Source organism: Sciurus vulgaris (assembly GCF_902686455.1).
Source record: "Sciurus vulgaris genome assembly, chromosome: 2".
NCBI lineage: Eukaryota > Metazoa > Chordata > Mammalia > Rodentia > Sciuridae > Sciurus > Sciurus vulgaris.
The window spans coordinates 203,627,150-203,728,201 of NC_136462.1; the positions used below are offsets into that span (position 1 = coordinate 203,627,150).

The 101,052-nt window shown below is 60.9% G+C and overlaps 4 protein-coding genes across 17 annotated transcripts; 1 reads left to right on the forward strand and 3 right to left on the reverse strand.

Moving 5' to 3' along the window:
- Window positions 1-2,826: 2,826 nt before the first annotated feature.
- On the reverse strand, window positions 2,827-53,539 carry KCNQ2 (potassium voltage-gated channel subfamily Q member 2). Of its 14 annotated transcripts, none has more exons than XM_079127993.1 (18): window positions 52,992-53,508; window positions 38,267-38,357; window positions 37,763-37,889; window positions 37,242-37,417; window positions 36,164-36,289; window positions 32,031-32,141; window positions 31,304-31,399; window positions 28,339-28,433; window positions 27,299-27,328; window positions 24,574-24,642; window positions 19,897-19,926; window positions 15,424-15,477; window positions 11,552-11,775; window positions 10,989-11,094; window positions 10,537-10,668; window positions 8,745-8,852; window positions 5,612-5,735; window positions 2,827-5,043 (listed from the first exon to the last, which is right to left on the reverse strand). In XM_079127993.1, the coding sequence occupies exons 1-18, from the start codon at window positions 53,285-53,287 to the stop codon at window positions 4,330-4,332; spliced, it is 2,709 nt and encodes a 902-aa protein (XP_078984119.1). In that variant the 5' UTR covers window positions 53,288-53,508; the 3' UTR covers window positions 2,827-4,329. The 14 variants fall into 14 exon arrangements, 12 of the variants coding, with proteins under 12 accessions (XP_078984119.1, XP_078984115.1, XP_078984120.1 ...); XM_079127989.1 differs by having other exon boundaries at window positions 10,989-11,097; window positions 52,992-53,506; XM_079127994.1 differs by lacking the exon at window positions 27,299-27,328 and having other exon boundaries at window positions 10,989-11,097; window positions 52,992-53,507.
- A 9,953-nt stretch (window positions 53,540-63,492) lies between these two features.
- Window positions 63,493-72,279, reverse strand: EEF1A2 (eukaryotic translation elongation factor 1 alpha 2). Its single transcript, XM_079128015.1, has 8 exons — window positions 72,124-72,279; window positions 70,764-70,979; window positions 68,808-68,987; window positions 68,013-68,309; window positions 66,453-66,603; window positions 64,955-65,211; window positions 64,108-64,342; window positions 63,493-63,717 (listed from the first exon to the last, which is right to left on the reverse strand). Exons 2-8 carry the CDS (start codon window positions 70,905-70,907, stop codon window positions 63,590-63,592), a joined length of 1,392 nt encoding a protein of 463 aa, XP_078984141.1. The 5' UTR covers window positions 70,908-70,979; window positions 72,124-72,279; the 3' UTR covers window positions 63,493-63,589.
- Window positions 72,280-86,211: 13,932 nt separating this feature from the next.
- Window positions 86,212-87,420, forward strand: PPDPF (pancreatic progenitor cell differentiation and proliferation factor). The gene is made up of 5 exons (XM_079128035.1): window positions 86,212-86,336; window positions 86,562-86,640; window positions 86,736-86,813; window positions 86,902-86,998; window positions 87,078-87,420. Exons 2-5 carry the CDS (start codon window positions 86,586-86,588, stop codon window positions 87,190-87,192), a joined length of 345 nt encoding a protein of 114 aa, XP_078984161.1. The 5' UTR covers window positions 86,212-86,336; window positions 86,562-86,585; the 3' UTR covers window positions 87,193-87,420.
- Window positions 87,421-89,922: 2,502 nt separating this feature from the next.
- PTK6 (protein tyrosine kinase 6) lies at window positions 89,923-98,426 on the reverse strand. Its single transcript, XM_079128016.1, has 8 exons — window positions 98,121-98,426; window positions 96,444-96,565; window positions 95,769-95,929; window positions 95,249-95,402; window positions 94,617-94,778; window positions 93,407-93,588; window positions 92,917-93,070; window positions 89,923-92,583 (listed from the first exon to the last, which is right to left on the reverse strand). The coding sequence occupies exons 1-8, from the start codon at window positions 98,348-98,350 to the stop codon at window positions 92,396-92,398; spliced, it is 1,353 nt and encodes a 450-aa protein (XP_078984142.1). The 5' UTR covers window positions 98,351-98,426; the 3' UTR covers window positions 89,923-92,395.
- Window positions 98,427-101,052: the final 2,626 nt, after the last annotated feature.

Here is a 101,052-nt window from a genome sequence, read left to right on the forward strand (position 1 = left end):
TCTCAGGGCAGGGCCACTGAAGTGTCAGTACGAGGCGAGCATCAAGTGCCCCCTCGACCCCACCTCGGGCCACCGAGGCTGCAGAGCTGTGTGACCTCGCCTCCCAAGGAGCACCTTCCCCGCGCTGCCCTCCCCCGAGGCCCCTCAGCCTCCTCTTCCTGAGCTGGCTCTCAGTCCACCTCACCAGACAGCAAACCACGGCCCCCTCCGTTCTACTCAGGGCACATGGAATGAGCCCGCAGATAGTCAGAGGGGCTCAAGCCTGGGAGAGGGGAGAGGCAGCGGGGTCTCACCCTCGAGTCAGCCCTCCCCTCCACTCCCCTCCTCAGCGCTCAGCCGGGGCCCGGGCAGAACCAGGGCAGCTGGCCCGGGACAGCTGCACAGGGTCCCTGGGCAGCAGTCTGGCCCATGACCCTGAGGCCCTGCCCAGCCCTCTGCACCCCACAGCTCATGTCCGTACATCAGCAGGTGGTACAGGCAGTCTGCACCATGGCCAGGTTTGGCCCTGGCCATGGCACTGAGGCGCACAGGGACCATGGGCAGAGCCTCTCACTTGGACCCAACCTCTGAGTCTACTGAGGGGCTGCGCCACCCAACCGCCCCCATGCTCTACTGAGCTGTGACCTAAGAGGGCGGCTGAAGCCTCATGGCAGTTGGCCACACAGACCAGGGTCCAGCACAAGAGCCCGCGGCCTCCACTCTGTACATTATTTATAGCCAGGGTGGTCCAAATACACCCTGGTGTTTCCAAAAGGCTTCCCAGCCCTGGGCCCCTTTTGCCTTCAGAAAGCATCTGGAAAGATCTCAGATGACGTCTCTTCATGAAGAATAGGGCCCTTGAATCTGGTCAAACCCAGGAGGCAGCAGTGGACCTGGTGCCTCCCCACTTCCCTCCACCAATGTCCTGAATCCACTGACCCTGGGGCCTCCAGCACCACAGGCAGCTGGGAGACCTAAATAGACTGGTGCATAAGAAGATGCAGCAGCCCTGGCCAGTGACTCTAGGGTCGGAGCCGGCTTGGGAGGTGCCCTGCAGAGGCTCTTGCAGACCCAGTGGCTCTCCACCCCCAGGTGGGGGCTGAGGAAAGCCTGTCACCAAGGGCGCCAGGGACTCCCATAGGGAGCAGTCAGGACCAGGACAAGGCCCTGTCGCCTTCCTTGCCCAGACTAGGAGTGAGGGAGAAGGTGGGCCCACCCTCCAGGTGTCCCGCCACCACAGATGGGCTGGACTCTGGAGGCTGTGACCAAGGAGACAGAAATGTCATGGTGGACGAGCAATACTGTTTGAGAAAGGGCCTGCGGTAATGAGGCCAGGCTACTGTGTCTAAGAATGGCACGGGCGGCCAGCATAGCTAATGCTAGAACATGTCTGGACACCAAGGGCGCTGGGACCTCCTGATCCCGGCCCGGCCTCTCTAGGCATTCGGCAGGCCGCAAGCCTGGACAGCTGCCCAGCCAGCCATAGAAGGCAGCATGGGACCTTTAATGGGCTCAAGGTGGCCCCTCTGCCACTGTTGTCCAGGAACCTTGGACAGCAGGAACCCCCACCCAGTGCTCAGCATTCTAGAACCATCTGTGTAAAGTCGTTAATTCCTGTGGCTCCCTCCCTGGGCAGCTTGAATCAGGAAAAGTCAAAGAGAAAAAGGCCAGAGACAAAGGGCAGCCCCAGTCAGAAACTTGGTGGGCGTATGTTTGTTTGCACATGTATGTGCCACGTGGGCTGTGCACGAGTGCATGAGTGTGTACTGGCCGCATGTGGCTGTGGATGTACGTGTGCTGTGTGAACTGCACGCCTGTGTGTGTGCCTCTGTGTGTGCACCTGCTGGGAGCTTGCACTTGTGCACATGAGTCTGTGTACATGTGAGTGCACATCTGCTATGTGTGCATGTGCAAGTGTGCATCTGCATGCGTGGTCCGTGAGCGTGCAGGGAAGTCTCAGGCAGACCTGGACGTGTCAGTGGGCACGTGGACATGCATGCTCAACAAATATCTTGTTTCAGGGAACCCGTGCCACAGGGTGGCCTCTGCCCCAAGAAAGTGCACACACTTGTCGCACAAACATCTCACCTGCTCTGAGGGTAGGGATCCCAGGGGCAGTGGACAGTTGTGCTGCTCAGCCCTGGGTCTGCAGGCCCAACAGGGAGCATCTACCCTTCATTGCCCAGAATGGGCCCCCCAACCATCCCATCAAGTCCCACACCTTCCCTTCCCCAGGGGCCAGAATGCATGGCCAGGACACCAACCCTCCTTCCTGATGCAGAGTAGCCCACAGACTAGCCTTTGCACCTCCTCCTGCAACCTAGGAACGCCCTCCTGCTGTCCTGGGGGGTGGTCAGGGCTACTGGAGAGGCCACCGTCCACCATGCTCACCCTGTGGAACCCCAGTGCCCCAGGAGCCTGCTGTGTCTGAGGCGCACAGCAGGGTGCCAGCGTGACAAAGAAGCAAATCCCCCTCAGGGGCAGAGACCCTCCTCCAGGACTGCATGGGCTGAGAGCAGCCTGGGACCTTGGGCCCTAGTGGTGAGTGGGCTAGGCTGGCGGTGTGTTGGAGCTGGCCACCCTTGTCCTGTTGTGGGTCCAGTTGGAACCTCCCTACCTGACACCAAGAAGGACTCAGATCCTAGGCCTGACCTGGTCCAGAGGGGCCATGGGGGTGGCCACTCACACTGGAAGGGACATTTCTCACCACTGAAGGGCTCTCTGCCACATGATACTGTCCTTGAAAAGCAGAGTGCCAAGTAGATGTGTCAGGAGAATGTGGACAGTGGCTCCTGACCGGCGGCCTAGCAGAGTGTCCCCGGTGGAAGCTGGGTGCCCTGGCACTCGCCCACTCCTGATGACAGACAGCTTCCCCAGGTCCCCAAGTGCCCAGGACCCCCAGTGGCCAGGGGCATGTGATCCCCCTAACCCTGTTCAAAGTTCTTCCAGTAGGCAAGAGTTCTCCTCCTGGTCCAGAGTCGGGGGGCTGAGCTGGCACAAACTGGGGGGCTGCTGCTTCAGAGCACGCAGGTCCTGTGATGCCATCACCAGAATGCCTGAGGCTCCTGGGCCAGATGCCACAGGGCCAGAAGGTCCCCTCTGCCTCCTGGTGGCTGGGCTCAGGCCCCTAAAGCTGGATACCCAGTGGGCCAAGGCACCTAGACAGGAGGAAGAAAGGTCCCTACTCACAAGGTCAGGGAAGGAGTGTCTCAACTCCCAAAACATGGGAGACCACAGCCCAGGGGCCCCCAGTAGAGAGTGTGGCTGGGGGTGTCCAGCTCTGGTGGGAAGAACACATGGCAGCCATCTGCAGTGGGTGAGCTGGCTGACCAAGGGCTTTCCTGACCAGCGATGGCATGATCTAGCCCTGTCTTGGTCTGCTGGGGCATAAGTGGTGGACTAGCAGGGCGAACCCTGGCTAAGGACTGTGCGGGCCACTCAAAGGGCTAGCCACAGCCTGGTGACCAGCACCCAGCCAGGCCAATCAGGAAAAAGGACAGGTCATCGGAGCTCACCCAGAACTCCTGTGCTGGGGAGCTGCTGGCTCCTGTGTGCCCTGGGAGAGCCCAGGGTCAGGGCAACTGGAGCCTCCAGGGCCCCTATCAGAGGAGGCTGCAGGCTGTGCCCCCAGGAGAAGTCAAAGTCAGCAGGCTCCAAGGTGACTGGGCCCCACTTTTGTTCCCAAGGCCTCACTCCTTCCTCAGCTCCAGGCAAAGGCTCCTGAACTTGGGGCAGCTCCCATGGCAAGACCCACAGAGCTGGAAGGAGGAGGGGGAGACGCTGGCCAGCAGCTCTCTAGCCAGGCACCCAGGGATCGAGGCATTGCCCAACTGTTCACAGACAGATGGCAGGCCAGGAGATGGTTCGCTGGGGACAGGCAGGAACCCAGGGACAAATGGTCAGGTGCCAGAACAGGCCACACCCAGTGAGCCGTCACACCCTCCTAAATCTGCAGGTCCATGCTGGGCACCCACTGGACCTCAAGGCCACCATTGTCAGGGGGCAAATCTGCCCTAGCCACACCCTCCCTGGGTCCTGCTCCCAGCCCACACCCCACAGCCATGCCCCTTTGGTCACTCGGCCCCTTCTCACTAGCCAGGCAAGGTCTGTCCCTGCCCACAGACCTGGCGGAGACCGCTTATTGCTGCAGGGCGCTCCTTCAGCCCCTGGTTGGAAAAGAACTTTTGCAAAATGTCACTGCACCAGTCAAGGAGCCCTGCCTGCCGCACCCGCATTGGCCTGACAGCCCCAAGGAGCCCCCAGCCCACTCACTCTGGAACAGACCCCGCAGAGCTCAGCCCCAAGACAAGACAGGCAGAGCGGAGCGGGGCGGGGCGGGGCCCTGCGACCTCACTTCCTGGGCCCCGCCCAGCCCACCTCGCCAAAGGGGCCCTCCCCGGTGGCAGAGCGCGGCGGGGGGCCGCAGGGCGTGCAGAGGTCCGAGTCCGTGTCAGACTCGCCCTCCGCGATGTAGGGCCGGACCTTGGCGCAGGGCGCCGCAGCCGCGTAGCCGCTACTGAGAGCGTCCAGGTTCTCCTTGGACTGGGAGATGCTGAAGCCACTGAAAGAACGTTCCAGCTCCTCGTGGTCCACGGATGGGATGGAGATGGACGTGTCGCTGTCCCGCAGGGCAGCCTCGTGGGGCCTGCAGGCCGCAGCGTCCTCCAGCCTCAGGAACTCGGTGCTGGCCCGGTTGCCCCCGCTGTAGGCGGATAGCGACCGCTCGTGGGCGGGTGGCGGTGGGATGCGCACCAATGAGCTGTGGTCTCCCACGGGGGAGGTGCCGTGGCGCTGGTGGCTCTGTTGCTGCCATGAGGTGGACGGTGGGCACGGGGCAGGGGGCGCGCAGAAGTTCCTCTGGCCGGTGGAGCTGCTGGAGCGGATGACCTTGACGATGCAGCCCTGTTTCTCCACGTGCTCCCGGCTGTCCTCGGGGCTATGGTATGGCGGCGCTGGCTCAGGCTCTTTGGCCCCGAAATAGGCCTCGGTCTCTGTGGGTGGGATGCCCATGCGCTGCGTGTAGATGCTCACCAGGAAGTCCAGCTTCTTCTCCATGGACAGGACCTGCAAGAGGGTGCTACTGCTGGCCAGGGCTTCCAAGGGACCAGGCCTGTCCTGCGCATGGAGGGAGAGCCAGGGTACACCCAGAAGTGGAGGTGGGGGGGGGCGGGGAGGGGGCAGGAGCTGCCCCTCCTTCAATCCGGATCCAGCAGCTCGCCCTCGGATCCCACCAGCCAGTATGTGGCCCAAGCTGAGGCCCACCTCCCAGCAGACCCAAAGGTCTCACGTGATGGTTTCTGAGGACCCACTCCCAGGAGAGACACATGGGGGTGGGGTTGCAAGGCCAGAGGCAAGGAAAGCCAGAGAGGTGTGACTTCTGCACAGCAGATCTACCTCCCCCCCAACAGGACCCTCAAATGCAAGTCCTGCCTCCCAGCTACCCCCACCCAGGATAGGGAGGGAAGAGCACAAACGGCGCTTCTGACTTCAGTGCTGGCACCAGAGGTGCAATACATGCTGGATTCCAAGGCATCAGGCAGAGGCGCCTGAGGCTGGGCCTTCCCACAGCATGCACCCCAGCCCACCCTGCCCCTGCCAACACAGTTCCAGACGGCCACGCAGTCCTTCCCACCTGCTTCTCCACCTTGCCTAGGCGTCCCATCATGCTGGGGTCCTCCGGCAGTTCTGCCTCCGCAGGGCCCTTGGTGCGGTCCTTGTCCGTTATCGCCGGGCCACGCCCCACGATCTGGTCCACTCTACCGGGAACAGAGACCCGGCCCCCAAGCATGAGTTCAGAAGGATGTGGCTTGGCCCCTGCCCCTTCCACCCGGGCCAGCCCACAGCCCCCAGATCTGGGCTCCAGGCCCAGCCCAGAGCCGACCAGGGGGCGGCAGGTGCCAGGACAGACGGGCACTGTGCCTCGCGTTCGCGCCCTGCTTTCCGACACGCTCAGGGTCCTGCTCCTACCCGTTCCGTTCCAGTGGGGTCTGGCACATTAAGAGGAGTAAAGTAAAGGCTCTTCCACTGGGGCCAGTCCACCCCAGCTCCTCTGCAGCAAGGGTCCCCTGTCCTCCCCTGGGCCCCATCCCAGCCTCCCACCCAGCTCCCTCTCCTCCCTGGCCTGTGGCTTGTTGGCCTCACAATAAACTGAGGCCCAGAGGTCAGTGAGGCTGGTGGGCACCCAGCCCAGGCTTGGGAGCAGGGGTGCTGTGCCCCTGCTCCAGCGGCCACAGCCACCCCCCGAGCTTTACTCCGACGTAATGTGCCACTGAGGCCCTTGACCCCAACAGGGTCTGACAGGGACAGTTGAATGTCTGCAGCAGGGACAACAGAAGCGGAGGCGGTGAGGGCTGCAGCTCCATGCACCAGGACGAGGATGAAGGGAAGAGAGCCGCCCAGGTCCCGCCAATGCACCAGAGGAGGGCTGGGACGAGCCGCCGCCAACCAGAGATGTGTGCACACGAGTGCATGGGTGTGTGCACATGCGTGTGAGTGCACTCTACATGAGTACACACTCATGGGTGTGCGTGGGTGTCAGAGTACATTGTACAAGTCCACACTTGTGTGTGCATGGTGTGAGTGCACTGTGCATCTGTGTGCTCATGACTGCATACCTGGGCATGTGTTCACAAGCATGTGTATACAGGCTATGCATCTGGGTGTGTATGCATATGAGTGTATCACATGTGTCCATTGTGTGTGCGTGGGTATACACATGGGCATGTATGAAGTGAGAGTGAGTTGCATGTGTGTTCATACACCAGTGTGTATGTGCATATTCAGGATATGGAATTCAGCTGATGTGGTCTTGAATGAGGCCCTAGCTCACTGATGCCATAAGGGAAGGAGGCTCCTTCACCCTGGGGACCAGCTCCTGTTGAACAGATCCACAGCAGGTCCTGTGAACAGGGAGGGCTTCTGCAGGGCTGGCAGGGGCTGGGGAGTGGGTGTGGGCCAAGAACTGCAGCTGTGGGGACACCCCCTCAGAAATGAAGATGCTGTGCTGGCTGCGTCTGCAAACCCCACTGGGCTAATGGCAGCTTGAGACAGGGTGTGACTGAGCAGGACCAACCCTGGCCAAGGCCACCAGCCCATCTGGTTCTCAGGACTGCAGCCTGTGCACAAAGCACACCCAGCTGCTTTCTGCAGGCAGGAATGCCCTGCCTGCCTTTGTGGGGCGGGGTATCTTCCTTCTTCACATAAAACAGAACAGGGCCAGGCTTGCGGCAGCCAGGTGCAGCCTCCTCATGCTCCAGGGGCTTCATGCTAGACTCATGCACGAGGGGAGGGGGCCTCTGGCTCCAAGCAGACGCCATGGCAATGGAGAGGGGCAGGCCCTGGTGTTCCAGTGTCCACATAGTCCAGGCACAGATGCGCAGCACCTTCACCCCGGCCACATGACGGGCTGCCTGCCTGGTAGGTCTCAACGGGAGCCTCAGCCCAGGGCTCAGCCTAGAACCACTGTGGCAGCATCTGGGAGAGGGTCTTCTGTGTCACCTTGCCACCTTCTCCTCTTGGGCTCAGCTGAGGAGTTGGATTCAGTCCCCACACACTCAATACTCCTGGGGTGAACCTGCAGGTCCCTGGCTGCAGCAGTCTGAGAGGTCTGAGGTGGGTGCCAATGGCCAGCAGGGCCTTCCTGGCTCACTGCTTGGACTCCCAGCCACCATCTCCTGCAGCAATGCCCAGAGGATGGGGCTTCAGTCTTACAGCACAGCCAAGCAGTGGACTTGGCAGACACCGTTGGGGGACACCCTGGGTCAGGAAGCCACAGGCACAACCTTGCCTGCTTCCCGGGACCCTCTCTCCTGGGCAGAGCTGCTGGGTTGAGAAGATGCCCAGCACACTGAACCTCAGCCTCCTGGGCAACAACTTTGTCCCAAGGGGTGGGCAGACACTACACCTCTCAGTTCTGCCCAGATGGCCTGTTTGTTTGTCCCCTGTGCCTGCCCCAGGGCTTCACCATTGCTGGCCTATCTGATGTGCTGGAGGAGAGACATCTGAATGGTCCCAGAGAGCCGGAGGCTGTGAAGGTCTCACTGAACCACTGAAGAACCTGCTTTTGCCACCGGATTGTTCCCTGACCCCCGTTCTGCCCATCCAATGGGGAGTCCTGCCATCTCCTTTATCACGATTAACTACGATGACCACAACTCGAAATAGCCCCAGAGGTCAATTGGAGCCACCTTGGTGCTGGGTGCCCGGCAGACCTCTCCTTCGTTAGTCCCAACTGTGAGGAGGCAGGCAGCAGGGGCTGGTGCTGTGGACACCTTGTGTCTGAGGAAAGAACCAGCTGCTCAGAGCACACAGCACAAGGTTGGGCCAGGAGTGTAAGGGGATGACCCAGTCACAGGCAGGTATGGGGGGTGCTTGACTCGGTCAGTGCCCAGGGAGACCACAGAGGGCCTCAGCCTACAGGGTACATCTGCAGCTAGGCAAGGAAACACCTGTGTGGCCACTGATGTTCTCTGCTTCTGCCCAGGAGTCCCCCAGCCCCAGGTGGACATCATAAGGACACCCACAGAAATGAGCTCCTGCTGCCCCAGGAGGACTGAAGGGCAGTGGGCAGTCCTGACTCCCTTCACTGCCCCCTGGGGCCCTGGTGAGGGGCAGTCTTGCCCTGTGCAGGGCATTTTCAGGAACAGAAAGCCTGGATGTGCCCTCTGTCCTGTGGGAAGGACAATATGAGGTGCTGCCGTCATGTGGCCTGGAGCGAAGGCACTGGCCATTCACAAGACAGGTTGGGAAGAGACGCGGGTCCTGACCTAGGTGAGTACTGGGGTGACTCTCTCGGAGGGGCCGTGGGTCCTTTGGTAGGGTACTTCTTGTGCCGGGGAGTTGAAGGGGGTGGGGGGCCCACAATCATATCTATCCTGGCAGCGTAAACAAGAAAAGAGACACCAGCAAAACGCATCGTCAAGCAGCTCATCAGGGGTCGCTGGAAACTCTAGGCGACAGGACAACCCAGCTCAGACAACAGCGGTTCTTCTGAGGAGCCCGTGTGCTCCCCCAGAAAGCAGCTGGTCGCCCCTGTGGCCCTCGGGAGTGCTGTGTCTGCCCGCGTCCCAAGCACAGGGCTGGCTCCAGGAGCTCGCCCTGAGGGCAGGTGGGCATGGTCGCAGGAGCATGCTCGCGGAGCCAAGTCCCAGAGAAGGTGCTGGCTGCACAGCGTGAATGGGACATCACAGACGAGGGAGGTCCAGGCTCCCCAGGCCAACTGGTCTGTTTCCAGACAGACAGGGAAGGAGTGGAGAAAGGTGGATGGAAGGACCTGCTAAGCAGGCAGCTGACCAGTATGGAGGATGAGGCACAGGATCCTGCCTGGTAGTCAGTCTCTGCTCTCTGCTCTGGGGAGGCCTGTAGAGGTCCACCCTGAGCCCAGGCAGTGGAGAAGACACCTCCCTGACCCCCATCCTGGGAGCAGTCTAAGGCCTGAGAGGCCCCTGACACCTGAGGCAGGAGAGGGCGAGCTTCCCCATCTGGCTGGCCATGACCTCCAGGCTGCCCATCTCTGTCCAGAACCTCTCCATATGAGCAGGACCCAGCTGCAGCCACAGCCTTTGTTGGGAGCCCTGGTTGGAGAGGGCCCACCAGCAGAGCCAGGACCTCTGTCAGGAGAACCCCTGCAGCACGTGGCTCCCTACAGGTGCCGCTACACGTGTGGCCACACGTGTGCACGTGCCGGCTGTGTGTGGCTATGAGCACACTGGGGGGTGCAGGCTACAGCACAGCAAGAATGTGGGTCTGTGCACACATACACACACCTGTGCATGTGGGTGCATGTGCATGCTCAGGCCCCAACTTATGCTGTGATGTGTATACACGGAACTCCAAGAATGAGCTAGCCTGTTCCACACATGGACACCAGTGGGTGCCCAGTGACCACCAGCCTAAGAGCACCCAGGAAGTGGGATTCCTCCTTCATAGGGGGTGGATGACCACATTTTAAAGAAGAGGGACGGGTGGGATGTGCTGCCTGGTATGTCACGGAAGCCCTGTGGCTTCATCTCTCACTAGGGATACTCCATTCCCAACACACATGCACACACACGTGCACATGTGTACACACACGTGTATGCATCGACTCATCTGTGTGCATACACGGCACAGCACACAGGTGCACATGCACACACCCACACATCAGACACACATGCATGGGCACACACATGCACACACATGCACCTACACATACGCATGTGCACCCTCATCCAGAGATCCTCACGCGTGCACATTCACACACACATGCATGTGCACACATATATGCGTGTGAGCGTGCATGTGCACGCACGCACACACACACACACACACACACACACACAACTTGCCCATCACAGTGCAAGGAGGTAGGGGAGAGAGGGGAGACGAAAGAAATATTAGAGACAGACTGTGAGAAGACACAGCAGAAAACTGCAGAAGCTGGCTGGTGGGAAGCCCACCTGAGCACTGTTCCCACCTGCACCCCTGGGCCAGCCCCCAGCCACCCTCGAGCCAGCCCTGGACTTTGACCCAGAAGGCCCACCAGGGCCCTGAACTGGGAGGTAGGTGAGGGGCTCTTGCCTGGACTGCAGGCTCTTGATGCGGGACAGCATATCCAGGTGTCCAGCTGAGTACTGCTCAATGACATCCATCACGTCGTATGGCCGCAGACTCTCCTTGAACTTCCGCTTGGACACCAGGAACCGCATGACACTGAAGTGGTCAGGCAGAGCCATGAGGTCTGAGGCAGAGAACACTCTGGCCATGCCTCAGCCAGGCTGGCCCCAGTGTCCACCAGCCTGTCACTCTCCAGCACCTCTACAACTGTGGGTGCCAGGGGCCACCCACCGGCCACTTTAGTGCCTGGCATCACAGACCACCTTCATCCACCTGGACCTGCCAGGGCCAGGCAGCCCCCACTGCATCGAGGTTGTGTCTGTCCCACCCGCTTGGTGAACTCAGTGGCACCAAAGGGGAGGGCCCGGCAGAGGGGCCTTGCAGCCAGCACCATGAGGGGCCATGCAGTCCCTCACCACACAGCTCTGATGCTGACTTTGAGGCCAGGAGTCAGGTCCTCAGTCACGAACTCGCAGGTGCAGCTCTTGTTGTCCTCCACTGCGTCCTCCCCAGGGAGACTTGCTTCTGGGTGGAAGGTCGTGCAGACGTGAGTGGACGCAGGCAGCTGGGCCCCTCCAGCTGCAGACCCACCCACCCTGCCTTTCTCCTGCAGGTGTGAGGGCTTCAAAGGGCCTCCCCAGTACAGATGGCAGCTGCCCACAAGGGCCATTCACATGCAGCACGCTGCGTAGCCACAAGAGGAATGAATGGCTCTGACATGAGACAACATGGCTGAACCTGAGGACCTCAGCTCAGCGGGGCAGCCGGGCACATGCATCAGGAGCTGCCCAGTTCCACTTGCATGAAACACAAAACAGAAACCAGAGGTGTGGTGGCCAGGGCTGGTGGGCGTGGGGCTTCCCTGCAAAGGTGATGGCGAAGGTGAACGTGTGAGGTGCCACTGCGCAGTGCAGACTCCCCACTGCCCATGTGCCTGCAGTGCACTCAGCCTGCAGGAGGGCAACCCTGCCAGACCCACCTTCTGAGTTCTGCCGGGACGCAGCGCCCCTGATGCGGAAGGCCTGGCGTGCCCTGCTGCGGTCTCCGAAGCTCCAGCTCTTGGGCACCTTGCTTGGGCTGTCCTCAAGGCTCTGGTCAGCACTGGGTGACCGCCGGACCGTCTGGGCCTGGGGAGACCCTTTCCCCTTGGCAGCCACGCCTCGAGGGCTGGAGAAGACACGGTCTTTCAAACTGACCTTCTGGCTGCTCCCATGAGAACCGACAGAGAGACAGACAGACACAGAAAAACAGCAAGAGAAGTCACTCCGGAAAGAATGCGGGCCAGGTCTGCTCGCGACCAGTGCTGTCCCACAAGACTGGACTGGGACTCAGGTCCAAAGACAACCGACCAGCAAGTGGTGAAGCCCCGGCGCAAAGGGAGGGGCGCACAGGCACAGCCAGAGCTCCGTGCCGGGGCGCGGGAGGAGCGCCCCCAACTTAGATCACTCAGCGGCCACTGCAGTGTGCCAGAGCCCTCTGCACACTGTCCTGCCAGCCCCTCAAGGTGACACTGAGATTTGCAGGTGCCCCAGGGAGGGGGCTCTTCCCTGGGGACTTTGATCTGCACCAGACCTGCCAGTAGCTTTCCCACAGGCCCAGGAGCAGCCATCCCTCTCTCCACAGCCTGCCAGGGGTCGGGGGGTCAGGGGGCCAGGGCTCCTGCTGATGCTTGTCCAGCCACTGGCCTTTCTGATGGACCCTGGGGACCCTGGCCTCCACTGTGGGGGCTGCATAGTGCCTGCCCTGCCTTCACCAGCTCTCATCTGGACAGCTACACATAGGCTCTGGGAAGATGGCTAGGACCAGGTGCCCCAAGCTGGCCCTGACATTCCCAGGCCTGCTCCCCAAAGCCCTAGCCCCAGGGCAGGAAGAGGCAGCCACAGGGGTGGGAGGACAGAGGCTGCCCCCAGAAAGTCCTCCCTGTCAGGCTGCTGTTTCCAGTCTCGAAGGTCCTTGGGCCCCCCTACACCTGTGTTTCTCGGTAACCACGGAGACAGGCAGGCCCCAGTGTTCACAGGCTCCCACATCCCCAGGCAGGCAGCAGGTGAGATGGACGTCCATGGTGGAGCTGCTCCAGGCAGACATGGTCTCCACCTTCATTCTGGGAAGCATCGGGTCCCGGGTCCAGAACGGGTAGTCGCTCCTACTGGGACTCCACATGGCCCCACAGGAGAGCAGGTCCTTGTGAACAGGACCCGCTCACGCCAGCCACGGGAGCCCCAGGTTCACCAGGACCCTTGTCGAGCACAGCAGACAGGGAGGCCTCCAAGAGGACGCCCAGTACCCAGGACTTGCTGGTGTCTCTGACTCCACCCCCACTGCTAAGCATGGCCAGGGAGACACAAGAAGCAGGCAGCAGAGGTGACCACCCTGGAGAAAAGACAGCCCTAATGCCCAGTCCACCTAGCCTGGACACTGCAGGTAGAGACCATGTGCCCTCCCCAACCCAGTCCTGGACAGCAGACACCTTCAGAGAACTCCTGTGCCTGCTCAGGGGTCTCTAAGTAAGAGGAAGAGAGAAAGAAAGAAGCCCCTGGACCCATGGCCTGGACAGGGAGCCCACTCAGGGCAGAGGGTCATCTCTGTCCTGTATCAGTAACCACTGGCATCGGTGTGCTTGGAACACTGGCCCTGCATCTGTACCTCTGTGCCTGAGGTCAACACAGAAGGGTGAGGCCCAGGATCCAGATGACCTTCAGGTCTTTAGCCCAAAAGAGACCATGGAGAACTGGACACTGGAGCCACTTTCAAATGGCCATCCCAGGCTGAGGGACCACAGGAGCACTGAGGCCCACTGGGCACCCAGACTTGTCCTCAGGGGGATTCTTGCTTCTGGAATGTTCTTCTCTCCTCCTATGGACTCATCCTCCATCATACAGCAGGCCACTTAGGTGCTGGAAAACGGGCCTCCAGGTCCCCATGGGGCAGGCACCAGGATGCCAAGGAAGCCACTCAAGGTCTCCCTTCTTCTCCTCCCTCTCCAGTCTAAGCAATGACGGGAGGGGAGGGAACTGGCACTTCCTCTTCAGTAAGCACTAATGAAGCTCGGTGGCCCACATCCAACCGCAGGGCAGCTTCCTCCAGGGCTCCCGGGCTGTCTGGGTGCTGGCAGTGTGCAGTGGGGAATGTGTGTGTCAAGAGTCCAGATCAGATTCCTGCTTCCCCAGCGTCGCACAGACAAGCCAGATCCCTCTGCCACCCAGACCATGCCCTGCCCAGAGAGGGGCTGCAGGGAGCTGCGGGAAGAGGGGTTGGGGGTGACTGCTGCAGGCCTCTCTAGGCAAGATTCCCACATGACCTCCAGGCTACAGTCTTTCCTCCCCATCAAGTCAGCCAGAGGCCCTCTGGGAACCCCAACCCCACACACGGCTGCCTGGGGCTAGGCAAAGGCAGGCTCCCGGCCTCAGCGTGGCTCTGCCTCCCCAGCTCTCAGACTTGGCTCCCACCTGAGACCAGGGGTGAGGCCCTGCTGAAGGAAGGGACAGTGAGTTTGACACTTGGGGGACACTTGGTCCCCCCCCAGCTTCCCTCAACTTGAGCCAGGAGGGTATCCAAGAGTCTTGGAGACTCTGCCTCCCCTCCCAGGCCAGGACAAAGCAAGAGCTCCCTCCACCTGCCCTGCAAGACTGCCTGTGGTCAGGGATCCCTCTTGTGCCAAGGCACAGTGCTTTGTCACTCACAGGACAGGAGCAAACACAGGAAGAACCTGGGAGAAAGAGCTGGGCTAGCCTCTCCCCTGCCTGTCACCCGCTCCTCGGGGAGAGAGTCAAGTGGGAATCAGGGCAAGATGGCCCTTGTCTGGTCAGCACGCAGGGGTCCAGCTCAGCAATGCAGTTAGCGGGTATCCACAGAGAAATACCCAGCCCATATCTGGACAGACGATACCCAGGGAGGGCAGGGGGCATTCTGTGAGAACACACACAGCAGGGCAGAGCTTGGTGGGTCTCCTGCTGTCCACACTTTGAAACCCGCCTGGTTCCCAAGCAGCCTGACCTCAGCCCCTGCTCCAAGGATCCAGCCTGTGATCAGAAGCACCCTGGACACAGACACTCTGGGCAAGCAGGAGAGCTTCAGCCAGGGTGGGAGCAGACTGCCTCCCTCAGCAGCCCTTTCTGGGGCTGCAGCGGCCTCCCCCACAAGCGCCCACCTCCAGAACACAGGCAGCAGAGGGCCCTGTGGGGCAGCCCTGCAGCCGTCCCCCAGTGGAGACGGATCCGGAGCATGCACGGATGCAGATGCACAAGCATGCTGCCCCGCACCGACCGGCCTCATGCACAGGACAAGGTGCACTTCCACTTCCAAGGTGGGCACCTCACAGCTGCCTGCTGGTAGCTGGGCCTCACCAGCCAGGAAGGGAACGCATAGGAGAGGAAGCCCAGGAGGCAAGGGGCCCCCAGAGCAAGCAGGACAGATGCCTTCACACACCCAACAGCAGACAGGGACAGGAAAGGTGTGGTGAAGGTGCAGGGAGGGGCTTTTCCACCGTCCTGTTTCCAGTCTGCCCTAAACCAGACCTGTAAGTCAGAAAGGGGAGCCGGGCCTCCGCCTCTGGGGGATCACACAGCAGTTGCCTCCGCCAGTGGGGCGCTAAGGATGGGCCTCAGTGCCTAATAGAGGTGCTAGACTGACCAGCCAGAGCAAACTCGCCCAGGGCAATAACTGTTTCCATGGCAACAACCCTCGGGCAGGGCGGGGTCAGTGAGGCGGAAGGGGGCGCCTGCGCCCGCTCAGGGTCGGTGGCCCCAGGAAGCGAGCAGAATTGGGCGGGCGCTGTCCGCACGTCCGAACCTCTAATAAGCAGGGAGGGCAGGAGCGTGCAGCGGGGCCAGTCCGTGCAGCATCGCGTGGTACCTAGAGTGTCCGGGGCAGCATCCACACAGGCACCCTCTGCACGGTCTGCCTTTACTGGAAATGAGGAGAGCAGAGTTAGTCCTGGGGGCGGCAACAGGACCCGGCGAGCAGGGCACTGCGGCAGCCTGAGCACCCTGGACGGTTCTGGGCTCACAGACCGCCAGCTGCGGAAGGAGTGTGCGCCTGAGCAAGGATAGCGAGAAGGGATTTGCTTGCGAAAGTCTCCCGCAGCCTGGAAAAGAAAATAGTCCCCTATTTTTGGAGAAAAAAAAAATCCTTGTTGTTTTTTTTCTCCAAAAATACCTTTTCCTTCCAAAGCCAGAGTTTGGGCTCATGTCTTAAGAGATGTATTATTTTTTGCTATATTCATGCCAATAAAAAATAATACATGTGCTAAAGACTTTGCAAAGAGCTCATCCAGATGGACATGATCCAGGAAGTGACCCCAGTGAAACATGCAGTCTCTGGAGGAAAAATGTGAGGTTCCCACAGGCCAGCCTGTCGCCCAGTTGAAAGTGGCCTCAGTGTACCCAGGAGGCAGTGGCTGCCCCTAATGGGAGGGAGGCCAAGGAGAAGGGGCTTGGGGACACCTGAATTTAAAAGGACTTTCTTGCCAAGTCAGTTCACCTGGGGCCTCAGGAGTCATCTCTGTGCTGAGGCCCTTTGCAAGCAGAGCCCCTCCAGCCCATGGAGAGTCCTCAGAAAAGTCTCAGAAAATGTTCAGCTTTCCCAAGAATCTCCCCCATGCCCTTGAGATTTATTTCTGCCACCAAACTTGCAAATGTTTAAATAAAAATGAACACTACAGACTACCAATGATCACAGAAATCCTCCCCTTTCTTCCAGGCTGTTGCTTCTCCTTCACCTCCAGGTCCCTCTGAGACCCGGGAACCCAGTGTGTACGGCGGTCTCAAATCAGAAGCACACAAGTCCCAGGAGCGCCGAAGCTTGTCCCCTTCACACATCCATTCAAGTAGCGATGGTGGCATTCTGTGTTGCTACACACAGTTCTGTCTACTTAGGCACGAAGGATGCACTTCACCAACTCTAGCAGGTTAGTGGCTGGGAGCTTGCTCAAAGGCCCTGCTGCCCAGGAGGGCCAGGAGCCCTGGACTGTCTCCCAACAAGACCCTGAGCAGGAGGGGGCCTCTGTGCAAGCCCTCATGCAGGTTGCAAGCCCTCAGAAATGGCTTACGCTCCCCAGTCACTCTGGGGATGGCGGACCCCATTGGCTGGACTCCATGTGCTGACTGCTGGCCATCTGATACAAGATGGTTGTCAGCAGAAAGCCCAGTGATCGGACCCAGGTGGCACCTGCAATGGCCCACAGCTCCCAGAAGCCCTGCCACCCCTCAGCCTCAGTTGTACCCAACCAAATCCGCCAGGCAAGCAAAGCCCTGACCTCCTCCACCCTCTGTGGTTTTCAGGCCAGAAAAACGGGCTGCGGCCCAGGATCTTCAGGAGGGGAAGGACGGCGAAGGAGGCCCCTAGTCCCCAGCACCTTGGAATGTCCCCAGTTTTGAGCACTTGGGCACTGCACCCACAATGCCCCTCCCAGGCCCCAAGGTCCGGTTCTGCGGAGTGGAGTATGTCCAGCAGCTGCACTGTCTGAATCGTGGCCCTGGGCCCAGGAGTGGGACTCTGGTTGTGTCCAGTGTCTTACACTCGAGTCCTCCACAGACAGTGTGATCTGAGAGCCTGACAAGAGCTGGCAGGGTCCCCTGGCCTTGGCCTCCCTGAATGACCCCCCTGCTCGGTGGGGTGCTGAGGATCCCTGACTCAGGCCAGAAGGACGCTGTCTACCTCCTCTGGGCTTGAGGATGGCACTGGGCTTCTTCCTGCCCCCGTCAGCCAAGAGCAGCTTTGCTTCATCCGAGAACTGCCCAACAGACCTCCAGCCCCCAGGCAGGAGGAGCAAGCAAGCCCATGGGGGTCCTGGGTTCCCCTAGGGACAAAGATGCCCACAGACACTGACCAAGACCAGACAGGACAGACGTGCACCGCACACACAGATGCCTCCACCTGGGACACTGGGGAGGCCCATATGGCAAGGGGCAATGCTGGGGGCATGGGGCTCCACAGGCATGGGGGTGGGAGGCGGTGAGGAAGGGGACAGGGCCACAGAGAATGGGGCAGAGCAGCACAGGACAGAGCCCCCGCCTGCCCTGGCTCCCGACCCCCACCCCCAGTGACTCCAGCACAGTCACGCGGGTCTCCTCAGGAGCCGAGGACCCCAGACAACCTGGGGCTTAACCCAGGACCAGAGAGTGTGACTTGGCCCAGACTGGCTGATGCTGGCCCAGGTCCTGCCAGGCAGGGAGCAGGGCATTGCCTTTGAAGGGCAGGCGCAGGCGCAGCCACTGGCTCCCACTGCACAGCTGAGCCTGGGCAGAGATGCTGGGAGCAGCTTGTGGAACAGGCACCCCTGCTTGTTACCCAGGTAACAGGTTTCCTGCACACCTACTGTGTGCTGGATGCTGGAGGAGACTGTGGCTGCCCCAGGCAGGGGGACAGACACCACCCTCCATTACCTGTCCAGCAGGAGGGTGTCCCAGGGAAAAGGTGCATAGTCTTCACTGACACACTGTCCCTCGTGCCCACAGCGCCCAGGCACCTTCCTGGCGCCTCAACCCACAGGGAGCCAGGAGTAGCTGCTGAGACCCTGGGAGCCCTTCCCAACACACAGGCCCCAAATCAGCTGCCCCAGCTGAGCACTTACCACGGGGCGTCCCAGGAGGGCCATTCTGCAGGCGCTGCCCTCAGGGGAGGGCGTGGGGAGGCACAGGCAGGCAGGGACCACCAACAGGCGGGGAGACAGAGGAGTGGTGGGGCAGGGAGCAGGGAGCCACGGAACATACCAGAGAGCCAGGGGCTCCGTGGGTCCTCACCTGGAGTCCTGCTTTCAGGGCCAGCACCTCATCCCAAAAGACAGAGCAGACGAGAAAGGGGCCCAGAAGGGCAGGGACAGTGATTAAGAGCGATTGGGGACAGCGAGCGTTCCTGAGGGTGGGAGAGGGAGAGGGGCCGAGCCGGGAGCCCAAGCCGCACGGCAAGCGGGACGCGGGGTGCCCAGGGGCCCGGGCCAGGCACTCCCACGAGGGTCAGCCTCCGCCTCCATGGCCACGCAGGGCTCCCCCTCCAGCAATGCCCAGCCCCAGGCCAGGGGAGGACAGGGTGGGAGAGGCCCCGCCACAGCCGCAGTGAGAACAGTGCTCTCCGGGTGCAGCCCCTCCGAGGGGGCGCCCTTCCTTTCTCACCCCCCTCGTCCCCGTCCTGTTGGCAACAGCGCCAGCCACACGCCAGCCAGCACCGCCCTGGGCCGACCCTCCCCTCTGGCTCCAAGGGCAGCTTTCTCGACCTCTTTGAAGGTTGCTATGGGTTGTTTTTAGCTTATTTTGGGCAAAAGTGTTGCCAGTCTTTTCAATTCAGGGCACCAGCGATTACTGCCCTTTGACGGGGTTTAGAAGGTGAAGGATCACACCCTTCTCCAGTGGACAGAGAGGAGGGGTTTGGCCCAGTTCTGCCTTCCCCCCACCAGAGCAGATCCTGAACGTCCAGCCAGCTGGGTCACCCTGTGGTCCAGGAGGGCATGAGGGGGGCAGGCAGGCATCCATCTTGGACCCAAGGGCTTGGGGTCGGATTGACTCTGCAACGTGTGGATGGGACACTGGGTGGGGACACATCCCAGCTCAAAGGAGCTCAGGACTCCGGAGGGGTGGCTCCCGTGGCATTCTGTGGAGTACTCGGAAACAGCAGCCAGTTCTGGCCCTTCTCTACCACGGCAGCACTGGCCCCTATCTGCCTGGCCAAACATCCCCTCAGTGGCCAGCAGGAGTCCAGAGGGAGGGAGCCAGGCTAAGCACTTGGACAGCCCCTTGGCTACCTTGACCTCAGCAAAGAGGACCCAGTGAGGTCAGGGTCTCCATTGACGGGGTGTGAGATGGGGAGAGAGCAGCCCAGCCCTCCGCAGGAGGACAGGAGCACCTGACTTCCACTTGCACCAGACTGTCCTCCACAAGGCTGGGCTTGAAGGCCCTCCACCAGCTTCTGGCCTGGGTCCTCCTCCCTGCCTGGCCCAGGGTGGCAGGAGGGGGCCATCACTCAGACTTTTCACCTGGGGCCTTAGCTCAGACCAGCTGCAAATCTGGGCCACATGCTTAGAGGGAATAATGTAATAGAAACCCCTGCCTCAGGGTCCCCAGGGGGACTGGTCACACGGTGGGCAGAGGCCCACAGAGAAGCCCTCCAGGCCCACAGTGCTGCAGAGTGAGTCCGAAACACTGGGAAGGGACTGTGAACGAGAGGTGACTTGGGGCAGGCCAGGACACGCGATCACACAGTCGCACACAAAAGCACACACAGGTCTGCACAGCAGCCCTTGCCCCAGGACACTCGGTGCACACAGAGAGGGAGCAAGGCCAGACGGTGCACGCAGCAGACACGCCAGGCAGCTGGAGGCAGGAAGGCACTGACCTTGGCGAGGGCTCTGGCTGGGGCTCCTTCCTTCAAACAGAGAACAAAAGAGTTAGCAGCTGCCCACTCCCACTGGCCCCCACAGAGCACCCGTGGCCCAGGGCAGGGGCTGCACCCACCCAGGGGCTTCCTCCGGGCCCCAGACCCCACGCTCCCACTGGATACAGAGATGCTGCCCACCCGAGAGCAGCTGCCCTGAGAGCGGTGCCCTGGACCGGGGAAGGTCAGAGGGAGCAGGGACCCCAAAGGGCCCAGCCACCTTCCCGCCCAGAGCACACTCCCACTCGGCATTTACAGATCTTCGTTTTAACAGTCACAACACTTCATACGGTTGCAGAAAGAAAATATTTGCTGAAGGAAGCTCTTAATGGCATTTTCCTTTCCAAGTCATTTTCCAGGGGCAGGCTGACCCGGACAGCAAGTGGCCAGTGTTCACCTCGGGTCTCGCTCACAAGGCCCTCTTGCATGTGGGTTGTTTAATTTGGGGTGGATGTTTCTGCTGGTAATGTTTGGTATAAACAGAATGGAAGACCAGCGGCTTGGGTCCCCTGCAGCTGAGCTCAAGGATCAGAGGTGACCCCTCGGAGCACTCTAGCCAGTATCCTGTGGTCCTGTGTGCACTTCCAAGCACCCCGCACAGCTGGTACTGATGCCACACCTGGGCCCAGCAAGCGGTGTGGAGGAGAGGGTGTGGCCAGGCTCCTGCCTGGCCTGGGTCCTCCCAGAGCATCTTGATGGACCTTCGTACCCCAGGAACAACACACCTCACAGGGGGCCCAGTCCTGAGGCACAGACCCCACATGCCAGCCTGCTCCCACTAGAGCTCAGGGGTCCAGAGGCAGGCCCCAGTCCCGCCTCCAACCAGGGGCTCAGTTCACCCCTGCACGGGCTTCCTGAGGCTACTGCAGCAAATTTACTCTCTTGGTCCTGCAGGCCACAGACTCAAAGCCACAGTGCCAGGGGCAGAACACATTCCATGTGTGTTTGAGAAACCTTGCTGCCTCTTCCAGCAACAGAGGTCCCTACACCCAGGTGGGGCTCCTGGCTCATCTCTTAGTCCCTGCCTCTGGCTTCCCCAGAGCTCCCTTCTGTGTCCTGTGTCTCCTGTCTTTCTGAAGGAAGCTGTGCTGGAGCTGAGCTCACTGGACAGCCTTGCCTGAAGACCCTTAATCGATGACCTCCACAAAGGCCCTCTCCCAAGAGGAGTCACATTCACAGACTGTGGGCCAGGATCTACTGGGGGTAGACACTGAGTCCACCCCATGCTCCCAGAATTCCCCATCCACCATGTTCTGCGTTCTTTTGCCCCGCCCCGACCCTGAAGGCTCTGCCCGGTACAGTGCCAACTCCCTGTCCAGGTGTCATCTAAATGCCTCCAGTGCGGGAAGTACCAAGTCTCAACTAAAACCACTTGAGCTAGGTAGGCAGGGCTCCTGTGAGCCATCTGATGGTCAAACAAGGTTCCTGCTTAAAAGTTACAGTGGAGAGAGCATGAGCAGACGTCTCCATTCCAGAAGGAAGACACAACAGAGGTCCCTACACCCAGGTGGAAGTGCAACTGGTAGATCCACGGCTTCTCGCTCCGAACAGGCAGTGGCTTTTGCCTCGGGGGGCTCCTCCAGCTCCGGGGTGCTCCCTGCTCTGAAGGGCAGCTCAGGTCTGCAGCTGGGCAGCTGCAGCAGCCTCCCTCCTGCCTGAGGAATCCAGCAGCGCCCCAGTCTCCCTTCCTTTGTGCATGCTGGCAGGGCTCCACCACTCAAACCCGTGGCTCATCTCAGGGCCCCACGTCAGACAGGGATCCTTCCTGGCTTATGCTGAGCAGGATCCACGAGTCACACGCCTGCTCTCTTTTCAGGTTGTCCAGCCTTGCCTGCGGGCTTTGCTGTGGGCAAGCTTGCCCAGCAGCGCCTCCTGATTTATAAGGCTTGCCTCCTGGATAGGTTGGGAACTCCCAAATCTTCCAGTTCCAGCTTCATTGAGTAGCACAGAGAAGCCAGGCTGCACAGTCCACAACTGGCTAGGAACCCTGCTTGGCCAAGTCCCCAAGTTCATTGCTTATGAGTTCTGCTTCCACCAGAGAGAAGACCTAGTGCTTCTGCCACCCTGCAGTGGGGACCAGCTTTCCTGGTTTGCAGGCACTTGTCCTTTGCTTGCTTCGCTGAGCCGTGCCAGAGGTGCGGCAGGCATTCACGGTTCTGCAACATCCTTTAGTAACAATCTAACGTGACCCTCAATGTCAGGAGCTTTCTCTGCAGCATTCCCCACCAGCACTGCTTCCACCAACCACCTTGAGGGAGCATGGGCCCGCTCTGCTGCCCCTCGGGCTCCCTGCCCCTCACCTGCCCGCTCTGCTGCCCCTCGGGCTCCCTGCCCCTCACCTGCCCTCTCTGCTGCCCCTCAGACCTCCTGCCCCTCACCTGCCCCTCAGACCCCCTGCCCCTCACCTGCCCCTCAGGCCTCCTGCCCCTCACCTGCCCTCTCTGCTGCCCCTCAGACCTCCTGCCCCTCACCTGCCCTCTCTGCTGCCCCTCCGACCCCCTTGCCCCTCACCTGCCCCTCGGGCCCCCTGCCCCTCACCTGCCCTCTCTGCTGCCCCTCAGACCTCCTGCCCCTCACCTGCCCTCTCTGCTGCCCCTCAGACCCCCTGCCCCTCACCTGCCCCTCAGGCCTCCTGCCCCTCACCTGCCCTCTCTGCTGCCCCTCAGACCTCCTGCCCCTCACCTGCCCTCTCTGCTGCCCCTCAGACCCCCTGCCCCTCACCTGCCCCTCAGGCCTCCTGCCCCTCACCTGCCCTCTCTGCTGCCCCTCCGACCCCCTTGCCCCTCACCTGCCCCTCGGGCCCCCTGCCCCTCACCTGCCCGCTCTGCTGCCCCTCAGACCTCCTGCCCCTCACCTGCCCTCTCTGCTGCCCCTCGGGCCCCCTGCCCCTCACCTGCCCCTCAGACCCCCTGCCCCTCACCTGCCCCTCGGGCCCCCTGCCCCTCACCTGCCCGCTCTGCTGCCCCTCAGACCTCCTGCCCCTCACCTGCCCTCTCTGCTGCCCCTCAGACCCCCTGCCCCTCACCTGCCGCTCTGCTGCCCCTCCGACCCCCTTGCCCCTCACCTGCCCCTCGGGCCCCCTGCCCCTCACCTGCCCGCTCTGCTGCCCCTCAGACCTCCTGCCCCTCACCTGCCCTCTCTGCTGCCCCTCGGGCCCCCTGCCCCTCACCTGCCCCTCAGACCCCCTGCCCCTCACCTGCCCCTCGGACCCCCTGCCCCTCACCTGCCGCTCTGCTGCCCCTCAGACCTCCTGCCCCTCACCTGCCCCTCAGACCCCCTGCCCCTCACCTGCCCCTCGGGCCCCCTGCCCCTCACCTGCCCGCTCTGCTGCCCCTCAGACCTCCTGCCCCTCACCTGCCCTCTCTGCTGCCCCTCGGGCCCCCTGCCCCTCACCTGCCCCTCGGGCCCCCTGCCCCTCACCTGCCCGCTCTGCTGCCCCTCGGGCCCCCTGCCCCTCACCTGCCCCTCAGACCCCCTGCCCCTCACCTGCCCCTCGGGCCCCCTGCCCCTCACCTGCCCGCTCTGCTGCCCCTCAGACCCCCTGCCCCTCACCTGCCCCTCGGGCCCCCTGCCCCTCACCTGCCCGCTCTGCTGCCCCTCAGACCTCCTGCCCCTCACCTGCCCTCTCTGCTGCCCCTCGGGCCCCCTGCCCCTCACCTGCCCCTCAGACCCCCTGCCCCTCACCTGCCCCTCGGGCCCCCTGCTCCTCACCTGCCCTCTCTGCTGCCCCTCGGGCCCCCTGCCCCTCACCTGCCCTCTCTGCTGCCCCTCAGGCCCCCTGCCCCTCACCTGCCCTCTCTGCTGCCCCTCGGGCCCCCTGCCCCTCACCTGCCCTCTCTGCTGCCCCTCGGGCCCCCTGCCCCTCACCTGCCCCTCAGGTGCACAGCAGAGCCCCCGGGTTTGCTGGAACTGCCTTAACGAAACACACAAAGGTGACCGAACACTGGAACCACCCTCTCGTTTCTGGGAGGTCAGAGCCTGAAAGGGAGGTTGGCGGCCAGGCTGCTCCAAGGCCCTGCGGGGTCCCTGATGCTCCTCCAGCCCCACTGGCTCCTGGGGTTCTCATCTCCTGGCAGCGTCACCCCAGGTCTGCCTGCGTCTGCCCCTCCATGTGTCACCAGACTTCCCGTCATGAGCAGGACACTGCCATGGAGTCTGGGCCCCTTGGCCAACCCAGGGGTGACGTGGATGCTGAGGATCAGATTCACAGACCCAAAGCATGGACCCTCCTCTGCAGCGTAGGGGCTGCCACATGACAGGCCACCACCCAGCTGCCCTGTGGGGACAGACGGCACCTGCCTGCACACAGGCCTCAACACACTGGCGCTGTGCAAGAATTGAGCCATGGGAGTTGTGATCAAAGGTGCCACCACCTGGGTCCCCAGCACAGGCATGAACAGGGCCAGCTGGCCCCACACACGCTCCACACTTCACCCCCACATCCCTCCCATTGTGCCCACCCATCCTCCTCAGGACAGGAGTCAAGCAGGTCAGCAGAAGCAGAAAGCACCAGCCTCACAAGACCTATGGCCAACACATCCCTGGAGGCTTCCTGCCAGACAGCTGCGGCCCTCAGGAGGGGAAGATGCCCATCCTGCCCCTCAGCTCCAGCCCCTGCTTGGGACACCTGCAGCTCACCTGAAGGTGAGTCCCGATTTGCTTTTGAGGTTCCTCAGCAGCTCCAGCTGGTTGAGAGGTGGGATGAGTCTGAGCGGGAGAGGAGAGGGGAGTGAGTTTCCAGTCCACACAGGCCTCCAGCAAGGCCAGCCCTGCACCTGGAGCAGATGCAGATGCCAAAGGCGTGGGGTGTAGCCAGACCTCCAAGGGCCCAGTGTCCCCACCGCTCCAGAGCCCAGGGCCACCTTCAATCTCTGGGCTGCCCCTGGGGCCTTGGGACCTGGAGGTGGGCAGCGACCAACATGGACAGCAGAGGGGACAGTGCCAGGCTGCCTGTGAGAGTCCAGCCCTGCAGCATGGAGGGATCGGAGGTCAGGCCCTGGTGGGGCTCCTCCTCCTCTCCTTCCCCTATGGGCAGCAGACTGCACGCTCTGCACCCAGCACATTCTACGTGCCCTGTAGAAGCTGGGGCCGGACAGGGCCAAGGCCACTGCAGGGCCTTGCTGAGCAGAGAAGCTCATTTCCGGGTCTGTGGATAAGTGGCCTGACATCCTGATGAGGCCTGGGGCCTTTTCCAAGTGACTCGGTTCTGCTCTGCTCTCCCCAGGTCTGGCCACACACCCCCCAACAGCCTCATGCCCAGCCCTACCTGCCTGCACCGATGTTTAGCCACTGCTCAGCCACAGCACAACCAGGGACAGGTCCAGTGGACTCACCCGAGAAGATGTGCTCAGGCTTGGGAGGCGAGCCCCTCCCCATATCTGGGTGAACTTCCTCTGCACCCCACCCCACCTTACAGCCTTGCTCTCAGCCTTAGACCCCTCCCTCATTACTGTACCCCCACCTATCTTGTCGAATATGTCCTCTAAGGACAGTGACCCTCAGCGGCCATGATGCGAGACCCTGGTCACTCCTGTCCTGACCCAGCCCCACCCTCACTCTGCAGGGTCTGCCCTTCCCCCCCAACTCCTGGAGTCTCGACCAAGCTCTGGGACCCCAGGCCCCGAACCCTTACCCCTTCTCACCTCTCCTTTGACCCCAGGGGCAGAGCAGGGCTCCCAACCCCCCGCCCAGCCCTCACAGAGCCTGACCCCCAAGTGGCTGCGGGGCCTCTGCTGGGAAGCCCCTTCCAGCACCTCCTGGCTCCTCTGCCCAGCCCCAGCCAAGTGCATCCTCCAGATGTGCCTGCTTCTCTTGCTCAGTGACTCCCCTGCCCCAAAGCCAAAGGACGACTGGCCCCGCTGGCCTGACCAGTCGCCCGACTTCTTTCACATGCCCCGCTCCTCCACCCAGAGACCCTCCCCACACCTAGGCTTCCATAGCCACTGCCATCCCCACCAGCCCTTCTGCTCCAGGCCTGGCCCTCCCTGGCAGGTGTAGCTGCCCAGCCAGCCTCATGGCCACTGCATCCCCAGCAGAGCCAGGCTCTGGAGGGGTGGTCCTGGGAGCGCTCCCCTTGCCTGCCCCCTCTCCCAGGCTATCACTGTCCAGTGGCCCAGCCCGAAGCAGAGCCAGCAGTCAGGTGAGGCAGCAGGGAGCAGAGTCTGTCGACAGGGACACAGCTGGCCCCCACTCCTCCGTGGCCACCCCACCCTGGTGCCTAGAGCGGGGACCCTGGGGACAGCTCTCCCCTTGGCCCCACGCTCGCAGGCCCGGATAAGAGAGGTGATACCACCCTGGAGCCAGACGAGATGCCACACCCGGGACAGGAGGACAGTGCCCCAGGGCTGGCTGGCAGGGCTGGGCACACAGGAACAGTGGCAGAGGACCAGGGCACTGTATGTGGGGGCACCTGGAGAGCATGTGGTCTGGTCAGGGCTCCACCAGCCTCAGGGGCGCCCAGCCACCCAGGTCAGGGGTCCTGCAGACCCTGGTGCTTCTTACTTCTGAGAGCAGTGCTGGGTAGACAAGGGCAGAGGGGACACCCGGCCTGGGGACCTGACAGGCCTGCCGCAGGCCCCACCCGCAGGGAGCAAGGAGCCGGGTCCAGGAGGAGGACGCGGGGAGAGATGCCCATGGCCTGACCCACCCTCTGGGCTCCACCTCCTCACCAACCCCACAGCTGGGCAGGTCCCTCTCCCAGAAGGGATCTGGGCCCACTGACTAGGCCCCTGCTGGCCTCTGGGGAGGAACTGGACAGGATGTGGCTCCATCCAGCCCAGGCCCACACGCTGCTCAGGGGAAGGAGGAGGGATGTCCTGTGGCCACCCTGTAGGCCCTGCCCACCACAGTGGCCAAGGCTCACCAAGGAGCCTTCAGGTTGGACACAGACCCAGTTGGGAGGCTCCCAGGTCTTGGATGCCAACCTACAGCTGAGGGGCTCCGGGAGGGAGACTCTGGAGGCAGGCGCCGGGGCAGGTGCCCCGCTGTGCACAGCCTCCCCTGCCTGGGTTCTGGCTGGGATGCCGCTGTGGCCCCAACAGTCCCTGAGCCACACGGCGGCCCCACATCCACAACTCTGTTCACAAGCAGGGCCATGGGGTGCAGGTGGGGGCGGGATGGGGAACCACAGCTGTGAAACAAGGCACGAAGCAGGAGGACGAAGACGGCCCGGGCACACAGGGGCAGCAACGGGAAGCAGCGCCAAGGGGGCAGGCCGGGGCGAGGAGGTGGACTGGGCTCCAGGCAGGGGGGCCACAGGGAGTGAGGCCCGGGGGTGCCAGCGGGAGGCCGTGGCCTGGCCCGAGACGGGTCCCTGCAGACAAGGACGCACACCACACACACAGCTCCGCCATGCAGTTCCTACCTGGAGGCCCCGTAGGTTTGAGTTTGTGAGCTTTCAAGTGTCCACACACACACACAAAGGGGAAGAACCGAAACGTAGAAAAGAACGGGATAAGAAAAAGGAAACGAAAAAAATAGTCAGGGAAGAGGGGGAACAACAGAACAGAGAGAATTAGCACAGGGCTCAGCCGGCCGGCCCGGCCAGGGCACCGTGCGCGGCGCTGCATGCGGGCGTTCCAGGGCGCGGTCCAGGGCTGCTCCAGAGGCACCAGCAGGGTGGATGTGAGGACAGGACGCTCAGATGAGCCCTGGCCACAGAGTGCCCACCGGGCTTTGCACCCACCCAGGGCGGGCTGGGATCCGGAAACACCCGGAGCAGGAGAGGAAGCTGGAAGGACCCTGTCCCACTGAACCCAGCTGAGCAGAGGGACTCAGCAGCAGCACCCAGCTGCACAGACGCTCTGTGCTCTCAGAACCTCTCACCCCAGGCCTTAGTCTAAGCAAGAGCCTGGCACAGACAGATCCTACCCCACAGCTGACCAGCAGGTCCGGGGCCCAACTGGCCAGTACCACCTCCCCGCTTCCTTCCCAGGCCTGGCTTTCCTGTGCTCTGTTCTTTTGGGGGCACCTGGGACCCCCAAATAGTGTGGTCTCCTAGCCCAAGTGCCCTCCTGGGGTCTGGGGTCACTCTCCCTCCCACACAGAGCTCCTGTCCTTGCTGGGGGCCAGGGTCACCATCGCCCTCCTGGGTTTGGAGCTGGGGCCTACCAGCCATGGCAGACTGTGCACCCAGCACTACAGCCAACACTCAGCTCAGGGTACTGGGGACACACAGCAAAGGACAGAAAGCAAAGGGGTGGGAGGGGTGGGAAACAAAAGCTGTGACAGGGGAACAAGGAACCAAATCAATGGTCGAAATAAACCACACACGATTTTTTTTGAAAATGCATACATTTTAAAGAAAAAGAAACAAAAATCGGCCTAAACAATTAACAACAGAAAATGGGGCTGAAGAGCACACGGAACTGAGCCTCGCCGGCTCGCGGGCGGGGCGGGCGGTACCTGTACACGGGCACGGTGACGGTGCGCTCGTAGTAGTGCCAGGTGGAGTGCAGGTCTGTGCGGGACAGGTTGGTGGCGTAGAACCTCCAGGCGGACTGCAGGAGAGCGGGGGCTCAGCAGAGGGCGGCCCCGTGCCCCGGCCGCCCTCTGCCCACCCAGCCTGCGTTCACCCCTGGAGAGCCAGGGCAGGGGCCGGCGCTGAGGAGGACAGGCCTTCCTGAGCCTGGCGGCCCTTGCTGCCCACCCTGGCCCTCTGGGGCTCACCTGGGGCCCTGTGGCCTGGGGGCACAACAGGGGCCCGTCAAGGGGGACTGAGAAGCTGGGCCATCCTCCAGGTGGACCCCTGCCTGGGGTGTGGCCCCTGCACTTCCTCCTGTGGTGGAACCCAAACATGATCTGCTGCCCCCACAGCTGCTTCACCCCCGCGGGGTCCATCGTGTGCCCACTCCCGTTGCCTCCCCAGGTCCCACAGCCACCGATCGCATTCCAGGACAGGACACTAGTTCCTAGTGAGGAACACACTCTGCCTTCTCCATGTGGCTTTGGTCACTGGGCATGACGTCCTCAGGCGGTCCCTGTCATGGCCTATGCTCTGTTCCTTTTGATGGCTGAATAGTATTCCACTGCGTGGAAGCACCACATCCTGACCACCCACTCCTCCACTAATGGACCTAGGTTCGTCTGTCCCAGGGCTACTGTAACTGCTGCTGTGCACTCACTTTGGGCACATCACCTGCTCACTCAGCTCTCCTGGTCAGTCACTCGAGGTGGGCTTGCAGGGCAACTGAGAGCTTCCTGCCAAGCTTCCAGGCAACCACCGAGTGGCTCTGTACAACCCACCAGCAGAGGGCAAAGGCCACTTCCACCCACACAGCGTCCCCAGTGGGCACGAAGTAACTTCACGTGGGCACGGCCTGCACCTCCCAGTGGCCACCAGTGACCCAGCTTGCTGGCTGTCTGCTCGTCCTCTGTGAAAGTCTCTGCCTGTGACCCTTTGGGCTGCATTCCTGCTCTGTCTGAGAATCTATCACGTACTGTGGACGCTGGGCCCCCACATCTGTGCAACACCTCTGTGCCGCGTGTCTGGCCCTCCCAGGCACAGCCCACAGCTTCCATGATGCCACCTTCTCCTTCCCTGCTTTGCCGCTGGTGCGGGAAATGCCGGCCAGGGAGCTTGATTCTTCTGAGGCCTCCTCGTGGCCTTAGCTCATACATTCAGGTTTCTGGTGATCCATTTAGTTAATTTTTGCACATGATATGAGGTAAGTGACAGTTTTCATTCTTCTAAAATGCATTTTTAAGACAGTAAACGGGGGACACAGCTGGGTAGAGCAGAGCTTGTCCCGCAGGCACGAGGCCCTGGCTCAAGTCCCAGCACCGCAAAAGCAAGGCCTGCACCAGGACCCCGGCCGTCCTAGCAGCGTGTGCTGGGGATGCTTCCTGCCCCAGATGGGCGTGGGGCTCCTGCTGGAGATCAGTCCCCAGGGACAGTGGGCCGGCTGGTGGACTCCACTCCACTGACCTGTGGCCCCCACCACAGCAGAGCTGGCTGCTTCCATCAGGGCGGCTCCAGCACCTCTGGAAGTGGACACCTTGACTGTCCTGCTTCAAGCCTGATGGGGCCCTCCAGTCCACGGCAATCCCACTGAACCTCGTGACCAGCTTCTCCAGCTCCACAGAACAGGGCCGTGGGCTCGTGGCAGGGATGCCACCCACTCTGCTCTGCGATCAAGTTCAGCTAAGACCACGTCCACAGGACTGTCTTCCAGCCCACGGACATGGGATGGCCGTCCACTTAGGACTTCACCGACTTCTTCCATAGAGGTTCACAATTTCCAACGTACAAGAGGCAGTGAGGGCCACAGCCCAGGCACGCTGGCTTCCAGAAGGACGCAAGGGTCCCCAGATGCCTTTGGGCACGAAGCTCCTGGTCTCCTCCGGAGCTTCCCCGGGGTCTTTTCCTCCCTGGGAGCTGGGGTGGCACCAGGTCACACACCTACTGACAGCCGTGATCCTGTCCCCACGGTGGGTCAGTGTCCCTCAGAGGAAGGACCCCCTGACCGGCCACTCTGCTGCAGCTTCCACCCTGTGCCCCTCGTCAGACCCTGGGAACAGCCCGGCGTCGGGGAGCCTGGCAGCTGAGCCGAGGAGCTGGTGACCTATGCAGGGACTCAGTGCTGCCCCCTCGGCTCCCACGGGCCCCTCTGGCTGCCAAGAGGGAGGGAGCCGAAAGAGGAGCAGCAGGTGGGGTGCGGCTGCGCCCTCTGCCCTGAGAGGCCTGCGCCGCGTCACGGCCCCTGCTGTAAATGTCAAGGGCAGCCAGACTCTGGGGGGTGTCTGCTCCTCTCTGTGCTCTTTTGCAATTACAGACAAAGTAGCCGCCTGGAGTTTTTGAGGTAAAAGATGAACACGTACCCACATAGAAGCAGGCTGGACCCATGGTCAAGACCAAGGGAGCCACGTCTTCAGAAAAGGAAGGAAGGAGGGGCTGCGCCTGGCTGCCCACAAAGTCCCACCGCCCCCGAGTCCAGCAGGAACCTCTGCTCTTTCGCCCGCACAGCCAGGTGGCCACCACACCCCACCTGCCCCTGCACAGTGGGACAGGCTGGCTGAGCTCAGGACAGGGTGCTCAGACAGGGCGGCACCATCTGCCACCGAGTGACGCTGCCAAGCACGGGTCCCACCACTCAGCTGTCTACACTGGGGGACCCGCCACAGTGCCTGGGACGGCCTGGCCTGGTAGGCCAGCCCCAGGACAGGGGCCTGGGGCTGTGCAGCCTCAGGCATCTGACATGCTCCACACTGATCTAGACATCCTTGTTGCCCACATATTCCTGCAGAGGGACACGGGCTGTGGCCCCGTCCACAGACGGGGTAATGCCTGGCCCAGCCTGAGCAGGCTCCACTCCACCAGGAGGGCTGGACAGGGGCTTTCCCTGGTCCCCAGGGGAAGGCTGGGACCCACCTGGATCAGACCAGCGGCCGGATTCCGCCTCTTCTCAAAGTGCTTCTGCCGATGCTGTTCTTGCACTTTCAGGGCAAAGCCAGACCCCAAAATGCCCTGCAAGTCATCAGGGTCAGGCCAAGCTTGGGGACCCACACCTCCCAACTCATCAGGGCCAGACGCTGAAGCAGAACCCAGGTCACTCCCCACCTCCCACACAGCCCCACCCTCCCACCTCAGTCCCAGAGCCCCTGGAGAGCAGGCCAGGAGGCCTTCTGACTGGGGCCAAGGACCACGCTGGCCTACAGGAGGCACAGCTGCCAACACGCAGCATTTGCCAGCTCGCAGACCACGCCAGCTGCCCAGCCTGGTGCTGTGAAGGGTTAGCAGAGCCCTGGCCCCTTCTGCCTGGGTGGGCTGAGCTCCCATGGAGCCCCAACAGGGGAGCAGCCACCAGGCTATAGTGCTCCCGATCTCGAGGACCCCTCTGTCCAGGGCTGACAGGAGGTCACAGTGACCATCAGAGCTGGGTCAGAAGCCACAGCATGGGACCCTGGGAGCACACCTACAGGGGGGCTGCCTGCACAGCGTCACCGGGCCCTCTCCAGGGCAGCCTCCACTCCAGTGTGGGGTGAGGACTCCCCAGGGGCGTGGACCCTGCTCCGGCCAGACCCCCATGAGGGTGGCCTGTCACCGAGACTCCTGGGGAGCACGTGCACTACCCCAGCAGGAAGAGGCAAAGGTTTACCGCAGGAAGGGCGAAGAAGGAGACACCGATGAGGGTGAAGGTCGCTGCCAGCAGCCTCCCGTTCCAGGTCTGCGGGTACTTGTCCCCGTAGCCAATGGTGGTCAGGGTGATCTGTGGAGCAAGGGACTGGGTCGCTGGCCAGACAGGTAGGGAAGCCCAACACGCTGGGCTGCTGAGCCCCTGGGGACCCACCCACAGGCTCATTTGCGGACTGACAAGGGGGCCTTTGCTGCTACTTACCCCCCAGCGGGGCAGCGGCAGTGGCCACTCATACCCACAGTACCCTGAGGGGAGCCCAGGCAATGAGAAGGCCAGAGGCAGGAAGTTCCTGCAGGTGACCTGACAACCTCTCAGTGGCTGCCCACAGGCCCCAGGACCACATGGGCCAACAGAGGGCATGCCCTGGCTGGACCAGGAGGTGGCCCAACACAAGCCCAGGGGTGTGGGGTTGCAGGTAAGTGGAGGCAGGTGGGCCGCACCCCCCCAAGGGATAGCGCCTTCCTGTGAACCAGGGGCCCCAGCTCCAGGTATCTGCCCCAGGCACAGAAAGCAACTGGGCAGTCTGAGGATGGGGACAGCAGCCTAAGCAGCCACGGAGGCTAGACACTGGCCAGGGTGCAGAAGCAATGGGGTCAGCACCTCAGAGGACAGGGACAGCAGTCCAGGCGGCCAAGGAGGCCATGGCACTGGCCAGGGTGCAGAAGCAGTGGGGTCAGCACCTCAGAGGACAGGGACAGCAGCCCAGGCGGCCAAGGAGGCCAATGCACTGGCCAGGGTGCAGAAGCAATGGGGTCAGCACCTCAGAGGACAGGGACAGCAGTCCAGGCGGCCAAGGAGGCCATGGCACTGGCCAGGGTGCAGAAGCAGTGGGGTCAGCACCTCAGAGGACAGGGACAGCAGCCCAGGCGGCCAAGGAGGCCAATGCACTGGCCAGGGTGCAGAAGCAATGGGGTCAGCACCTCAGAGGACAGGGACAGCAGCCCAGGCGGCCACAGAGGCCATGGAACTGGCCAGGGTGCAGAAGCAGTGGGGTAAGCACCTCAGAGGACAGGGACAGCAGCCTAAGCAGCCATGGAGGCCAGACACTGCCAGGGTGCAGAAGCAATGGGGTCAGCACCTCAGAGGACAGGGACAGCAGCCCAGGCGGCCAAGGAGACCAATGCACTGGCCAGGGTGCAGGAGCAGTGGGGTCAGCACCTCAGAGGACAGGGACAGCAGCCTAAGCAGCCACAGAGGCCATGGCACTGGTCAGGGTGCAGAAGCAGTGGGGTCAGCACCTCAGAGGACAGGGACAGCAGCCCAGGTGGCCACAGAGGAGATGGCACTGGTCAGGGTGCAGAAGCAGTGGGGTCAGCACCTCAGAGGTCAGGGACCAGCCCAGGTGGCCACGGAGGCCATGGCACTGGTCAGGGTGTAGAAGCAGTGGGGTCAGCACCTCAGAGGACAGGGACAGCAGTCCAGGCGGCCAAGGAGGCCATGGCACTGGCCAGGGTGCAGAAGCAGTGGGGTCAGCACCTCAGAGGACAGGGACAGCAGCCCAGGCGGCCAAGGAGGCCAATGCACTGGCCAGGGTGCAGAAGCAATGGGGTCAGCACCTCAGAGGACAGGGACAGCAGCCCAGGCGGCCACAGAGGCCATGGAACTGGCCAGGGTGCAGAAGCAGTGGGGTAAGCACCTCAGAGGACAGGGACAGCAGCCTAAGCAGCCATGGAGGCCAGACACTGCCAGGGTGCAGAAGCAATGGGGTCAGCACCTCAGAGGACAGGGACAGCAGCCCAGGCGGCCAAGGAGACCAATGCACTGGCCAGGGTGCAGGAGCAGTGGGGTCAGCACCTCAGAGGACAGGGACAGCAGCCTAAGCAGCCACAGAGGCCATGGCACTGGTCAGGGTGCAGAAGCAGTGGGGTCAGCACCTCAGAGGACAGGGACAGCAGCCCAGGTGGCCACAGAGGAGATGGCACTGGTCAGGGTGCAGAAGCAGTGGGGTCAGCACCTCAGAGGTCAGGGACCAGCCCAGGTGGCCACGGAGGCCATGGCACTGGTCAGGGTGTAGAAGCAGTGGGGTCAGCACCTCAGAGGTCAGGGACCAGCCCAGGTGGCCACGGAGGAGATGGCACTGGTCAAGGTGCAGAAGCAGTGGGGTCAGCACCTCAGAGGTCAGGGACCAGCCCAGGCGGCCAAGGAGGCCAATGCACTGGCCAGGGTGTAGAAGCAGTGGGGTCAGCACCTCAGAGGACAGGGACAGCAGCCCAGGTGGCCACGGAGGCCATGGCACTGGTCAGGGTGCAGAAGTAGTGGGGTCAGCACCTCAGAGGACAGGGACAGCAGCCCAGGTGGCCACGGAGCCATGGCACTGGTCAGGGTGCAGGAGCAGTGGGGTCAGCGCCTCAGAGGACAGGGACAGCAGCCCAGGTGGCTACAGAGGCCATGGCACTGGTCAGGGTGCAGGAGCAGTGGGGTCAGCACCTCAGAGGACAGGGACAGCAGTCCAGGCGGCCACGGAGCCATGGCACTGGCCAGGGTGCAGAAGCAGTGGGGTCAGCACCCCAGAGGACAGGGACAGCAGCTTAAGCAGCCACGGAGGCCAGACACTGGCCAGAGTGCAGAAGCAATGGGGTCAGCACCTCAGAGGACAGGGACAGCAGCCCAGGTGGCCACGGAGGCCATGGAACTGGCCAGGGTGCAGAAGCAGTAGGGTCAGCACCTCAGAGGACAGGGACAGCAGCCCAGGTGGCCACGGAGGCCATGGAACTGGCCAGGGTGCAGAAGCAGTAGGGTCAGCACTCACAGCCAGCTGCAGGACCTGCAGAGAAGGTTCTGGAAGGGGCCCCGAGAAGTCTGCCGCAGGTACCAGGTGGGCTAGGGAGATACTGCCAACCACAAACCCACGCCCGCTGAGGCTCTGCCATGGCCTGGGCCTCAGCCTGGTGTGCAGTCTTAACATGACCAGCACTTAATTCTGAAGACACAAAGCCCTGATTTGTTGCCACTTGCTACATGACAGTGAAAGGTGACAGAGAGGCGCGAGTGGGAGGAAGAGACGGGGAGAGGCCAGCAGGGCGTGGAGGGCGGGGGAGGGAGGTCAGGGGGGCGTGGAGGCAGGGGGAGAGCAGTTTACACACCTGAGCAGCCGTGACAACAGAAGGGGTGGCCCTGGGGAGGGGTGGCCATGGAAGCAGGATCCAGGCCACCCTGGACAGGGCAGTTTAGAGGGCTAGGCCCAGGGTAGCAGAGAGAGCAGTGTCCCTTTTACCATGGGGGCAGGGCCAGAGGGCAGTCCAGAAGGGGGTGGCCCAGCACAGTGCACCTGACCTTGGGAAGGGTGCCAAACCTGCAGCCCCCACCCCCAAATGGATAAGAGGTCATGGGTTTGGCCCTGACCTGGGAGCCCCAAGACAGGCCCCACCTGCCAGGGATCTCAGAGTCCCCACCCCATCCTCTCTCCTCCCACGATTCCCAGGCACACAGGAAAGCAGGTGAGCAGTGGGGACATGGGCCAGTCTCTTCCCAGTGCCAGCACTCACACTCACGTGCACACACACTCACACTCACCACACACATCCACACATTCACACACTCTCACACCCCCACACACACTCACACCCCACACATGCACACTCACACACACTCACACACCCACATTCACACACACTCACATGCATACACACACTCACTTTCACACACGCACACGCTCGTACACACCCACACACTCACACACCCACTCTTACACACACACTCTTACACCCACACACACTCAGACACCTACTCTTACATGCACATACATACATACACATGCACACATGCCATCATACATGTGATGGGTACGCACATGTGTACACATGAATGCAACTGCACACACAATGTGAACCTGCACACATGCACATGCATACACATCACGCACTCACAGGCCAGCGCATCCACAGCCACGACCAGCCTCTGTCACCACCTCTAAGGCTGTCAGGGCTGTGGGCAGCCAGCAGGTGGCCCCCAAGAGACATGGCCAGCCTGCTCCTCCAAGGGCAGCGGGGTCCCCTCTGCAGGCCCTGAGTGTGGGCACAGCCTCTGGACTGGACAGGAAGGTATGCGCCCTCAGGGAAGCAATGCTGACCCAGGGTCAGCGAGCTGGGACTCACCAGGCCCCACCAGAGCGCGTCTGCGTAGGTGTCGAAGTGATCGTTCTCACCCTTCTCTGCCAGGTACACCAGGAACGAGGCCAGGATGAGGCAGAGGAAGCCGATGTACCAGGCGGTGACCAGCTCCTACAAGGAAAACAGGCCACGTCACTGCCACGCTCAGCCAGCCTGGCCAGTGTCCAGGCTAAGAGCCTACCGGGCTCTGGGTCTCCAGAGCTTCAGCTGGGTCCCCCAAGGCCGGCCAAGGCTCAACTGGCACCTCTCCTGCAGGAGTTGGCTGGGGGGGTCACAACACAGCTAGAAGGGGACGTGGCTGTACAATGCTGTCCAGCCAGGCCCCTCCACCTGCTGGGAGAATAGCAGCCCATGGCCAGTGGCTGCCCAGGTCTCCAAGTGTCTGCCAGCACAGGAGAAGACCCTCCAGAGACAGCTCCAAAGGGGACATGGGCCCCACCCAGCTGCATCTGACCACCCCAACCTCCAGGGAAGGAGAGTGGACCATGTAGTGGGGAGCCCACCTCCCCTAGGGCCTGACCCCTGCCCTAAAGCTGTCACGGTCAGCAAAGTCCTGCCGGGTTCTGGCAGGTAGGAAAACGGGGAGGGACCATCTAGGCAAATAAACCCAGCCACACGAGTTTGGCATCAGAGTATAGCCTGTCAGGATGGGGGTCTTGGCCACCAGGCCCTCAGACCCCAGGAACACAGATGAGCCACCCCACAGGACCCCAGCCAGCAGCCACGCAAGCCGCAGCTTAAACAACCAGCCCAGCAGGTGACTCCAGCAGCAAATCGATCCAGGCACTCAAAACCAGGAAATGAGACACCTGACCACAGAGTCAGAGGCTTGGGGGGCCCAGCCGACTGGCCGTGCAGGAAAGCGGCTTTCCGGGGACAGATGAGAAAATTGGTTGAGTTGTGGAGAGAAACCCCATGTTGGAAGGGGAGGAGGCTTCTCCACACCACAGGCCCAGGCCCGGCCTCAGGCCCTCCCTCCCCCTGCCCATAACCCCTGGAGAAACCCCGGGGCAGCAGGCACCCAGGTGGGCAGTGGCCTCCCTTGCGGGCCTGGGCTGTTCACCTTGCTGTGGGCGTAGACCACAGAACCCAGGAGTTTCCAGGTGCCTCCCCTCCGGTCCATGCGGATCATGCGCAGGATCTGCAGGAACCGCAGACTCCGGAGCGCAGATGTGGCAAAGACATTGCCCTGGGAGCCGGCGGCCAGCACGGCGATGGAGGCGATGAGCACCATGATGTCTGCGGGGACAGCAGCGTCAGGCCAGCCTTCCTCCCTCGCCACAGAACCACCTCCTCCCCCACCCACAGGGGACAGGTGGACACAGAGTGTGCACAGAGCCTGGTGGGGTCTGGGCAGTGCCAGGCCCTAGGATGGACAGTTACCACCTGCCTGTGGGGGTCTGGGACAGGCTGCCTGGCTCTCCTCTCCCTCCCGATTGTCCTACCTCGAAGTCAGAGGGGAGAAGAAACTTCTAGAAGAAGCTGGTCCTGGCTTCTGGCCAGCCTGCTGCAGCCAATGTGGACCTAGCTTCTTCCAGACCAGCACCCAACCCTGTGCCCCCCGTCCACCCCCATGAGCCTCACCAATCACACAGAAGGGCTTCCGAGCAAACTTGAGTCGCCCCCGCCAGCCACGGTACCGGCAGCAGCAGCCCGCGGCCCAGATGCGCACGAAGTACTCCACCCCAAATACCACGATGGTCACGATTTCCTGTGGGGAGCCCAGAGGTGAGGGTCAGCCCCCTGGACAGGACGGGACCCCGTGCGCCGTGGCCATGAGCGCGTGGGGCCTGAAGACCCCAGGTGAGAACACCACCCTCATCTGGGCTGGTCTGGGCCGGGAGGTCCTCCCTGACTGGGTTGGGGGGTCCTCCCTCTCTGGGCTGGACCAGGCTCCGTCTGGTCAAAGCTGGTGTCCATGTGAGGGGGAGGCAGGACTGAGAGAGGACCCCAGGTGACAGTAAGGGACCAGCTTCCACCGGAATTCAGGGTCTGCAGCCCAGGGAGCCTGGGCTCTCCGGGCTCAGCCCCACCCACGCTGGGGCCAGCCATGCCCCTGTGCCAGGCCGCGCCCAAGCGCTGGCTCACCAGGATGTAGAGCGCGCCCTCTGAGCTCTTCTCGTACTCCTTGATGGTGGAGAAGACGGAGAGCACCAGGCAGGAGAAGACCAGCAGGAACCTGGAGGGCAGCGGAGAGCCACAGGTCAGAGCCCCCGTGGGGCAGCAGGGCACCCTGCACGGCCCCTCCACCTCCTGCGCCCCCGCCGAGGCCCTCACGACCGCTCCTCCTGGGAGCTGCAAGCCACCTCGGCACAGGAAAGCGAACCCAAGGCATCGTCAGGACCCGAGGCCACACTCCACCACGTCCAGGGCAGACCCTCGCCATGAACCTGATCCGGCCACGAGGCGTGGACACAGGAGCTGCAGCTCCCTGGACCACAGTGGCCCTTGCTAATGCTGACACGAAGGAACCCGGAGCCCAGGGCACGGGGCCGCTTCACAGCTGCATGTCCACATGTCTGGGTTGGATTCCCTGCACACAGCATCCCCTTCCCGGCTCTGCCTACTGGCCAGAGGAAACCCCCAGCACTCTCCACCTGTGGATCCACAGACCGGCCATGAGCTCACCTGGCTGAAGGGAGTCTCTACCAGCCCCACATGCCCCCTGTCATTGGAGCCACTGGTGCCAGAGGGGTGTAACTTGCCACCAGACATCACCCTGTGCAGTACCACCACCAGCCTCTTAACCATCCTCTCCAGCCAGATGCAGGGTCTCCTGACATCAAGGGCTGCCACGTAGGGCTGGCATGCAACATCAGCCCCAGGACCTTGGCTCAAGCTAAACCACCTGGAAAGAGGCCCCATTGCCCTGGGGTTGCCAGGCTGGGGCCTGGTGTAAGGCCCACAGGCACAGGCCTCCCGGAGGATGAAGGCACAGGGCGGGGAGCAATGGTGGGAGAGGGAGAGTCTCAACACTCCGCCTCCAGCACCTGCATCCAGCTGTGCCTGAGGCCTGAACTTCAGGCTGTGGAAGCCTGTTACTTAATGTGCTTGGACGTCGCTTCTGCCCCTTGCAGACAGAAGATAGGATGTCCCTGGCCTGTGAAGGCTGAGGCTCGGTGGGTCCTGCTCCCGGCCTCCCCTACCACCGTGCCCTGGGCAAAGCCAGCTGAAGGCAACATAAGCAGTCTCGGACAGATGGGGAACAAGTCCTGGGTGTGTGGGACATCTGGGCGCACAGGTGGAAGGTCAGCACTTGGTCACCTGACCTGACCCACTGTTGTTTTCCTTCTCTGGCAAGAGGGTGCCTTGAGGGGCTGCCTCAGCTCAGTGCCCTGCTCACCTAGCACATGAGAGCTCCTGGCTTCATCCCAGTACCACCAACAAAGAAAAGAAAGCCCTCGGAGCGCCAGGAGCCAGCCCAGGGGTACCTCGGGAGACCCCAGCATTCACCCAAACCCCCAGGCTGGGCCCCCTGCCTGGGAGACCGGGGCCTGCTCAGCAGAGACGGGAGGCGGCACAGGTCCAGGGGTATCGACGTGTAGCCGGCCCCCGCCCAGCCTCTGCATCCCAGTCAGACCCGGCCCATGCGGGTCAGCAACTCAAGCAGGCCATGGGAACAGCGCCACACACAGTAGGTGCCCAGGCCCGCTCCTGCACTGTGTCACCTGCCTGCCCCAGAGCCCAGCTCGCAGCCTGGGGGCCCTCTGCCGTCCAGGCTCTCACAGCCCACTGCAGCCAGCCTGCTGCCCATGCAGAGTGCAGGTCTCTCACTGTCCCCTCACCCCAGGGCCTGCATCATGTGGAGGGTCCTCAGCCCTGCTCAGAGCCACAGCTGAAGTGTCAATCACCTAAAAATACGCCACTCCTAGACCGTGTTCGGCCCACAGAGCCCAGGCCAGCCACACTCACAGGACACCCGCCCCACCCCACCCAGGGAAGACAGGGCCTCAGCCAGGGCCTGGGCCTGCCGCTGACTCAGCCGCTCAGGCAGGAACACCCTGGTCGATGCCCGAGGACAGTCGAGGGCATGGAGGCCTCTTGCCAGGCGTTCTCAGCACAGGCCTCGCGGCTTCACTCATACCCGCCCAGCACGCTGCTGCCCGACCCGCACCTGTGTCCAAAGAGAAGCCAGCACTGTGCAGGCCCACAGAGCAGTGCCCAAGGGGACGGTGTGGGGAGGTGCTCAGGCAGAGTCCCTGCAGCCCAGGCTAAGGGGCCAGGGCTGCACAGGAAGCACAAAGCCCCAGGACACCGTGCAGACGCAGGACGGGGTCCTCAGGGCCACAAGGGAACAAGACCAGGTCCGAGAGACGGCGTCCCTCCCCTGCATGCCAGCTCCACCGCCTGCTCCGGAGTTGGGGCCACAAGTCTCCCAGTGAGGCCCCAAGGACCCCCTGGCCCTGGTCACAGCAACATGGCTCCCGACCTGGGTCCAGCCCTGGGTCCACCCCTTTCTGCTGGTTCCAGGGAAGGGTGAGCATACCACCACCAAGCACCCGAGGCTCAGCCTGCTCCTGAAGCCCCAAGGAAAGGTGCACAATCCCTGCCAGCGCCTGTCCCCTGGGCTAACCCCTGTCACACGCACTGGCCCTGGGGCACAGCCACCGGGCACTCCCCTTCCCCAGGGTGTGGCCCCCAAGGACAGCTCCTGGCAGCGGAGTGGGCCGCTGGTGGCGGAGCACTGGCAGGGCCCACTGGCACCGAGAGTACATGCGAAGAAACGGCACATTCAAAACTGCAATTAATTTCCTCTGCTCATTAGCCAATTGATTCAATTAACTGAGCCCTGAAAAAAAAGTGCAGACATCTTGTGTGCCTTGTCCTGGCCACTGAGCTAGCCTGCTGGTGAGCTCTCCCAGGGAACAGGGGTTCCTGGGCCCTGGGCCAGGTCCCCAAGGCACCCCATCACAGAAAGGGCTCTGGGACCAGCTCAGCCCTACCGACCAACACAGGGAACCCAGGGAGACACGAACCCCGGGCCAGAACCAGCAGGGGAAGAGGAGGAAGGCTGTTCCTGGCAGAGGGAAGAGCAACACCCAGAGAAAGGGGGGGAAGGGTGTCCAGGATCCAGCAGGGAGTGATCTGGCCAGATTAGAAAACAGGACAGAGCCCAGGACAGCCCCACAGACCAAACCCAAGTCCACAGTGTCTAGAACCAGGTCCAGAGAGGCCAGCTCACACTGTGGAAGACTCTTCTAAGTGAAACCCCTGGCCCTGCTGCCAAGGGCTCCGACTGGGCATCTCAGAACCTTCTAGAGAGCCAGGAGATGAGGGGCTCTCCACACCCTGACATACCGATGGCAGCCCTTCAGAGCACCCGGGGTGCGTGGCGCCAACACGGAGCTGGTCAGAGGCTCAGCCCCTGGAAGGCCCTGCTCCCTCACCCGGGAGCAGCGGTGGGTGCCGGGCCTCGCCAGGGAGGCAGCACTGGGCGCTGCCCAGCAGCCCGCCCAGAAGTGCCCACCAAGCTCCACGTTTTGTTTTTACATTTTCTGAACAGACGGCGCAGATGGCCCCGCGGGGGAGCCCGGGCAGGGGCGGCTGGCGGGCACGCAGGGAAGTGCTCCCACACACTCCTGGAGGCCGGAAGAGGAAGGAGTATCCGCTCACTTGCAGACCCTCCTCCCCAGCTCGAGGTTTCCCAGGAGAGGCCCAGGGCGGTGGGGAGACTCCTGGCTGTAGTCGGGGCCCCTCGCTAGCCTGCTGCACGTCCCACCCCATGTCCAGCCCCACATTCAGCCAGCTGAATGATAGAGAGGCTCCCCAGACCCCTTCCCACCTGAAGGTGCCTGGATGACCAGTGCCCGCTGGCCTGCAGAGGCCTCCCCGATGCCCCGCACTCCCGCACACCCTAGAACGGGGATACCAAAGCTCTGCCTCTGTCCCTGGGAGGGGTGAGAACATTCCCCGTCCTCTGGCTCCGAGGTCCCCCAGCACAGAGGACTCAGTGACATGGGACCTGACAGAGTCCATCTCCTGAGCCCCCAGTGGGGAAGGACTGGCCCAGCAGAAGGACAGGGTTGGGCTATCCCCCTTGGACCTGGCCCCACCGTACGATGGCAGCCTGGGGACAAAGCCCGTCCTGGGTCACCGGCTGGAGCTGTGCTGCGGTGACACTCAGAGAAACTGCTGGAGAGGCAACGTCCTTCCCTTCCCCTCGGGAGAGGATGAAGACCCTGGGATGTGTGGGGCCCGCACAGGCGCCCAGTGCTCAGAGGGGCCCATAACCTTCCGCCTGGGTCGGGCACCACAGTAGCCACATTCTGAGGGGACATCAGACTTGGGAGTTGGTGCTTTGCTTGCCCAGGTGTGGCTGGGCAGCAGGACAGGAACCAGCAAGGCCTGGAGGCCAGCCAAGCCTGTGGGGACAGAAAGGGAGAAGCCTCCAGGCAGGAGAACGGGTGGCTTTCCTGCAGCCCAGAATTGCACCTCAAGGGGCTTCCCAGCTAATTATGGTAATAGATTCAACTTCAGAATGCCTCCCTGGCAGCAGTTACCAAGGAGACCGGCACTGAGAGCGGCTGGCCCCTAGCCCCAGATTCCTGGGCCCTCAAACAGCTCGGGGCGGCCCTACCCACCTGTGGGGAAGAGGCCACCCAAACACCCCAAATCCCAATGCACAGGAGGCCAAGAGGGAGGCTCGGGCCACAGCCCTTTGGAATCCAGAGCACACAGACCATCTTTCCCAGCAGCAGGCTGGACCCTGCAGAAGAGAGGAAGGCTTTGGACACAGCCTGAGCTCAGGGAGAGCGGGTCCCCTCTTGACACAGCCTGAGTGCAAGGAGGAGACTGGGCAGGGAGCAAGTGGGCAGCAGAGAGCACAGGACACCCACCCCAGCCAGACAACACCAGGTGGTCAGCTTGCAGCAGGGACCAACAGTGCCAGGGTGAGGGGTGCTGGCTTGGGCCCTGCCCAGTGAGGGACACCTGCCTCCCTCCCTCCGCTCCGAGGACATTTCTGGGAAACCTGACTAAACCACTGCACCTCATCCTGACCCCTCTCGTTGGCAGGGCTTGGCTGGGAGATGGAGCCCCAGGCTGCACCACAGCCTGCAGACCCTGCCCAACCCCGCTGTGGTAACCGTGCTCCAGCCAGGCGCCTCCCCAAAGGCCAACTGCAGCTGGCCGGGCTATCAATCTCATCTGACAAACGACAGTAGTATAGACCGAATGCGTGACCAGCAGGGCAGGCCTGTCCCAGCACGCTGCTCTGTCCCCAGCCCCAGGGAGAGCTCTCAGGCTACTGTGGAGGTGGGCAGGGAGGCTACGATCCTCAGCACTGTACTCTGCGGGGCACACAGCAACCTCACGGGAGGAAGGTGCTCCTGTCCCCATTTTACAGACAGGAAATGGAGGGTCTGAGCCAACTGCCTGGCCCCGTGCTGCACCCCTCTTCCAACAGAGGGCTCTGTGTTCCCACAGGGTCCCCTGCAGAAATGCACCCCCCAGAACATGGCCCATTCCAATAGGCCCCATCCCCGGGCTGGGGGCTGGGAGCCCAGCAGGCCTGGGGAGCAGGGGTGAGCAGCCCTGCTGGCCTCCCTCTGGTCCACTCTCAGGCAGGCTCCCCAGGGACATCCTCCCTCCACGTCCATTAGGCCGCAGCCGGAGCTGCTGACTGGAATCTAATTCCCCTAATGAACTGCTCGGCTTGAGGACCTCTGCCTCTCTGGCCTCAGGAGGGAGAAGGCGGGTGCTGACGGCCGCCCCAGGCCCAAGCTGGACGTGAAGAATGGCTGCCTGGTCTGCGGCCAGGGAAGGGCAGCAGCCACACTGCACCCTGGGCTCTCCTGAACACGCTGCACCATCCCGCTACAGGCTGTGGGCCATTGCCCCTCACACCTGCCCAGATGGGCAGCACCGGTGGGAGCCTAAGGCCTGGGAGGCTGCCTGTACACAGCAGGTGTCCAGAGAGTGTCTCGGCCTACAGGTGCAGCACAGGAGCCCCCAGGCCCAGCTGCCGCTCAGCACTGGAGACCCCACCAACATCCCTAGCCCACCAGTCCCCATCCAGCCCTCCTCCTAATGGCAGGGCAAAAGGGGCTCCCAGGGGGCCCCTCCTTGCCCACTGACCAGTGGCCCTGAGTGGCCAGCAACAGCTATCTCCAGCACAGGGGCTCAGAGGTGCCACGGTCTGCCTCCTAACCACACACCCCAGCAGAATCCCGAGGCTCGCAGGGGCCCACTGTGCTGCTACAGCAACCAGGTGCCTCCCCAGCAGACCAAGTGTCTGGTGCAAATGGGGCCAGGCTGGCAGGAAGCAAGTTGGCTCAGCAGGCGGGGAAGACTGTATCCAGGTGCAGCCTCCCAACTTGGTGCTGCGGTCCCTGGAGACAGCAGTTCCACACCGCTAGGCTGCTCCCCTTATGCACCATGGGTGCTGGACCAAGACCCAGGGTGTACCAGGCAGGGCTGGTCTGGGTGCCCTCCCCAGGTCCACCACCCTCTCCACCCAACACAGGTGTCCTGGACCCTCCCCACAGCTCCTCAGCCCTTCACTCCAACATGCCATTCCTGTGTATGCTCCACTGCCCCTGTGGGCCTCCTGCAGCCCCCAATGGACCCTACTTCAGTCCCAGAAGCAGTAAGGTGGCAGGCCCTGCTCACACCCTGGCCCTGGCTTGGCCATCTCCAACATGCCCACCCCTCCCCACTCCTCTCCTGCTCTTTCTCAGCCTCACCAAGTGGTCTCCCCACCCCAGGGCCTTTGCTCACCTCATCCTGCTGCCTGGAGTTCCCTTCTACACAGGCACAGGACCGCCCTCCTCACTGATCCTGGCTTCCTTCCAGCCCGACACTGCCCAGCACTGCCCAGTGCAGGTATATGCTCTCTCCCCCTTGGGCAGGGCCTCAGCCCTCTACCCTCCTCATCACCAGATACCCAGCCCAGCACCTGAGCAGCAAGACCACTCTGCCAAGGTGCCTCCAGCTAGAGAGAAGTCCAAGCCCAGCAGCTGGGCCCCACGGACAGCAAGTGCAGGGAGGAGGGCCAGCCCAAGCCTGCAACGGGCAAAAGATTTTCACCAAAAACAAGGCATGTCCCCCCAGAAGCAGCACTCAACCAAGAGCACAGCACCACTGTCCACGGCAGTGCTGCCCCGACAACCGCAGGACAGAGACAACCAGGACGTCCATTGGCACAGGGTCCTGAAGCTCCAACACGCCGCAGGGAGAGCTGGATGCATAGGACAGACTGGCTGGAACGTGCAGCACAGGCCCACCTGAGAGGCAGGAAGGAGAACATGGTGCTGGGGCCAGGTGGGGGCCTCACAGTGGCCACTGGTGGGGACAGGCATCTTGAGGGGCAATGGCCAAGTTCCCAGATGGATGGGCAGGTCATTCACTTACAAGAGGCTGTCAGGACTTTCACCTCAGTTTTTAAAAACAGTCAAGGCTGTAAACACCTCCCATAGCTGGGCCACTGCCGAGCGCAGTGGCTCTGTGCCCAGGCAACACTGGAGCATGTGGGAATGACCTGTCTGGACAGGACATCCTGCCTGGACTGGACCGAGTACAGGCACAGGTGCACACACACACACACGGGTCCCGGACGTCGCCCTGACTCAGACACCACCTAACCCCAGTATCTCGGGCCTGATGGCAGGGCAGCAGCCCAGGGGGACCAGCCTGCCAAGACATGCCAAGACCTGCTAAGCCCCACCAAAATCTGCTAAGTCACATCAAGACATGCCAAGACCCCCCCCAAAACCTGCCAAGACACACCAAGACCCACCAAGACCCCCCAAACCTGCCAAGACACACCAAGACCTGCCAAGACACACCAAAACCTGCCAAGACACACCAAAACCTGCCAAGACACACCAAAACCTGCCAAGATATGCCAAGACACACCAAGACCCGCCAAGTCACACCAAAACCTGCCAAGACACACCAAGACACAGCAGACATGGCACAACCAATCCATGAGGAAAGCCCCCAATGTGCCTTTAGCATAGGAAAAGCTGAGGGCCTGAAGCCGCCCTGCTCAGAATGTGCAGAGGGCTGAGGTCAGGAGATCCCTCAGGAAGGACTAACGCCTTCCCAGGCCCTGCAGCATCTCCCACTTCCTGCGGCAGGCAGCACGACTTCTGCAACCAGAAGAACAGCCACAACCAAGGGTTTCTGTGAGAAACCGAGCAAGGTTGGTCAAGGGGGACGCAGTGCTGTCTGCAGGCAGCAGTGGTCAACGCTGGTCCAGAAGTAGCTCTGACCCACCCAGGCACTGGCCAGGGATCCCCCAGGAGAGCTGCTGGCACCAAGGCCCCTGGTCTTTGCCCCACAGGCCCCACATGGCCTCCCCTGCCAGGGGAGCCACACCCACACCCGCGCTGGTATGGGCCGCCTGGGCTCAGAATGGAGGGGCCACCTGGCTCAGTATGAGGACCATGGACAGCACCCTCCCCACCTCTCCTGTGTGGCAGGCGTCCAGGGCAGCCACCGAGGCAAGAGGGGCTGGCGGCAGGGTCCAGAGCCCTGCTGCCCCTCCTCCTGTCTCCTATTGGACATTTTCCCACAAACACATAACAGGCACCCGCGCCTCTCCACATCTGGACCACAGGAAGACATTTTGGGACAAGAACATTGTGCAGTAGGCAGGCAGCTTCTAGGAATCTGCCAGGCCTGCACACGTGTGAAGACTGCGCCGGCAGACCCCAGAGACGGCCTCCGTGTCGCCAACCGGGAACCCACCCCTCGTGCACGAAGCAGGGTGCCGTGGCCTGGGAGGGGCACGGGGGCTCCCCAGGCTCAGAGCAGGACGTGTTGTGGCAAGTGCAGAGCCATGTTCAGCGTGAGGACCAGCACAAGGCACCACAGAACACGTGCAAAGAACTTCTCTGGAAGAAAGAAGCCAGGAGCCACAGAGAAGAGGAGGCAGGGGTGTTGCACTCACTGGCTTCCCCCCTGGGGTGTGTCTGGTGTGCAGTTGTGAGAATCTGACCTGCTCTGAAAGGAGGAGATAAGAAGAGGAGAGCACCCCACTACTGGTGCTAATAAACTACCTGGTCTACAGCGGGAACCCCAGGCTGCCTCCCACCCCAGCCTGGGGGCTCAGGTGCCGAAGCCCCCGGTCAGCCTCTGCCTAGTGACAGAAGCTCAGGTGGGCCGAGTCCTGCCCAACCCTGGGCCTGCTGCCCCACAGTGAGTGGACAAGCTGTCCAGGCCCCAGCATGTCCCTCTGCCTCCTGAGCCAGGCTCTTGTGGTGATCATGCCCCTTCTGACTGCGGGCGTCTGCAGCGTGGCTCATTGAGCCCTCCACTCCACGCCCTTCCAGCAGGCACGCCAGAGTTCTCAGCCCTGCCCTCGCTCCTGAGCCTTTCACCACTCCCCAAAACCTGGGACCCCAGGGGAAACTGGGCCTTTTCCTCCTCCACACCAGTAAATTGTCTTCCCTGCCACCATGAAGTCACAGGCTAAGGGCTCATGGGCAGCATGGAACCAGACAGGACCCGGGCCAGGGTGGGCCAGGAGAGAACACAGCCCTTTGCAGACAGGGAAGGGGAACCCTGCGTCCAGGGCAGCCCAGAGCTCACGCTGCAAGCCACGCACAAGGCAGCCAAGCATCTCTGCAGATGGTTTCCAAACAACTCCTGTTAGAATATTCTGGAACAACTGCTCTTTTGGACATTCACAAAATTAGTCCCAGTCACCCTAAAAGAGACTGAAGACTTAGCTCTGTTCCAACCAGGTAACCAGCAGAGCCCGTGACACAGGACCTGAAGTGTGTCAGGAGCACACGCACCCCCCCATGTGGGCAGCCACCGTCGCCCAGGCCCTGACTCTTCTGCAGGAAGCTGCTGGGGAACTGGGAGATGCAGAGCGCCCCCTTGTGGGCAGGTCTCTCCACCCAAGGCTGAGGAGGGCCTGCGGCACCCTGGGCCCACTCCTTGGCCTTGGGCACCCTGGTTCCCTCACGGCAAGTGGCACCTGGGGATGGGAAGACGAAGGGAATGCAAACCCCCCAGAGGACACAACCCTGGACACTGGCACACCCCTTTCCTCAGCCCTGCCCAAGGCCCAGGGCCCACTGGTGATGCCCGCACCTTGCCCACCCTTGACAGGAGCACACATCCAGGTCCTCAGAGTAGCGAGAGCCCACTGGGCACAACAGGGACCGTGGGGGCCCTGGCTGGAGAAGGGCAGGCGAGCACAGCGAGCATGATTCTTTCCGGCTACCCTGGCCTTCCACCCCAGTGCAGGCCCAGCTGACCTGCCATCCGCTGCCTCTTCCTCCACCAGGAGCTACACGTCACCACATGCCAGCGCTGCCTTCAGAAGCTCCTGGAGCTGACAGTGACCGGTTGTCAGCACAGCTGAGCTGCCGCCGTGCAGGAAGCAGCCCTGCTCAGCAGGCGCCTGCCCCAGGGGCAGGCCTGTCCTGGGTGGGCTCAGCCCCGCCCCCCGGCTGTGGGGACACAGTCTGCACAGGAACCAGATGTCCACAGGCTCGCGTGGCAGCTTTGAGGTCTGAGGGGCTCGATGACAAGACCTGCCCACAATGGCACTTTTCAGGCCGAAACGTGCTCCTCCATGCCCCGACCCAGAGGACGCAGGGGACACAGCACTCAGCCCCGCGGGAAGATGCCTCCCAACACCCACCCTGGGGAAACGGCCAGCACCCAAGGCCAGCAGCAGCCTTAGACACTCAGCAGGAGGTCCAAACGTGTCTCTGGGCAAACAGCAGCCCAAACCAACCCCTCAATGTTCAGTCACTACCCAGAGGGACGAGAACTCTCCAAAGGACAGACTGAGGGGTGGGAGCTTAGCGATGTGGTCCAGACGGGCCAGCCGTCATCCCTCCTGGCCCTCTACATCCCAATCAGGACAAGGTCCTCATTCCGAAGGGGACCAGCCCAGCCCCATGCTTCCACCAGCAGGTGCTTGGAGTCTCCCACCAAGTGGACACTCAGTCCAGGCAGGGGTCAGCCAGGAGCACACAGGCCAGCAGAGGTCCACCACGGGACTCCGCTGACACCTTAGGACAGGGTCGTGGGCCCTCCAGGACCATCCTGGGTGCAAGGACATTCAGAACTGGAGACAGTCCTCCCGCCTGTATGGCCAACATCTAGGGCCATGCAGGGTCCACATCAAAGGCCTCCAAGCCCACTGGCCACACTGTGCGTCCTCCTGAGTCTCTTGAAAGTGGCTGGAACGTCTGATGTACACTGATCCACTGATCCCCACTTGAACCTGGAAACCTACCAGAGGGTTTCCTGCCTGCCACCAAGTATTTGTCCCATCCTGTGCAAAGACAAGAATGTTCAGCGACTCCTCCACAAGTAAGCAGACTGATTAAAAATATCCCACCACTTCAGAGTAATTTCTCTTCAAAGTTTTGGCAAGGGCTGGAAATCCTGTGAAGAGGCCGGGGAGCTGGACAAGCCCAGACCCTGAGAAAGGCAGGTTCCCTGGAAACCAACACTCTGAGGCACTTCTGCCTTTGGGGAAATTTCCATAAGATTCTCAGCTCCTCAGACCTTTCCTCCCAGGAGAGTCGCAGGAAGGCCTGGGACTGGAGAAGTTGACACTCGCCATTCAGTGATTCGGGTCTCTTCCCAGCACACCGGGCACTCCGTCAGCAGGGACCACAGAGCCTGCTCCTGTCAGCGGCCACCTCTCCTGCCTGTGCTGGGTGCAGGACAGGCCTGCACTTGCCCCAGATGGAGGCATGCAGCCAGATGGAGGAAGCGGCTTGAGTCTGCATGTGTGGCTGGGGCTGCACCTCCTGCTGTGTGGGGCTTGCCCATCCCCACTGACACCAGAGCTAAAGGCAGGTGGGGCTGAGGGAGGGGACCAAAGCACAGCCCCACTGACTTATGCTGGGCCAGGCAGGGGAAGGAGCCCCAGCTGAGTACCCAAGAGGCCTCATCAAGACCCTGACCCTGGGAGCCACTGTTGATGCTGTCATTGGGAGATGAACTTGGTGGGCCTGCCCAAGACCACAGGCCCTGGAACCCCAGAGGCCTCCAAAGGGAATCCGGACACTGAATAAAGGGATCTTGGTGACCAGCCCAAGTGCTGAGCTGGTGCAATGGGCCCAGACCCTGGGCACGGTCCCTCCCGGTTCCAGATGTTCCATCTGGCCTGTTCTGAGCGCTATCTCTCCCCAGTGCAGGTGTCGGGAAGGCCAAGCCCTCATCTCCGAGGCGGAGCCCCCACCCTTAGGCGGACAGCCTCTTGGCCTGTTTTCCACATACCCCTCTGGCAGGCTGGCTGGGGCAACCAGTGAGCTGCCCCCAGGAGCAGCGTGTAGGGTGGCTCCCCTCTGTGCAAAGCCTGGTGGAGTAGCCGCCCGCTGTGCATGCTGGCTGCACAGGAGGGACCAGCACCCTGCACTCAGGCTCTGAGAGGCCCCTGCAGTGCTGCCCAGACCGGGGTCCTTTGGGAGGGGATGGGGGCAGGTATCTGGAGACACACAGATAGTGTGCCACGGCCATGGCTCGACCAGGGGCCTGTCACAGAGCCCTGTGGCTGGTGCCTGGATGACCTTGCTCACCAAGCCCTGGGGCCAGAGGGCAGCTGACTCCCTTCCTACCCTGGACAGCAGCTGTTCCTCAGGGGCCCAGCAGGAATGGCCAGGAGACTGACGCAGCTCCACCACTCAGAAACCAGGCTTTGGTGGCCAAAGGCAGAAGAAAGTTGGCCCAAGAGGGCCCAGTGCTGCCAGATGCAGGACTGGCTTCCACCGTGAGCCACAGCCCTGTCCTCCACTGGCCATCCAGGGCCAAGGAAGGACTCAATCTTCATTATGAGTTAATGGACAAACCAAATGGCATCTGATGCATAACACAGGCCAGTTGTGCCAGCCAGTAAAGGACATGAGGGCTGGCCACCTGGTCAGGAAGCTCAGACCACCAGTCCTCCTGAGTTGGGGGGTGCTGGGCATGGAGGGTCCACCCCAGGAACCTGGGCATGGGTGATGAGCCACAATAGCCATACAAGAAGTGCCACCTGGCATGGTGGGTCTGCAGGCACCTGGAGAGGATGGACAACCCCTCCCAGTGGGTCTTCACAAGGCCCAAGGACAGGAGGAGACTGCACCCCCTTTACCAACAGGAAAATGGAGGCCAGCAGAGGTTGAGACAAGACCCCAGTGTGTGGCCCAGCAGCTCCTAGAGACCCTGCTCTTAGACACTTTCCCTCCTGCCCACCCACCGCCAGAGGAAATCTCCCTGCCAGAAAGGCACAGCTTCTACCAGCCTCCCCTGCCAGGAAGCCCTGGAAGCCCCATGCCATGGTGTGAGCTGAGCAGAGGCCTGAAGCAGGCTGGAGGCGGCTGCCCTGAGGGTCTCAGCCCTAATGCCCTCCAGCTGCAAGGGCAGGAGCTACTCTCCAAAGGGCTAGTCCTGACTCAGGGCTATCGAGAGGAGACCACCCACAGACCCCGCACACCAAAGGCCTCCTGCAGCCTGTCGCCCGCCCAGGGTGCTGCAGCTCTAAAGGGAACCCCAGGATGGGGCCACACAGGGCTCCTGACCCAAAGGGGACCCCAGGAAATGCTGCCATCCACACCTCAAGTCTCCTCCAGCCAGGACCTGGTTGGCCAGAGCTGGTCCCACAGAAGCCTTTGAAGCCCAGACAGGCAAGGAGTGGGGGGGTCTGCTGGCCATTTAGGACATGCGATGGATCCTGCCTGGACCCTGGACTGAGGAAAAGCAGATTCGCCTCACTGAGGGAAGCGAAGACCACTCTCGCAGCACCAGCACAGCCTACCTGGGGGCCTCAGGACTGCCTGCGGTGTGCCCAGGACACCTGGCCTGAAGGCCGCTGGGGTTTCCCTCTAGGGACCTTCCTCCTTTCCCCAAACCACATTCCTAACACACACTCACATGCACGCACACCCCTGGCAGCCCAGGCGGGCAGCTGGCCCAAGACTTTCCCAGAATCAGCTCCTCACTCCCATCCCAAAATGCCTCTTCCACACAAAATGGCCGAGTCTCCGGGCTCTTCCCTGTCCCTGGGTTGGCTGGAAGGGAAAGCAAGCGCCCTCCCGCTGGAGGCTGTGCACGCTACCTACACACACTCCCACATGCACCTGCACACCCAGCAACTCCCACAATACCACATTCAGCACACCACCAGCCTGCACCAGGCCCCACCTGAGCGGGGTGACCCCTTCCAGGTCCAGGATGGGCCTGGACAGCAGCAGACCCTCCTCCCAGGCTCTGATTGTGCAGCGGGGCACCAGCTGCAGTGCAAAGATGGGCCAGGGCTGTGCTTAATGCAGGGGGACAGGGATGGGTGCTGGCACCAATGGGGCACCAGTCCAGGTCTGGGGCAGGTGAAGTTAGACCCCTCCCCAGTCCAGCTACCGAGAAGCTCTGATGGAGAGTGCGAAGTTGGGAGGGTGGCCAAGGAGAGGCCAGCCATGCCACGCCGCTTGGTTGGGTGGGGACCCAGCTGCAGAGCCCCCCAGAGTCTTCTGGACCCAGGCCCATGTAGCCCTCCCTCCCCGCCGGCCCTTTGTTCAGCGCAGCGGGCCGTGGGGAGGGGCCTCCCGCTAAGGGGGGCTGGGGCGCCAGCGCATCTCGTCCTGCGGGGGAGGGGCTGGTGCAACGCCACCGCCCCACCTGAACGTCCCTGACCCCGAATTTCTTCCAGACTGCTCTCCAAAATCGCTCTCCGATCTCCACCCTTCGCTTAACCAAGGGACGCGGTGCCCCGACCCAGACCCGAGGCACACTCGAGCGGGCACGCGGACACGCACACGGGGGCCACTCCATCCACCGCAGCTCCGCGCCCGCAGTCCGCCCGCGGCCCGGCCAGGGTCCACCCGGCCCCGCCGTGCGCAGCGCCCCGCTGGCCACTCACACGTAGGCGTGGTAGATGAACGCCCAGCCACGGGGCCGCTCCAGCACATTGTAGAGGAAATTTTGCAGCTTGCGGTAGAAGGCGTTGCGCTTGGGGGGCTTCCCGGCACCAGCGCCGCCCGCGCGCGGCTTGCTAAGAATGCTACCGCGCTTGGGGGCCTCGGAGCCGGCGATGAGCAGAGCGCCGTCCCGAGTGGAGTCGGGTGCGCCGGGGTCCAGCCCCACGAAGCCCACCTTGAGCTTTTTCTCCCCGCTAGGGCCGGGGTACACGCCGCCGTTGCGCGACTTCTGCACCATGGTGCTGGGCGGCGCCCCGCCGGCCGGGCGTGGGCTCAGCGGGGGCGGCGCGCGGGGGGAGGCGCAGGCCCCAGCCCAGGCCCTCCGCCTTGGAGCCGCATGGCCGAGGCGGCGGCAGCGGCGGCAGCGGCTCGGCGCTCCTGCCGGTCCCGGCCGCGCGCGGGGACGCTGCGGCCACCTCGCTCCGCGCGCGCCTAGATGCCCGGCCCGCGGCCGCGCGGGCTCCGCCTGCTGCCTCGCCCCGCCCCCGTTAACTCCTGCGGTACCGTGCGGCAGCGCCGGGGAAGGGAGGAAAGGCGATGAGGTGCCACTCTGGGCCTCAAGGACCCTTCCTTCCCATCAACCCGCCGCGTGCGCATCGACAAGGAACCCAGACGCGGGGCCACTCTGGAGGCAAACAGGACCACCTGACCAGGCCCCGATCTCCCTGGGATCCCGGAGTGGTGCCAAGTACCGGACCCTGATTGGACTCCTGCCAGGTGGGCTGCAGCGTGGACACCTCCGGTGGAGGAGGGTACCGCCTCTTGCCAAATTCTGATTTTATCTGATTTCTGGGCTGATTTGATCTCAACCCAGGAGATCTCCTGCTCCTGGTATCAGGGTGGATGGGGCACTTGGAACCTAACTCCTCACTTGAGTGTGCAGGGAGGGTCTGGGGAGGCTTCCTGAAAGGGAGCCTGGGTGGGGCCTGGAGCAGGGCCCTGGAAAGGAGGCCCTCCAACCTTCCAGGGGGGGAGGAGCATACAGGCCTTAGAGAATCGCCCCTGGAGGGCCTGGAAGTCCCCAAGGGGCCTGGACTTTGCGGACCCAGAGGGTCCTGCTGCAGGGTAGGGAGCTGGTGGCTTGAAGCCCAAGGTAACACAGGCCAGTGGGAATACTAGTGGCCCAGTGCAGGATAAAAGAAAACGGGCTCTGGTCACAGGCAGGAGGATGTTCCCTTGCAGGGAGGAATGGGCAGAGGTGGCTTCCCTTCACAGGGGCAGTGAGTGCCCCAGGAGAGGGCCTTCTGGAACCTGCAGCAGGGCAGCCAAGGGGACCCATTTCTCAGACCCTGCAGGCCTTGAGCATGGCGCCAGCTTTTCGCCATTCCCCACTGGAGCCTTCCTCAGCACCTGGGAGGGCCTGACTCTACCAAGCCTCTCCCACCCCCACCCCACCCCATCATGGTCTGCCAAGAGAAAGCTCTTCTTTAGTAGCAGAAGTAGGCCTTGCTTTTAAAATAGCACTAGACTCCATACCAGGTCAGTCCTTTGGTTTCCAGAGTTCATGGCTACAGAGCCTGAGTTTCTTGTTTTCTTGTTTGTTTTCAGTTAGGTTGAAAGCACATGGTGAACACAGTGCTAACTTGTCAATGATCTAGAATGTTGGGGTGGATTGCAGTTTCTGCAGGCAGGTGTGCATGCCATACACAGGATGTGCCAGGGCACATCTCTGACCCCTGCCTCCCTGCCTCCACTCCCAAGCATTAGCCATGATCACCAGCAGAAAGTGTGCTTGCCCCTCCAAGCCTATGGAGCTACCCAGGGGAGGTTAGGGGAAGAGGCCCAGCCCAGTTGGCTCAGGGCAGGAGAGGACTTTGAGGCCCAGAAGAAGCAGGTACCACCCCATCTCCCTGCACATGCTAGCTGGCCTTGCCATTCGCCCCTGGGTCACTCTCATCCTCCCTCTGCAGAAGACCAGAGGAATGTGAAAACCAAGTGAGGCCTGGGCCACCTCATCCTTCTTGGGGAAGCCCTATGCTTAATCCTCCTGGGAGCAACTCTCAGGCTCAAATCAGAGCAAAGTGGGATCCACGGTTGGGGCTGCTTCACAGAGGAGAGAGGCATGCCAGGTGTCATTTTAGCAATGCACAGCACTGAGACGAGGGCACAGCTGAAGGCTCTCCAGGGTCCCAGGACACTGGAAGGGACACCTGCCCAACTCAGCTGTAGCAGAAAGGAAGAACACACCCATGAAGTTGGGGAGACACCAACTGTGCCCCCAGTCTCATGGGGGCTGAAAGTGGGGTTCCTCCCACAGGAGGCTGGAGAGACCCTCACATTATGCAACAGACCTTTGCCTCCACAGCCCTCTGTGTTCTTCTCCACCAATGGTGTCTGCACCAACAGCTTTGCCACATCTCTGAAGGTTCCAGGAGCAAGACTTGGAAATCTTTGCTTCTTCCATTTAGGATGTCCTTCAACACGCTGGCTCATCAATCATTTATATCTTCAATGCTGTGCCTTACATACATATTCAGGCAATGTCCACCATCATGCCCCCAAACACGTAGCCTGGTGAACAGTGTCACAAAAGCTCCCAGTTAGGGCAAATTTCAAGCAGGCAACAGGAATTCCATTTTATTTAAAAAATAGATGGGGGACTGGGACTGTGGCTCAGTGGTGAGCACTTGCCTGGCACATGTGAGGCACTGGGTTCAATCCTCAGTACCACATAAAAATAAATAAATGAAACGAAGTTTTGTTTTTTTTTAATAAGGTGCTTCATCTTGGATGAAGCTGAAACTTAAAAAAAAAAATGGGAACACTTTCAGGCTCAAACATCTCTGCCAAGACTGCACCGAAGAATTCCAGAGCGGAAGAGTGGAGAGATTCTGATTCAGGACGCCCCGCTCCCACTGGGAGAGAGCTCTTGCCAGCAGCTGGTGGGAGGCCCTGCAGCCAAACTGGGCGCTGTCCTTTCAGCACCTCCAATGCTGCCCAGTCTCCCAGAACCTTCCAAGCCCAACCCACGCCTCTCGCCTTTTCCTCTGGGCAGTTAGCTGCAGGAGGTCCTCCTGTCCCCACCTCACTGAGCTGTGCTCAGCAACCAGGAAAGGTGGACCATGGACGTTGGCTGCTGCCCCAGCGAAGGCCAGCCGCCCCCAGATCCTTCCTGCATATTCCTTCCCCATCAGGAAATGCACCACTAGAGGCTGCTGCCCAGCATGGTTGTCCCCAGCTTGTGCCTGTCTTGCCCAGTGTCCCCCACAGCCTGGCACAGACAGGACCCCGTGGTGGGTTGTTATTGTGGCTGCTCATGGTGGAAGTTGAGTTGAAGCACTTCTGGATCATTCTCCTTGGACAGGTTGCATGGCAACCCTCCCCTCTCCTCCTGGGGCAGGTGGGGGCAGGCCTGGTACCTCCCCGAAACCCACTCTTCTGCTGATGCTCAGGCCGATATGCAACCCTGAGTGTCAGAACTCTGGCCTCATAGACACCAGCACAGAGGCAGCCCGCAGAGATGGATCCCAGCCTCCACTGGCTGTCCCAGCAGCCTGGCTGCAGCACACCCAGCGGGAGGCCCTGGGGAGTTTCCGTCTGTGTGTGTTGCAGGAGGAAGTGCCTCAGCACCACCCCTGATGAAGCCCTGGCGGTCACACCAGGTGTCTGGCCACTGAGTCCTGTGGGCCAGCGACCTCCACAGACAGCACCCGTGGACACTGAGAAGTAGTTTCCCACTTCACCTCTGTCCCCACTCTATCTCCTCCCAGAAAAAAGGAGAGCCGCAGCCCCAGATGTCAGAGGAGCTGGCAGGAGCCTGGGAGTGGGCTCACCAGCCAAGAAACAAGACCGACTGGGGAATGAGAAGGGACAGCTGGTCAGGGCTGCTGTTATTTCAGGCGTACCACCTGGGCCACGGAAGTGCCCACCTGGGCAGAGGCCCAGCCCCCCAAGCGTGTTGCTGTTAGGAGGAGGAAGGGCTGTGTGACCAGCTCACGGGGAGCAGGGATATGAAGAAAAGATTCAAGACATGAAGGCATTGATTTTCTTAAACATCTCACACTAATGCCTATTGACTAAAATCAATAGAAATTTAATTTATAGGGTTTTTTTTAAAGGACCAGAGCTCTAAACAAGCTCTCCAGCCCCTGGCAGACCAGCTAATATAGTAGCGTGAGGGAATGGACCTGTATCTCCCACCCACTGCCGATACCCGACTCCCGGAGACCCTGCCGTCAGTGGCAGCTGAGACAGTGTAGGGAATAGGGTGAGCCTGGAAACATCCTGGGAGCTCCCTAGGGGTGCTGCACCACGTGGCCCCATCCTGAAACCCACTCTGTTGTTTGTGGTCCAGATTCACACATGGCACCCCTGTGCCCGTCCCACACCGCCAGGCAGAAGCAGCTGTGAAACTGATCCCTTTGCTACAGATAAAATACGAGGACTATGGAGGCCCAGGCACCGCGGGTGTGACCGGGTCCGTGCACAGGACCATGGCACTTTGACACTACCTGAATGCTTTCTGAACCACAGCCGCTTGCCTGCAAGACGCATCCCGCCTCAGCTCTGGACCACTGCCCCCAGGCTCCCACCCAGCGGGGGTCCCTCTCACCAGTGGGCAAGCCTCTCATGGATGGCTCCCTCTGCCCAGAATGCTGCTGCCTCTTGGTCTGGGGTGGACAACCTACCTCTTCCTTGGAGGGGCTTCCCTGGGGGCCCCCACTCCGCTCTACCAGGCGTGTGGTTTCCTAGAGGAGCCTCCCCCACAGAGGGCGCCCTCGCAGTGTAGCACAGCCCACAGGACGGGCTCAGCAGTCAACCAGTGAACGCCACTTTGACCTGGGCTGAGGTCACCCAGAGCCTTGACCAGCCATGGATGGTGAGTGGCCTGGCACTGGTGTAGCTCAGGGGCTGCTGCACAGACCCTGGGAGGACGTGGGCAGCTCAGTGCTTGGAGACAGTCTCCTGCTGGTGGAGTGGTCAGCCACTTACCCACACTCAGGCTGTGGGCATCTGTGCCCTGGCCGCCCACCCAGGCTTACTGGAGCCCATCGCTTGGCCAGACATCCTACAGGCCTTGGACAGAGAACCAGCCAGCCGGAGGCAGGGCCCAGGGGGCTGTCAGAGTTCCTGCCCCCAACCAGCCCTTCATCCTGGACAAGGTCACCACATGCCACAACAGGGAAATGATTCAGGTAGCCTGACCAACAGGATGGAGACACAGCAGGAGCCCTGGGCCTCGCTGGGCAGCTTCCCCCCCCCCCCGCCCCCGCCAACTCCAGCAAGCTCGCCTTCCAGGTCACAGGGCACATACAGTCTGGGGACAGACACAGACTCGTCCAGGACACTGTCCAGATCCTGCCCTGGACTCAATGTCTGTGTCCCCCAAACTCATCTGTTGAAGTCCTGACCCAAGTGATGGTCAGAAGTGGGGCCCTGAGGGGAGCGGCCGGCGAGGACGGAGCCTCAGGAAGGGCCTGCACCCGTTCTCTCTGCTCTCGGCTGCTCGAGGCCACAAGAAGGGGTGGCAGGCCTGCGGGCCAGCCTCCCCAGATCCAGCCTGCGGCATCTCGCCCTGGACTTCTTCCTCGTCAGGCCCCTGACAGAACCTCACACTCCCCTTCTGAGCAGCAGATTCACCACATCCCTCCCAGATGAGCCAGGGAAGTACCAAACATTCCAAGCCACGTCCAGCTTAGAGCAGCAGGACGCGGCACACAGCAAACCCCGCTCCCTGTGTCCACACACCCTCCTTCTCTTAGGTCCATGGTCTGCCTTGAACCCTCCTAGTCGCTCTTGGTGCTGACCCCCAGAGATGATGTCCACGTAGGCTGGTTGTTCATACCAGGCTGGTTCTACCCTAGGGACATCTGGCCATGGCTGGAAACATTTCCGGTTGTCAGGACTAGGGGGCAGGTCCTGCAGGCATTCAGTGGATAGGCCAGTGGTGCTGCTCAGTGCCATATGGTGCACAGGACACCCTCCCCGAAACAGAGTTACCAGCCCAGATGTCACGATGTGTAAGCTAACAATGCCCCTTCTTAAAATGCAAATGCTTCTTGTACACTAGCCATTCACATATTAGCAAGAAATAGCATAAATAAACAGGTTTTCTCCCAGTAACTGCTGAGAATACCTAAGCCAAGGGATGGGAATTTTCATGGGAAAGGAGGTGGAGCCAGGAAAGCTAGGTGCCCAGGAAGGGCATGGGGCAGGCAGGCATCTGCCACCAGTGAAAGAAGGGCCACATGAGAGACCAGTCTAGAGAGCATGGCTTCCCACACTGGAGCTCTTCACTTGATGGGGATGCTGCTCAGGCAGCCTCAGGACCGTGGAGTTCTTCCTTGGTTTCATAATGTGGAGCTTACTTCACACACGACCTTGGTGTGGCGGACTTCTCTGCACTTCAGTTCCTTTACCTGAGGAATGGATCACTGTGACAGAGGCGTGGGGCAGGGCTCACGCAGCACTTAGAGCAGGCCTTGCAGGAGAAGGTATTACGTAAGCCTGGAGGTAAAAATAAACTCATCCACTCCCGCTGCTTCCGAGGGCCCTCTGCCATGCACCACCTGCCTCAACCTCAAAATGCAGACTCTGGGCTTTGGGGGACACATGGAGCAAAGAGGGGAGGCAAGAGGTCCTGGGGCAGTCACGGTGCGGTGGAGGCACCCAGCCTCCCAGGAGGGCAGGGCCACAGGGGAAAACCACCACATCTGGTTTCATCACTACCTTGGCCTTCTTCTTTCTCCTCCCCTTCTGACCCCCAAAGTGAAACAGCAGTAACACAGGAGCCGGTCCTGGTCCCCCACTGACCACCTCACAAGAGCACACCCAGCCGCCAGAGCCAGGAACAGCTCACTGGAGGTTCACTCAGGAACTGGGGGCTCACGTGCCGGCCAGTACCACCCACCCCCCTGCTGCTTCTCCTTGCATGGCTACAGGCAGGAGCTGCCCCGCTGTGCCTAGGTCCAGCCCCGACTTCAGCAGCCAGTGGCACAGGAGAGCGGAAGTACACAGGGACACACATGCATGCACACACACCTGTGAACAGATGCCCGCCCTGGCTTCCAAGGACTCTGGGACAGCCCCCTGCCAAGTTCTCCCCTAACCCCCAGTACTCTACTGACATGCCCTGCTCCACACCTGACGCCTCACACAGTCCACACCACACACACAGGGCGCGTGCTAACCCTGCATGCCCACGTCCCGCTCTGAGAGCCACTATGAGGCACTCGGGAGGGGATACACCCACAACCACCTCAAGGAGAGTCATTCCCATAGTCTCAGCAGTGAGAAACCCGGGTCCCAGTACTGGGGTCACAGCTGCCACAAAGCTCGGTCCCTGCAGGGGCCCTGAAGCTGTGTCTGGGTGCAGCACTATCACTCCCGGGGCACCCAGGAGCCTGGGGAGGATGGGGAGGCCCCTCCTGCCCAGGTTCCAGGAGGCATATCCTGCAGGCCCCCGGGCAACCACTCTGTTTTCGGAGGTTCCGAAGTGCAGGTGGACGGAGTTGGTCATTGTCTCTCCACTACCCCAGCACAGGGTGGAGTCTCCCTGCCCCCCATTCCACCCTAAGCTCTGACCTCAGGTCCTGCTCTGAGGCCAGCTGCCTCAGAACTGAGGCAGGGCCCCAGTGGCTGCCCCTGGGCCATTTCTGGCCTGGGGCCCCTCAGCCAACTGCCACCCTAGGGTGCTGAGCTGTGGGGACCTGCCTCACCTTGCCACCACCTTCCCAGCTGCCCACTGGGCACCCCAAACTGATGTCCAGGAGTCCATCTGACCCCTATAGGCTCCATCCCCTTCCTACTCCCCGTTGCTGACCTATGAGGTACCTGTCCCTTAGTCTCCATCCCAAGTTGCCTCCATCTCAGTCCCAGCTCAGACAACAGCAGCAGCATCAGAAGGACACCCGTCACTATGTGGTCACTTCATGCCAGCACCATGCCTTCCCTGTAGCAGGCAAGCACACCTCGGCCCGCTTTACCTCTCAGACCTCCTGGTATGTGGTCAGTGTCCCCATCCCTCCAGAAGCTGCTCCTGCCTGAGTGTGGCAGTCCAGGGGTTCCCCAGAGGTGCAGGGCTGCCGTCCAGTGCAGGCCAACCGCCTGTCCTCCCCAGAGCTGACGGTGGGATGGACACAAGGGAGGCCCACAAGGTACCTGAGTGGTCACTGTGCTGTGCACCTACCATCGATACCAGGAGCTCAGTCCAGGCTTCCGTCTTCTCCAGTCCCTGCCCACCCCTCCTCGGAGACCCGCTCTGACCTGGCACCAGGGCTGCAGCAAGGCCCAGAACCCTCTAGGCCCTTCCTGGGCCCACCTTCATCACCCCACCCCAAAAGGGGACCCAGGGCTTAGAGTCCCTCCCAGAGACCCTACCCCAGCTAGGATGATCCCTCCTGAGCACTCTGCAGGAGTAATGAGGAGTGTCCCCACCTCTGTCCTCGGCCTCCTGGATCACCAGGCTTGCCCTTCCCCACCCCAGGAATGGGCCTGGCATTCCTGGTGGGGGACAATGCAGCCCCAGCCCAGACTGCTGGCTGGCAGAATGGGCATAACGGAGCAGAGGGTTGACCCTTGCTGATGTGTAGCATCTGAGTGACCAGGGTTCCCAGAGGACATGAGTTTGCAACAGCAACCAGAGACAGGACGAGGGGCCCTTACAGCCCCTCAGGGTCTGCACCCAAGGGCTTCCTTCACTCCAGCCAGGGGTGCTTCCTCACACTCACCCCACCTCAGGCTGACAAATTTCCTCAGGCCGACCACTGTTCTAACTGGGCCAAGTGTGTAAAGTGTGTGAGGACAGCTTCAGGGCGCCAACAGGCTCTGCATGGTCACGGTAAGTCCCACCCACCAACAGTAGCAGTCCAAGAAAGCCCTAGGAGGGCTGGGGCCATCGAGAAACCCCTGGTGTCCTTGGGTAGGGTCCCCCCCCAAAATACAGGATACTCAGTCAAATCAGAATTTCAGATACACAACGAATAGCTTTTTAGTTTAAATAGGTCACAAATACTCTACTAAAAACTTACTTGGTACTAATCTGCAGTTCATCTTTGAATGAGCATCCTGTGCCCACTAACTTGGCCCCTCCCGCAGAGGTGGCCAGCATGGCCCTGGAGACCAGGCTCCCAGCTCACACTGCTGCCTGGCTTCCTGGTCATCCTCCCACTCTTCCTCCACTGGGTACTGAGGGGCTTGCCCACGAGGGACCCCCTGGAATGACACCCCTCACCAGCCACTGGGCTGCTCCTCACTTGGGCAATTTCCACCCCTGCTCAAGGTATCGTGGACCTACTCCAGGACCTCGTGATCACAACTGTGTGTGCAACAGAGGATTTTGTAGATGTGATTAGGGTGAGGATCTGGGGATGGGAGGTCAGCCTGGGTTGTCCAGGGGCACCCCAAGTGCAGTCACAGGTGCCCTTATGAGAGGTAGAGGACACACCACAGAAGAGGTCACTTGACCCCAGAGAGCATGACTCAGCCACAACCAGGATATGACTGGGGCCATGGAAGCTGGAGAGGCAAGAAGCAATGGACCAGGCCTGCAGCACACCTCTGGCCTCCAGAAGCCACACCATGTGACCAGTCATTTGCACACTGGGTCCTCATAGGTGGCCTGCCTGCTGGCCCTTAGGAAACCCTCACAGTCCAGGAAAGCCTGGGGCCCTGGGGAGACACCATCCCTTGGCACTGTGAGTACAGCTAAAGAAATCTGAGCTCCTTCCCCACCTGGTCTCCATCCACACCCATCAAGAACAGGCACCTGCCAAAGACAGATTTCTGGGTTAGGTCTGGATGGACAAAGAGCTGTCCTGTCACTTCCCTGTTCTTGCTGACCAAAGTCAGGACACCTTCTGTCCAAATGGACCAGGGACATTGGTGAGGCCTCAGAGCCCCCAGTCCACTGACAGGTCACTGTCCTCCTGGCTGCAGAGCAGTTCCTGCACTTCCAGTACCAGGGCCCAGGGGCAGCGCTGCTGGTTCCCGCCAGGGGTGCCAGGAGCAGGAGGGGGAGCTGAACAGGTTTTCCGTGAGGGGAGCCCTGGAACCTGAGTGACGGATGTGCACACGTGGGCAGGGATCCCGCTCTCACCCATCCTGAGTGAGGCCACAGCACTCAGCCCTATGATGAGCAACCTGCGACCCCTGGGCCATCCAGGTCAGCTGACTTGCGGGTCCCCACCGGGCTGGGGCAACCTGGCATCCGCCGCGGCCAGGCGCCCACGGCCGCCCTGCATAGCTCAGGACAGCTGGCCAGGTCACCGGCGGCGGGGGAGGGGCGGGCAGGACGACCGGATGCGACCGGCGTCGGCGAGCGCAGGGCCCCAGCAGCAGGCGCACACGGCTCGGGTCGCTCCGTTTATTGGGGAACGGGCACTGAGCGCGGCGACGCTGGCGGAAGCCGGGGGCCTTTCCTCTTGAAGAACTTCCACTGGACCTTGATGGCGAGCATCCAGTCGCTGACGCAGAGCCTCTTACAAGCGGAGGTGCAGACGTGCGCCTGGCGGGGGGGCGGGGCGGCGGGCCCGCGCCGGGGGCGGGGCCGGGGGCGGGGCGCGGCGCCGCCGCGGAGGGCCGCGCCGCGGGCGCCCGCGCTTCACTTGCCCGCCTTCTGCGCCTTCTGCGCCGACTTGGTGACCTTGCCGGCGCCGCCGCTCTTCTTCTCCACGTTCTTGATGACGCCCACGGCCACCGTCTGTCGCATGTCGCGCACAGCGAAGCGGCCTGCGGAGAGGGGCGCGTGAGCGGCGAGGGCGCAGGCGCACTGGGCGCCCGTAGCATCCTCCGAGCAGGGACGCAGCCTTTTAGTTACTAACAAAAGGCCTCAGCCTGGCATCCCTGCCTTGGGCAGCTGTCCCTGGGGATGGGCCAGGTCATACTGTCGGGCGGTCACTGATATGGTTGTGGGTCTCGGGCAAGTTGCCAGCATCAGGGTCACGTTCTCAGGCCTGCCCAGTGACAGGCCAGGGTCTCCCGGATAGGCGCGCGCTTAACCTCCGCAGAGAAGGCTATGATAACGCGGGAGGCCCCACCCTACCCACCCGAGCCGGCCCTACCCTCAGCGGGGAGCAGGGGCCACCTCCTGGCTGCACCTCCCTCGGCCACCCTGCTCACCGAGAGGTGGGTACTGTGAGAAGCTCTCCACACACATGGGCTTCCCAGGCACCATCTCCACAATGGCTGCATCGCCTGACTTCAGGGATTTGGGATTGTCCTCCAGCTTTTTGCCAGAACGACGGTCAATCTTTTCCTTCAGCTCGGCAAACTTGCAGGCGATGTGGGCCGTGTGGCAGTCAATGACCGGCGAGTAGCCAGCGCTGATCTGCCCCGGGTGGTTCAGGATGATGACCTGAGGCACAGTTGCAACCAGCATGAAGCGTGTCTTGGGCCTGGCCCCCAGGGGACACTGGGGAAGGGCTCCGGTGCAGGGCCCATCTCCCAGATCCCAGGCCTGGGTTTCTAACCACGGAGGAAGCCCAGGCCACAGGCCTCCCACTTCCACACCTGGACCCCAGCATCCTCACTGAACAGGGGCCAGACCCTGAGGTGAACCAATGACTAGACTTTTGGAAGGGCTGCCATAACCTGGACGTCGTAGCAAAACTGGACCTGCCTACTGTGTTTCCACTACACCCCAGTGAGGAGGTGATCCCGGTGACGAGGCATTCAAAGAGCGTCAGGACAATGTGGAGAACCAGGCCTGACAGGGACGTCATGGGCAACGAGTTGACAAAAGTGTCTTTCAGGACAAAAGCGGGCCTCACCGGCTGGACCTCTCAGCTACTATGGCCAACAGAGAGTACTACATGTAGTGGCAAGTGTGTGACCTGGGTGGCCTGGAGCTGAAGGAGGGGCTGTTTTCTCCCGGGTCCCAGGCCAAGTGCTGGCAGCCACTTCCCCAGGTAAGCCCTGCTGCTGCCCTGGGCAGGACTGGCCCCCACACCCCAGCAGGGCTACTGACCTGGGAGGTGAACTGTGCAGCCTCCTGAGGGGGGTCGGACTTGCTGTCCCCGCACACGTTGCCCCGGCGGATGTCCTTGACAGACACGTTCTTCACGTTGAAGCCGACATTGTCACCAGGCAGGGCCTCGCTGAGCGCCTCGTGGTGCATCTCCACCGACTTCACCTCCGTGGTGATGTTCACGGGCGCGAAGGTCACCACCATGCCCGGCCGAAGGATGCCTGTCTCCACTCGGCCCACAGGCACCGTGCCAATGCCTGGGCCAAGAGGATGGGCTGTGAGGGGCAGCAGGACAGGAAATGGGGGGCAGGACTTGTGGGCAGAGACCCTGGAAACAAAGCTTGGGCCCAGGTGCTCGGGCCACGTGGAGGGAGCCAGGGTACAGACCCGAGGCAGACAGACACAGTGAGGGGACACGAGACAGAAGAAAAAGGGTCCCAAGAACTCACGGATAAGGGAAGGGCAAAGAGAAGGAAAGGGTGGGACCCCTCAGCATGAATACAGGATGCTCTGCCTCCTGGGGACCCCTCCTTGTGGCCCTCAGACTGCAGCACCAGAGCGAGGCGTGAACCGACTCCTGGGACTGCTCTTGCCATGGCCCGTGGCCCTGCCTGGCTCTGCTGTGGTGCTGCTGAGGGGCATCTATACCCCAGCATTTCCCACAGGCCTGGAACACCACATGGCTGCTGAGACTGTCTTGTCCTCCCCAGGGCTGGGGACTCTACACTCATCTCCCTGGGCTGGAACGGACAGAGATTCCATGGCCTCTGCATGACGGGGCCTGAGGCTGGGGGCTGTCCTCTGGGCTGAGGAGATGGCACCCCAGGCCACCTTGGCAACCGTCTCCAGCCAGGAGGACCTACCGTGCTCCCTTCTGGACGTCTGGCTTTGTGTTTCACTGTTTTTGCAGTCCTGGGATGGAACCCAGAGCATCACAGATGCTGGGCAAGAGCCACATCCCAGCCCTTTCCATTTCTGCTTTGAGACAGCGTCTCAGAGTTAGGCTAAGTTGCCCGGTCTGGCCTGGAACTTGCTCTCCTCCTGCCTCAGCCTCCTGAGAGGTGGGGACTACAGGGGTGCACCACCACTCCCAGCTCTTTACTTATGGTTTCTAGTCCACTCTGTGGCCTGTGTTTCTCAATCCCACAGTGGGACTGTGTCTCCCATGAGACAGACACCCTGGAGTGAAGAGGGAGTCAGCTCTGTGCTCCCACCTTACGCCACCAGCTCCTGACACAGTGCCAGGCACTTCCCTGCAGGGACAGAGACCCTGGCAAATGCTGGGCAGCTGGCTGTCTGGGTGGGGTATAGGGGTGGAGAATGGGTGGACAGTGAGTAGACAGATGGGCAGAAGGAGGGGACAGACAGCTTCCCAGAATGTGTTGTGGGAGAGAAGTGAGATGACTGGGGCCCTGGTCTCAGGACAGGTGGGGAGATGGGGCAGAAGCGACCAGTGCCTGCTGGGGAGCAGTGGGCGCGGTACAGCAGCCTCACTCACCGCCAATCTTGTACACGTCCTGCAGCGGCAGGCGCAGGGGCTTGTCGGTGGGGCGTGTCGGGGGCAGGATGGTGTCCAGGGCCTCGAGCAGGGACACGCCGCTTGCGTTCCCCTCCTTGCGCTCCACTTTCCAGCCCTTGAACCAAGGCATCTGGGCAGGGGCAGGGAGGCACACTCAGGTCTAGTCCCAGGCCCTCCCACCCGGCCCCAGGGCTGAGGCCGCTCCTGCTGGCAGCAGCGGCACCTGACTCTTGCAGCCAGACCACTCTGTGCTCCTCCAGATGCTGACCTCCTTGTCCTCATCTCCCTCAACCCTCCAGGCCATATCCCAGCCCACAGGGGCCCTGAACAGACTTCTCCTAGGAAAGAGGGAGGAGCATTAAGAAAAGCCCCCTTAATGGCCCAGACTCTGCGGCCATGCTCCTGATACTGAACAGGCCTCAGCCAATACCCCACCGTCCAGGGCCCAGCTATCAGTTCCCTTGGCAGGCAAGCCCCAGAGCAGGAGGGGCCAGAATTTGGATGCTGGCCAGGCCAGGGACAGAGTCCAGACTTGGCCCCAGCCCCAGAATTTCTGCTGGTCACCATGCTGCCTCCAAGCTCAGGGGCCTCTCCAGAGGTAGGTGGCAAGCCCTCCCTATGGTGGGCCTCTTCTGGCCTCCATGGGTCCCAGAGCACCTCAGGTCTGTGGGCAGTGAAGGACAGAACCCTGGGATGGGTTGCTAACCCATCACCAATGCTCAGGACACCTGCCCACAGGTATAGTGCTCAGCCCAGAAGAACAGAGGTGGGGAGCAGCCCTACCCTGCCCAGCTGCATCCCTGGACCATGGGCTCTGCGCTCCATGTGGCTGATCCAATACCCTCTCGCTGTCCCCCTATGGTCTAGTTCTACACTACCTCTCTCAGTTTGGGTGGCTACAGAGCTGGCCAGAACTGAGTGACTGCCCTTTGGGTACAGGGACCTCCTCTGAATGGACAGAGCCTAGGAGTACAATCCCAGGTTCCAAGACTGTCTTCACTCATCACCTCTGACAAGGTTGAGGCCCTGGGCTCGGTCAAGAGCCAGGGCATGACCTTCCCTGCCAGCCCAGAAATATGCACACTGCCAAAAGCCCAACTTCACTCCAGACCCCAGGGGAGGCAGCAGGGAGGCCCTGCATCCCTGCTGACCCTGCAAGGTGTCCAGGGCCAGGACAGAGTTCTAGGGGCACATGAAAATTAATCCCCCTGTGGTGGGATCCTGGAGGCCAGGCACATGAGCCACTGCCCCAGCCAGGTTGACTTGGGGGTCCTTCCCTGGCCAGAAAAGGAACCTCAGCTGCCTCTGCCAGACTCGTGGGGAGGCTGAACCAGAGAGGCAGAACCACTGGACCCTGAGGACAGGTTCCTCAGCAGGCCAAGACCTCCCCAGGAGGCTGGTGTCCACCATTTCAATGCTCAGGGAAACTAAGCTGGACTGAGGGAAGCTGGGTACCAGTCTTCTGACCTCTCTGCTCAGCCCTCATCTGCCTGCTCCTGTTGCTCTGGGCTCTGGGCAGGGCAACCAGATGGCACTCACATTTGGCGAAGGTTCCAGCATGTTGTCACCGTGCCAGCCAGAGATGGGCACGAAGGGCACCGTGGCCGGGTTGTAGCCGATCTTCTTAATGTAGGCGCTGACCTCCTTGACAATCTCGTCATATCGCTTCTCGCTGTAGGCGGGCTCCGTGGAGTCCATCTTGTTGACACCAACGATGAGCTGCTTCACGCCCAGCGTGTAGGCCAACAGTGCATGCTCCCGGGTCTGCCCGTTCTTGGAGATGCCTGCCTCAAACTCGCCCACACCTGCGGCCACAATCAGCACTGCGCAGTCCGCCTGCAGGGCAGGTGGGGACAGTGAGCCCCTGGCTTCGCCTCTGGCCCTGCCCCACCTGGAATGGGCCTGAGCAGGTCCTGCAGGAGGCACCTGGGGGGGTCTCCACTTCAGGGTCAGTGGGGTCCAGGCCAAGTCAAGCAGACCCAGGTTTGGGCATGGCTCTGCCACCAGCAGCCTGTGTGTCCTGCCTGGGACAAGTCATTCAGTCTCTGGTCCTGTCCCCCCACCTGTCTGTGTGAATACCCCAAGAATGTCTGGCTGTCCAGTCTGATCGTGTGCATTTCTGCCCACCTCTAGCTGTCCCATCCTGACCTCTACCTCTACATGTCTGTGAGGGCACACCCGTGTGTCCACATCAGAGCCCTCTGGCTGGTATCCTGCAGGCACCCACCTGGCTGAGTGCAGGGTACTGACTCAGTTCTCTGGGGGGTTCTGTGCCAAGTGGGGCGAGTGCTGACAAAGGTCAACTTCAGGTCCAGTTTCCCCCACCCCACCCACCTGGGAGGTGCCGGTGATCATATTCTTGATGAAGTCCCGGTGGCCGGGGGCGTCGATGATGGTGATGTAGTACTTAGTGGTCTCGAACTTCCAGAGCGAGATGTCAATGGTGATGCCGCGCTCCCGCTCTGCCTTCAGCTTGTCCAGCACCCAGGCGTACTTGAAGGAGCCCTTGCCCATCTGCAGGGTGGATGTACAGCTCCAGATCGGGCCCAAGACCCCGAGGTCATGGTCCCTGGCCAGGACTGCCCTGGGCCCTGAGAGCAGCCGTGAGAAGCAGGAGTTGGGCTCTTGCCCCTTGCTCCCCACTGGGCCCTGGGACTCTGGCCCCCTCTCTCTGGTGGCACCCACACCCTAACTGCCCTGCCAGACATCTGCACAATGCCTCCCAGGGCCCTCCTCCCACCACTTCCCAAGGGCTGCAGTCGCCAATGTTCACCAGCAGGTGGCGCAAGGGCCTGGAAGCTGCCAGCAGCAATGAACTCCCTCCTCAGCAAAGAGCCACCCTGTATCTGAAGCTGGGGGACCCACCCCTTCAAAGTCAAAGGTCAATAACACCTCTGGTTTGAAAACCCCCATATGAAAACCTCTGTGTGTGTGTGTGTGTGTGTGTGTGTGTGTGTGTGTGTGTGTGTGTGTGTGTTTAAGGAAAGGAAAACAGAAAGAAATAGGAGGAGGTTGCCAGGAGGGCTTGTCCTTCCAGCTCTTTCCATGGCAAATGAAATTTCCCAGAGGGTTCTGCGGTGCCTCCCCGCCCCCTCCACCTGAGCAAGGGAAGCAAGGCCTCCCCCCAGGAGCACGGCTGGCCACTATCTGCAAACACCTGGGTACTGGGGGCCAGGGTGACCCCCACATCCTGGGCCAAGGTGCAGTTGTCACCCAGCTGGGCCCAGTTCCCTGCCAGGTGATGGACAGGCCTCTGCCCTCCAGAAAGGATGCCTAGCCTGGAGGGGATCCCCCGGTCAGGACGGGCCCCAGCTGGCACCTGACCTAGGGGCCCTTCAACTCCAGTCCTTTCCCATCACCAGCCCAAGCAGAATGATGCAGCTTTGGGCCAAAACGCACAGTGCATCCCAGCACCACTAAGGCGGGGTTCAGCCCAGGACACTGGCTGCCGCACCGCCGCCCTGCCACAGCCCTTTATCCAGGTGCAGGTGAGCACCCTCCCAAGTTCCCCAGGGTTGCCAGGTCTTCCCAGGGCCCTCACAGGCTTCCCAGGCCCTCCCAGGCCCCAGGTCCTCCAAGGCCCCCAGGCCCTGACTGCAGCCCCTGCCATCCAGGTGCCAGGTGAGCATCCTCTCTGTTCTCCAGAACCCCCCAGGCCCTCCCAAGTGGGTTCTTCCCAGAGCTCAGGGGTAGGGGATGGTGACAGAGAGCAGGACCGCCTCGTGGCTCACAGGTCTCAGCCACAAAGAAAAGGCAACCACATGGCTCCTCCCATCCTCAGCAGGCCACTAGGACCCCCACCCCAGGGCACCACCCTGGACAAGCAGCCTACACAGCCCAGCACAATAACATGGAGCTGGCAGGCACGCTGCCCATCAGTCAGCTATTAATAGCAGCCCTGAGTCCTGCCCAGTCCTGGGACAACCGAGGGCAGCACCACCTCCAGTCCCAGCCATGGCCACGGGGGACAAGGGGACAAGGCTCAAGGGCTCTGTAGCCTGGCCCACTATGGCAGAGTCCAGAGCCTTGTCATAGACCCCTGCAGGGCAGAAATGACACTTTTCACCTGCCATGCGGCAAATCAGGCAGCTCGATACCTCCCCCACCCGCACATTCTGAGAGAGGGTGACCCTGTTCACCCCCACGCTACTGTCATCTCCCACCTGGACCCAGAGACACAGTGCCCTGATCTGAGGAGGTAAACTGACGCAGACACCCAAGAGTCAGGGAACCAAGCTCAACTGCCATGCAGGAGCCAGTGGGTGGGGTGGGGGAGCCCCCCGCACTCACCTCAGCTGCCTCCTTCTCAAACTTCTCGATGGTCCTCTTGTCAATGCCCCCACATTTGTAGATGAGGTGGCCTGTAGTGGTGGACTTGCCGGAGTCCACATGGCCAATGACCACGATGTTGATGTGTGTCTTCTCCTTGCCCATTCTGCCCGAGTGGGGGAGGGGCTGGCGCGATGGGGGCTCTGGCTCAGGGCGAGCGGGTGTTAAGCAGGGATTCTGTGGGGCCAGTGATGGGGGAGACAAGGGATGGGGAGGTGCAGGGGGGAGCCGGCAGAGACAGCGTCCTGGCACAGCTTGGGAGCACACCCCTCTGCAACTCGTGCCCCGAAGCCCAGGCCAAGACCCCCCTCCCAAGTCCGGCCTGACCCAGTGGACACAGACCGAGGGCTCCCCCTCTCCCGACACATTAGCACAAATGGTCCAATCTGCTGTACATGTCTGGGAGTCAGCACCGGAAGCCCAGCTCCTTACGGAGGGTTAGCCCCATCTGACAGCAAGAAGCAGCAGCCTGGAGCTGGTGATGAGTCACCCTGCCTGGCTCTCCAGTGCCCTGTCGTCCCGTCCTCGATGCTGCCCGCCCCAGCCCCAGCCAGGGACACTGCACCCCACCCCCACCTGCTGCCACTGAGGAGAGATGGTCAGCACCCACACTCCCCTCCTCAGAGGGAGGGCGCCATCTTTCTCTGTCCCTGCCTGCAGGCTGGCACTGGGAGACGGAGATGTGGTGCCCAGAATAGCCCAGGCCTCCCCCAGACCTCGGCAGGGGCACAGGAGGGCAGGGAGGGGAGCCCTGCTCTGGCCAGAGGAGGAAGGGGCCCCCTCCAAGCTCAGCCAGTGCCTCGGGGATGTCCTCAGCCCGGCAGGGACACGTGGGACCCCACACCCCGCACTTCCCTCTGGTCCAGGCCCTGGGTCTCAGACCCTAACGGGTCCCGAGTTCAAACGGGAACCCAGGCAGAGCAGGGGGCAGAGGGGGAAAGGGCAGGGAGGCCGGCCCCCAGGTCTCGCCACCTCCCGCTCCCGGCTTGGGCGCACGGCGCGGCGCCGGCAGAGCCTCGAACCCCGAGAAGCTCGTCTCAGTCGCGCAGGGCCCCAAGGTCACGGCGGCAGGGCGGCCCCGCTGCCCTGGAGACAGGGCTCCGCGTCCGCCGCCTCGTAAACAAGTGCCGTGCGGACCCCCGCTCGGCCGCACTCGGGGTCCACCCGTGTGGGTCCCGGTGCGGCGGGCGGGTGACCCAGCCCAGCCGCGCATCTCGCCGGCCGCGGTGCCTGCCCCTCTCGGCCGCAGCACGGTCCCCAGGGAGGGGTCCCTCTGCGGAAAGCGGGGGCGCGGGCGGGGACCCAGACCGAGCGTCCTTACCCGGAGCCGAGGTCTCAGCCAGAGGGACTGGCGGCGGCGGCGCCGGCGGTTTTATCTCTCCAGGAGGGGGTCCACCTATTGACGGTGCGGGCGCAATGCACTGCGCCCTGCAGTACGGCAATGCGGTACCGGCGGAGCGAGGGCGGGGCCGGGCGGCGCGGGAGCGGGGCAGGGGCCGCGTCCCACGCACGCGCGGGCGGGCGCGGCGAGGAAGCCGGCGGCCAAGACGCACCGGGCCGCGCGGACCGGGAGGGAGGACCAGGCTGTGGCGCGGAGAGCGGGGGCAGGGAGAGGGTCCAGAAAGGGAGGCGGGCACCGAGAGAGGCCCGGAGGGACGCCGGGGCGGGGCGGGGGGCGGTAGCCGAGACAGGCGGCCGGGGAGCGGAGGAGACGCTCCTAGCGCAGAGGTCCAGGCCAAGGAGGAACAGGGACCAGGGCTGGCAGGTGGCGGAGGGGAGGCGGGACGCTGAGGCCCAGGAACTCAGGTCAGCCTCTGGATGTCTGGGCTCGCCTCCAGCCCCACAGCCCTGCTCATGATTGAGACTCGAGGAACCCAGGGACTCGTGTCCTTAGGGTACCTTGATGTGGTCCTGGGTGTGCCGGCCCCCTCGGTGGGACCCCTGTACCAGGAGCCTGAGGACGTGGGCGTGGCATGGCTCCATCGACAGGCCCAGCCCAGAGCCACCCCCCTCGGAGACCCAGAGAAGAGACTTTGCCACCGGGCCCCTCCCCTCCCCCCTTCCCTGGATGTGCTTCCCTTTGAAGCCGCTCTGAGGGACAAGGAGGCCCCTCTCTGAGGCAGACAGCACCAGGCAGTGGGCACAGCCACCGGCGGCCTGCCCCTCCCTCCTGGCCCTGTAAGTAGGACTGAGTCCTTGGGGGTCCTGACCAGATAAGAGTAACCATGAGCTTTAAGGAGAGGAGGTGACAGCCCTTCATGTGAAGACCCCCATCCAGTCATCTCACCCAGCCATGAGCATCCCCCTCCCCCCGCCCCTGGGCTGCCACCCCGTCCCCTTCTGACTGGGGTCCTTGTCACTGCAGGGGCTCACAGAGCAGGATCACAGCAAGGGGCCTTGGGAGATCCGTGAGTGACAGCACTGTCTGTCCCCTGTGTCCTACTGGGTGTCCACTGGGTCTAGACATGGCAGGTCCATATCAGGGCCCAGTGCCTCCCACTGGGGTGATGTCGGTGAGGTGCCACAGCTGGCAGACGTCAGGAGGAAGTAAAGGTGGGCTGACCCTCCCAGCCCAGGGGGAGGGCTCTGCACTGGCCTGAGTCAGAGTGGGTCTCTCAGATGACCGGGGAACTTCCAAGCGCTGCTGATATTGTCAGTTGGGAGCCAGGAATTAAAAATAAATGCCTGGCAGACAATAAGACCTCCCTGCCCTCCCTGCCCTGCTGGTCTCTTTATCTCATGCCCCTTCCTGCCTGGAGGTTAGGCAGGCTTGGGGTTCTGCAGGTTGGCAGGGCCACACAAAGGGGTCAAAGGCCCTGGGATGCTGGCTGCCCTCAGCCTCAGAGGGTCGTGGCTCCAGTGTGAGCCATTGTTCCTCTACAACTGGGGAGCAGCCAGCCAGCAAGGCCCTGTGCTGGGGAGGCCTGGAATGATCCAAGGCAACAGCATCCCCCCAAAACACCTATGCACTGACCCAGGGGAGGGGGCCGGGTCCCTCAGGGCCTCCAGGACATGCAGCTGTACAGTCCTGCAGGGCCAACAAGCCCCCATGGGCACTGGAGATACTCAGAACATGCAGAAAGTGGGTCCACACAAGGTGACTGCAGCATCAGGCTAATGGCGCTGAGCGCCTGCCTGCACTGGCAGTGCTGAGCAGCTGCTGGCCTCAGAGTAGCACTGGAAAACTCCCCCTAGCTGCTACTGCCTCCAGGTGCTGGGTTCAGTGCTGGAAACCTGACCCAGGCAGTACAGCTGGGAGCTGGCCTTTGGGAGGGGTCCACTGTGAGAAGGGCTAGTGGGAAGGGGTCTTCCTTTGCTCTTCCTCCTCCATCCATGAGATGACACAGCAAGAAGTCCTGATCATATCCTGCACCTTGATCTCAGGGTCCCCAGCCTCAGAGGGTGAGAAGAAAATCTCAGGAATTCTGTAATAGCCGCAGACTAAGACAAAGACAAATACTAACTGCCAAACAGTCAACAGTCCTTGGTCCTCCAGGAAGGGAGCGATGCTAAGGAACGCCATCGCAGGCTACGTCCAAGCCCTGACAGCTCTCTGCAGGCAGGCCCCAGGGCTCTGTGAACCCATGAGTGGCTGGGCACAGAGAGGCCAGGTCACACTGCAAGTAGGTGCTCAGAAGGCCTGACCCGCACCAGTGTGACTTCCAAACAGAAGCCCCGTGGCTCAGACTGTGCTTCCCTGGCCCGTGCCCCAGGTCAGGTCTCTGGGCCCTCAGTAGCCCTTCTTCTGTGTCTGAGTCACCAGTCACAGTGGCCCTGGAGCCCAGCCAAGAGTGGGGGCAGGGCAGGCTGGAGGGCCAGGGCTACAGGGCGGCTTCTGGGGAGCAAGATGGAAGGAAAGGGGACAGGCCCTGCCCTCCCCCCAGCCCCGCCGGGAGCCTGGAGCCCATCCTCGAGCTTTCAGGGAGGCACAGGCTACCCCTTCCTTGCTGGCTGGGGTTTCACAGCAGTGAAGACCCAGCTAAAATTAACCTTTATCAATCTGTCGGCCCTGGAAATAAACCTGCCTCCCATTGGCTGCTGGTGACATCACTGTCAGATTAAGAATAGCCTGGAGTGCATAGCAAACCACCTGGTGTGCGCTGCTCACGGGCCATCGGCCATCGCCAGGCCAGCACCCTGGGAGCCACTGCCCAGCAGGTGGAGGCTGCAACCCAGACAGCTGGGCCCGAGCTGGATGGGGGGAAGGGCAAGGTGGATCTGGCTGGGTCGCCCTCTGGCTTCAGTGTGTCTGCAGATGTCTAGTCCCTAGGCACGGAGCCTGTCATCCACCAGCCTAACTGTGCAGCAGGATCCAGGACAGCCACCAGGGACAAGGTCCTCCCCCGTGGCCAGCTTCAGGGCAGGGCACCCGGGGACTGAGTAAACCTTTGAGGCAGCAAATTAAACTATCTCCATGGCAAGAGAGGAGCTTCTGGCTCTGGGATCGTGTCTTCCCTAGTCAGAAGAACTGGGCCAGGAAGGGTCACTTACAGACCAGCCAGGGCCCCCCAAACATGCTACCCCCAAAGCTCAGTATTGGGAGGGTCTGCCAGGGAAGCCTGGTGCTGCAGGGAGCCGTTGTCATGGTGAGAGGCAGGCCAACCCTGGGGAGGCTCCTCCCCCGAGTCCTCCCTGGGAGCTCACCCGCCTCCAGGGCACTTTCTCTCCACCCCAATAGGAGGAGGAGCCCCACGGGGCTTCTGCAGAGGCAGGGGCTCTGAGATACAGGGCCCCCATTCAGTCCATCATAGGCTGGGAGGTCAAAAAGGAGGCAGCCACTGACTGGGGAGGGGTTAGCCTCTTGGGCCCTAGGAATGGCAGCTCCTGGGGTGGAGCGGGGCGCTGTGTCCAATGCCCCGGGGCAGAGGGAGGTTCCAGGGAGTGTCTGCAGGCCCACTGCCCCAGTCAGTCTCCTTTGGACCTGCACTCAAGGGAGGGGAGAGGCCAACAGCTGATTCTCCTTGTGCAGCCAGGTCCTTCATAGGATGCAGAAGTCCAAGTGGGTCCCCCAGGGCTTCCTTCCAGTGACCTGGGGGAGAGGCCATCATGGTACCTGCCCCAGGCCAGTCTCCTTAACTGTGTGCCTGGAGCAGGATCCAGGAGGGGTGCCCCAGAAGTAGCTCGGCCACTGCAGTCCTCCTCACTCCTTTGCAAGAGCTGCCCTCCACTGGGCAGTTGGGATGCAGCAGGACGGATGGACCTCCAGCAGCCAGGACGAGCTGCTGAGGCAGCTGCCCAGGTGCATCCCCGTCAGCTGTGGGAAGGTCCAGAGCTCTCCTGCCCACGAAGCCTTCCCTACAACATTAAGAATGGGAGGCTGAGCCGTGGCTGGGGAAGGGATGGCGGAGGGCACAAGAGGACATTCGCCCTTCAGCAACCTGGGTGAGCACACTGGTGGGTGCACAGCAGCAGCTGCACTTTCTGAGTGAGTTTCCAGGACAGGAGTGTGCCCTCGTGCCCTGTGAGCACCACAGACCGGGAGATAGGGCCTGCCCTCAGCCCTGGTCACGGCCCACAGGTCACCATGGTCCCCACCCTGCAGTCGGCTTCCTAGGAGTGGAGCAAGCAGCATGCGTCCACTGGCTTCTTGCACAGGCTGCATTAGTGGGCTTTGCATTCCGACACAGGAGACCGGCAGGGTGCAGGGGGAAAGGATCTTCAGCTCAGTTGTGAGGGCCCAGGTCCAGGCCTGACGTCAGCCCCACGTCAGGCAGCACATCCTGGAGGACCCAGGCAGGCCCTCACCTCAGGGCAGGAAGCAAAGCCAAAGGGGCTGAGGTCCCACCTCCAGTCGTGCCTCTCTGGAGACCAGGCCTAGAACACGGGCCTGTGGGGACACACCGGGTCCCAACTTCAGGTGTTCCATAGCATCTGCGGTGGCGCCATGTCCTGCAAGCAGTGCAGACTTGCTTTCCTGGCTGTGTATCGCCCCACCTCCAGGTCTGAGCTGCCACTGCAGACCTGCCACCGCACTCCTATGTGGGTCACTGCACGGGGGTCTCTGCGGGCTCGTCCCCAGGACAGACCTGGAACCACACAGTGGGTGGTTCCTTGCCTCTTGGCATCAGCCCTGCAACTGGGGCAGAATCACCAGGAGGTCCATCTTTGGGGCTGAGAGGAAGTTCACTGGTAACCAGCCTTCCTCCCTCACCCTGGTGGCATTCCTCCTCCTGTGCAGATGGGGGTTCAGAAAGAGGCACAGTGTCTCGATGGTGCCTTTGAGACCCTGAGCAGTTCAGTTGAACCAGCCTAGACTCTGATCACATGGAGCGGATTAGGAAAAGATAGTGTGTTTTTGTTTTTGTGATACTGGGAATTGAACCCAGGGGTTCTTTACCACTGAGCTACATCCCCTGTCCTTTTTTATTTTTTATTTTGAGATAGGGTCTTGCTAAGTTGCTGAGGGTCTTGCTAAATTGCTGAGACTGGCCTTGAACTTGTGGTCCTCCTGCTTGTCTCCCAAGCTGCTGGGATTACGGGCATGTGCCACTGCATCCATCTGGTAGGTTTTTTAAAGTCACTAACTGTCAATTGCTGGGTGGTGACAGATAAGGATTAGCCTGCAGTGGACACAGCCCAGCCCCTGGTCACACAGCCACCCTACCCCAGCCCCTGCCTCTCGGCCTGTGGGGCACCGTGCTCTGCAGGATGGACTGTGGCGTCCGTCAGAAGCTGTGCTCCAGAGGGGGCTGGGTGAGCAGTGCAAGGCCACTTGTGGGGGTCCTCTGGGGACCGGGTCTTGTGTGCTGTGTCCACTGCCATGGGCCCTTGTGAGCTCCTGTGCGGCTATCAGCAGAGGCTGGTTCCACACCAAAAGGGAAATAATGTTCTGTTTGGAATAATTTCAAACTTGAGGACAAGGTGCAGGAATAATACCGAGAGCACCCTTCACCCAGGTGCATGAGCTGCTGTCTTCTGTCTTACTTCATCACCCTCTTCCTCTACCTGTGTGTTCTCTTTCCTCAAACGTGTGAGAAGCACCTGTGTAAGCCGTTGTCTTGGTCCTCAACTCTCTTCAGGGCACACTCCAGTTGCCTTGGTGACTCTGCATAGCTCCATTCTCTCTGAATTCTGGATCCCATATTGGTTTCACTGACAGTCTGGATGTTTTTGTTGCTATGACAAAGTGCCTGAGGCAGGGTACCTCATAAATAAAAGAGGTTCATTCAGCTCCAAGTTTTGGATGCTGAAAAAAGCCCAAGGTCAGTCAGCCTCCTCCAGTCAGCCTCTGGTGACTCTGGCTGTGTCAGCCACATCGTGTGGGCAATGGATGTGAAAAGGTGAGAACACAAGACAAACAGTAAGCCAGAGAGAGAGAGAGAGAGAGAGCTGTGCCTGGCAGGAGTATCCCACTGCCCAGGGAAGGGGTCAGGCTCACCCAGTGTGTGTGCATGGCACTGGGGGTGGAACCCAGGGTCACTACCGCTGAGCTGCATCCCCAGCCCTTTTTACTTTTATTTTGAGATGGGGTCTTGCTAAGTTGCCCAGACTAGCCTTGAAATTGCGATCCTCGGCCTCCTGAGTAGCTGGGGTCATGGACGTGCACCACGGCCCCAGCCGGGCTCACTGTTTTGTGACTTGTCATGAGAGCAGCTGTGTAAGAGCAGCAGCTGACCCCCGCGAGCTCCTCTTCTTCACTGGCCCCGCCACACTGGAGACCCACCTCCCTCCACGAGAGCGCTGGGAGACAGACCAAGCCCAAAATGGCTCAGGCAGGCAGAAGAATGACTTAGAAGTGGAAAGGCTTAGCCAGCTGAGTTTCAGAGGTTCAGTCCACTGTTGCCCAGCTGCATGGCTCTGGGCCCGAGAGGAAGCAGAGCGTCGTGGTGGGAGGGGGTGGGGGAGGAAGACGGCTCAGGTCATAGCAGCTGGGAAGAGAGAGCACTCTGCCCTTCAGGGACGAAACAGACACCCAGAACACGCCCCCAGTGACCGGTCCTCCAGCCACACCGCCTAATCCCCATCGGGGGCCTCGTGCACTGAAGGGGTGCAGGCTGCCCTACCCAGTCTCATCACTGGAACCCTCTCCCACTGCCTCACAGGGAGCTTCGGGGAACATCTCCTCTCTGGATCCCAGCAGCACCCTCGGGAGCAGAGGCTTGGGACTCTCTTCACAGACCTTCCCGACCGGGTTCCCGCATCTCTGCACTGACAGGCCAGGGGTACTTTCTGGCAGGCGTGCTGGGGGTCAGTGCTTCTCCTTCCCCGCGCACCAGAGCTGCCCGCCTGCCAACGGCGATGCCGCTTCCTGTGATCCGGCTGGCTGTGCCTGTGGGTTTCTGGAGGTATGGGTATGCTTTTCCCTTCTCCATCCACTAGGGATCAGCGAGCACAGCTGGTCCCCGGGGCGGTAGCTTTGAACTCCCACAGCCACGGAGCAGGTCCTTCTGATCAGGCCTGCTGCAGGCCTGAGGGGCTCCGTGTTTGGGTTTGCAGCTCCCTAAGGACTGGCTGTGTTGAGCCTCCTTGGAGAAGACCCAGTTTTAAAGGAGTTGCTCATTCTGTCAGCATCCACCGTGGGAGCACATGACCTGCTGCCGGTGCAAGCTTTTGTCAGACGCATGGTTCCCAGTCTCCTCCCTGCCACGCCCGCGTCTGACCTCGGGAGCAGTGCTCACAGTACAAGAGCTGTGGCCAGTCCCTGCCGTCCTGGCCCTCAGGAGGCTGAAGCAGGGGCATCCCTGGAGCCCAGAAGACTGGGACGAACCTAGGCAGCACGTGAGAGCCCGCCTCTTAAAAAAAAAGTAATAGCGACAATTTAAAAACAAAACCCTGAAGATTTCAACTTTGATGGAGTCAAGTATATCCATACTTCGTAATGGATCCTGCTTTTGACCTCCAATGCCAAGTAACAAAGATGATCGCTGGGCCCACGTCTAGCAGCGTGACGGTCTGCACTGTATATTTTAGTAGGCCCTCTCTGCACGGCAGCCAGTCCACGTGGCGGCAGGCTTCCATCTTGTGGGCAATTCGAGGTGTACAGTTAGTCTACTCTTTTCCCCCTGCATATGCCACTCCCCCAGCACTTGTGGGGAAGGACGTGGTCCCTTTGTGACAGCACAGCACCTGTGCGGTCTCTCTGGGGCTCCACTCACCCGCGCTGACTGTGGTTCCCCTCTCCAGCAGCACACTTCTGCACTGTGGCAGCTCTTGGCAATTCCTACCATTGGGGAAGAGCCACGTCTTCAGCAAGTGGTGCCTGGAGTGCTGCACCCCACGCAGAAGACCCAACCTGAACCCTTACCTCCAACCATGGGTCTAAAAATCAACCAGAATAGCACCAAAGATCTCACCACACTGTTAGAAGGCAATCCAGCTAAAAACAAAGGCTCTGAATAAAGGCTTCTCCAAAGAAGACGTGCAAGTGCCAACAAGCACCTGAGGAGATGCTGGACATCTGTAGTCCCCGGGGAAACACAGATCGAACCTCAGTGAGACACAGCCTCCCGCCACCAAGATGGCCCTACGGGGACACGGGGAAACAGCAAGCGCTGGCAGAGGTGTGGCAAGCCAAAGCCCTCCCACCAAGTGCAGCCCGGTGGACACACTGGGCAATCCCACAAAGAGCAGCACAGCCAGCGATTCCTCTCCTGGGCAGAGACCCAGAAGAGTGAAAACCAGCACCTGAGCACCACCTTGAACATGGGGTGTTCACTGCAGCCAGAGGTGGAGAGCTCGGGGAGTCTGAGAGGTGAGCAGACCGGGGTGCTGCAGAATGGGGCATGGCCAGCCTGAGGGAGAAAGGGACCTCCCCCCACAGGACCCCAGGGAACCCAACCCAAGCAGCCAGGTAGGGCAGGCTCGGCCCTGTGACTCCATCGACCTGGAACGTGCAGCGGTGACTCTAGAGACAGAAGCAGAGTGGCTGCCCGGGCTGCCTCCAGCATGCTTCCTTTTGGGGTGATAAAATGCTTTGAAACTAGACGGAGGTGATAGTTGCCCCTCACAGAGAGTGAGTACATGATGGTGAAGCTGAACTGTTCAATCCTGGAGGCTGAGACAGGAGGATCGCAAGTTCAAGGCCAGCCTCAGCAACTAAGCAAGATCCTGTCTCAAAAAATAAAACAGGGCCGTGGATGTGGCTCAGTGGTAGAGCCCCCTGGGTCCATCTCCATTACCCCCACCTAAAGTGAAAAAGCACAAGTTCTTTGTATTCTTATTTTTAAAAGTGGTTATAGCATTCTAGTTTATTCATCTCGCACTTAAATTTAGGATCTGCTTGTCTGTATCTTTCAGACTCCTGGTTGCAATTCTGGGTGGTCCTGTTATGTCCAGAGGCTAACTTGACGAGGATCATGTGCTTGCCTGGAGCCCACCCCCTTGTCTGCAGCCCACCGACACGTCTGGCTCTGTGCTCATGTCTCTTGGATTTCTATGTCCTATGGTTTACAAAGGTGTGGCACCCTTGGATCTTGCTGACCTCGTGTTGATCCAGGTGGCCTTTCCCAGGCTCCGTTGGGGGTCTCTATCATCATGAAGAGGCCTGTTGGCTCTCCATTTCCAAACTCTGTGCCTTGTGTTTTCCTTGTGTACTTGCTGTTGGTAACAGAGGCAAGCATGGACCACGTCCCCTGCTTCCGGGGAAGGAGAACGCTGGCTGTCAATGCTCCTCTTGCTCTGAAGACGTTCTTTGCTGTCCCTGCTTTGCCCAGAGTGTCTATCACGATGGAGGTTGAATTTCATCCAATGCTGACTCTCCATTACTTGATAGAAGAGGGTGAGTAACTGCTTATTAACTGTCATTTATGACAGCTGCTGTTAGGGTCTCTGTCGAGTTATCTAGTGTTGGCGTCGGTTGGCTGTTGCTTCCTGTGTGTACTGAGGTCTCCCTAGTTCTTTTATGCTGAGTGATTTTGGATTCTGTCCTGAAGTTCAGTGATTCTGGTGAACAAGCCCTCCTTGGCTTGCGGAACCCAGAGTGCTAAAGTCCTGTTTCTGCAAGTTTACCATGCGCTCTGGTCGTCCCCCATCTTTTATTACATGATTCATTCTGTTTTTTTTTTAATCTTTTTTATTTGTTCTAATAGTTATACAGGGCAGTAGAATGCATTTATGCATTTTGATTAATCATACATAAATGGAGTGTGATTTCTCATTTTTCTGATCGTACATGTTGCAGGATCACATCGGCCATGCAGTCATGCATGTGCATGAGGTATTAACGTCTGTTTCACTCTGCTATCCTTCTTCCCCTATACCCCCGCCCTTCCCTTCACTCTGCTCTACCTAATCTAAAATAACTATTCTTCTCTAGTGCCACCCCCGCTTATTGTGTATTAGCAACGTGATTCACTCTTGATCAAGCAAGTTCATCAAAAGCCTACCACCTGGCTGATTGTGTCTTAGCCACTGGGCCCCCGGTGACAAAGATGCAGTTTCTGCCCCACAGATCTTGCTTAGCCAGCAAGTGAGCACATTAGACTGTTTCCAGTAGTCAGAGTATACCAACCGGGATAATATCTAACTTTTGCTGAGCACCTACCGTGTGCCAGGTACTCATCTGAGCATTTGCGGGGTGCGTCCTCATGTCAAAATAGTCCTGTGACTCTGTACTCCCCACTTTACAGAGAAGAAACTGAAGGGCAGAGAGGCTGCTGCTGCTCTGGACCTCAAGTGGCCATACAAGTGCCTCCTGCATTGTGCACTCACAAAGCATTACTCACACATCTCACCTTCTCCCGCAAAGAGAAGGTACCAGGCCTGCCAGAGTCACTAAGGACACAGCCTTCCCATCCCAGGACGAAGAGAAGTGGCCCAGCCACTGAGATCACAGTGAACACTCTGTGTTTCAAAAGCGGCTATAGCTCTGAGGGCTCTGGCCCTGGCTGCAGGCTTGGCAGAGCTCCAACCTGGGAGGAAATGCAGGTGACAGCAACAGCTCCTGGCTACTGAGCAATCCCTCTGCCAGCAGGTGCCTCCATGGCCCCATCCCAGAGAGGCTGAGGCTCTGGAGTGGCAGGCAGCACCTGTGTTGGGCCAGCTATGCCACTTCCTCCCCAGCTCAGGCATCCCACTGATGCCACCCCACCCACGTCCAGAAACAATCTGGGCTGGTCAGCCTCCAGCAGTGGGTGTGTGACAGTCCCCCATCCCACGTACTTCTGTCCCCATTTCCTCATAGCCAGCGGCTCAGGCACAGGTTCATTCCTTGCTGCTGTATCTGTCCCAGTGCCAGCCCACCCAGTCCAGCCCTGCAGACCCTGAGTACCCAACAACACCGCACATGCCCAGTGGTGGAGACACACGGACTTTTCCCAAGCTCGGCCTTCCCACCTTGCGTGGGTCTCCTCCACCCATGAACACGGTCACCTGAGAAGACGGGCTCAGAGAGCCAGCTGCTAACAAAATCACACTGCCCAACAGGCAGAAGAGGTCCAGCCCAGACCTATGGGCCCATGCCTGGGACAGGCCAGGGAATGTCCTCAGTGGGACGGTGCACTGGACCAGCCTCAGAAGCAATGAGAACAGGGAGTGCCACCCTACCCTCCTGCCATGCAGCCTCTGTGGAGGGGCCTTTCTCCACCCTAACCAGCATGTGACAGGGTCACCATCCAGCACCCTGGCTTGCTCTGGGCAGGGGTCTCAGAGTCCGCACCTTCTGGGCAGCTTGTACTTCTCCTTTTTAAAGAAAAAAGTGTCCTGAAGCCAGGTGAGTGCCTGCAGTCCCCGCACCAGGAGGTTCCTTGAGGCGGAGGATGGTTGAGGCCAGACTGGGCAACCCAGCGGCCAAAAACAGAGGCCAGGAACAGGTGGGGGGAAGGGAGGGAGGAAGAAAGAAAGAAACCCTCCGTTCAGTCTCCATTGCTGATGCTGGGCATGGTCAGTGGGAGGCCCCACCGTCTGCTCCTCCACTCAAGATCTTCCCCGTGGATAGGCACACCTGGCCAGCAGAGTACAAAGCTATGGTCAGCAGTACCTCCCAGCCCTTTGCACCCCAAACTTCATCTCAGTCTCTGCCTCAAACAGAACACTCTGTAGGAAGAGACCATGGCAGGAGGTGGCCTCAGCCTCTCTGCAGGGTCCCAGACCTGGCCTATCACAGACCAACCCCAGGGGCACAGCTGGCCCTCCCCCAACCGCAGAGGATGGGTCCAAGAGTTCTTCCCAGTGTCCACACCTGGCACTCGTCTGCACCCAGTGAGAGCCAGTGTCACATAGTCTGAGGTGGCTGAGGAAGGGTCTGGCCAGCCAGAATTGCAAGGTCAGTGTGAACAGGACCACCCTCGTCAGAGTTCGTTAACTGGGTGGGCACGGTTCCTGCTCTTGGCACTCAGGGCCTGGAGGTAAGTGCTGCCTCAGCACCAGCGCAGTGGTGCTCCAGGTGGCAAGACCAGCACGTTCAAGGTCTGGTGGCAGGAGGAACATTGGTCTGGGGCTGTGGGGAGGTGGGAACCAGGCCCTGACTCCTGTTGGGTGCAGAGCTACAGGGTGCAAAGCTAGCACCCTCAGCAGCTTCTCGGGAGTGGGCGTGTGTGGCTCATGGCCTATGCTGGCCTGCCCTGGGAATCTCTATCTGCTCCCCAGTAGTACGAGGCTGTCCTACCTCTGGCCTCCCTGTGTAGGCTCAGACCCTCACAGCTGGAGGATGTGGGGGAGACGGTGGGCCGGGCAGAGACTTCCAGCTCACCCTCTGCTGAGGGGCCTGAGGTCCCTTCTCCAACCTCAAGACACCTTGATGCCCCTATCTCTCATCACGGAAAAGAGCATAGGGCTGCCCTGGGACACACCTGTCTCTAGTTTGGCACAGGACGCTATTTTTCCTTCCATCTCTGGGAACCCACTGTGCAGTTAAGGAGCATAGCCGGACATCAACACCAGGCATTTGTGTGAGAGCAACTACCTCCAGTGGACACAAGGTAAGGATCCTCTGAGGCCCTGTGCTGTCAGGTCCGGGGCAGGCTTTTCCGGGCAGCCTCTCCATCCTTGGGCCCTCAAGCCACAGGAAACACCCCACGCTCCAGGACCACTCGGCCAGTCACGGGAATCCAGGGAAGGCCAGTCTGTGTCTGTCAGAGACTGCACTCAAGCAACTGCAAAAAGTCCTGTCCTCACAGTGTCACCCAGATGACCAATCTGCCCTATGAGTGGCACTCAGAAGCCCCGCCCCCTCGCCCACCCCCTCCAGGCTCTGGTCTCCTGGCTGTTGCCCACCACCAGCCAGCACCATGCCTCGGGGTACCTGCCCATGCTTCTCCTTCTTCTGGGAAGTGTCAGTTGCCCCACCCACCGCCCTCAGATATCAGCCTGACCTGACCATCCACTGGGAGGGATGGTCCACCCACTGGTGGGCTCCATCCACTGGGAGGCACAGAGCAGGTCCAAACAGACTGGGACAAGGAACAAAGGGGAAGGTTAGGGTCCCAGCAGAACCTCTCTGTGTCCTCGGGGATCAAGCAGTGTCCCCGGCCCCCCCAGGCTCCTCATCTGGCTCTGGGTCTTCTCCAAGCATGAAGGCTTCAGGCACAGGAATGGTGCCCAGGACAGAGCTGGCACACTGCCCTCCCAGCCACCCCTGGAATCCCAGAATCAAAACCACTGGACAGACCCACTCTGGGGTCCTCCTGAGTCCCACCCCTCCCCAGACCCTCTCAGCCTCCAGGAAAGCTCCACTGTCTGTATGGCTGCCCCTCTGGGGCAGAGAGAAGCTGGGGCTTTGAGTGCCCCTATCTCTCATCACGGAAAAGAGCGCAGGAAGGACTGGGAAGGCCAAGGCTGGCTGGCTAGTCCCCAGGGTCCCAGGTACCTGAGGGAACTTCCCTGGGTTCCTCCAAACAGAGCCTATGCCTCCGGCTACTGGAGGTTGCCCCAAACAGAAAATCTCTACTCACGCCCACCCAAATAAGCCTCCCCTCCACTGCGCCCTCCACTTCCTTTCTCTGCTGCCACCTGGCCCCACCAGCGGCTGGATGCAGGTTGGGTCTGGGGTACCCGTCGGGTCGCAGGCTCAAGAGCAGCCATGGGCAGCCCTAGAAGGGTAAAGCAGGAGGACTTCAAGTACTTCTGGGTACCACGCAGTGGGCACAGCTGGGGAGACAGATGCGGAAGCAGGGACACGCGCGAGCAAATGCCCGCTATGTCCCGAGCGAGAGAGAGGGTAGATACCAGTCCGAGTACTCGGGCAGGGCGTCCTTTAACCACTCCAGTCCCAGGCCAGGTGGAACGAGTCCCCGGACCGCTCCAGGCAGATGGCGCTGGAATTGGCCTCGGCAGTCCAGCTATGGCAGTCCAGCTACGGCAGGCGGGGCTGGGGCCGGGCCAGCTGGGCTGGGTGGGGCCTTGGGGCGGGGCCTACCGGGGCGGGTGGGGCTGGTCAGGACAGAGGAGCGGGCGGGCCTTGCTGTGGGCGGGGAGGGGCTAACAGGAGGGGCGGGGCCTGTGAGAGTCCCCGCCCCATAGCGCTCCGCGCGTGCGCACCTCGCGCGCGGGGTAGGAGCGGCCTCCCGCGGCCTCCTCTGCAGATGGGCTCCGCGGCCTAACTTTCGGGCCCCGCCACCCGTGACCGCGCGCCGGGGGCCGCGAGGGGTCGCCGCCGAGGTACGGGCGCGTGGGTGGCGGGCGGGCGCGGGTCCCGGGCCGGGGCGGGCTGGGCGGCCCCGCGGGCTCTTGCGCCCGGGCCGGCGGAGCACAAAGCGCCTTTGTTCGGCCGCGCGCCGGCTGGGGCTGGTTGGAGCTGCCCGGAAGCACCGCCGGGCGCGGGCGGGGACGACGCGGCCCAAGGAGCGCTCGTGGGCGCCGTGACCAGGGCCGCGCCCCGCGCAGGTCTCCACCAGCCCACAGCGAAGCATGGCAGCCATTCCCTCCAGCGGCTCGCTCGTGGCCACCCACGACTACTACCGGCGTAAGTAGCCCCTTGCCGACCCCCGCCCCACGGAGCCCAGCACTGCCCCGTGCTGCCGGTGAAGCCCCTGTTACTGACCCGCCTCCCCTCCCCAGGCCGCCTGGGCTCCGCGTCCAGCAACAGCTCCTGCGGAAGTGTGGAGTACCCTGGGGAGGCCATCCCCCAGCACCCGGGTGAGAGCACGTCCAGCCGCCCAGCCAGGCGGAACGCGGGGAGGGGTCCTGTCCTGGGCGGGCTCGTCACCCACTCTGCTTCTCTTAGGTCTCCCCAAGGCCGATCCGGGTCACTGGTGGGCCAGCTTCTTCTTCGGGAAGTCCACTCTTCCATTCATGGCCACAGTGTTGGAATCCCCAGAACAGTAAGTCCACCTTCGCGGGGTGGGAGGGCAGCAGAAACAAAGCCAGCTGCTGACACATTTACCACCTGCTCTCCTCCAGCACGGAATCCACCCAGGCCTCCACCAGTATGGTCACCGGTGGCCTGGCTCCAGAAACCACAAGGAAGCAGCCAGTCAGCCAGCCCGACCAGGCCAGCACTGGGCCTCCATCCTGACCTGGTGGCCCACTGATGGGGGCTTCCAAGGTGCTAGGTCGAATCCTGCCCACTTCAACCGGTAGGCCAAGTGGGCTGCAGCAAGCAGAGACCAGCTGGGTTCTTCCACATGGAGATGGCAGGCACCGGGCAAGAGACCCCTCCTCTCCAAACCACAGCAGGCTTCCCTGATCCCCATAACTGTGCCTTGCTCCAAGCAGAAAATAAACTCCAAACAGTGGGCAGCCCGAGTGGTGTGTCTGAGGGTTTCTGAGTCTCTCCTGGCCTCCCTGTTAGTGGCTAGTCCTGTTCCAGACCTTCCTGGGGGCCTTCCTCAGGGCCCTCATAGTGAGGCCCCATCTCAGGTCCTTGCTACAGGATGGCAGGTGGACAAGAAGCTGGACAAGGAGAATTCCAGGGCAGTCACTGTGGCCCCTGGGGGAGGCTGGGCTTCTGGCCATGTGTCTGGGAGCCCTTGGCTGGAGGAACTCGATGTCCCATAAAGGACTCCTGTGGAAGACCTTGACAAGGCCATCCCTTGATGCCAGGGAGGGTGGTGGCGCAGACAGGACTGAGACCAGCCCTCTCGGTTGCCTTCTGTAGGGGTGTTGTCGCCCAACCCTGGCAATGCCCAGAACAGGCTGAAGACTAGGCGCTGCACGCATCAGGGGTGGACATTCCTGCCACAGGTAGCCTAGTGTACTCAGTGGACAGAAGAGTTGAGGCAGAGTAACCAAAGGCCAGCAGGGCTAAAGAGGCCCCCAGAGGTAGGGAGCAGAGCTGAGATGGACTCAGCAGGCCTTCCTGCCCCTTACACACTGTAAGTAGCTCTACGAGTCCATGGAAGCTCAGTGGTCCGTGGTCCCTGACAGCTGAGCCTCCTTCCTGCCTTCCCCTAGGAGTCCAGGCCGCCTGTAGTGTGGATGCAACTTCATCCAGACCCCCAGGTCTCGCAACCAGTGCTGGACCCCTGAGGGCTCCTTCCTACTCTGGATGGATCCAGAAGAGGGAGGCTATTCCAAAGAGTAGCCTGAGCCCCACGCTGACTTCTAGCTGCAGCATCTGGTCAAGGCCCTCAGAGCTGGTGGTGGCAACTGTAGAAACCCACCACAAGTTTTGCCTCTGAAAACCTGTAAAAACAGACAGGTCAGCAAGAGAAAAGCATATATGTAGAGTTGTACAGTACGAGTTGTACATGATGCAGGATCCCTAAGAGTGAAGACCCCAAAGACTAATCTGGACATGACTGTCCTGTAATGATTACCTGAAGTGCTGATTTCAAACTCATTTTTTTGGATCGAGATATCTGCAGAGACTTCACTGGCTGAATGTTCCTGATCTGAAGTCCCAGGTGCTCAGGATCAAAGCTCTGAGCTCCAGCTCAGTACAGGGCAGGATGTCCACCCCATGAGGTCCTCAGGGGAGAAGGCCAGAGAGTGGGGCCCCTGGGTTCTGCAGCCTGCTGCCACTGTCCTCTCAGTTTTGTGGGAGCTGTGTTTGCTGCAGAAGTCCCATGTGGGATCTTCCTAAGAAGTGGCAAGGATCAAACAGGTCAGAGCAGGGAGTGTTGTCCAGTGGGAGCGCAGTCTGTCCGCTCTCGGAGGTGCTGGCTTCCCCCACCGCTGGCTTCTGCATGCCCGATGGGGTTCAGAGAATCAGGAAGAAACTGTGATGAGAGCAGCTCAAGGCCCAGCAAGCCTAGAGATTTTCCTCCTCAGGCCTGCAATACCTTCAGGTGGCACCTGGCAGGCCTTCTGGTCTGCTACTGGGCTGTCACCAAGGTGTTCTACAGGAGTCATGCTTTTTCTTAAGTCCCTACCAAGTCACCCAGCTACAACTTCCAGAGCTTCAGGAAGTTTAGTGATTTCTAGCTAAAAACTTGGAAATTGGAAATGCTGGTATGGAGAGTGGTAGCCAGATACTGGAGAAAACTATTCAGGATGCAGCTGGGATAGCAGGATCAAGAGAACACTGGGACATGGTGAACAGGGTCATAAAGCTGCTCTAGGAAGCCAAGCCCTGCTCCTGTCCCTGTAGCCTAGGGGTGTAGGTGTGGGTCCTCTTCCCAGTCTCCCTAATCACCTCAGTTCCTAGGCCTGCAGGAAGCAACACCCTTTCTCACCCCGAGGTCACTGCATGCCCACGGTCCCATGCCAGTTCTTCCCAAGGACCATGAAGTCCATGTTACTAGTCACAGCTGGAAACAGGACACCTTGGCAACACAAGCAGGGTCCCAGTTACGTCTGCCCCAGGGAGAACAGGTCCCACCATCATGACTGTGTTGCCCTGCAAGCGAGGGTGCCTGCTAGTAATTTGTGGATTCTGGAAGGATCATAAAACAATCGCCAATGTTTACCTTTGTTCAGTATTTCCCAGGTGGCTGCAGGCAGCATCCTCAAATCAGGAAAACTGCAGTAAGGGGCCAGCAATGGTAAAAAGTAAAAAATGGTCGCCAGTTCATTCTGCTCTGTGTTGGCGGGCCTGGCAGGCTGATCTTGGGGCAGCCTCAAGCCTTCAACTCTCTCCAGGGTTCTTCACCCCTGACCCTGTCAGAAGCCTGTACAGAGCACCTGTCAGTCTCCATGGAACCTTGAAGGAGAATCGAGTTTGGACCGTAGCAGACTGCAAACGCTTCCCTTCAAGAAGAGTCAATGCACGTGTGAAGAAAAGCCATGACTGAGGATCTGACGCTTTTGTAATGTTAATCATGCGGTGGACAAGGGAATGTGGTTATTTCTGTGGCACGCAAGCAGATTTCTGCAGCACTCATCAGCATCCATGATTACAATCTGGAGAGGTCAGCTGTGTTCACATTGCTTCCCAGGTAGAGGGCACAGCTGAGCCTGTGTAAGGTGACCACTTCCCCACCCCTCCCTACACTGGGAATTGAACCCAGGGGTGCTCCACCACTGAGCCACTTGCCCAGCCCTTTTTATTTTTATTTATTTTTTTTATTATTATGTTGGTACCAGGAATTTAACCCAGGGGTGCTTAGCCACTGAGCCACATCTCCAGCCCTTTTTCATATTTTATTTAGAGTCTCACTGAGTTGCCTAAGGCCTTGCTAAGTTGCTGAGGCTGACCTTGAATTTGCAATCCTCCAGCCTCAGCCTCCTGGGTCACTGGTGTCCAGCTGAAAGACATTCTTTTGAGAGAGTCCAGGGGCCATTCTGGAAACTCCAAAGTTAGTTCAAGGTCAAATTTAGAATTTGATCTTAGAAATAAACATGCCAAAAGTTTTGGTAATTGATTTTAATCAAATTTACAGTAAAAGATGTTTAAAAGCAAATTTAGGTCACGTAATTGTGAGTAAAACTTGGCCCTTTTGATAGTGAGAAGATGCTTTTCAGCAACAAAGACTTAGTGAAAGACAATGAAGCCCAAGAAGTTATGTTTAAACAAAGTCCTGTCTCCACGGCTCATTACCAAAGGATAAGGCAGGGCCTTTCACAGAGCCAGTTCCAGCTGCACCCCAGTGTGTTCTTAACCCTGAAGCTGACTTTTCAAAGAGCCTTACAAATCCGTCATCCCGCCTAGTGAGCTTTGGTCACAGGAGGGGAGGGTCTGTTTCCACAGATGCTTTATGTGTGTGAATACCCACTGTGACAACCAGACCTCTGCTTCAGGACCAGATGATGGCCCCCTTCTCCCTGGTCGGTGCCCCTCACGCCCCACAGTTTCTGTCAAAGAACAGCGTACTTCCCTCTTGTACATTGAATACAGGTCTGCTTACCTTGTTATTTCTAATGGTCTTTAAAAATACTTTCTTTTAGTTGTAGATGGACACCATACCTTTATTTTGGTTATTTTTACGTGGTGCTGAGGATGGAACCCAGTGCCTCTCAGGAGCCAGGCACGCGCTCACCACTGAGCCACAGCCACAGCCCTCTAAGGGTTTCAATTGCACATAAACTAATTTTACACTCAGAAACCCTAGTTTCTCGGGGAAACCAGGAAGTCACCGAGCTGTGCCACCAGCACCCTAGGAGGGCCCAGTTCTTCCTCATCACAGCTGTGCCCGCCTGCATTCAGCTACCCACCTCCTGAATGAGACCCCGGCACCAAGCGTGAGCTCCAGTGCAGGCTTGCCCCTGGACACAGTGTGCTGGTGTTCTGTGGGGAACCACCCAGGTGTTGGGTATCTAGCTTCATTTCAGCTTAGAATAACATTTTTCTTCTCTCACTTAACCACTGAACTGAGGCAGGAGGATCACAAGTTCAAAGCCAGCCTCAGCAACTTAGCAAGATCCTGTCTCAAAATAAAAAGGACTGAGGATGTGTCTCAGTGGTTAAGCACCCCTGGGTTCAATCCTTGGTACAAAAAAAAAAAAAATTGGATGATTTGAGTTTGAGAATACTGATGTGAACACTCATTTATCTCTAAGCAATCTGGGTAGAACTCCCCTGGGTTTTACACACCAGTGTTGGGGACACCTGGAGGGGAGTGCACTCACATCTGGGAAGCCACACCTAGGCTCTCCTTTCAGAATGTCACTGACTCAAACAAACTCAGTGCATTTTCTCCACTTGTGTTTTTGTCGAAAACGAGGTTCCAGCCAAGCGTGGTGGCGCACGCCTGTAATCCCAGCGACTTGGAGGCTGAGACAGGAGAATCCCAAGTTCAAAGCCAGCCTCAGCAAAAAGTAAGGCACTAAGCTACTCAGTGAGACCCAGTCTCTAAATAAAATACAAAATGGGGCTGGGGATGTGGCTAAGTGGTCAGTGCCCTGAGTTTAATCCCCAGTACCAAAACAAACAAATAAACAAAACAAAACCAAGAGGTTCCAGTTGCCCAGACTGGATAAAGCTCTGTGTTGCTCTTTTTGGGAAAGACTTCTCAGACTTCATCTCCAGTTTCCAAATTTCCATATGTTCTTTTTTTTCTTATTTCAATGGTCACGTCCCTGAAGTTTGTTTCAAGAAGACTAAGGTTTGAGAAGAGACTGCATAAAAAGCTTTCAAAGGCAAGAGGACGCTTTTCTTGAGAAGTGCTGGTCATGTTCACCTGTGGCCAGAGGCTGTTGCTGGGAGGCTAGTGGCGGGGAGACAGCTGTGAGAGTGTTGGGCAGTGCGCAGGCTGCTTCCTGCAGCTGCTTCTGTGCTCCCTCAGGTCCCCACATGCTGTTTGCCGTGTCTGCCATCATGTCAGTAAGCCAAAGGACACACTTGTCCTCAGTCGAGGTCCAGGACAGCCAGGGCCTGACCAGGCCGCCCCCAAGGCGTCTCAGAGTGGGTTCTCGTACCTGGTGAAGCCAGCGAGTTTCTCCCACAGGGCTTGGAAGCAAGGCCTCTGTTCTGGGTCCTTGCTCCAGCAGGAGCACATCAGCCTGTACACGGGAGGTGGGCACTCCAGGGGGCAGGGCATGCGGTAGCCAGCGTCCACCCTCAGGAAGGCTTCATGGTTGGACATGCCTGTCACCAGCGGGACGAGGGGAGCTGGAGGACTGGGAGGCTGGAAACCACACCCAGCCACCCCCCATCCCTCCCAGGAAGCCTTCCTCCACACCATTGAGTCCTGGACATGTTCCAGCATAGTCTGCCTCTAGCACCCTCCCCCTGGACAGTGACTACAGGAAGTGGCCCCAGGCACAGGGATGGATGTTCCTGAATGCTCAACCAGTGTATAGGTGTGGTGTCCCAGGTGAGGCCATCTAGGAAGCACCTCCCATCACCCTCACCAGTCACTCAGGACCAGCCCAGTCCACCTCACCACCTGCCCAGTCAGGAACACTATGGGGCCAGTACCTGGGTAGGGTGTCTGACCCCTGCTGAAAATCTCATGGAGGAGGATCCCAAAGGACCAGATATCGGATTTGATGGAGTAATGCCCTAGGGAGAGTGCCTCAGGGGCTGTCCACTTGTAGGGGATGCTGTGGTCATGGGAAAGGTAGATGTCCTCCTGCAATCAAACAGGGTGGGGTGCCCATTGAGGACTTCCTGCTCGGTCTCCCCCACAGCACAGACAGGAGTAGGAGCTGAAGTCTGGGTGGGCAAGGGTGTAGCCACACTGCACTGACCACTGTCTGACCCACTGATGGCCACTGCTGCTCGACCAGAGGGCTCAGACCCCAAGTACAGGAAGCTCTGACCCAAGCAAGGCCATGCTGTGTGGACAGAGCCACCCTGCCAGTCACCATCACAGCCTCAGTAACCCATCTTGCCCATTTGGGTTCATAGCTCTGCGCCCAGGGGAGAGGCGGTCCCATGCCCAGGCCCTACCCGCCGGGGGCCCTACCTTGATGAGTCTTGCTAGCCCAAAGTCCCCCACTTTGCAGATATTGTTCTCCCCCACAAGGATGTTCCTGGCAGCCAAGTCCCGGTGAACGTAGCTCTGTGATTCCAGGTAGCACATGCCCTCCGCCACCTGGGACGCAAGGTCCACCAGCTCCGAAGCCGGCAGGGCTTGCCTATCAGAGTCTGCGGGGCACAGGAGGCTAGGGTCAGTCCTCGTCTGCAGGCTGCCAAGGCTCTGCGGGCTCCTGTTCCTCAGCCAGGGCAGAGGGCGACTGGCCTGGCCGACAGAGGAGCCGTGGGCAGCCTCTCTAAAGGCCAATGCCAGGGGCAGCACAGCTCTGCCTGCAGCTCCCTGCTGCAAAGCAGGCAGAGGAGTGTGGTCCCTCAGCACTCCAGACTCCATCTCTGAGGAATGCTTGATTCCAAGGAAATCGCTTGCTCTGTGAAAATGTAGGCTGCCAGTTCTCAGACCTGAGTGTCCCAGCGCTGTGACCTTTAGATGTCTCTACCCCAGGGACACACTGCTGGATGACACCCTACCCTGCGGAAGCGCCTCCCAGCTCATTATCCAGTTAGGCCATCCCAGCATCCCATGCTTGACTTTGGCTTTTGTGTTGAAGGAAACAGGAGCTTCGTGGAGATGACCTGGGCGGAAGGAGCGAGATGAGTGCCTGTGTGTGCACATCTGCACGTGTGCATGGTGTGTCTGTACTGCGTGCACATGTTTGTGTGTGGCATGGACTCTTGCAGACCCATGCATGATGTGTTGGCTGAGGGTGAGCTGTGTGTGTGCGTGCGTGCAAGAATGCATGGTCTGTGTGCACACACATGTACATGTGGGGGGCATGTTGGTGCATGTGCATACTGAAACACCAGAAGGAGGGACCGCACTCCAGGAAGAGAGGCAAGCTGGAAAACGTAAGCAGGTCTCTGTGCGGGCCTGCCAGCTGCACCAGATGCAGTGGAATGGCCTCCGTGTACGTGGCTTTCTAGTCTGTACTCAGCTCAGGCTTTCACAAGGAGCAGATGGTAGATTTATCGCACCTTGGGTCATTTCTTAAACCAGAAAACAAGGACGTGTCTGAGAGTTCCCTGGGTGTCTGGCTGGAGTGCCTCGCACTCTGGTCACTTCTCACCTGCTGCCAGTGCCTCCAGCAAGCCCACTTCTCTCTCATGCAGGGAGAAGGCGGCCCAGGCTCCTGCCCACTCACCCCGCAGCAGCTCCAGCAGGCTCCCCTTGGGCATGAGCTCCGTGATGATGTAGACGGGGTCCCCCAGAGACGCCACAGCATACAGCGCCAGGATGTGTCTGTGCCGCAGCTTCTTCATGGCCTGGATCTCCCGCTGGAAGGTGTTCTGGTGCAGGAGATTGTCTGGGGTGCACACAGTCTTGGTGGGCACATTCTCTCATGAAGGCCCCAGCAAGAGGCCGGGTCACCACACCGTTGCTCAAGAAACACTGGCTTCCACAGCCGGGCCCTGAGCACCCCAGGCCTGGGCGGCCCCATCTGCTTCACCATACCCAGCCGGCCCTGCCTGCCTGAGCCAGAGCTCAGGTCCTCATGGGTCAGACCTCTGGCAGTTTCAGGTGAACCCTTTCAGATTGCCTGTCACTTATTTGAGTGGCTTTCCGTTACCTTGAGAATTTAAATTATGTTTTATAATCAATGCACTTAGGTGAAGACATAGGTGGTACTGAAAGAAGCCACCCCGTCATCGATGCTGCAGGTGCCCAGCAGATGTACTGGAGCTCCCTCCCCAAGCAGGGCCAGGCCAGAAGTCCCCACTGGCAGAGCTGATGGAGACGTGTGGGCAAACATAGCCCCCAACTGGATCCACTTACCTCGGGAAATCACCTTAATGGCCACTCGAACCTGGTCTTTCCAGCGCCCTTCAAAGACCTCCCCGAAATAGCCAGCGCCCAGCTTCCGGCACAGCGTGAACTCCTCCTTCGGTCTCTCCCAGTTGGCCCAGTGGGGCAGGGGCTCTGACTCATGCTAGAGGGACAGGCAGAAGGTACAAAGAAGGGAGGAGACACTGGCCCCACCGCTGGCTTGCATTTAGGAGTAGCCTTGGTCCATTCTCAAGCCTAGGGCATGGTCAGCTGGGGGTCTGAGTGTCCTGCATGCAAATGCCTCTCTCCTCCCACCACCAGTGACTGTCCTCAGGCTGGTGACCAGGTTGACCCTTCTTCCCAAGCTTCCCAGAGCCAGGACCCAGCAGGAGCCCAACTGACCGCTGGTGGGTCAGGTTATGAAAGTGACCAGGAGAGGGGGCATCTCCTGGTCCCAGCTGACCCCTGCTCTGCCTTGCACCTTGCCTGGCCCTGAGCAACCACACCATGGAGGTGCAGGTGGTTCTACCTTCCAGCAGGGCACAGTCAGCCGCAGGCCATGGGACAGGCTCTGGGTCTTGTGGTAGTCCAGGAGCTTGGGCAGACTGGGAAAGGACACTGCCTCATTCAAGTGCAGCTGGCCAGAGCGCCGCCAGATCCTGTAGTGCCGCACAGCCTGAGCATCCCGCACTGGGGGTGGCAAGTGGAGAGAGCCATGAGCCCGTCCTGGCCCTTCACGCTCCCCACCCCACCTGCTCCAAGGGCCTGGGGCCTAACAGTCACTGCTGGACAGGGTTCACCTTCCTTGGGCCCTGCTGTGTCCTGCCCTAGGATGACCTCCTGTCTCTGTGTGGAAAGTGGCTGCCCACTCTCCCAGCCCCACTAAGATTCCAGGGTCATCTGAGGCTTCTCTGCTACCCACACACACCTGCAGGGCAGGACACCTGTGGGTCAGTGCTACCCACAGTGGATGGCCATGGACAAGCCAGCAGGAAAGGACCTCAAGTGAGCCTCCCACCAGTGAGAGTCACCCTGCCTTTGGCCCAAGTGAAGGCTGGTGCAGAAGCGTGGAGCTGCCTGGGTGAGAGCCAGATGTCCCACACCTCGCGGTCCAAGGGCAGCTGGGCCTGCGTGGCTAGGAGGGCCTAGAGGCAAGGAGGCCTGGCAGGCAGGCGCAGGCGAGCAGAAGGCAGGGAGGCTGTACCAGAGAGGACGTAGTCTGCTCCCAGCTTCCCGCTGACCCGGATCAGGAAGGCGCCAGTGGGGTTGCCCTCCGCCTGCAGCTGGTGCACAGCCTCTGAGCGGGAGATGTGGCCAAAGTACCACCTGTGGGGAGGAGGCAGCCCAAGTCTCAGCTGACCAACCCGCCCACCCAGTGTCCAAGCCCTGACCACGCTGCCCACCCATGCTGTCTGGACCCTGCAGAGGTCTCCACTCTGCCCATTGTGGACCCTCACGGTCCCCAGTAGTTGCTTCTGGATACCAGTGACCCAGGCAGGGGAAGGGCAGGCACTTCCCACTCTGCCCTGACACCCTCTGTCTATGATCAGACACCCCAAAAGGCCTGCAGTCCTTCTGCTGCAGTACGAGGGCACAGATACAGAGCCCCAGCCTTAGGGGTTCAGCCGGGGAGGGGCTGAGCTGCAGGACCCCCCAGGCAAACACTCACATAGCACGTGAGCACACATACTCACGTGCACAACATACACGGATGCACCACACACGTGCACTCACACGTGTGACCACACGTGTACTCGATGCACCAGGGCACACGCTGACATGCAACACAGCTGTGTGCACTTGCACATTCATGCACACACAAGCATATACATGCACACGTGCAGACACACCCTCAAAGCTGTGGCTTTGCTCACAGGCATCCTCCCACAGCACTCGCTGTTTCCCAGCATGAGGGCATGGACAAGCCCTGGACTGTGGACTGTGGGGTGGGGCTCTCGGAGCTCCCAGCTGACCTCGCCCTTCCCTGGGCCTCAGTGACTTTGAAAGCCAGGGGCCCACACAGAGGACACCCCAGACACAGCCCCTTGGGGTCCACCCCTCAGTTTCCATCTCCTGTGCTTACCCTCTGCTCGCCCTGCCTCCTCTGCACACCTCTTGTGTGCTGGGGCCTCAGGCCTCCAGGTTCCTGAACCTATGTGCTGGCCACCTAGGCCCTACGGCCCTTCATGTCTACACACCCCCGCAGCTCCCTGCACTGCTTTGCATCTCCCTATGCATACTCCCAATCCTCTGCATGCAGCAGGTGTTCAATGTGGGTGCTAGGAAAGTTGGGCTCTCAGAAACACAGGCAGCAGGCACCCCTCCTGCTGGGCCTCCATCACGCCAAGCTCAGAACAGCCACAGAAGACAGGGTCCTGGGGTGCTGCAGCGCTGCTGGGAGGGACACCCCCACAGTGCTTGCCCCACACCCGTCCCTGGCAGGCAATGGGCGTGCCCGGGTGCCCTCCTGCTCCATTAATTAGGTCGCATGTCTGGTTCCAGCTGTTCCGGAAGTGAGCAGACTTCACACCCAGAGCCCTGGACTCCCTCATAGACCTTGCCACTGGAGACCAGCCCCCTAGGAGCCCACCCTGGACCCTTCTGTCCTCTCCAGGTCCAACAGAGCACCACCCATGGCCAGAGAGTGGCTGTGGGTGTCCCAGGGAAACCTGGTCCCCAGGTGTCACAGAGCCACACACCCAGTCAGCTCTCCCAGGTACCAAGACAGCAGGGTCCAGAGGCAGGGCCCACTGTGGGACACAGGAAGGACAGAACTAGGGTCTTCCACATCCCAGCTTCCCCAGGCCCACTCAGTGCCCCTGCCCGTCTCTGCACCAGATGGCTGCCCTGCCACAAGCCCTCGACACCCAGGGACACTCACGGCTCAGACTCCATGGCCTTCTCCTCTGCCAGGTAGTTGCAGGGCACATAGCCTTCGGCCAGGGCCCCACCTGCAGAGTCCAACAGGGTGGCCCACCACCATTGTGCCTCCTTCCTGGTCACATGGAAGAGGTCTCCCTGCCGGAAGCTCAGCTCCTCATCCGTCCGGGCTTCAAAATCCCAGAGGGCCACATACTTGGGACTCAGGTGGGATTGGTCCCGGGACACCATGACAAGCGCCCTAGCAGGACAGGGCTGTGGGCTATGGACACCTGCAGCTGGGAAGGGCAGAAGGCTGTCCCTGACAAACCAGCCCCACCCACTTCCTGGTAACCAGGCAGGCCAGCCACACCCAGCACCCACTGGGCTGGGCCTGTTCTGGGCTCCACCCCGGAGCCCTACCAGTCTCACACGCCCACCAGCTGGCCCAGCAGCCACACAGGAGGGAGGTGGAGCAACCCCATGGCCCATGCACCTCATGCAGGTGTCAGCAGAACCAAGGACCTTGGGGGCAAGTCTTGGGTCCCCGGGGGAATGGGAGGAGCCATAGAAGGCTGCAGTGAGGCCATGGGTGGACTGCTGGAGGCGGCCAGCTGCCCCTTCACCAAGGACTATTGCAGGGAGCTGCAGTTGTGCCTCCCTGGGCAGCCCCCACTGTCAGGGCCGCCCCGGGGTGGGAGCAAGAGGGGCCTGAGGTAAACCCACGGAGGAGGCCTCCAGAGTAGGAGGGGCCCAGGGCTGAGGCCTGCGGGTCAAGAGCAGTGTGCCAGGGCCTGCCGGCCTCCACAGCCAGCGGGGGTGTCAGCAACTCCGCCCCATCAACTCTCCTCAGAGGGTCCGTCTGGGGGAGCCACCCTGGAAAAGCCTGAAAGGTCAGGACCCAGGCAGCTGGGAAGACCAACAAGGGGTGGGGACCTGAGGAGTCAAGGGGCCTGGAGGCACCCGGCTGAGCGTGTCCGCAATGGTAAACCCTCGGCTGAGGAAGCAGGCTCTGCCCTTCCCGACAAGGACACACGGGGGCGCCCAAAGACCACGAGCGATGGTCTGGGACCGCCTCGCTGCCAGGGCCCCCTCCTGCTCTTCCGCACCCCTCCAACCTCTGCCCCTCCCACCCTGCCTGGCCCCAAGGACCCTGCCCACTTCCAGCTCACCTCTACCTTCCCATTCCTAGCAGCCTGCATGTGACCTCTCAGCCTCCCGCTGCCCCGCCCCCAGTGAAACCTATACTCTGCCCCTCCTCCCTTTTCCCAGGGGGACCCCCAACACCTTCCCTAAACTTGTAGACCCTGCTGTAGCCTCTCCAGGGTGTGCCTCCCCAGGTTTTGGAGGACAGCCATGAGGGGGGGCAGGAGGGAGTCGGGAGAGGAAGTTCCCAGGTATGTGAGGAGGAGTGACCAGGGCAGTCACAGACTAAGCCACCATTTGAACTTTTTCTTTTAGCAGTGCTAAGGGTCAAGGCCAGGACCTCACCCACGCTAGGCAAGTGCTCTGAGCTACAGTCCAGCCTCTGGACTTTAATGGCACATTCCACCCGCTTCATTTGAGACTAAGAATAGGAATGTGGATTATTTGGCAGGTTCACAAACAGTCCATCCAGCCCAGCTCAGTTCCCTCCAAAATGGGGAAGGGGCAGCAGAGGCAGCTGTAGAGAATAGGTCAAGGGCACACTAGGAGGGGAAGGACTTCAGGGGAGGCATATCTGGGTGTCAGGTTGGTCAGGAGGCAGTCGGGTGTTGGGTTGGCCCAGGGAACCCAGGGGTGCACACCTGCCTCTACCCCTGCCTGCTCCAGGGCCCTCAAGCCTTGGATATGAGCCGTGTCCAAGGGCCTCTGCGAGTCCCTGGGCAAATGTGTGAGCTGTATCCAGGGGCCTCTGCAAGTCCCTGGGCAAATGTGTGGGTGATTCCAAGATACACCAGGAAGCAGGAAATCCCTAGCCCCTCCTGGGGACTGAGGGCCAACCTGCCCAGCCCATGGCTGACAGGACACCCAGGAATGTGCTCCAGCCACAGACAAACCTGCCTCTGTGGGCTGGCCACCTGCAGAGGCCCTCTATCCCTCACATGCCCTCCCCACCAAGCCAGGTACCTGCCTAGCTCCACACCCACGGCACCAAGTCCCAGAAACACCAAGCCACTCCAGAGCCTAGGCGCACCTGGCTGCTGTGTGCTGGGGAAGTATCTGAGCTTGACTCAGGGCCTCACCTCTTCAGCCCCTGCCCCCTCTCCTGGAATGGAGGGGTGGTTGGGATCTGCAGGCCCAGGTAGAACTGTGACCCAGAGATCTGGAGTGGGGGCCCCCAAAAGGGCTCAGTCCAAACCCCTCTGCTGCCACCACTCACAGGGGCTCGTGCCCAGACCTCCAAGGCCCCTAGGATCTCCTCTTCCCACCCAGCACAGCCAGGCTGATCTGGGTCCCCAGAGTGACAAGTCTTCAGGACTTTCCTCTGCACCTGCTGCCCCTTCCCTTGGCTCCCTGCCTCCCTCCAGGAGGCCCCACTGTGCCAGCCCAGCAGAACCTCTGCTTTGCCTGGGGTCGGGGGTCACTTTGCACATAGGGGGTTCTGTTCCCAACTCCCTGCTGTGCCAGCACATGATCAGTGACCATGAGCAAACTGGCCTCAGAGCTGAGCCTGGGCTCTGACCCTCTAGGAGACAGAACTGAAGCTCTCTCTCTGTCCCCACAGGCTTCAGGGCACAGTTGCCAACCAGGGACTCCCAGGAGCAGGGGTGGTCTTGGGAGACCCTGGATGAGACCCCCAGCCTCTGTATGCACCCATGGTGTCCTCTGGTGTGGGGGTAGCCAACTGCATGGCCCACCCAGCTCCTTGTCCCAAGGAGTCACACCCACACACAAGTGTGGCCCTCTGGGTTTTGGTTTTCCCCAGAGTGCAGGCTGTCACCTGCACTAGAATACATGGCATCCGTCCCTCA

What these genes read in the sequence shown, in the direction of transcription:
- KCNQ2 (XM_079127989.1), bottom strand. Translation starts at nt 53,287, where the DNA reads ATGGTGCAGAAGTCGCGCAACGGCGGCGTGTACCCCGGCCCTAGCGGG. An exon ending in TGCTGCCCCGGACACTCTAG is followed by an intron (nt 11,776 to 15,423) that starts GTACCACGCGAT and finishes TCATGGGAGCAG; the next exon opens with CCAGAAGGTCAGTTTGAAAG. An exon ending in GTCCCGGCAGAACTCAGAAG is followed by an intron (nt 11,098 to 11,551) that starts GTGGGTCTGGCA and finishes CCTTCCACCCAG; the next exon opens with AAGCAAGTCTCCCTGGGGAG.
- EEF1A2 (XM_079128015.1), bottom strand. Translation starts at nt 70,907, where the DNA reads ATGGGCAAGGAGAAGACACACATCAACATCGTGGTCATTGGCCATGTG. An exon ending in TGATCACCGGCACCTCCCAG is followed by an intron (nt 68,310 to 68,807) that starts GTGGGTGGGGTG and finishes CCTGCCCTGCAG; the next exon opens with GCGGACTGCGCAGTGCTGAT. An exon ending in CTGCACAGTTCACCTCCCAG is followed by an intron (nt 64,343 to 64,954) that starts GTCAGTAGCCCT and finishes ACTGTGCCTCAG; the next exon opens with GTCATCATCCTGAACCACCC.
- PPDPF (XM_079128035.1), top strand. Translation starts at nt 86,586, where the DNA reads ATGGCAGCCATTCCCTCCAGCGGCTCGCTCGTGGCCACCCACGACTAC. An exon ending in CACCCACGACTACTACCGGC is followed by an intron (nt 86,641 to 86,735) that starts GTAAGTAGCCCC and finishes TCCCCTCCCCAG; the next exon opens with GCCGCCTGGGCTCCGCGTCC. An exon ending in GTGTTGGAATCCCCAGAACA is followed by an intron (nt 86,999 to 87,077) that starts GTAAGTCCACCT and finishes GCTCTCCTCCAG; the next exon opens with CACGGAATCCACCCAGGCCT.
- PTK6 (XM_079128016.1), bottom strand. Translation starts at nt 98,350, where the DNA reads ATGGTGTCCCGGGACCAATCCCACCTGAGTCCCAAGTATGTGGCCCTC. An exon ending in CCTGCTGGAGCTGCTGCGGG is followed by an intron (nt 93,589 to 94,616) that starts GTGAGTGGGCAG and finishes TGTGCCCCGCAG; the next exon opens with ACTCTGATAGGCAAGCCCTG. An exon ending in GGGTCAGACACCCTACCCAG is followed by an intron (nt 92,584 to 92,916) that starts GTACTGGCCCCA and finishes CGCTGGTGACAG; the next exon opens with GCATGTCCAACCATGAAGCC.